Here is a 144179-nt window from a genome sequence, read left to right on the forward strand (position 1 = left end):
TTGGAACATCAAGTCCCTGCTGAGTCAACCTCCTCTGCTTCTCAAAGGTAAAAGCAAGTGGCACCAGCAAAGTTTCGGAGCCAGACCAGCAGCTCAGGAGCAGAGCGGGCGCCAGGGCTCGGGCCCCCACGTCTGAGCTGCGAGGCCGTCTCCTGTTGGCTGGAGAACGTCCTTAGCAGCTGGGAAACCCACAGGCTCGGGCTCTGGCAGCTCTGGCCTGGCCCAGGGTCAGAGAAACCCTCCCTGATAGTTTCCAGAAGGCTGCACGTGCTTTCCAGTTTCTGACCACAGACATTTTCTCATGTGACCTCTGCCCACATCACCCCCGTTTACAGTTGAGGACCCTGAGGCTCAGGAAGCCTAAGTGGCGTGCTGGAGATTACCTGGCGCATAAAGGGCTGGGCTAGAGTTGGAGCAATTGTTCTCTTACTGCCAGGCCAGAGCTCTCCTCGCCACCCCTGTTGTCACATGAAAAAAAAAGCCAAGAAATAACTGGGACGGACACATTGGGGTATAAATTTAAAGCAAGCCCAGGTGCTTGACGAGCATACAAGACCACCTAGGTGCCTGGTGAGAACTGGGTGAATCTCCCAGGCTCCACGAAGAACCCTCAAGTCCCCACCCGAGCTGGACAAGGCCACAGGGGCTAGTGTGCAAAAGCAGATTCCACCTGAGCAAGCACAATACTAGGGCCTGAGGAGAAATAATGCAGAACAGAGAAACTTACAGGCGGGAAGGTGTGTGGAAAACAGCACCCTGGCCAGGCTGCAGGGAGAAAGCAGACAATGCAGGAGAGAACCCTGGCCTGTGGGGCCGGAGCATTGGAGGGGGAGCCTGGCACCGGGCAGAGACATCAGCAATTGCCTCTGTTACTGTGTCACGGAAGGTTACGTTCTCAGGTCTCCTGCGGCTCCCAATGTCCTGCCCTGTGACTTTGGGCGTCTCAGCCTCTCAGCCTGTTTCTACATCTGTAGAAGATGATAGTAGAGCCAAGCCTGGCCCACCTTACCGCTCAGGCTTCAGGAATCAGCCATGGAAGGAACTGGGGTGTAGGGGGACAAACCTGGGGCCCTGGAATAAGACTGAGAGCTTTGCACAGGGCCTCAGTTTCCTTAAGTGCAAGATGGGGAAATAACAATACAGAAGTGTGAGTTAGTAAGAGGATGTGAACTAATATATGAAAGGCAATGAAGGGCAGTGAGGAGCTTGGACCCTGGGTCAGACCTCATGAGTTCAAATTCTGGCTCTACCTCCAGCTTAGCTGGGCAATCTTGAGCAGGTGTGTTAGCCTCTCTGGGCTTCAATTTCCTACTTTGTAAACGGGGTGATGATAAAACACCTACCTGATAGAGTTGTTGTTAGGATTAAAGAAGTTGAAATGTGTGACTGTCAGTGACTGGTGGATAAGTGATAGTACTGGCTATGAACGTCATCAGTTGGATGACCCATAAAAAGGACTTAGTCACACAACTCATGGCACAATGTATGCCCATCCTGTGGGCTTGGGAGGTGCAGCACTGATTCCTTGATTCATGAATCTTCTGGGGTGGAAACTCTTCTATACCCAAGTCAGCCATCTGTGGCTGGTATTGGGGAAGAAACTCATAGCACACAAAGCAAAGCTGGCATGTGACATCTGGCTCAGCAGCAAACCTTGGCCAAGCCCCCTGCCCACCCACCCTCTGCCCCGGAGATATCTGGCGGCCTACTTAGCAGAGGCCAGGTCTGCCACACACAGCGTCAGCGCTCTGAGCCCTCTGTGCCAGGTGGTGACCCACGCCCTCCAGTAGGAGACCAAGACCCATCTCAGTCACCAAACCAGTGAGTGGCTCTCAAACTTGAGGGTGTATCAGAATCCCCTGGGGGCTTGTTAAACTCAGGTGGCTGAACGCCACCACCAGTGTTGATTCAATAGGTCTGGGTGGAGTTCAAGAGTTTGTATTTCTAGTAAGTGCCCACACGATGCCGAGGCTGCTGGTCTGTGGGACCACACTTTGAGAACCACTCACCTGCACCTCTGTGGGACTGAGTTTACACCTTGCTGTTTGTCCTTGGGCAAGTTTCTTCTCCTGACTGAGTCGCCACTCCCTCATCCCTAAGGTGGGCACACCAGAACCTGCCTCATGGGGGTGTGGACACCAAATGAGACAAGGCACAGGGTAGCCCTCTTCAGTTCCGGGATCCCAGGAAATGCTCAATCCATTAATCCACCAGTGCATTGTTGTTGAGGGCTCAGAGACAACTAGTAGGAAGGGTGGAGATTTGAAGATGCTAAGCTTTTAAAGACAAGTGAGAGGGAAAATGAACAAATAGAGATTGGGTGCCTTCTGAATGCAGTGTACTGATTCCTAAATGCAAAAATGCCTTATCACTCAAAACAAAAACCAACCAACCAGTGAAATGCAGCTAGAATCTTTCATTTCATTCATTCGACAAGCCAACACTTACGGTGAGTCTGAGAACTGGGCTCTGTGCTGCAGCTGTATTGTACTGTGCTGGGAAGTGCTGTATGAAGCTGGAGCAGACATAGGTCCTGTAATCAAGGAGCTGCAGTCCAACAGAAAAAAGTCCACCTCCCAGCATAAGGAGGAAGGTGCTCACTTCAGCTGGAGAGGAACATTCAAGACGAGGAAGAAACAGACCAGAGAGATGCTTTCAGGCAGGTGGGAGATAGGGCAGGTTTCCTTATGGAAGCAGCATTTGCCTGGAAAAGGGATAGCATTGAACCCTTGGAGATGACAAGTAGAGGGCGGAAGAAACACAAAAGTACAGACAAGAGAAGGCAGACCGCAGCTTCCAGAAACAGGACGCAGAGCGGTGTGGCTGGATTGCAGGGTGAGGAACAGAGGGTGGGAGCTGAGGTTGGCCTGGCTGCCTGGTGTCCAGGGATGGATGGCCCTGACCGTCGGTGGTTGACACGGCTCCTCCGAGCCTGTTCTGTGCCCTCTGTGGGGTCGGCGCTCAGCACATTATGGGCTTGGTGAGGATACCACAGGTGTGAGAGTCTGTATGACCCAGGAAGGGTATCCACAAGGAGCCCAAACCGCTGCCCAGAGCCTGCTCACCTTCCCAGCATCCGTCAGTCCCCTGCCCTCCCCCGACAGCCGCAGGACATGAGCCCAGGGCTGAGGTCACACCCCCCCCCCCAGGAGAGGGCCCCCAGCACCACTCTGCTGCTATACCTGCTGTCCCCCACTGCTTACTGTGACCTGACTTAAACTTAACAACCCCCCACTCTCCCACCCCTGTGGAGAAGAGGCTCTGGAGAGCAGAGTCATCCAGGCAAGGTCTGCCCTTGCCTGTAAGCAGAGGAGCCCGGAGCTATGCAGCTACCCCAGAGGGCTGGGGCCAAGGGTCACCCGTGCTGCAGCCAGCCTCCTGCTGCGCTGGCAACCGCCTCTCACCCGGACGGTGGCAGAGGTCCCGACGAGGCCCTGGAGACTCTTCCCTCCTGGTTCTGGACCCAGAACCCCAGACTCTCCTGCCAGCCCTGGTTTCCCCTCCCGAAGAGGGTTTCCCAGCTGGGGGCATTTCTCCTTATGGGGGCGCCGGTCTGGCTCCGATGTCTGGCTCCCAGATCTTGTCCCCACATTCATCCAGCTCCCCCTTGGCTTCTCCTTCTCGCAGTGGGGTCGAGGGCCGCTGTACTCAGTGTACACGATCCAGAGCCGGCCTGTGTGCGCTGTGTCCTGACTCCACCCTGCGCGGCTTTCTCTCCCTCCTGCTTCAGAGCACTGCGGACTCAACATGCGTCGTATCAGCCGGGCCACGTGTCGTCACGCAGGTGAACTGGGAATCAGCAGGTCTGGGTGGGAGCCCGGGCACAAACGCGCTTACAAGCACCTCAAGTGATTCCAGCGGGTTATCTGGACGCACCTTGAGAGACAACTTATTTGAAAGAAGAATTGTCGAAAGACAGGCCTGCTTTTCAGACGGCTTGAGCGGTCAGAGAGAACCCGGGCCAGGGAGCAAGAAGAAAGCGAGCCTTTCTGAACACCTGCTGGTCATTTGTATTCATTCTCTCCAGATAAGAATCACTGAATTTTCCAGGCCGTCTCATCCCACCCTTTCTTTCGCCCTCCCCACACTAAGAAAACAGCCCACTCCAAACAGGAGTGGTCACTGGCTCAAGGAGCAGAAGGCCCATCTGTCTGGGTTTAAATGGCTCCTGTATTTTCTATCTGTAACTCTTCTGTGATTACAGCCTGGTTCACGTCGCCACCATGCTGCAATGCACTGGGGTAGAAAGCCAAGGCCACTCGGCAGTTGCCCGCTGAGCCTCCAGCTGGGCTAGTATGGCCAGCGGGCCTCACCAGGCCTCATCCAACCCGCCCTTTACCCAGCCCGAGACAGGCATTGCCCAGAATGTCATTTCCAGCTGCCCTGGAAGCATCATGACTCCCCGGCCCCCAGGCCACGGTGAGAGGCCCCTCCGTGTTGCTCCCATAGCTCCCGCCTTCCCTGTAGCTTTTCTCTTCTGGTATTACGGTGGCCTATTTATCTGTCCATCTCTCCTGCTAGAACATTAGTTCTAGAACATTTGCCTTGTTTATATTTGTGTCCTCACCCCTAGGAAAGTGCCTGGCGTGCAGCAGGCACTCAGAAAACGCTTGTTAATAACAGCAATAACACACACTTACTAAGCCCTTAGAAAGGGCTGGCTGCTTCGCAGTAGTTAAATAAGCCAGTCCTCACAAAGACCCTCGAGAGCTATGAGTACCCCCATTGCACAGGTGAGGAAACCAAGGCTGAGAGATGAAATGACTTTCCATCTAGTAAGTGGCAGAGCGGCATGGACCTGGCTGATGGGGCCTCCGGATCCCCACTCCTGCTGCACCCTTGCCCACACTCCGTGGGGCTGAGTTCCACAGCAGAGGGCTGTCCCCGGATGGCTCAATCCAGCTTGGCTGCCCACAGACTCGTTGCCAGGTCAGGAGAGAGCGGCCCACCCTGCTCCATCTCAAGGTCTTTGCTAAGGGCCTGGCAGCGAAGACTTTTAAGATGAAAGAAGCTGCCCTGGTCCCCCTCCCTCGTTCTGGAGGAAACTGACTCAGACTATCAAGGGGGACACACAGAAATACCACAGACATTGAGAACATTGTTGGGAATGAAGTTGTGGACATTGTGAACTCCAGCCCTTCCTCTCCAGGTTTTTCCTTTCCTGTCCCATGGTGGGAGAGGACCACACCCCTTCAGCGCTGGAAGACATCCTCCCCAGGCCTGGGGGTGCCAGACCTCCGGGAGGACAGAGATGTTGCCTGGGTTATATTCTCCCAACTGTGAGTGGGGTTATATTCTCCCAACATACCGAGGGGCCGGGAGGAGCCTTTGTGAAGGCAAGTCACAGATGCCCAGGGACGGGGGACCCCCTCCCCGCTTGACCTATGGGAGGTTGGCCCCATGCAGACACCCCTCCCGCCCTCCCCTTCCCGTGTGCTCTGGAAGATTCTCTGCTGCCGCATTAGGGTTACGTAAGGCCCAAGGCCATGGTTAATTGCTGGCCCCAGGGCTTTTGCTGATTCCTCCAGGGGCTGGCTAAGGGCAAAGAGTCTTAGTTCCCAGGAAAAAACGGGGGGGGGGGGGTGAGAGAGAGAATGGGCCTCTGGAGAGGTAGGCTTGGAGGAGGGCAAGAGAGAGCACGACTCGGGAGAAGCCAGCACCAGAGCCCCTCAGGCTAGGAGTGAAAATAGAGGCCAAGTGGAAAGCTGGCTCAGCCTGGCCGGGAAAGGGGCCCGAGAAGGTGGCAGGCAGTGTGCTGCACTCCTTGAGAGGACGAGGGACAGACAGACTCTGCAGCCACGCTGCGTGCTCGGAACTGTCACCAGCCAGGGCTTTGCTCTGGGCCCCTCAGGCCTGGTGGTCAGTTCTGGAGAATCTTGTATGAGCAGCCCTGAGACCAGGTGGGTGCGGGGGTGGGAACGGCTGTGTTCAGGGAGACTTAGTGGCGCGCTGGCCTGCCCACTACTGTTCATGTGCGCACCGAGGCAGTGCTTATTTTTACCTGGGTAGGTTCAGCTTCTGATCACAGAAATGGTGGGGGCTTTCCATTGGTTTCCATGGAAACATTAGACAGAGCATCTGCTACCCCATCAAACAAGGCTAGGCTGGTAGGACTCTTTCTGGAATTACTTTGCTATTTCTACCTAGGAAAATCGTCCCACCTGCGTTTTTACCACTGCCGTTTTGCGTGGCAGAGGAAAGGAAGGGCAGTTCAGAGGGACCAGGCTGGTGCCTGGGAGCCTGGGCTCTGGTCCCAGCCTGCCCCACCTGATGGCTCCCCCCCAGAGCAGCCAGCCTGTCTTCCAGGAGCGCCTGGGGTCGTACGGGGGGGCACGTGGGCCGAGGAGCAAGCTACCAGGTGCAGGAGGGGTGAGAGCTGAGCGTGCTTAGTTTCAATTTTCCAGAATAGAGGGAGGGTGGCACTGAAGGCCTTGGCTCTGGAGTCAGAAAGGAAGGCGCTGGTGCACGTGTGCATGTGAGAAGTGGCTTTATTCCAGGAGTTCTTCATAAAGATGAGGTCCTCAGGGGCAGCGAGTGGCACATGCTTTGGTCAGGAAGAGGAAAAGCAAAACAGAATAGGGCTGCGTCCCAAAGGACAGCTGACAAGTGCTGAGCCTGGTTTGATCACAGGAAAGGAGGGGGCCCTCTCAAAGGCTCTCTGAGCAGCAGTCCTCTTACATTCATTGAGAGATGCCCACGTTCCCTGTCCCCAAAGGTCCACACTACCCACTGGGGTGGAAACGCACAAGGGAGATGGCGGTGGATGAAACATCACACAGAGGATGGGAGAAGTGTTGCCCTGGGGGCCAAGGGCTCCGTGCTGGGGAGCGCAGGGGTCAGGCTAGGGCACAGGAGCACTGCTGAGAGCACGCCAGCCAGAGCCAGGAGGTGAGAGGAAACCACCGAGAGCCCTCCAGGGTGGGTGTGGGCACCACGGCCCCAAGGGCTGCATGGAGGGAGCAGGACCACAGCAGTTGAGGCACAGCAGCGAGGGGGAGGGGCATGGCAGCTCCAGTGACTGGTAGCTCCAATCCAGACCGTTTGGCGATCAGGGACCTCTGTAAGAAGCTGGGGAAATCCATGGACCCTCTCCTCAGGAAAATGCATATATGCACACAATGCAATATTTGGGGGACCATTTCAGGACATTCCTAGGCCTTCTGGAATCCATGAACTCCCTAGGGGTTCCAGGCTGATTTGCTTTGGGTGGGATACCCACCAGGGTTCCTGGTACCACCAGTCTTTTCCCTAGGATCACACTGCCTGAGCCAGTGGGGCGGGGGGGAAGAGGAACGTGGGAAACAGCAGAAGCGGTTCCAAGACCAGGCCCTGGGGGAGGGGAGAGACTCCCAGTGGTTGTGAGAAGGAACTGGGAGCTCTGCACAGACTGGGGCCTCCAGCCAGCCTCCAGGCCACTGCAGCAGCCGAGCCCCAAGGGCCTCCCTCCTGCAGTGGGGCAGGGTGAGGACAAGTTCCAGCCTGGCTGGCTTAGCCATGACCTAGGGATGCTTCCAGAACGGAGGTCCTGTGCTTACCGCCCTGCCCCCGACCCTGTAACGCTGTATTTACAGAGGCAAGGGCTTTTGAGAAGGCAGGAGTCAAAAACTAAGAGGGAGGATGGGCCTGTTCAGTGGTGTCTGTCTTTATGGGGTCCACACGCTACGACCGGGCAGGGAGCCAGGGCACCCGCTGGTCTTTAAGGCCCAAGGGAGAGGTCTTGTCCTGACACGTATCCACATAGAAGTGGGATCTGTTTAATAAACTGTGTCCTGAGGCTGCCCCTGGAGATCCCCCTTCAGCCCCTTGCTGAGGCGTGGGAACCAGAGCGCAGGACCGGAGGCACTGTCCCTGGGGCTGGTACGTGTGGGAGGAATTAGGTCCCCGGGGAGAGACCCAGCCTTTTCAGTGCTATGCTGCTCTTCCGTCCTCGTCTTTCTGCAGATCACCCATCCTTTGCCCTGGATCCTATCCCTCCCGCCCCCAACCCAGCAGCTGCCTGGGACAGGCCACTGAGCTGCTCACCTCTTGCTGTTCTCCACCTGCCCCGCAGGCTGCCCCTTCCTCTGCTTTCAGCCTGCCCCCCGTCCACACTGCCCACATTCTCCTCTCGTGCCTGATCCCACAGGCAGACCCCTGGCCCAGCGGGACCCGCGTGGGCTGCTGCCCTCGTTCTCCCCAGCCAACAAGGGGAGGCCCCCAACCACTGTCCAGACCTCGGAAGGGTGAAGGGAGGTAACAAAGGACCAGGGCTCCTGCCCAGTCTCTGCCCAGTAGCAGTCCAGCATCCTGACCTGCTCCTCTCCCCAGGCAAGGCCGGGGTGGCGGCCAGGGCAGCAGGGCATCACCCCTGCGTCCTCCCCGTACAAGCTTTGGAGACTCGTGTGTCGTGGCAGTGGTGTTTGCTGATGATTCCGGCAGAAATGTGAGGAGATGGAAACGGCCCGCTTTACACTCCCCCACCCTAACCCCCTTCCGGTCCCAAAGTCTCATGCAAAAGGTACAGGAGGCCCCAGGCTACGGTCATGTGTGCGGCAGCAGCTGCCACTGCTGGGCTGGGACGTCGGCCTGGCACTTGCTGGCCACCAGCTGGGTGGTCTTGGCCTCCAGGCAGAGGCCGCTGACTGAATGCTGGATGAAAGAGGCTTTTCTCCTCCATCTCTGTGGGGAGAGGCAGGAAAGGAGGGGAAAGAGAAAACAATGATTAATAATAATCATAGCGTTCATCCCTTCATTACACGTGTATGCAATTGGCCCTAGGACACACCCCCATCTAAATGGTCTGTGTGTCCCTTACAGAAGAGGTGGCCACACCCCACGTGCAAGCCTGAAGCCCGTTCCTCCTGAACGCTCTGGCTTCCGTAGGCTGGCACGAAGAACTCATTGTCTAGGTCAGAGGCCCACGGGCTGAATCTAGCCCAGAGATGTATGTTGTCTGGCCTGCACGTGCTTATCTAAAACTTGGCTTAGTTGTCGCATAAAAACCTGCATTTCCAACTTCCCTTTAGACATGGGCCTGGTTTCTTTGGTGGCATCAGTCGGTTGTGGCCGAAGACCTGCTCTCTGCTAGTCAGCCTAGTTCCTGTTCGCCACAGTCCCACCTGGGCCCAACTCTTCTCCTCTAGGGCTTCCCCACTTGCACTCTGTAGGCCCTTGAGTCTGAGTCCTGGACTAGGTGAATCCTTTACTCCTTCAAATAAGATTTCTTCTTCCTGAGCTCTAAGCTTCTGCCTGCAGCTGTGCAGCCGGTTACCTACACACTTTAATGGGAACTGGTCGCCATCCCTGCAGAGATTAAGAGTGATGGGAGGGTGAGGGCACTTGAGTCCCCCTATCAGAGTCATGTCCCCCAAGCTTGACAAGCGGGACAAGAATTGTTCCTGTAGACCATTCTGGAAGTGGCTGGATGGAGGATGGAGTGTGGTTTGGAGAAGGGATGAGAGGCTGGGACCCAGGTTTCGAGGCTCAGGGAAAAGTACAGGGAGACAGGTCTATTTTTGGTTTCTCTGCTATTTCCCTCCCTTGCATCCATAGCCCCTCTTCCTATATCTACCTCGTCCTCTGTCCTCCGAAGAAGTGGGTAACGCTGGAGCCGCAGGGCTCTGAGGGGGAGGGGCCCTGTTCTCACTGGAGCAACTGGGAGAAGGGAGATGAACAGCAGCAGCTGCAGGGCCAGGGCTGGGGCGGCAGGGGAACGTGGGGTGGCCAGAGAAGGGGACCAACTGGGAGGTGCCAACAGGGTGGAAGGCAGCGAGGGGGCGTGCTGCAGAGCCCAGATTCCCTTTAGGAATGCGGGGCTGAGAACCAGTCTCTCTGGCCCATGTGGTCCCAGCAGAGAGGGCTCCCTGGCTTAAAGGTCCCGGGCAGTGGGCAGGATAGGGCCTTTGGTCCCTCTGGAAGTCACAGCATCCTACTGCCTTGTGCTCTTCCAGTCTCTGATCTCCTGGGAAGGGCTGGCCACACACCCCATCTGGGCATTGCTGGGCCACACCCTTCTTTCATCCTTATGGCCAATGTGATCGGCACCTTCCTTGACGTAAGGTAGGCACCCAATGCAGTTTTGTTTTATGAAGAATGAATGCATGGGTGAATGAATGAATCACCCAGTCATGAGGAAGTGCTCTGCAAATCATGGGATTCTCACTTCCTACCTGTGCCATCAGGCACGGTCTCGGGGTCTCCCTGACTCTCCTGGCCATTATGTTCTGGCCTTGCCAGGGAAACAATATCACCTCACAGCGCTCTCCCATCGCCAGTCTTGGTTCTTGGTTCTTATAAGGCAGACAGGGAGGGAGCCCCTCATTTTATAAGTGAGGAGACTGAGGCTCAGAGAGGTGAGGGTGGGGTGACGGAGCTAGGACCTGCTGACACCATCCCAGCAGCTCTATGCACATGTAACTCTCCCATAACTGATACCCAGGTGGCCTCAGAAACGGGGCCAAAGGGGGACCAGGAAGGGAGGCCTAGATTTGAGAAGGCACCGTCAGTGGGAGAGCTGCTCACCCTGTCCTCCTGGAAGAGAGGGCTCAGCTGTTGGGGCCCCTGCAGGATTTGCAGGGGCAGAAGGAATGGGGCCAAAGGAGATTTCTCAGAGCCCTGGGTCAGTGTGAAGGGGCAAATGGATGCTTCAGCTCCAGAGAAGGATTTGAGTGGTGGCTGCCCTAGGAGCTACTTCCCTGACTTTGGCCTCAGCAAGGATGGGGTTGGGAGTGGGCTCAAGGCCTGACCCTCAGAGAGGCCGGTACTCCAGGTAAAGGGGAGCCTGGGGACCCACCTAACTGCAGGGCAGGCAGAGGGGGCAGGCAGGACGAGCTGCAGCGTCCCAACCAGGAAGTGCTTCAGAGCTCTCTCTCCCTCCCTCCCGCACGCGCGCGTGTGTGCGCGCGCGCCTGCCGGTCATCCCTAAAGAAAGAGCCGACCCAGGCAACAGCACAGGGGTGGGAGGAAAGCCCGTGGCTGAATCAAAACGCCAGGCACTCTTCTGCCCCTTGCACTGCCCCGCAGCTGGCCAGGGTCAGGCACAGGGGGAGCTACAAGAAGGTGTGGGCAGAGGAAGGACTGGGCCAGAGCTCTGGCCTTTGTGTCCATTCCCGGGCAGAGGGGCAGCCCTCCCAGCCAGGAATGGAGTGGGGCTGACTGTCACTGGCTGCTGTGTGCCCTGAGCATCCGATTCTTCCTCAACCGGCAGGTCTGACCTGTGTCTCCCAGGATTCATGAAAATAGGGCACGTGAGAGTGTTTGGCAAATGGAAAAGGCAGTGCTCACGTGAGGCCAGCGTGCCAGCTTGGAAAACACTGTGGCTGGATCTGTTTCCCCAATCAGCCAGCAGTCAAGAAATACTGAGCACCTACTATGTGCTGGGGCAAGACTGTGGGCTTAGGAGTCATGCTGACCTGGGTCTGAACCTCAGTTCCACCCCTTCCCCACTATGTGATCTGATATGTTTCTTAAATTCAGTGAGCCTCAGTTTTCTCACCTCTAAAATGGGGTTAGTACTAGGGCCCACGTTGCTGGGTTGCTGGGAGAATTAGATGAGACGACCTATGTAAAACTCCTAGCACAGGTTCCCAGTAAAAGCCCACATTTATTTTGGCTGTGCTGGTTGTCAGGGGTTAGGGATACAGTGTTGACAAGATAAATAGTCCCTGCCCGCAAGGAGCCACAGGATGCAGGATGGACATTTAACAACTATTTACCGTACTTCCTCATGAGGAGAACAATAGACTTGACCTGGATACTGGCTTAGGTCCCCCAAATCCTCACTCTGGAGGGCTTATTTGAGTCTGTATGTCAAACCCGCACTGTGTTCCCCAGGGCTGCCGCCATCCCGTGCCCATGGGCGAGAAGGCTTACCTGCCTGCCTTCTCTTGGGTTGCACGCCTGCAGTACGACCAGGGACCCGGGGGAGATGGAGGTGGAAGTGGCAGCCAGGCACTTCCCCTGCTGCTGGATGAGATGGTCACTGAACAGCCACGCCTGCAAGACAGGGAGCAGAAAGGCCAAGTCCACAAGTACAGCAATGGATGGATGGATAGATGGGTAGATAGAGCAAATACACTGTGTATTTTGGTAAAATTTTCTACAAATACTAGGGATGGGTGTATGGGTAATCACTGTACAGTTCTTTCAACTCTTCTCTGTTTGGAATTTTTCATAATAAAATATTGGGGTGGGGGAGCTTAGCTGGAACTGGCCAGAGGATGTATGAAGGGATGCTCAGGGGATGGGGAGAAAGACAGGACATGGGAGCAGGGCAGCCAGGGAGCCAGTCCACGCCGGGGTCTCCATGACCTGCTCTAGTTCAACATGGTGCCTCAACACTCATGTTGGGCACGTGTGTACACAGGAGTCCTGGAGGCCCTGTATACAGGCGGACCACAGCTGCATCCCAGGAGAGAACCGGACTCTGTTTGGGCAGCATTTCTACCTCTGCAAGGAGAAAGCAGGTGGTGCCCATAGGGCGACTGTGTGACAGGCGACAAAGGCGACCGAGTATGGTGGGAGCAGACCCAAGGAGCAGAGTGGGAGGGGACAGCTTGCAGGGTCCTTGGGAAAGTGGGTTTGTGGAAGGTGTAGGCAGAGGGAAGATGAGAACGGGCAGAGGGAGGCCCCCACCCGTGCCCGGTCCTGACCTGGGGGCCCTAAGCCACCTACCTGAGCCGCCGGCGGGCTCTTGGCAGACCCTCTGCAGGTCCCCATGCTGAGCAGGAAGTTACCAGCCGTGTCCTGGCCCTGGGATTCTAAGCAATTAGCCCCCTGCTTAATGATGCCGGGGAGCACTTCCTTCACGGGGACGCTGAGAGAAAAGGCAGCGGTCAGGCTTGTCCTCTGCCCTCCCCGGGCTTACCCACACTTACCCAGAGGGTAGCGCCCTGCCAGCTCTCGGGGCACCCAGGTGTCTGTGGGGAGGGGAGCCGGGGAGCAGGCCTGGCAGCAGGGGGAGGTGAGCAGGAGTGCCTCTGGGAAGACTGGGCCTCGCCCTACCGGGTTCTGGGCAGCTCCGGGAGCCCCAGGGCCTGCCCTGGAGGCCAGGCCTGAGAGGGTTCAAACCAGAAACCAGGGCTCCCCAGCCCAGAAAGAGGACAGGCTGGGGAGAGGCTGAGGCCCAAATGTGGGCTCAATAAACAATCTCGAAATGACAGGGAAGGGGTCACTTTGAAGAGGCAAGTGTAAAATACACAAATATGAAAATGTGTTCAATCTCACCAACGATTAAAGAAATACATATCAGAGAGGTACCACTGTTTGTTTACCATATGTGTATATATATATATGTGTCTGTATATAATTTATTTACGTACATAAAACATTTATATATTTAAGTGTATGTGTGTATATCTATGTATATATATACACATATACATATATATATATATACATATATATATTTTTAAATATCACTACCTAGTATTGGCAATAGCTGTGGGATTGGGTGAGAACATAAACTGACCACCTTTTCTGGAGGGCAGTGTGGTATTACGTATCAAAAGCCTTAAAAATGTGCACACCTTTGTCCCGCTTCCAGTAACTTAGTATCCTAGGGCAATAATTAAATATGTGTGCAGAGATTTAGTTTAAAAGATATTCATTCAGAGCGACTGCTTATACTGAAAACATTGGAAATTCCTAGATATCCAACAATAGGGGATGGGCTAAGTAAATTCTGATTCATCTGTAGGATGGAAAAAACCTTTAGCCATTAAAAATGACTCTGGTAATGTGGGAAAGTGTTCAAAACATACAGTTAAGTAAAAGAGGCATGTTTCAAAATAGTGTATTATTAAAACATTTTGTATGCACAGGAAAAACATGCTTAAACACACACACACACAGATATAAAACACACTGTCTTACCCTGTGGGTAATAAACCTAAGGGGGATGCTGGCCCCAGCTGATGTGGGCTGGTATTCCTGGGTTTAGAAGGTTATACACGCACTTGGCTTACGGACCCACAGGGCATGATGGGGAACCAGGAGGGCTTGGAGTCTGACCACATGCTAATCCTATCTGCCTCTGTTACCTCTGTCAGGAAGAGAACCTGGGCGGGGAGCATGGATCAGAACATTTCCGGCACTCTCTTGTCTCATGTGGACATCCTGCAGGACCTTGACCAAACCAGGTCTTCCTTCCTCAGGGCTGGTTGGAAGCCCCCGGATTCCCAGAACCTACCCGCTCTCACAGAGCCTCAAGGAGAGCCCTTCACTTTCCCTCCACACTACTGGTAGCAGTGCCCCTTCAGAACCCCACACCCCCTTGGAAGAGGTCGTGCAGTTCTAGAACAGAGGCTGCAAACTGTTGGCCCCTAAGCTGAATCTGGCCCTGGACAGGTTTTTTCTGACCTGCACAGTGTGATTATTGGTGCTTTTAATTAGTTGGCCGTATTTTAAGATTTCAAGTTTACACAGAAAAATTCAGCTTCTTTTTCTTTTTGAACTTTAGAATTTTTTTTGAATTTTTAAAATTTTTTTATACAGCAGGTTCTTATTAGTTAGTTACCCATTTTATACATATTAGTGTATATATGTCAATCCCAATCTCCCAATTCATCATACCAAAAATCCAGCTTCTTTGGAAAACATAGCAAGGTCAGGCTGCCACACCGAACTTGCATTCCAGCACGGCACTAACACACTGTCATGAGCAGCAGCTGCCCCCTTATGGGTGGAGCTTGTGCATTTCAGTTTGCCACAGTCCCCTCCACTCCCTAGAGTCATCCCCACCCACTTGACTTATTGACATTGTCTGTCTGATCACTGTAGGATGTAAGTTTGCAACCTGCTAGGTGCAAGGCTGTCGGGAGGCAAAAGGCCCACCCCCTCTGCTTCATCCAGGGGCAACGTGTTATACTTCCCCTCTACACAGAGACAAGGTCCTGCGGAGCCTCTTTGAGAAGCCAAGGTTGTTTCAGACCCTTCTCTTCTCTTCCCCTCCCTACCCGCTGTTGCTTAGGAAGATGTGCAAGTTGATCAGTTTTCAGAGGTGAGATGTGTACTGTCCAAGTGTGGCAATGTCACTGACAACAAAGGCCTGCCCACTGATGCTTATGCGGGAAACCCGGGGCTTGGGCAGCAATCTCAAGACCAGATGCAGCTCCTGAGGTGTCTGAGTGGTAGCAGCAGCCCTGCAGCAGCTGGGATGGCCATCACCACCCTTCCTCTGCTCTCTGGCAGAGCCAGGCTAAGCTGTCCTATTTGTTGGTAGCCCTCTTAAGTCTGCATCTGCTTTCCTCTCTGTGGACCACCTCAAAGCGGGGCTGCCATTAGCCCTTATGATGCCTTTGTAGAAACAGCAATAGGCATCCCTTTCTTGAGACACTTTACTTCCATCTGTTAGAAAATCATCATAATATAGATGATTTTCCTAAATTATGAAAAAAAAGACAAAAAAGTCTTTTGTTAGAAGACTTTTACTGTCATTTGCCAGGAATTGTAGTAATAAATGTACAATACTGTGTGACCAGCACCCTTCACATATGGTGTGCTTGTGCAGTGCACAGCCTGCACAACTGTTCCTGAACATCCTGATAAAAGTAATACATTAGCAATTGCTGAGGCTAGCCACAGAACTCTGATCTGGAAAAGCAGTACTGCACGCAGGCCTAGGAAAGCAAAGCCCTCTCTGTTCAGCCTCCTAAGTTTCTCCACTGACCATCTGCAAGTGTGGCCCAACTATTAGGATCCTGTTTGGAGGAACATGGTATCATTTGGGACTATAGATCTCCTTTCTAATTAACAACCTGATCCACTCCGGGCCCCTCGCCCTGAGAACTGAGGCAGAACATGAAGGAACAGACCGAGGATGAGTAAACTGGATAGGAATGAGCTGCAATTTCTACCTTAACAACAAAAAGTCATTTTTAAACGTCCACACAGTGACAAAACAAACGGAAGATGACTTACGCTCCTCATATCACACGGCTGGTTTCATCCACTCTCCTGTCTTTGTGATAGATCCAGACTTACGGTAGTTATAAACTACTTCTTCCTCTTGGTCCTCAAGGGACTGCATGGGGACTGGGGTGTGGGGAGGAGAGGCACATCCCCGATCCTCCCAACTCTTCCCCTAGCTCCCCAGCTCCTGTCTGAGGCCTGGAGTCCATGACTCCAACCAGATAGCATGAACTCTGACAGAACATAAAGAAAGACTATGCTTTTTTCCCTCAGAAATGACGTGTCTGAATGAAACTGTCCCCTTAAAAGTGGCCACTTGAGGAAGCTGTTCATTTATTACAAGTTTGTAAAGTAATGTTCTTCCATGCACAGCCATCATGTGGGGAGCTGGGGTTATCCGGCTGCCAACTTTTTCCAAGGATGCGGCCACTGCTCAGACCCTTCTGGAATTCCTTGAACATTGCTTGCAGAGTCAGTTTATCCTTGTTACTTGTTTCAGTCTTGTCACCCTGTATTTGGGACCCAGGACTGTATTATCTGGGTTAATCAACCAGCTTACTCACTGGACTTGGCTACAACTTAACTACGGCTGTTTTCCAAAAATCAAATCTGCCCTTGAAGGACAAAGATTTGCCTCCTTGGAGGATCTGCAGGCTCTGAGAGGTGGAGTGTTCTGGAAAGCCATGATAGCATCCTTGGGAGACAGCAGTGGAATAACCCATTCCCCGAGGTGACATTTCCAGAAGAGAGAATGCTAATTTCAAAGTTATTACTGATGCTTATTGACTATGTAATTTATTCAGTTAAAAATATTTATCGAGTGCCCATTTTGTGACAGGCACTGTTCTAGGGGCTGGAGATAAGGCAGTGAACAAAACATATAAACACCTCTACCCTCATGAAGCTTCCTGTCAAGTGTTGGGAGATGACAGTAAAATTAATTGGCCACATATATGCTGAATGACAATAAGGGTGACAGAGGAAAATAAGCAGGGAATGCTGGGGAAGGTGCAGTCGGCCAATGCAGAGTTTGGGGGAGCCTCACGCAGCGGGGACAGCTGAGTCAAGACCTGGAGGAGGTGAGGAATGATGTAGCCAGGATGCTGAGAAGGATTTTGAAATGAGGAAAAAAAGGAACAGCTCTGCCCTCCCTACCCCTGTCATTACAGCTACTGCCCGCCGTCCTGTCACCCACGCACATACACCATTTGCATGCTGCTTCCTCATTTGCTGCAGCAAACATTTCCCCATGTTTTTTCACGGTTTATGATTATAACATTAATTGACACATGTTTGTTTAGATCGACGCATCATGATTCACTAAACCCAGCCCCTACCGTTAGTTTTTTCTCAATTTTTTCACAGCAGAGAAGCCTACAGTGGACATTTATTTGTCAACAGGTTTTTTTGCTTTGGTTGCTTTATTTCCTTAGGATAAACTCCCAGAAGGAAGAGAGGAGAGTCAAAGGAAATGAGTGTTTCTGCAGCCTTTGCTACATAATGCACTGTTGTTGTCCTAAGGGGACAATGCCCATTTCTAGCTCTAAGGCCCGGTCTGTTAAACTTTGGTTCCTACCACACCTCACTCTTAACTCCTGGTAACCTCCTCCCGGTTCCTCCAGACCCTTCACATGACAACAAACACTGACAGCTAGAAAGAGCCAGATTGCCTGGGCTGGGGAGAGATCAGGGTGAAGGGTCCCCAAGCTGCCGGCCCCCACCCAGGCCAGATGCACGAGCTGAGGGCTGCACTCACGTGAGCTCTGGGTAGACGTTATCCAGGTACCAGCGGAAGGACTTGCAGTTCATCTTCTTCCTCTGCTCGATCCGCGTGGCCACGCTGGAGGAGAAGGCAATGCTCAGCGGGCATGAGAAGGCCTGGGAGGCTGGCCCCCTCTTTCCACCTACCCCAGGGAGCTAGGGCCAGGAGCTGTCCAAGGCTGCCTTCCAGCCTTGGTCCCTGCCTTAAGTCATTCTCTGACCTGCAAGCTCCTCCCAGGGTTCCTGGCCACGCCTTATTTCTCTCCTCAAATTCCTGCTCACCTTTCAGGATCTGCCCAGCCCACGGGGGCCGGGCTTTAATCTCGGCTTCTTACTCCTTGAGACCTCAGGTGAGGATACCACTATCTGGTCCTTATTTTCACAGAGAGAGCAGAGCCTTAATGAACTAGAAGTTTTCCTTTCCTGCATTCCAGCTGAGCAGAAAGTGTCTACCAACAAGAAAACCACGCTTTAAACATCTTTCCATAAAGTTGGCAGATAAAAACCATCTGATGTGTCCATGACACCTTCCTCAGCTCCACTGACCATAACGGCCACTGACAGAGGACCCTCACCGCCTCTCTCAGCCTGTTTATTCTCAGTAAAGTGGGGACACAACCATCTACCTCCAAAGGTTTTTGTGAGAATCAAATGAATAAAGGGGACATAAGTGCCTAGCACAGGGTAGCTCCTCAGCAGATGTTACTTCCCCACTAAAAGAAATAGTGACATAACTTCTTTTTTTTTTTAACAAGGGATAGATACAAACAAATAGAGGGAGATTCATTGATGATCGCTAATAATGTTTTCAAACATATCTGACCACAGCATTAAGTAAGAAATAAATACACTGTGACCAAGTATACCCATGGGCATATATGGCTACAAACATACAACCAAAATAACAATTTTCACAAAACAATATCTATCCGTAACTGCAATCAACTGTTATTTTCTGTTCTGTTCCGTACTGATCTGTAATATTCTAGTTCTCTATCATTTAAAAAAAAAAACGGTCACGACTCTCTAAATTGATTTCACAATTAATCCACATTTTGAAAATGCTTAACTAGACTGTAGTCATAACAGTCCAGGGCAGAAAAATAAGCTAACAGATCACTGTCAGATTTTGAACAGCAAGGGGTGGAGTCAAACCCCCGAGTGTTTTCTACAGAGAGCCATCCTTAAGCACGTCCACAGATGTCTGTCCTGCAGGCAGCTTGTGGACCGGCAGTGCTCTCATAAGCGAGCCCTCCCTGGTTATTTCTCCCTCTGAGGCTGCATCCTCCTCAAGGACCAGAACCTTGTCTCTGCGTCGTATACCCTACAGGCCCGGAATAGCCCAGCGGCCTGGGGCAGCTCAGGTGCTAAGGAGACCCTGAGCGCTTCCCTGGTGTACACACAATTTTGTATTTTGCTAAGGTTGTGGAGGAAGGCCAAGGGGGGCTGGGAGAGGGGCCCACCTGCCGAAGGCCTTCCCTATGGCCGAGGGCCGGGCCTCGTAGTAATACTGCTTGTATTCATCCATCCACACCTCTGCAGCGCGCTTGGTATTCCTAAAAGGGTAGGAAGGAGCAAAATAAGGTCACCAGGGCAGTGACAGAGTTAGGGTTGGGCTCAAGATCAGCTCTGTGAAGTTCAGGGTGCGGAGACAGAAGTGCACGCGAAAGAATGCTGATTGGGGTGGTATCAATGAGAACAGTCTTTTTGGAGGACAATCTGTCAGCATCCGTCAACTCTGTGGGTATGGATACTGTCTGACACTCCACTTTGAGGAACCTATTCTACCAAAATACCAGCATGTGGGCAAAGGGACATGTACAAGAATACTTGTGTCATAAAACATTCGTGACAACCCAAATGCCCATCAATAGGAGAATAATGAACTATGTCCACATGATGGAGTACTAGGCAGCCTCAAAAAAGAACACCAAGGTTAGTACATACTGACGCTGAAGGACGTCTACAATTTAGTGTGGAGTGGCAGAAAAGCATGCTGCAGAAAAATCATGCAGTGCGACCCCATTTATATAAAAAACACAAAAAGAAGAGACACATGTATATGTATAACTGAATCACTTTGCTGTACACCTGAAGCTAACACAACATTGTTAATCAACTATACTCCAATATAAAATAAAAAGTTAAAAAAATGTAAAAAAAAAACACCCCACAAACACATGCATCTCTATACAGAAACTATATATATATATATATATATGAAAATAAATTAAAAGACCTGAAATGATAGGCTAGAAATCTATTAGCACTAGTTACTTTTGGAGAGACAAGTGGATAGGAGTAAGACTGGGTGAAAGGGACTTTCACTTTTTTCTCTCTATGTGATATGAAGAGTAAAAATTATAATGTATAATATACTATATGTACAGATATATATATAATATATATGATATAGTTTGAATTTTTACAATAAACATGTATCACTTTTACAAGTATAAAAACAACTAAAATGGGATAAGGGGAAGCAAAGCAAAAAGACAGGCCATTTGATGAGCTAGACCTGGGGAGCCACCACTGGCAACAAGGGAGCCTTAGAAGATGAAGACTCATCCTTGGGAAGGAGTGTTCATGGCGCTCCTCCCACGCTCCCCTTGCCACCAGCGTCAGGGGGGCGGGTGATGGGGGTGGTCTTCTAGGACCCTGCCCACTGCCCCTCAAGATGAAGTGCACGCTGTGGCTGGGGACACGGATGGGCAGACGCTGACCAAGTCAGGGTCAGGACATGGCGTCTGTGACCAGTACTAGGGACCCAGTGAGTGGAGGGCAGCTTCCAGTTGGTCATTTGGCTGGTTTTCCAAGACCCTCATGGACAAGGACAGTCAAAACAAGCGAGGCCTGGTGGAGACACTCCCAGCTTCATCCTTCCAGCCTGAAAGTACTGGGATCCCAGAATGGGGGGCAAATGGGGAAACCGAGGCCCAGAAAGGTGGGGTAGCTACCCACAGTCCCTTGGGTAACTGACAGGGCTGGGGTCTAGGTGTCCGAGCTCTTAGCGCGGTGCTCTTTGCACTGTGACCCACCTGATGTAGGTGAGGGCGTTGCCCTCAGGAAAGTTGTAGGGGTGCCGTTTCCTGAAGACGTGGCCCACCCGGCTGCAGGGCACGATCTCCAAGCTCCCACCGCACATCCACACCCGGAAGGAGAGCTCTGCAGAGACGGCAGCCATCAGGACGGGAAGGAGCCACTCGGCAAGTCCCCACGGAGTGAAGGTGGGAAGGAGCTGGCTTCCCTTGCCTTTGGTGTCTCCTTGGAGGCATATGCTGGTGTCAGAGCTCCTGGGCCTGTTTACACGGGGTGCACCCACTCCTTGCACGTGTTCCTGACTGCTTCCTCCATGCTTGTGCACACACCCATCCCACACACACATACCCGCTGGCATCTTTCTTCTGGCCGGCCCAGACCTCCCTCATGGCCCCGGGGGTCTCCATTTACAGCTACCAGTGGCCCTACTGAGACATACTTCCTTTTGGTGGGGGTGTGACGCTGAACGAGCCTTCACAGATGACTGTGGTCCCTAGTAGCACTGGGAGAGGTGAGCAGTGGCCATCCTGCCCCCCAGAAGGGGACGTCACAAGTTGCTTACTCTGTTTTCCACTCAACAATCCTCACTTCCGGCAAGGACCCACCTTGGCAGTTGGCCGAACCTCTTCTGATTTTCTACTTTCTTTCATTTTAACCCTGAAGTTGGACACCCTTTGACATTAAAACACCTCCCTCCTGTCCCAGAAAATCCATAGCCCTTGTTTTTTTGTTTTTAATTAAAAAAAAACAAAAACAAACGGAAAGACGATTTTTTTTTCATGAGTTCCAGCCTTGGTTCCTCTTCCTACTCCCCAGGTGGCTATAAGGACACTTGTGGTCCCTGGCCAGGTCTGGGGGCTCTCATCTGGAGCGACTGCTCAGGGACCTCCCAGGGACTAGCAGAGTGGGGGGCGGAGGCGGCAGGGCTAAGGCCTACCTCCTGGACAGCCTATGTGCACCCGGTGACTTCCCAGTGTGGTCCACGACTGGACGTTAGGCATATCTGGACCCGCACCCAGGGTTGGCTACGTTAATGGGCTTCCCTAGGTCTGCCTGCAAACTGCCAGGCCTCTGTCCCTTCTCCTGGTCAGGGCCCTGCAGCTGGTTCGGCAACTGAGATTTAGAACTGGGGACGGAAGGTCTGCATTCTGGTACCATTTCTTCCAGATTAACTTTGTTATGTTAGTTAGGTCATTTCATCCCACATAGTCCATACTGTCCACATTACTATTACTTATTGTCATTTTTATCAACAATGGCAACGACAGGGAATTCCCTGGTGGTCCGGTGGTTAGGACGCTGCGCTTTCACTGCCGAGGGCGTGGGCAGGTTCGATCCCTGGTCAGGAAACTAAGATCCCACAAGCTGCATGGCGAAGCCAAAATAAAAAACAACAGTGGCAACAACAAAAGCGGTAACCATCATCCATTTACTGAGCACTCACTCCGTGCTCTTTATGGCTGATGGATGTCTAATTCTCACAGCTACCATGTGGCATTGGGTGTTATGATCCCCATGTTTTTTTTTTTAAATTTTATTTTATTTATTTTTTTGTGGTACGCGGGCCTCTCACTTGTTGTGGCCTCTCCCGTTGCGGAGCATAGGCTCCGGACGCGCAGGCTCAGCGGCCATGGCTCACGGGCCCAGCCGCTCCGTGGCATGTGGGATCTTCCCAGATTGGGGCACGAACCCGTGTCCCCTGCATCGGCAGGTGGACTCTCAACCACTGCACCACCAGGGAAGCCCTCCCCATGTTTTTGATAAGGACTGTGAAGCTCAAAGATGTTAAATGACCTCTCCAAGGTCACCTCCACGCTCAGGTGCAGAACTGCAGTGTAAAGTTCACACTTGTCCAGCAAGTCCCACTGTTTGAACCAGATCATGATCTGTCAGACGCCGTTGTAGAATCCCTTACACTCTAGTGGGGGGAGGCAGGAACTCAGTAAAAGAAGAAACCAAAATACAAGTAGACAAGAAAATGAGTAGAATACTTCATCTGCGAAGCAGGTAGGAGACTGAAGCAGGTGAGTGGAGTTGGGGGTGAGGCTGCAGTTTTAATGAGGCTGATCAGGGATGTTCTCGATGAACGGGGGTGGGGGGGCATTTGAGCCGAGGCCTGAAGGAGGTGAGGAAGAGGCACGTGACTCTTAGGGATGAGCGTTCCGGGCAGAGGGACAAGCAAGGGCACAGAGCTAGAGGTAAGAGCACAGTAGGCAGGAGCGGAGCGAGGTGCGGGGAGGGCAGGAGGGGCTGAGGGCGGAGCTGGCGGTGTGTGCTTGTGGGGGAAGGGCAGATGGTGTAAGGACTTCCGGGTTTTGCTCTGAGTGATGCGGGAGCCCTTGCAGGGTCTTGAGCAGCTGAGTAACATGATCTGACTACCTTTTAAAAGGATCCCTAATGAGAATCCCAAGGTTTTCACGTTTGCCACCCTCACTCAAGGTGGCCTCTGGGTTCTGGCGTTTGGCTCTCTCAGGGGAAACAGGAACAAGTCTGGGTTTGGGCATCTCCCTTCCTTCCATAAATGAACAGTTCTTTTTTTTTTTTGCAGTACGCGGGCCTCTCACTGTTGTGGCCTCTCCCGTTGCGGAGCACAGGCTCCGGACGCGCAGGCTCAGCAGCCATGGTTCACGGGCCCAGCCGCTCTGCGGCATGTGGGATCTTCCCGGACCGGGGCACGAACCCGTGTCCCCTGCATCGGCAGGCGGACTCTCAACCACTGCGCCACCAGGGAAGCCCCAAATGAACAGTTCTGAAAGGCCCAAACCCATCAGTGACGAGAGTCTCCTGGCTCAAAACTAGTCCCAGCAGCTGAACGTCTGAGCACCACGGCTAGCCTAGGAATTTCTTTGAATTTTTTTGAAGAAACAAAACCCTCCCTAGAACCACTGTGTGGTTCACCTTTCAATTCCCCAATCACTGAGCCCTGGCCTCAGGCAGAGTTTGAAGTTAGCTATTTGATCACTCACTTGTTTCTCCATCAGGCCCCAGCCTTAAAAAAAAAAAAAAAAAAGGAAGGAAGGAGAAAAGAAAAAGGCCTCTGGATGCAGCAGAGACCATTAGTTTCCCAGCCCTCTGAATCTTTACAGGAAACTGGATTTGCCAAAGCTCCCTTCAGGCTGAGATGGAGAACACAGAAGAGGTCACTTAGGCCCAAAATACATAAAAGGAGGTCAGAATGGAAGGGTCACTGCACCCCAGTTCCCAGAATTTACTCCTCTGAATGCCTGCCTGGAAACGGTTTCCAAGCATTAAGTTACAAAGGGGAGAAAATCCCACGCCTGTTTCCACTCCGGCTGGTCCTGAGTTGGAGCCCCACTGCCCATCTGTCCCACTGCCCTAGTCAGAGACGGAAGAAAGACCTGGTCCTTGCCTCCCAGAAACACAGACTCTGACTTGGATCACACCTCACAACACTTAAGTGGCTCCTGTAAAGGCACTACCTACACCTGTCAGACGTGGAGTTTCCCAGCTGAGATCTGGAAGGCGGCGTCTACCTCAGTTTGCCCATCTGTCAGATGGGTGAGATACCACCAGCCCTATTTACTTTGCAAAATACCTGGTCAGGATGAAAAAGGAAGCAGTGGGAAAGGGCTCTGCAAAGGACTGACTGGGTCCACTGCCAGAGCAAGGACAGGCCTTTGTGTTTCACAAGCCTCAGGGTACCTGCCCCCACAAACCCTGGCCCACTCCTGGATCCCTGGGATCGATCGCCACCCTCCTCCACCACGCTCCTCATCTGGGAGGCTGCCTGTGTGGGCTGCACCCCTGGGCTTCCTTCCTATGTGAGGAAGTTCAGCCAGCAGGTCGGGGGAGAGTGAGGGTGGGTGTTTATCCCCTGACACCTTCCACCTGGCACAGTGGACCGGCTGCAGGCGCGCCAAGACCACAGCTACTGTCGGGGAGCACTCCCTCCCTGTGTTTCAGACCTGAGGGTGCCTACACCTCCCAGCAGTCACCAGCCCAGCCCTACCCTGGCCCTTGTGGTTCCCTGTAACTGCCCACGCCGTGTAAATAGGCCCTTTTATAAACCCCCCCTTAAATCACCCACATCAGATGTTCCATCTGTACCCAGCCTTTATCTCACCTGAACCTCACCAGCGACCCTGGGGGTTCACTGGCTCTTCCCTTTCCTTGTGGGGCTAAAGGGTTCCTATGGCCTCATAATAATAATAATGGCTGCCAGTATCTTCACCCCCCTCATCTCACTTAGTACTTATAACAGCCTCTTGGGGAAACTGAGGCTCAGGGAGGCTTTCACTTGCCCAGGGCCAAACAATTTATAGGTGGTAGGGCCAGGATTTGCACCCAGGCCATCTGACCCCATTGCTTACGTTTAACCGCCACCCCCTACTGCACACACCACCCCCAGCCTTTCTTGTAGGGAAGCAGCCATGTGCTTCCTCCATACACGTGTCTAGCCATGTGGCCACAGGTTCTCCCTGACCACCTAATCTCTTTGTTGACTAGCTGTGTGGCTCTGGACAAATTACTTAACCTCTCTGTGCCTCGGTCTCTTTACCAGTAGAATGGAGATATAATAGTACTTACTTCAGAGATCCATTGTGAGGATTTAAGGAGTCAATATGTGTAACATCCTTAGGGCCTTACATACAGAAAACACTCAACCCAGGTTACCCATTATTATTATTGTGGTTATTTCCCAACTTACCAAAATTCTCTCCCCCCCAGATGTCCATCTGGGCATCATACTTTCCCAAGTGGTTAAACCAAGACTTGTCAATCACGAAGATTCCTCCAGCTATGACAGGCGTCCTGGGAACAAGGAGAGGAAAGAGGCAACACGTGAGCTGGAAGATCTGAACCCCTCTAGACGGCCCCAGGGCCCGGGCCATTTGCCCTAGCATCCCCCACTTGCAGAGTCACTGGGGTCGGATATCTGGCCCGCTTGCTGGCCTCTGGCCTCTCTCTCCCCAGGGCCCAGAACAGAGTTAGCCCTGGGATCGTGCACCCCTAGGAGCCCTGGCAACTGCAATGGCCCTCCCAGGAGCCTCCAAAGCCCCTGACTCAGGCAAGGAAGGGGTCTCTCCAGAGCCCACAGCAGTCCTGACCTTATGGGCTTGGTGGGGTCTGTCCGGGCAATCTTCTGCTCCAGAGGGATCTGCTCCCACTTGAAATGCAGGCTCCAGTCAAATCCTAAGGGCCAGACTAGGGTGAGGATGCGGCTCGGGGGCTCTTGTCCCCTCACTCCACCACCCCCGAGAGTCTCCCTTGATCAGAACCCAGCTTGTAGAGGGCCCTGGGCAATTCACGTAGTCATTCCTTCATTCAGAACGAGACAGGTCCCTGTCCTCATGGAGTTTCAATCTACTGGGTAAGACAAAGACTTACAAAGATAAATCAGTAAATGGATAATATGTCAGTTGGGGTTGTAAAGTGCTAAAAAACAAAAAAAAAAAAAAAGAAAGGAGGGGTACCCATGCTATTCTAGTAAGGGTAGCCAGGAAAGGCTCTCTGAGGAGGTAACATTTGAGTAGAGACCTGAATGAAGAACTGACCCATGCAGACATGTAGGGAAAGGGAATTCCAGGTGGGGGGAACAGCAAGTGCAAAGGCCCTGAGGTGATTTCCCTAAGGAGAAATGCCTGGCTCCCTTCAGAATCCCACTCAGCCTCAACATCTAACTAACAACTGTGTCCATTTATTGGAAATCCGAGCCCCAAATAGGAAATCCACTCTGCGCATTAGCTCCTGGCAACAGATTCTCTGGAGCAGCCTGCCCAATAGAACTTGCTGCAATGACGGAAATGTCCTATATCTGCACTGTCCAACATGGTAGACACTAGTCACATGTGGTTATTGAGCACTTGAAATGCTGCTAGGGCAGCTTAGGAACTGAGTTTTGAATTTTACTTAATTTTAATTAATTTATATTTACATAGCCAGAAGTGGCTATTATCTACTGTATTGGACAGCACAGTTCTAAAGTCTAGACCAGAGCTGCCCAAAAGAAATACAATGCAAGCCGGAGACGCAAGCCACACATGCAATTTAAATTTTTCCAGTAGCCATGTCAAAAAGTAAGAAGAACATATGAGATTAATTTGAATAATGTATTTTTAATGCAATATATCCAAAATACCATCATTTCAATCATTATCATTGATGATCATATTCATAATCAATACAAAAAATTATTAATGAGATATTTTATATTCTTTCATACTAAGTCTTCAAAACCTGGTGTGTATTTTTTCTTACAGCATATCTCAGTTCAGACTGGTCACATTTCAAGAGCTCAATAGCCAAATGTGGCTAATAACTACCATATTCGGCCAGGTCTAGACCATTTCCAGGCGTACAGGTTAGGAAGCCGTGCAAAGTTGAGGGCTCCCCCTTCCTCACCCCCAAGACGACAGCAGTCATATCATGTTATTCTGCCAGGACTTGTGGCAATGGTCCCCGGGGCTGGCAGTATTTGAGAAGGATGTGTCAAAGTTTGGGGGGAGGGAAAGATCAGAGACTAGCTTGGCCCTGTCCCTGATTGTGCCAGGAGCCTGCTACTGCCAGCCCTGGCCCTTCGTCCCCAACCCCATGGCTCTACACAATCCCCTTTCGTTTTCTAGAGGTAAAGGGGGTGGGGGTGTGAGACGCTCTGGCACAGTTGGGAAGAAGAGCACCAAGCCAGGGCTTTTGCCTGCCCTCACCTGCCTCCTTTCAGGTCTAGAGCCCCTCCCCTGGGAGCCGGACCCACCTCCCCGAAGGTCAGCAGATGCAGCAAGGTAGGCAAAATTATCCAGACTGATGACATCAATGATGGGGCTCACCACGCGGGTGTGATCCTAGGAGAGGACACATGAGATGGCGTGAGGCCAGGGACTCTGTGAATAAAGGCCCAACTGCCTGCTCTGGGAAGAAGTTCTCTTCGAGGCATTGGGCACTCAGCACCTCCTGCAGGACACGTTAGGCTCCCAGGAGCTGTCCTGCATCACCACATCTAGGCTCCCGGAAGGTCCCTCTTGGGTCTCATGGGCACGACGCTCTCCCAGCCTCTTCCTCTCACATCATGTTGAGCCCTGCCAGGATCTCACCTCCTCAGTAAAGCCCTCCCTGATTGCTGCAGGCTGAGGACTTCTTCCTCTTTTAAACTGCTCTCACAGTTATAGACCAGACAATTCCTGGGACAGTGAATCAGATGCTGCCTGATGTGGATCTTCTGTTGCTGGTGTCCCCTGCATCGGCAGGCAGACTCTCAACCACTGCGCCACCAGGGAAGCCCTAATTCACATTTTTATAACAATTTTATTAGATATAATTGATATACCATAAAATTCGCCATTTTAAAGTGTACAATTCAGTGGTTTGCAGTATATTCACAAGGTTGTGGCACCGTCACCACTCTCTAATTCCAAAACATTTTCAGCACCCCAATAAGAAACCCTGTACCATTAGCAGTCACTCCCCATACCCCGCTCCCTCCAGCCCCTGACAACCACTAATCCCCTTTGTATTTCTACGGATTTATTTATTCTGGACATTTCATATAAATGGAATCATATAATATGCAGTTTTTGTTACTGGCTTCTGTCACTTAGCATAAGGTTTTCAAAGTCCATCCATATTGTAACATGTATCATTACTTCATTCTTTTTATGGCTGAACAGTATTCCACTGTATGGATACATCACATTCTGTTTACCCATTCACGGTTGATAGACATTTTGCTGTTTCCATGTTTCAGCTATTCTGAATAACACTGCTCTGGACACTCAGGCACAAGTTTTTGGGTGGGGCATGTTTTCATTTCTCTTGAGTATATATATACCTAGCAGTGGAATTGCTGGGTCATATGGTAACTCTATGTTTACACTTTTGAGGGAGTGCCAGACTGTTTTCCAAAGTGGAGAACAGCACCATTTGACACGCTCCCCAGCAATGTATAAAGACTCCTATTTATCTGCATCCTCACCAGCACCTGTACTGTCCATCCTTCTGATTATAACCATCCTGTAGGTATCAAGTGGTACCTCATTGTGGTTTTAACTTGCATTTCCCTAATGACTTAACGTTGAGCACCTTTTCATGCGCTGGTTGACCATTTGTCTAGTTTCCATTGCGGTGCGCGGGCTTCTCAATGCGGTGGCTTCTCTTGTTGCGGAGCATGGGCTCTAGGCGCCCGGGCTTCAGTAGTTGTGGCACTCGGGCTCATAGGTTGTGGCTCGCGAGCTCTAAAGCACAGGCTCAGAAGGTGTGGCACATGGGCTTAGTTGTTCCGTGGCCTGTGGGATCTTCCCGGACAAGGGCTTGGACCTGTGTCCTCTGCATTGGCAGGTGGATTCTTAACCACTGTGCCACCAGGGAAGCCCTTTTCTCATTTTTAAATTGGGCTATTTGCCTTTTATGGTTGAGTTGAAATCACCTCATCCTATGTTCCATATGTCCAAATCCTCCCCATTCTAGAGAACAGCAGGCACATGGGAGGGCCCCCCATGCTTGAGAACACCATCCTCTCCTCCCTGCTTCTCAGGCTTCCCAGCCTGACTCACCCTCACTCATCACTCCCTCAGAAGGAAAACAACAACACCCATTCGTAGTAGGAGCTTTGTGGCTCACCCAGGCTTTCAGCCAATTTAATTCTCACCACAACCCAGTCAGACAAATATTACAATTATCCCTGTTTTCAGATGAGAAAGCTCAATGAGGTGAAGTTACTCAGGAGGGAGCAGACCATTTAGGCTTCCTACTCTGCCTGCCCAACTCCAGAGACCGTTCATCATCCCCCCTCATGCCAAGAACATGTGGGCACGTCCAGAGCTCCCCCAGGGACAGACAGACTTACCTCCTTCACCCGCTGCAGCATGGGCTGCAGCCACTCGGTGTTCACTTCGCAGTGGCTGTCCAGAAAGGTGAGGACAGCAGCTGCGGCCACATCTGCCCCGCGAACTCGGGACCGGATCAGCCCTGCAATGGGAAGGGACAAAGGATGGTGCTGGGACTGAGCCAATTTGCTCATCCGTCCCCCCAAAGTCTCAGGGCTCTCCGCCCCTTAAGGCTGAGGTTTCCTCTGAGTTATTGTGATTTAACTTTACTTTGTATTTCTTGATTTCTTCCCTCCCTCTTTTTCTTTCTCTCAGCCATCCATCAACCATCATTACTCCAAGGTTATTCTCTGAGTGCCCTCTGCATGCCAGACACTGGACTCTGGGGACACAATGATGAACAGTCAGAGTTTAGTGAACAGAAGTTGCAATAAAGTGTGGTTTGGTACCAAAGGAGAGCCAGAAACCACCACTCAGGAACCTCAGGGTGGTCCTCTCCAGCTGTACTATCCTCTGTGACATGCAGAGAGTCTTCTAGACTAAGACAAGCTGGAGTTAGTATGCCAGCCCCTTCACTAACTGTAGCATATTATTTAACCTCTCTGAGCCTTAGTTTTCTTATCCAGAAGATTCAGAGAGAATAATCCCTGCCTCTTGGGGACAGTGCGTGGTGCCCAGGAAACCGACATGTGCAGAGATACTACTCTGCTTCCACCTCATTCCCCAGTCTCGTCGAAGGCTCGTCAACTGTCAAAAAATGGCCTCACTTTTGGCAGCACCCTGGTCAGAGCTGGGGACTTGCCTGATCAGGAGGGAGGAGACCCAGATGGTCCTGCCCCTGACAGAGCAGCCACTGGTGTGGGGAGATTTCCCTGGGCCACACCTCTGCCCGGCACTCTACTGCCCCATCCTTCTACTCCATAGGGAGCTGTAAAGCACCTAATCATAAATTTACATCTATGTTGGGTAAAACCCCAGGGAACAGCATACTCCCAGGCCTAAAGGCACCTGCAACCCAGGGCTTGGGAGAGGTCTCTCTCTGGCCTCTTCATTCCAGTTTGAAGGTCCCTTCGGCCTGACTAGACTTTCTTAAATACACCCATCACATCTCTTTCTTTCCTTCCTTCCTTCCTTCCTCCCTCCCTCCCTCCCTCCCTCCTTCCTTCCTTCCTTCCTTCCTTTCTTTCCTCCATCCCTCCCTCCTTCCTCCCTCCCTCCCTCCTTCCCTCCCTCCCTCCTCCCTCCCTCCCTCCTCCCTCCCTCCCTCCTTCCTTCCTTCCTTCCTTTCTTTCCTCCCTCCCTCCCTCCTTCCTCCCTCCCTCCTTTCTCCCTCCCTCCTTCCTCCCTCCCTCCTTCCTCCCTCCCTCCTTCCTCCCTCCCTCCTTCCCTCCTTCCTTCCTTCCTTCCTTCCTTCCTTTCTTTCCTCCCTCCCTCCCTCCTCCCTCCTCCCTCCCTCCCTCCTTCCTTCCTTCCTTCCTTTCTTTCCTCCCTCCCTCCCTCCTCCCTCCCTCCCTCCTTCCTTCCTTCCTTCCTTTCTTTCCTCCATCCCTCCCTCCTCCCTCCCTCCCTCCTCCCTCCCTCCCTCCTTCCTTCCTTCCTTTCTTTCCTCCCTCCCTCCCTCCTCCCTCCCTCCCTCCTTCCTCCCTCCCTCCTTCCTTCCCTCCTTCCTTCCTTCCTTTCTTTCCTCCATCCCTCCCTCCTTCCTCCCTCCCTCCCTCCTTCCCTCCCTCCCTCCTCCCTCCCTCCCTCCTCCCTCCCTCCCTCCTTCCTTCCTTCCTTCCTTTCTTTCCTCCCTCCCTCCCTCCTTCCCTCCCTCCCTCCTCCCTCCCTCCCTCCTTCCTTCCTTCCTTCCTTTCTTTCCTCCCTCCCTCCCTCCTTCCTCCTTCCCTCCTTCCTTCCCTCCTTCCTTCCTTTCTTCCTTCCTCTCTCTCTCCCTCTCTTTTTTTCTCTCTCTCCCTCTCTCACCTTCAGTGGCTCCCTATTCTCTGCTTTATCAAGTCTAAATGCCCCCCCCCATCATCTATCCTCACCCCACTCATTCCTCGTGCTGACCAGGCCCAATTCTCCCAGGAAGGGAGACTAAGCAGAGGGAGGTTAAGAGGCTGGGCTCTGGGTGGGCCCCCTGCTCCGGGGTGGAATCCTGGTTCCTTTATTCATCACTCCAGGCAAATTACTGAACCTTCCTAAACCCCAGTTTCTTTATTTCAAAACAGAATGATGGGCTGTTATGAGGACTGAACATGAGAATGTGGGCAGAGTGAATGCTACAGGGTGAGAATGCAGGAAACGTAGGGAGAGACTGTTAGTACTTCCTGTATCCAGGCCGGACTGATGCCTTTGCTTGCAGAGTCCCCGGGCCTGGAACGCCCTCCCTTGTGCCCTATTCATCTGTCTCACAACCCCTTCACCCAATCCAGGCACCCTCTCCGATCATTCCCCTCTCCTCCATCTCCTTTCTACCCCATATAATTGTAACCAGCCTCAGCTCCATAATAAGCTCTCTGAGGGCAGGGACCATATTTATACTTCTTTTGTGTCCCCTAGAGTGCCATGTACAATCCTATGCTGTAGTCGGTGCTCCAAAACACCTCTTGATTGGAAGTGAGGTCACATCTGCTTTATACTGCCCTGTGGTTTTCTCAAAGCATTTAATCCTTACAATAACTGTGCAGGACAGAAAGGGTACTATTATTATTCCCATTTCTCACGAGAGACAATGAAGGCAGCCGGAAGTCATACTGTGATAGGGGCTGACCCAAGATAGCAAGAGGGTCTTTCCCCAGACCTTGGTCCTGGCCACCAGGAAGGCAGCAGGACCACGCTGGCTTGGTATGACATTGCACCAAAAGGGAGCGGGGAGGTGCAGAAGTCTAGATCAAAAGAGCTCTGCGGTGGCACCTAGGGTCCAAGAACTTACCTTCCCGCCGGTCGTTGCGCAGGCATTTGACCTTGGTGATCCTGGTCAGGAGAAGACAGTCTTCAGCTGAGGGTGGAGAGAAGGAAGCAAGCTCATTCAGATATTGACGTCATACCACATGTGGTTCGACCACTACTGGAACCTCCCAGGAGCTTCTCCAGACCAGGCCCAGGGGAAGGCGAGGCATGGAGGAGAGTGGCCATCTCCACTGGCCAAAGGATTGCCCTGTCCTCCACTCCCCGGCCAGACTGAGGACTGCCTGTACTTGTGGCATTACCCGCCAGGGGGCACCAGAGAGCGCCAGCACTGTCACCAGTCCAACAGCCTCGGCGCTAGATTGTGGGGACAATATTCTGCACACGGCAGTTGTGATAATGAAGGCTGCTGCAGATGCAGTTTAATTTTTTTTTTAATATCATCTCACTGGTGTCCCATCAAAGCAACACCACTCCTTTTGCACCAGGGAGCAGAGCCAGGGAGGGCACCTAGAAAAGACTGAAGATCCCCGTGGGGAGCAGAGGTCAGCCTGTGATGGCCAGAACAACCTCAAGAGGGCTTCCCTTGGCATTCTGGGGAAATGGGGTGCGAAGGGGTGCAAAAAAAGAAGGTGCACACTTACGATCTGAACTGAAGTCATCCACTAGAATGATCTCCTGGATCAGGCTGGCAGGAGTTCTGTTCAGGACGCTGGAGGAGTGACGGGGACAGAGGAGCCCAGATTTAGGGGCCACCTTCTACTTCCTTCTTCCTGCCGTGGGTTCCCCCACCGCCCACCTCGGAAGCCAGCACACTGGCCACGGGCAGCTTCTAGCAAACCTTCCGGGCCCTGGTCAATGGCTGAGGGGCAGTGTGTTCCTCAGGCTCCTCCAAGACCCTGCCGACCCTGCTGCCTGGACCCTCAGGTACTTGGGACCCACCCCAGATAGCGGGTAGGGACTACCCTAGTTTAGCTGTTGAGGCAGGACCTTAGTTGCTCTGGCTACCTGGGCTTAACAAGCCCACCTGAGGACAACACCCGCTGGCCCTGAAGCTGTCTGCTTGGAAAACTAGCGAGGCTCCTTCTGGCCTGATGGGTTAGGAGGGTGTTCTCAGAAAGCTCCCCTGCCAGCTCTTTCCCTCCCACCATCCCTCCTCCTCCTTTACGCCCCGGTGAAGGAAACCTAAACTTCTTTAATCCCTGGAATATCACTGGGTGCTCCATTCCGAATCCTATTCTTTTTTTTTTTTTTTTTTTTTGTGGTACGCGGGCCTCTCACTGTTGTGGCCTTTCCCGTTGTGGAGCACAGGCTCCGGACGTGCAGGCTCAGCGGCCATGGCTCATGGGTGCAGCCACTCTGCGGCATGTGGGATCTTCCCGGACCGGGGCACGAACCCATGTCCCCTGCATCGGCAGGCGGACTCTCAACCACTGTGCCACCAGGGAAGCCCCCGAATCCTATTCTTATCTAAGTTCATTAAGAAATGAGGTGAGTAGAAGTCAGACTTGACCACGGGGCCAAGCTTAGGAGAACAGGAGGGGCACCGCTCTCTGAATCGCTGACAGGTGCCTACTGGGCTGGCATCCATCCACCTGAGGCCTCAAGTCCATCCCCATCGCCCTGGGCTCCTGACCCCTGCATTTCTGCCCGAGTCCTGGGGACCTGACCTTGTGTTTGTGCATCTCGCTAACAGTTGGACTTCTTGGGTCTCCCTGACCCTGATGCACCAGCCTCAACCTCTCAGAAGGGCAGAACCCCCCCTGCCAGTGCCCGCTGGTCTTCACGCTGTCTGGCCACAGCACCCAGTCTCAGTGTCCTCCCCTGCCAGGGCCCAGCAGATCCCCGAGGCCTGGGGGAACAGCACCACGGAGATGAAAGGTCCAAGGTGGGGCTTACCTTTTCACCGTGCGCAGGAGGGTAGAGCGGGCTTCGTTGTGGAAGGTGATGATGACGCTGGTGGCCGGCAAGTCCGACGAATAGGACACGGATGGGCAACTGAGAAGAGAGTAGAGAGGTCAGAGGGCAGCTGTGAGAGTGATCTCAGGGCAGGCTTAAGCTTCTCTTTGGCCGGCCTGCTGCCCCCTGAAGCCAGGCGTGGGCCCTGGGCCTCCACACCCATGCCCACCCCACTCAGGCCGCCCAGCCTGGAGTCCTTGGAGGGAAGCACGGGTTGGGGGACCTTCCCAGGCCTGGATGCTCTTTACAAAAGACCTAGAGCACTCGGAGCCCCACAGTCACTGAAGTGTTGAGGAGGGATCGACGTGTATAGGCACCACACAGGCCCCAGGATCAAGCCCCGGACCAACAGACAGAACTCCCTGCCCGATGGGGCAGCCAAGAGAGACGGAATGGCGGAGGGGAGAAGAGGGAAAATGGCCTCTCTTTGTCTCTGACACCCTGTAGCTTCTTCCTTCGGATGTAGCGGCTCCTGACATCTGGTGGGATCTGGAGAGGAATCGTTCCCATCCTGCCCTCCCGTGAATTCCTCCCTCTCGCTGCCACCGTTAACAGCCACCTGGTGACACCAGGCAGGGGAGCAGCCCCACTCTTCCCACGGACCCTGGGACACCTAGGGGAAACCGAGTCTCTGAGGAGACACCAAAGCACTTCCCCCTACCTCACTCCCTCGCCCAGCAGCTCTGCGCTCCGCCTTCTCCAGACACCACATTTTGGGCCCATTGGCTTCCCCATGCTCAGAAAAGGGAATTAAAATGATCCATCCCTGCCAGGCTTCATCCTTGTCGGTTCTGCGACGGCTTCTGTGAATGCATTTATTGGTGCTCCTGGGGCCGCAGCGGGAAGGCAGCCGCAGTGCTAGTTTTCATGGCAATCTTCCTTATTACAATTGCTCTCTGACTATTCCAGTGGTGACTGTTTTTTCATTATGGCAAGAGGAGAGATTGAAGGTGGAGACTCGTAGCCTCCAGACGGGACACTACAAGGGCCTGAACGAGGGAGGGGGCTGATGACTTGCCCGCTCACACTGAGCAGAGTCCGAGCTGGGATCAGCATGGAAGGTGTCCTTGATCCTGGTCTAGGGCCTCTCCCACCTACCACTCTGGAAGAACAAAAAGCAAAAGACTGCCGAGCATTTCTGGGAGTTGCCGAGGAAGTGGCAGCAGTGGGGCAGGAAGAGGGGAAGGAAAGGGATAGCAGTGGGGCGGCGCACAGCACTCTACTGTTTGCACAGTGCAGGCAGGGCTGGCGGCCCCTCTTCACCTCAGACATCACCAGACGGGCACCAAGAACGCCAGGCTAGCCTACCCCCTTCAGACCTCCCCGTGGTCCCCTGGCAGGTCACTCTTGCTGGGATTCCAGCCTGAGGTACTTAGGGCCCTCTCTGGCCTCGCTGGGAAGTCTCCTTGGACCTCTCAGGCTCTCAGGAGGCCAATGAAATAAAGGTGAGTCAGGAAGACGACAGATGGTAAGGGTTTGAATGTCTCAATAGCTGGACCGAGTCTGAGGAAATCTTCCTCATTTCTTAAATCCACATGACTGAAAGAAAAGCCAACTGGTGCTGGCCCTTCCCTCCACCTTTCTTTCTCCACCGGCACAATGGAGGCCACACCTGTAATGGCGCGTGTCCCGGATGGGCCGGTCAGGGCTCAGCTTGTCGCTCTCCAGCTGGTTGAAGGCATGCTGTCTGTAGGGGTCCTCTCCAGGCTTCAGCTGCTTGGCTGCCAGGTACGCCTTCTCATCAAAGCCTTTCGAGGGTGTTCCTGTCACCTGAGACAAAGGTCAGCATCAGAGGGGCCACAGGCAAGAGGATAAAGTAGCCACCGTGTGGTAAGCACTTACGACACAGTAGGACCCAACCGCATTGCCTCATTTGTACCTGTGAGCAGGAGATCGTTATTTCCCCCATTGCACAGATGAGGAAACTGAGGCTCGTGACGGTACCGCCATGTGTGGGGGCAGGGAGTACATGGGAACTCTCCGTACCTTCCGCTGAATTTTGTGCACCTAAAACTGCTCTTAAAAAATAAAGCCTATGAATAAAAAAGCTCAAGGTCAGAGCTAGTGAGTCACAGGTTTCTGGAGTCAAAATGGTTGTTCTGACTCTGAAGCCCACACTCTTGACCAGGGCTCTTTGCTGGATATGGAGATGGTGACACCTGGAGGGCACCTGACCCCCAAGATGAGGTGTCCTGAGAGGTCACCAAGCAACCTGCAGAATGACAGTCTCCTAGGGATAAACCTGGGCCTGACACTGGGCTAGGCATGAAGGAGGTGCCTGATCAGTAAAACATCCAACGCTGGGACAAGATGCTGCCCAGAGAACCACCTGTGAGGTCAGGTGGGCCCTCACAGGCTAATGCCAGAGCTGCTAGGATGCAAATGCACGGGCAGTGACTCATCTTCTCTGGGACTTGTGTTTGCTGCTGAAATAGCTCACATCAGACCTCCCGGGCAGCCTGGTTTTAAGTGCTGGGGAGTGATGGATGACAGATGCCATGGCCCAGCCTCCCTCCTCTTAGCCACACCCTGCTTTGTGCTCCCAAAGTCCCCCATGAAAGGCACTGGGGAAAGATACATCTGAGATGCATGGATGAGTGGATGGATGCTGACATCTCATTATCTGAAACACACTGCCAGCCGGATGTTGCCTGGAAATATCATCAACGGTGAGTGCATCTCGACTCCGCCCCTTCCACTGGACCAGCAGCCCGGGCAGCAGCTGTGGGCCCACAGGGGCAGCAGGAAGGCGGGTGAGAGTTGTCTAGGCACAGAATCCCTGCATGAGAACTCCATCACAGGCCTAGTCTCTAGAGGGACAGTCCCAAGAAGACAGCTCAACCTGTGGAGAGGAGATGGATGTGTTGGGTGATCCACCAGCAGCCCAGGGCCTCCACATTCCCCTGAGAGCCTAGCTCCCAGCCTCATGGGACAGGAATGCAAAGGTTCCGGGGAGGGCCTGTCTCCTAGGGCTGCCTCTCTGTAGTGCCCTAGGAACCTCCTAGGAACCAGTCCCTGAGCTCCCTGAGGTCACAGCCAGTGAGGGAGGTTTCCTCATGTGTACTGGGCCCAGCCCTGTGTCACACACATACTCAGGATGGTGACAACAGCTGCACTGCCGCACTGTGATATTCTTATTTGGTGCCATGCCGGGGACTGGACAGATGGGTCAGTGTCCCCATAGACTCGCAATCCATTGCAGGAAAGAGAGAATGAGTGGAAGGAGGGGATTGGTTCAAGATGGTGGAGTAGAAGGACATGCTCTCACTCCCTCATGCGAGAGCACCAGAATCACAACTAACTGCTGAACAATCATCGACAGGAAGACACTGGAACTCACCAAAAAAGATACCCCACATCCAAAGACAAAGGAGAAGCCACAATTAGACAGTAGGAGGGGTGCAATCACAATAAAATCAAATCCCATAACTGCTGGGTGGGTGACTCACAAACTGGAGAACACTTATACCACAGAAGTCCACCCACTGGAGTGAAGGTTCTGAGCCCCACGTCAGGCTTCCCAACCTGGGGGTTCAGCAACGGGAGGAGGAATTCCTAGAGAATCAGACTTTGAAGCCTAGTGGGAATTTATTGCAGCACTTCAACAGGCCTGGGGGAAACAGAAACTTCACTCTTGGAGGGCACACACAAGTAGCGTGCGCATCGGGACCCAGGGGAAGGAGCAGTGACCCCATAGGAGACTGAAACAGACCTACCTGCTAGTGTAGGAGGGTCTCCTGCAGAGGCAGGGGGTGGCTGTGTCTCACTGTGAGGACAAGGACACTGGCAGCAGAAGTTCTGGGACGTACTCCTTGGTGTGAGCCCTCCCAGAGTCCGCCATTAGCCCCACCAAAGAGCCAGGTAGGCTCCAGTGTTGTGTGGCCTGAAACCAATAGGGAGGGAAACAAGCCCCACCCATCAGCAAATAAACGGATTAAAGTTTTACTGAGCTCTGCCAACCAGAGCAACAGCCAGCTCTACCCATCACCCGTCCCTCGCATAAAACTTGCACAAGCCTCTTAGATGGCCTCATCCACCAGAGGGCAGACAGCAGAAGCAAGAAGAACTAGTCCTGCAGCCTGTGGAACAAAAACCACATTCACAGAAAGATAGAAAAGATGAAAAGGCAGAGGGCTATGTACCAGATGAAGGAACAAGATACAACCCCAGAAAAACAACTAAGTGAAGTGGAGATAGGCAACCTTCCAGAAAAAGAATTCAGAATAATAACAGTGAAGATGATCCAGGACCTCAGAAGAAGAATGGAGGCAAATATCGAGAAGATGTAAGACATGTTTAACAAAGACCTAGAAGAATTAAAGAACAAACAAACAGAGATGAACAATACAATAACTGAAATGAAAAACACACTAGAGGGAATCAACAGCAGAATAACTGAGGCAGAAGAACGGATAAGTGACCTGGAAGAGAGAATGGTGGAATTCACGGCCACGGAACAGAATAAAGAGAAAACAATGAAAAGAAATGAAGACAGCCTAAGAGATCTCTGGGACAACATTAAACGCAACAACATTTGCATTATAGGGGTCCCAGAAGGAGAAGAGAGATAGATAGGACCTGAGAAAATATTTGAAGAGATTATAGTTGAAAACTTCCCTAACATGGGAAAGGAAATAGCCACCCAAGTCCAGGAAGCACAGAGAGTCCCAGACAGGATAAACCCAAGGAGAAACATGCCGAGACACATAGTAATCAAATTGGCAAAAATTAAAGACAAAGAAAAATTATTGAAAGCAGCAAGAGAAAAACAACAAATAACATACAAGGGAACTCCCATAAGGTTAACAGCTGATTTCTCAGCAGAAACTCTACAAGCCAGAAGGGAGTGGCATGACATATTTAAAGTGATGAAAGGGAAGAACCTACAACCAAGATTGCTCTACCCAGCAAGGATCTCATTCAGATTCTACGGAGAAATCAAAAGCTTTACATACAAGCAAAAGCTAAGAGAATTCAGCACCACAAAACCAGCTCTACAACAAATGCTAAAGGAACTTCTCTAAGTAGGAAACACAAGAGAAGAAAAGGACCTACAAAAAGAAACCCATAACAATTAAGAAAATGGTCATAGGAACATACATATCAATAATAACCTTAAAAGTGAATGGATTAAGTGCTCCAACCAAAAGACTGAGGCTCCCTGAATGGATACAAAAACAACACCCATATATATGCTGTCTACAAGAGACACACTTCAGACCTAGAGACACATACAGACTGAAAGTGACGAGATGGAAAAAGATATTCCATGCAGATGGAAATCAAAAGAAAGCTGGAGTAGCAATACACATATCAGATAAAATAGACTTTAAAATAAAGAATTTTACAAGAGATAAGGAAGGACACTACATAATGAACAAGGGATCAATCCAAGAAGAAGATATAACAATTATAAATCTATATGCACCCAACATAGGAGCACCTCAATACATAAGGCAACTGCTAACATCTATAAAAGAGGAAATCGACAGTAACAGAATAATAGTGGGGGACATTTAACACCTCACTTACACTAATGGACAGATCATCCAAACAGAAAATTAATAGGGAAACACAAGCTTTAAATGACACAATAGATCAGATAGATTTAATTGATATTTATAGGACATTCCATCCAAAAACAGCAGATTACACTTTCTTCTCAACTGCACACGGAACATTCTCCAGGATAGATCACATCTTGGGTCACAAATCAAGCCTCAGTAAATTTAACAAAACTGAAATCATATCAAGCATCTTTTCTGACCACAATGCTATGTGATTAGAAATCAATTACAGGGAAAAAAACATAGTAAACACAAACACATGGAGGCTAAACAATACGTTACTAAATAACCAAGAGATCACTGAAGAAATCAAAGAGGAAATCAAAAAATACCTAGAAACCAATGACAATGAAAACACGATGATCCAAAACCTATGGGATGCAGCAAAAGCAGTTCTAAGAGGGAAGTTTATAGCAAGACAAGCCTACCTCAAGAAACAAGAAAAATCTCAAATAAACAATCTAACCTTACACCTAAAGGAACTATAGAAAGAAGAACAAACAAAACCCAAAGTTAACATAAGGAAAGAAATCATAAATAACAGAGCAGATATAAATGAAATAGAAACAAAGAAAACAATAGCAAAGATCAATAAAACTAAAAGCTGGTTCTTTGAGAAGATAAACAAAATTGATAAACCATTAGCCAAACTCATCAAGAAAAATAGGGAGAGCAATCAAATCAAGAAAATTGAAATGAAAAAGGAGAAGTTACAACAGACACCACAGAACTACAAAGCATCCTAAGAGACTACTACAAGCAACTCGATGCCAATAAAATGGACAACCTGGAAGAAATGGACAAATTTTCAGAAAGGTATAACCTTCCAAGACTGAACCAGGAAGAAATAGAAAATATGAACAGACCAATCACAAGTAATGAAATTAAAACTGTGAGTTAAAATCTTCCAACAAACAAAAGTCCAGGACCAGATGGCTTCACAGGTGAAATCTATCAAACATTTAGAGAAGAGCTAACACACATCCTTCTCAAACTATTCCAAAAAATTGCAGAGGAAGGAACACTCCCAAACTCATTCTATGAAGCCACCATCACCCTGATACCAAAACCAGACAAAGATACTAGAGAAAAAGACAATCACAGACCAATATCACTGATTAATATATATGCAAAAATCCTCAACAAAATACTAGCAAACAGAATCCAACAACACATTAAAAGGATCATACACCATGATCAAGTGGGATTTATCCCAGGGATGCAAGGATTCTTCTATATATGCAAATCAATCAAAGTAATACACCATATTAACAAATTGAAGAAGAAAAACCATATGATCATCTCCATAGATGCAGAAAAAGCTTTTGACAAAATTCAACACCGGGTTATGATAGAAACTCTCTAGAAAGTGGGCATACAGGGAACCTACCTCAACATAATAAAGGCCGTATAAGACAAATATCATTCTCAATGGTGAAAAACTGAAAGCACTTCCTCTAAGATCAGGAACAAGACAAGGATGTCCACTCTCACCACTATTATTTAACATACTTTTGGAAGACCTAGCCACGGCAATCAGAGAAGAAAAAGAAATAAAAGGAATACAAATTGGAAAAGAAGAAGTTAAACTGTCACTGTTGGCAGATGACATGATACTATGCATAGAGAATCCTAAAGATGCCACCATAAAACTACTAGAGCTAATCAATGAATCTGGTAAAGTTGCAGGATACAATATTAATGCACAGAAATCTCTTGCATTCCTATACACTAATGATGAAAAATCTGAAAGAGAAATTAAGGAAAAACTCCCATTTAGCATTGCAACAAAAAGAATAAAATACCTAGGAGTAAACTTACTTAGGGAGATAAAAGACCTGTATGCAGAAAACTATAAGACACTGATGAAAGAAATTAAAGGTGATACAAACAGATGGAGAGATATACCATGTTCTTGGATAGGAAGAATCAATACCGGGAAAATGACTATACTACCCAAAGCAATCTACAGATTCAATGCAATCCCTATCAAATTACCAATGGCGTTTTTTTTTTTTTTTTTTTGCGGTACGCGGGCCTCTCACTGTTGTGGCCTCTCCCATTGCGGAGCACAGGCTCTGGATGCGCAGGCTCAGCAGCATGGCACACGGGCCCAGCCGCTCCGCGGCATGTGGGATCTTCCCGGACCAGGGCACAAACCCGTATCCCCTGTATCGGCAGGCAGACTCTCAACCACTCACCACCAGGGAAGCCCACCAATGGCATTTTTTACAGAACTAGAACAAAAAATCTTAAAATTTGTATGGAGACACAAAAGACCCGGAATAGCCAAAGCAGTCTTGAGGGAAAAAAACAGAGCTGGAGGAATCAGACTCCCTGACTTCAGACTATAATACAAAGCTATAGTAATCAAGACAATATGGTACTGGCACAAAAACAGAAATATAGGTCAATGGAACAGGAAAGAAAGCACAGAGATAAACCCACACATCTACAGTCAACTAATCTATGACAAAGGAGGCAAGGATATACAATGGAGAAAAGACACTCTCTTCAATAAGTGGTGCTGGGAAAACTGGACAGCTACATGTAAAAGAATGAAATTAGAACACTCCCTAACACCATACAGAAAAATAAACTCAAAATGGATTAGAGACCTAAATGTAAGACGGGACACTATAAAACTCTTAGAGGAAAGCACAGGAAGAACACTTTTTGACATAAATCACAGCAAGATCTTTTTTGACCCAGCTCCTAGAGTAATGGAAACAAAAATAAACAAATGGGACCTAATGAAACTTAAAAGCTTTTGCAATGCAAAAGAAACTACAAACAAGACGAGAAGACAACCCTCAGAATGGGAGAAAATATTTGCAAATGAATCAATGGACAAAGGATTAATCTCCAAAATATATAAACAGCTCATGCAGCTCATATTAACAAAACAGACAACTGAATCCAAAAACGGGCAGAAGACCTAAATAGACATTTCTCCAAAGAAGACATACAGATGGCCAAGAAGCACATGAAAAGCTGCTCAACATCACTAATTAGTAGAGAAATGCAAATCAAAACTACAATGAGGTATCAGCTCACACCATTTAGAATGGGCATCATCAGAAAATCTACAAACAACAAATGCTGGAGAGGGTGTGGAGAAAAGGGAACCCTCTTGCACTGTTGGTGGGAATGTAAATTGATACAGCCACTGTGGAGAACAGTATGGAGGTTCCTGAAAAAACTGAAAATAGAATTACCATATGACCCAGCAATTCCACTACTGGGCATATACCCAGAGAAAACCATAATTCAGAAAGACACATGCACCCCAATGTTCATTGCAGCACTATTTACAATAGCCAGGTCATGGAAGCAACCTAAATGCCCACTGACAGACGAATGGATAAAGAAGATGTGGTACATATATACAATGGAATATTACTCAGCCATAAAAAGGGACAAAACTGGGTCATTTGTAGAGATGTGGATGGATCTAGAGACTGTCATACAGAGTGAAGTAAGTCAGAAAGAGAAAAACAAATATCGTATATTAACGCATATATGTGGAACCTAGAAAAATGGTACAGATGAACCAGTTTGCAGGGCAGAAATTGAGACACAGATGCAGAGAACATAAGTATGGACACTGAGGGGGGAAAGTGGCAGGGGGTGTTGGTGGTGGGATGAATTGGGAGATTAGGGTTGACATATATACACTAATGTGTATAAAATGGATAACTAATAAGAACCTGCTGTATAAAAAAATAAATAAAATAAAATTCAAAAATTAACAAAAAAAAAGGTAAGGACATCTAAAAAAAATGGAGAGAAGGAGTGAAGGAAGGAGGGAGAGGGGAGGAGAGAGAGAGGAAGAAGGTTCTGGCTTGAATCCTGGATTGCTAGAAGGACCCACGCTGTTAACTGTGAGAGTGAGGATGAGGGTTCCTTTGTGCCCTTCCCACCAGAGAAAAGAGTGGGTGCTAACTCTGCCCCCCACGTCCACCTAGCCCGGGATCAGGCAAATGGAAAGCGGCCTCCAGCTGATGGTGGAGGAGCTAAAGTAAGAAAAAAAATTGCAGAAGCTCCCAAAGGGAGAGCGTGCCAATGAATTAACCCTGCCAGTCAACTGAGAGAAATAACCATGCTTATTTATTTAGGACTTATGGCCACGCTATGGGTCAGGAAACCTCTTAGCTCTCAACCCACACTCATCCATCGCCCAGTAAACATTGATCGAGAGCCACCAGCTACCGGGCACTAGGACACCCTTCTGCAAGTTCCAAGGATCACCTGATCATTCATTCATTTGTTTACAGAGGCTTGACTCCACTTGCTCATTCATTCATCCACCCATTCATTCAGCAAAACTCCGCTGAGCACCACCTATGTGCCAGGAAGGGGAAGAAATGGTTCTGACACTGTCCCCATCCCCAGCCTGCTGCCTTCCTGCACCTCATTCAAAGCCTCTTCAGGGCCACAGAGAAGGCTGTGGAAGAGCATCTCTAGAGAAGTTCCTCTCAGGACCTCAAAACTGAGCTAGACATCGTCAAAGATGCGTCTGCTTCTCCCTCCCTCAGACCTGTAACCTCTGATGGTCCAACCCCTCCGAGGGTTAACCTCCGAGGTTAGACCCTTCACCTGTGACACACCTTGTGAAGAAGGGCACAAGGGTCTGCTCCCTCCCAGAGGTCTCAGCTCTGCTTTCACGTTGACCCAGTATCCCCGGGGTTTAGAGCTGAAACATCAGTTGGCCCTGCATCAGCCGAGTGGAGGCGATACCGAGGCAGTATAGGATGTGACCCCTCTATCCAGTCCCTCTCTGGCCTCACCCCAGTCACTGCCCTGAGCTCTTCTACCTGATATCTATCCACACACCCACACCACAGCTCATTTCCCTCCAGTTCTTAAACTCTCCTTTCCCTTTGGCCCTGGTCTTTGATTCTGAGACTTCAGGCCTTTGGGTGTCCCAGTGGCTACCTCTAACTCAATGCCTCAAAATGAATTCTTCATCCGTCCCCAAAGCAGCTGCTTCTTCTGTGCTGCCTGTTGCAGAGGTGGGCAGTCCCACCCTGCTGGTCCTCCAGGTGACAAGAAGCTGGGAGGATGAAAATAAACAAAAAGTATGGCCCCCAGAAGAGAAATCTAGGAATCTAGGTCACTCCCTTTTCCTTCCCCATCCCATGCCAGGCATGGCCATGGAGGATCATGAAGAAACCTCCACTCTCAAACTCAGATCACGGGTAGCTGGAGAACTGGCCACGGAACCTCGCCCACCCCACCCCGGCTGGGGCAGGAGTCCGGTGATGGCGCAGGCACCAGGCACTGGTGGTCAGTGAATGCCGCCTCCCTGCTCCTCTCTTCCAAAGGGGAAGTGTGTTGTGCGATCCTGTTCTCCCAGCCACACCGCTTACTAAGCATATCGGTGAGGGGTAAATACATCCTTTGGCTCTAGGCTGCGGGACCATAAGGAGATATATCTGGATCAGCCTGAGAGACCCGAGATCCTGGGCTTGGAGCCAGTCGGAGCCACTGGATAGGAGGACTCGCACTGCTGTCCTTTCTGGAGGGGGTGAGGGCATTTGGGGCTGTCTGTGGAATTCTTATACCACATGGCACTGACATCTGTGCTTTACTTCTCTTTCTTTTCCACTAGATAGTGAGCTCCTAGCACCTGGCACATAGTAGGTATTCAGCAGATGTTTACTGAATAAAGGAATGAATAGGGAGTGAATGAAGGAATGGATACCTAGACAGTGTCCCTGCTCTCACCTTACTTACAATCAAGTGGGGAGAAAACCACAGCGGACAAATGGGATCCTCTGACACCACACATGACCTCCGGTGGCTTTCATCTCCCTCAGGGTACAAGCCCCAGAGCTCACAGTGGCCCAGGAGCAGATGCCCTGTCACCTCACTGGACTCAGCTTCTACTGTTGCCCCCTGCCTAGCTCTGCTCCAGCCACACTGGCCTCCTGAGGTTCCTTGAGCCTGCCAGCACCTTCTCCTTAGCCCCTTTATTCCTTCTGCTTCCTTTCTGGGAGGCTTTTCTCCCAGTTGTCTGCATGGCTCCCTCCTTCACCCCCTGCAGGGCTCTGCTCAAACCTGGCTCCTCTGTGAGCCTTCCCCAGCCACCATCTGTGAAACTGTGGCCTCAGCCCCACCCTCGCCTTCCCCATCCTCCCGCCTGCTTTGGTTTTCCTTATAGCACGTAGCATCATCGGATGTTTGATGTGCACTTTTGTTATTAATGTTATCTTTTTGACTCCTTCTTCCTACAAGAATATAAGCTTCACCAGGGCAGGGATTGTCTGTTTTGTTTAATGCTGGACCCCAAAGCCCAGAACAGTGCCCCATGCGACTGGAAAACAATGGCTAATGAGTATGTGAGTGATGAGCTGTCATGCCGGCAAGCACCTCCTGGCCCCCCGCCCCCCTCCCCCGCCCCCTACACTCAGCTCACACACGCTTGGAGTTGAAGTGGACCAAGAAGGTGAGGGTGGTTTTGCTCGTCTTAGGGACCTCCTCACTCACATGCTCCTGGCAAGGCTGTTAATCACTGTCTTCCCATCCCACCAACACCTCAATCACCACCATGGGGTGGGCACAAGACCCAGGCTAGGGTGATCTTGTCACTGCACTCCCAGACGCAGGGGACTGGTTCAGGAACGGTCATTTGACTCAATCGGGGCCAATCAGAATCCACCCTGAGACTTTTCTGTAAACTGAGCTCTTTTTGTCAGCACTGGTCAGCTTGGGAGGCGAGCGTCTTCCTGCCCCTCACATGGAGAAATCTTGTCTGGAGAATGAAACCAAGAAGAAAGAATCAGAGCCAAGAGATGGAAAGAAAGAGCTCTAATGATATTGTTTGGGGTCCCTGGAGCCAATTATATCTGATCCAAGTTCACTTTGGGGCTTTTCTATCTCTCTATATCTGTCTATCTAACTACTTATCTACCTATCTGTCCTTCTTTTTTTCTCTTGAACTAGTTTGAGTTGGCTGTTCTTCTCTCATAACCAAAAGTTCTGAGATGTCAGTCCTTCGGTCCTTTCAATGAAAAGCAAGCCATTCTCCAGAAGTAAGAAACAAAAATCAAAACCAAAAACCCACAAATGAGCCACCAATGGCAATGACACAGTGTGGGTGAAAGCCATCCATGCCAAGATTTTCAGGCTGTTCTCTGGCATCTGGCCCAGGGACTTGAGCCCAGAGCCGGGTGAGGCATTCCTAGCCTTGTCCAGCAGGCAGGGCTGTGGCCAGGCTTTGGGAAGGGCGGGGGGCAGGAGGGGGTTCCATCTGGACAACGACTTAAGAGGTCCTTGGGTTGCCATGGTGAGGAACAAGCGTTGGGAAGATGGTGAGTGACAGCCTGAGGAGGCTCCCACAGCCCTCCAGCCTCCTGCCGAGAGTTCTTGGTGACGTTTAGGCAGCTGCCTCCTAACCATCACCGTCTGTCTTTTCAGGAAGTGCCAAATCCAGCACTTCCATGTCCAATAAGGTCAATCACATCTGAAATTTTTTAAGCTGAAATAATGACTCTGCTTTATAAAATGGGAAGAATTATTTCTCATCTTAGAGACTTTTATATTCAATCACTCTGATTAAACTTTGAAACCTGCCTGACTTGTATCAGTTTTTTTCCAGCTAGATTTGCTTATTTCTTCTTGACTGCTAAATTTAGGAAACCAACAGCCAAGGGGAAGGTCGAAAATAAGAAAGGACAATATTTTCCAAGTCATTTTCATCAAAAACAGTTCAACCCAAATCTCCAAGCCTTGTAAACTTTCTTTGAACATATATGCACATGTACCCCTAAATTTCAGATTTAAACAACTCGAACCCCTTTTAAATGACTGCTGCCCAATTTCCTTTTATTGCCAGTGAAACAGGTACCTGCTGGGTTTGCCTTTCACTAAAGTCACTGAAACTGCAAATAAAAAGGCTCTGGTCCTATTTTATGGATGACTCCTGACTTTTTTTTTCTGAGTCTGCTTTAAACGCCAAACACCTGGCGAACAAAATGTGATTCCCAACCACTCCCGACTCCCCTAGGACAAAAATTTCATCTGATGCTGTGTCCCAAGTTGAAAGACTGCCATTCATCAGGAGAGCTGGGAAACAGAGCATGAGTCACCATCTCGGAGAGCACAGGCTTGGGTTCCATCTCTCCCGTGTGAAAAGGTGGGTCCCCTGGGTCTCCCCGCAAGCTGCTGGGTTCTGCGGAAGCAGCCAACCCCTCTTGGACAGCCAGTGCCCCTGCTCAACCAGACAAGATGCCAGGGGCGGCACCGGGCTGGCAACCTCAGCTTGGGCACAGGCGGAACTCACCTAGGTTACCAAGGGCCTGCCCCAGATATGTCCCCATCTTCCTTTACACATTGCCTCAGAAGTAGTTGTCATAGGGCTTCCCTGGTGGCGCAGTGGTTGGGAGTCCGCCTGCCGATGCAGGGGACACGGGTTTGTGCCCCGGTCCGGGAAGATCCCACATGCCGCGGAGCGGCTGGGCCCGTGAGCCATGGCCGCTGAGCCTGCGCGTCCGCAGCCTGTGCTCTGCAACGGGAGAGGCCGCAACAGTGAGAGGCCCGCGTACCGCCAAAAAAAAAAAAAAAAAAAAAGTAGTTGTCATAGGGGTTACCAGCCTGGGCTTTGACATCCATGGCCCTGGGATAAAATGTCAGTGCTTACTGCTCTCTGGCCTTGGAAAGTCACCCACCCTCTCTGAGCATGCTTCTTCAACTGGAAAATGGGGATTAGGGTGAGGATTAAAGGAGATAATATAGATCATATATTTAGCACGGTAACTGGCACATAAATTATATATTAATTATCATTAGCTTGCCTGTCTTTTTAGCAGTGACTCTCAACCCTGGCTGTACATTAGAATCACGTGGGAAGATTTTTAACATCCTGACGTCCAAGCCCCACCGAAGACTAATTAAATCAGAACCTCTAGGGGTGGGTCACAAGCATCAGGGGTTCTTAAAGCTCTCCAGGTGTTCCAATGTGCTACCAAGGCTGAGCAGCTGCTTCGAATGGATGCAGGGTGGTGAGCGACGGCTAGTCATGGGCTGCTAAAATCACAGGACCAAGAACGAGGAGGGACCTAGGCCATCTCCCCTGACCCCTTCCCAGGAGCCTCACCGTGAGTCTGGTTTTCTGGCCTCTATTTGTACTGACCCAGAGCTTCCCCATCAGCAGAGCCAGCTGCAACTCAGCTAGAGCCTCCAAGGCTACCATAGAAATCCCACCTTGCAACACTTATGCTCACAGGCCTGGGAGGTTCTAGCTCAATTTCATACCAAGGAGCACAAGGTAGGGGCTGCCTGGGAGGCCCACCTTGAACTTCCAGTTAGATTCCCCACCATGACCTGACTTCTCCAGGGTGCTAATGACTGCAACAGCTTTATGATACCAGTGGTCTCACCAAGAAGGAGTTCTAGTGGCTATGGTGATCTCACCAAGAAAGAGAGAGGGCACGTTTCCCATTCTCTTAGATATCTGAGCCAACTAGGATCCTCTATGTAAGGCTGGTACAAGGCATCAGGCCCACTGTTCCAGACCACCTGTGTTCAGATCCAGGAAGCTTCCAGGCCCAGTCAAGCTCTCTGAGTCTCATTTCCCACTCTCTACCCAGCCCAGAGGCCATGTAGGGATGGAGGGATTCTGAAGGTGGTCCATGCTAGGAATACGTGGTGTGATAGCTCAGTTTCCACCTGCTTATCAGTTTACCCAGCTTGAGTAGAGCATTCCTGGGTCTGTGAAGGGTACTAGATCTCTGCCTGACCCTCCCAGCCACAGCTGCTGCAGAACATGAGGAAAGATCAGGCCTCTTCTAATCTGAACCGATACTGTCTGCTCACTGAGGGCCTACCATAAGCTGGATGCTATACGAGGTGCTTATTTCTATCTTCAAGTAGTCTTATTGCCAAATAGGTGCTCTTCTTACCCTTATTTTACAGAGGTGGAAACTGAGACCCAGAGAGGTAAAGAAACAAGCCGAAGGTCACACAGCTGCTGAGTGGCTGGGCTGGGACTAGAATTGAGGCGGATCGTCTGGAAAGCCTAAACACAAAGCTACCTCTGTGTGCCTTCAGACTACTCTGGGCCAGATGTGCTTGGCACCCCACTTCCAACTCTGAGTCCCTCAGCTCCACAACCAGGCCCTGACAAGTGCAGGCCAGAGGCGGCCTCCCTCCTGGGCTCAGGGTTCAAAGCATCAGTTCATGACTCTGATGGGGACCTGCCCAGTGCTGTCATCTCTTGGCCTAACATGAGCATGGAAACACTTCTCTGCTTACGGCTAGAAAGAAGACAGAAAAATGGAAAGCGTAAGAGTTTGTATTACTCAGACCAAAACAGCAGCTGTTTGGTAACCAGATCTCCTCAGGTCAGCCCAGGTCCTGCTTGGTCTTTCCAGCCAGGGATGCCTCCAGGGTCCTGGTGACCTTGAGCTGCAGTCACATCAAAAGGGGAACAAAGTTGATTCCCCTTCAGGTTCTTGTCTGCTGGATCGTTCTCAATCCCCCAAACAACACTGCCACGCTCTGCAGCTGAGAGAAAGGATGTCAGCGGAAAGAACTGCCGTGACAGCTCTCAGGGCTCCCCAGGCCCAACACACACCCTCTTGGCCAACATACGGTGGGGGTCACCACCCCGTTCTGCTCTAGTCACACAGGTGTAATATGTCAATGTTTGTAAGTTATCGTTGCACTTCTGGTGTTTCATATTCAGAATCTATTGAACTTGAACCTGTCAGATATTAACTGAAAAAATAAAAGCAATAATGGGCCATGTAACACATAGAACATAAAGAGTACGACGATTTTGAAGGTGGCAATAGCCTCCCATCTCAACACTGAGGTCGGGCCCAGCTGGGCCAGGATAAAATTCAACCCATTAGCACTCAGCAAGGCCCTGATCATGGGCTGGGCACCTCAGTTTGTAACACTTTTCAGAACAGAGAGCCAAATCTGTGTGGCGGCTGATGCAGTACATTATTGGCATTGTGGGTCACGTTAAGAAGTACTTTACCTGTGGTTCATGACTAATGTAATTAAACAATTAGGTTAGACCCATCAATGGGATAAAGCATGACAGAGGCAGACTTTTTTTTTTTTTTCCTGGTCACACCGTGCGGCTTGTGGGTTCTTAGTTTCCTGACCAGGGATTGAACCCAGGCCCTCAGCAGTGAAAGCGCAGAGTCCTAACAACTGGACCGCCAGGGAATTCCCAAGGCAGACTTTTTTTTTTTTTTTTTAACGTCTTTATTGGAGTATAATTGCTTTACAATGGTGTGTTAGTTTCTGCTTTATAACAAAGTGAATAAGCTATACATATACATATATCCCCATATCTCCTCCCTCTTGCGTCTCCCTCCCTCCCACCCTCCCTATCCCACCCCTCTAGGTGGTCACAAAGCACGGAGCTGATCTCCCTGTGCTATGTGGCTGCTTCCCACTAGCTATCTATTTTATATTTGGTAGTGTATATATGTCCATGCCACTCTCTCACTTTGTCCCAGCTTACCCTTCCCCCTTCCCATATCCTCAAGTCCATTCTCTAGTAGGTCTGCATCTTTATTCCCGTCTTGCCCCTAGGTTCTTCATGACCATTTTTCTTTTTTAGATTCCATATATATGTGTTAGCATACGGTATTTGTTTTTCTCTTTCTGACTTACTTCACTCTGTATGACAGACTCTAGGTCCATCCACCTCACTACAAATAACTCAATTTCATTTCTTTTTATGGCTGAGTAATATTCCATTGTATATATGTGCCACATCTTCTTTAACAAGGCAGACTTTTAAAATCAGGTTAAACATAAAGAAAAAGGAGGCTGGGAAGGGGAACTGGAAAAAGCAGCCTGCCTCGTGGGCAACTTTCTTCAAGGGCCACCGCTGGGACAGGTACAACTTGTCCCCTCCACAGGACCATGCTCTGGACTCTCACCTCCCCTGCAGCCCAGCATTTTATCTAGGTACAATATACAAAGTGGCCGTAAAAATCTGGAAACAGGGATAATACTAATATTTTTTAACCAATAGAGCCCTTTTGATGACTTCTTCTGGGATATGCTAAAGATGCAGTTTTACTCAATGAGAAATCAGAGACACAGATCATCTGAGCACAGCGTATCACAGATACATGTGCTGGGATCCATGGAAATGTGATCTTATGTACCACATTCACTGCAGTTTTGCACAATGCACCAAACCATACATTGTTAATGAGCAACAACAAACAACTATGTCATGCATTGTCATGTAATCTAAATGAGCCACGTATTATATATGCTCAACCATGTTTTCCTTGATGGCCAGCCTGTAGCTAAACAGAATCTTAAAGGGAAGACATAGCTCATTCTTGAAAAAGTTTTAGTGATATTAAGGTATGAATCCTCCCTGACTTAATCTACAAACTCACTGTAATCTGTTTAAATAACAAAAAACAACTGTGTTGGCAGTGGGAGGGGCGGTGGTGGGGACAGGAAGGATTCAGCTAGGAGCGCTTAAACATGAGTGAACAATCAGGGGAAATCTGAAAAAAAATAAAGAGAGAGAAATAGACCTACAGATATTAAGACACAGCAAAGACTGCAGGCTTTATGTAGCAAGATACTACTGGCATAAAACTGAACAGATCAATAGAAGAAAATGGAGAGATCAGAAATAGACCTCATGTAAATATGAAGCGTTGGCATAAGATATAGTTGCAATTCAAATGGCAGGGGGAAGGGAATGATGTGCTATTCAGTGAATGATGCTAGGAAAAGTGACTAGACAACATGGAAACAAATAAAGCTGAATTCATTTCTTAAACCAAAATTAATTCTAGGTGGCCCCCAAATTTTATTTAAAAAAGAAACTAAGAAGTATAAAGAAAAAACTGTTTACTTTTTATTCTTGCTTTTTGGCAATCTTGGACATGAAATTCAAATGTTATTTTAAAAACTACATAAAGACTTAAAGATGTTATGACTAAAAACACCAGAAAGTCAAGATACAAATATCACACTGGGAAAAAAGCATATTAGCCAAATATATGCCAAACAAAGAACTAACTTCTTTAATATACAAAGAGCTCTTATGAATCAATAAGAACCAAGAATTCAAAAGAATGTAGACAAACTACAAACAACAAATGCTGGAGAGGGTGTGGAGAAACGGGAACCCTCTTTACACTGTTGGTGGGAATGTAAGTTGGCATAGCCATTACGGAGGTTCCTCAGAAAACTAAAAATAGAACTACTGTATGACCCAGTAATCCCACTCCTGGGCATATATCCAGAAAAACTATAATTCCAAAAGATATATGCACCCCTGGGACTTCCCTGGTGGCGCAGTGGTTAAGAATCCGCCTGCCGATGCAGGGGACACGGGTTCAAGCCCTGGTCTGGGAAGATCCCACATGCCACGGAGTCACTAAGCCTGTGCGCCACAACTACTGAGCCTGTACGCCTAGTGCCCATGCTCTGCAACAAGAGAAGCCACCGCAATGAGAAGTCTGTTCACCCCAACAAAGAGTAGCCCCTGCTCGCCGCAACTAGAGAAAGCCCGCACGCAGCAACGAAGACCCAACAGAGCCAAAAAATAAATTTTAAAAAAATTAAAAAAGAAAAAGATACATGCACCCCTATGTTCATAGCAGCTCTGTTCACAATAGCCAAGACATGGAAACAACCTAAATGTCTATCAACAGATGAATCAATGAAGAAGATGTGGTACATATATACAGTGGAATATTACTCAGCCATAAAAAAGAATGAAATAATGCCATTTGCACAACGTGGATGGACCTAGAGATTATCCTACTAAGTGAAGTCAGATAGAGAAAGACAAATACCACATGATATCAATTATATGTGGAATCTAAAATATGACACAAATGAACCTATCTATGAAACAGAAATAGACTCACAGACATAGAGAACAGATTTGTGGTTGCCAAGTGGGGGTGAGTGGGGGAGGGATGAACTGGGAGTTTGGGGTTAGTAGATGCAAACTATTACATATAGAATGGATGGACAACAAGGTCCTACTGTATAGCACAGGGAACTATCTTCAATGTACTAAGATAAACCACAGTGGAAAAGAATATAAAAAAGAATGTATATCTACGTATAACTGAGTTGCTTTGCTGTACAGCAGAAGTTAACACAACATTGTAAATCAACTATACTTCAATTAAAAAAAAAAGAAGCCACGTAATTTCCAGGGCTCAATTTCTTATAAATTAAAAAAAGAAATGTAGCCATAAAGGATATGAACAAGTACTTCATAGAAATATGACATACTGTGACTTCCTTGGTGGCACAGTGGTTAGGAATCCGACTGCCCATGCAGGGGACACAGGTTCGATCCCTGGTCTGGGAAGATCCCACATGCCACGGAGCAACTAAGCCCACGCGCCACAACTACTGAGCCTGTGCTCTAGAGCCCGCGAGCCACAAGTACTGAGCCCTAGTGCCACAACTACAGAAGCCCGCACGCCTAGAGCCCGTGCTCCACAACAAGAGAAGCCACCGCAATGAGAAGCCCGTGCACCGCAGTGAAGAGTAGCCCCTGCTCGCCATAACTAGAGAAAGCCCGCGCGCAGCAACGAAGACCCAACGCAGCCAAATAAATAAAGATATTAAAAAATATATATATGACATACAAATGGCCAATAATAAATGACAGATGTTCAACATCACTGATTATTAAATAAATGCAAGTTAAAATGATACAATTTCTTACTAATTTGGTAAATTCGCAAATAATTATTACTATAATGCTCAGTATTTTGAAAGTTTGAAGAAACAGAAGCCCTTATATGTTGGTGGATTATAAATTGGTATGACCAAGCCTGACAACATCAGCATTTTAAATGCTACTTTTTGACTCAGTAGAAGTTTCAATTTTGTATAAACACATACCTGGTTTTCCTGAGACAGTCTCAGTATATACCTGTGCTCTCAGGAGCCCCTCTGAATTAAAATCTGCCATAGTTTACGTGATAGATTATATGATCACCTTACATTTCTAGATATTAACTCTATAATTAAACTCACATGAGAATTTTAAATATACAAGTATCTTAATTACAGTAGTATTTATTTAAAATGCTGGAAATAATTTAAATGCCCATCAGTAGAGAACTGATTAGATAAATTACAGTTTATCCTTACAGTAGAATTCTGAACAAATGTTAGAAGGAATAAGTTATGTATGAATATTGTGATTCATTTCCTATAAAGAGTTCATAAAAACATGCATATCTAAATGCATAGATTTGTTTGCAAAAATACACGGCAAACTGCTAAACAGTGGTCACCTCCAGCAGGCGGCACAGGAGTGGGCTGGAAGACTAAAGAATTTTACCTTTCTGTTTATACAAATCTGAATTTTTTTGTAAATAAGTACTTATTCTTTTACAATAAAATTATTTTTAAATAATGAAGCTTAATTCCTCTCTACCTAAAAGAGTTGAGCTAATTACTGTCATCATCAACATTAACATCTTCAAAGTGAATCTCAGATATAAATAAATTGAAAAGTAAGCCCTTCCTCAGCTGTAACATTTGGGGGCAGAAGTAACAACCAGGGGCAGAAGTACCAGATGGAGAGGACGGGAAGGGAAGTTTCAGGGAGGAAAAATAATCTTCCTTCTGCCCTTCTGAATTCTTAGCTGAGACCCCTGTAATAAAGACAGATAAAGGGTTCTGGGACCCAAATCCAAGGTGTGCTGGGGTTTCCCCCAAACCACCAACAAGCAATTCTTGGACACCAGCTGGGTGTCCGATAATTCAACTCAATCCTGACACTATCTACCTAGAGGTAGTATCAGATTCCACAGGTTGAGGGCTCAGTCCCACAAGACTGCCTTCCACTTCAGATGCCAATTGCAAGCCCACATTGTTACCTGTGCTTCTGACCTACTGGCTTAAAACCAGAGGTTCCCACAACCCCCTCACTGGGTTCAATTAATTTGCTAGAGCAGCTCAGAGAACTCGCTAGGTTACCAGTTTATTACAAAGGATACATATCAAGAGCCAGATGAAGAGAGAATATGTAAGGTCGGGGGAGAGCAGGGATAGGGGTGTTGTTGCAGGTGAATCCATCATTCAGGTAATGCTTGAGAGCCAGCTGGGTTTCTCCTGATTTCTCCCCAAAGCCTGAGTCTAACAACTGAACATGGGGTGCAGGGCAAGTCCTGGCCAGGGGCCATTAAGCTCATCTCAGGTACCGACCAGAGAAGCACACTCTGAAGAGGTTGGTAGGGAGGCTCACGGGCGACTGGTGTCATTTCCTTTTCATTTTGTCCATTTTAAGCTTTTGCAACCTTTTAAAAGCTCCTGGTGTTGAGTGCTTAACTTAGTAACTTGGTTGAAAGGGGCGGGCGGGCCAAGGATGGCTTCGAAGGGCTGTCGGTGGAGTCCCTCAGGCTAGCTAGCCCACAAGCCATTCTGCAGCGCCTGGGTTAACCTCTGAGCATAGCAGTTTCCTCACCTGCAGAAAGGAGGTGATGATACTTACCACCCAGAGGTGTCAAGCGTATTCAATAGGATACATCACATCCGGGCCATGGGAGGCCCTCACTAAATGATTGTATAAAAGGAGGGGGGTTGAACAAGATGGCCTCTGAGGCCTCTTCCATCTTGAACATTAAATGAACTATAACTACATCCATTCACCTCATCATTTTCAAGACATATTTATTGCAGATCACAGAGGCCCTCTAGAGAGCCAAGAGCGTCTTCATAGGTGACCTTGATACATGGTAGGTGCTCGGGGGGGTGTCTGTCACATTAGGAAGGTGTGTACATTATTCCCCAGAGACCCAGGTTCCGAGGGAGCTCGAGGAATGGTCAGCAGCTCTGATTAAGTGTCACCAAAATGGTACCTGCTCCTTCTGGGGCCTCGGGCTTGAACAGGAAGTAAGAATACAAAGGACCTCTAGAATGGGGGAGCTGCAGGAAGCGGGTGAACCTGAGACCCCCACTGTGGCTTCTGCCAAGTGCATGAGCTAGGCAGATGGACATGCTAGCTTTGGGTCCAGGAGGGACAGAAATGTGTGTTTTATTGTGGTTTGAGTCATTTGCAGGAAATGACATTACAGTGGGTAAATGGCAGACAGTGCTTTTCTCCCTTGACTAATATCTTTGAGGATTATATTAATTTTTAAGTCAACAGAATGGTTATTAAATTAGTACCCTTTTGGAAAACAGTCTGGCAGTACATTTTTAGTGCTATATCTTTTGGCACATGGCCTTTTCTATTTTATTCTGTCCATTATCTTCCCTTAGTCATGGCAGGGTACCAAATGGGCCCCAAATCTCCCACATACCCAGAAGATTTAAATTTAACCTTTGGAAGAAGGGAGTGACGTGTAAATATGCCTTCTCATCTAGGATTCTTATTTTAACCACATAATTAATTATAGACAAATACTGGCATAAAGATGTTCATGACAGTCTTATTTATAAGAATGAAAATTTGGAAACAATCCAATGTCAACAGCAGAGAGAAGATTAAGTAAATTATGTTCCATCAACTAAAAAGAATATTTGGCAACCATTTACTATAACTGTCATAGGCTGGGGGAAATAAATACACTCTTTCATGTTATTAGAGGGAGTATAAACTGGTACAAATCTTCTAGAGGTAAACTTACCAGTGTGTATCAAGAGTCTGAAAAAGATGTGCACATATGATTTAATTTTAGAAATCTGTCCTAAGGAAATGATTAAAAATGGATTCCATTTACAATAGCAAAAGATGGTGGAGGAAAATCCCATAGACTTCCAGTAACAGGGAATTGGTTCAATAAGTTTTGGTACACCCCCCCACCAACAGTATACATTGCAACTATCTTAAAAGATGTAGAAATGTATTTTTTTAACATGGGAAGATGTTCGCCATACACAGTTAAGTGAAAAAAAACAACAGGCTACAAATTAATGTGTGCATTGTGATTCCATTTTTATCTAGATGTTCTAATTTGTCTTAATGAATAATTATTACTTGTGAAATCAAGAAAAAATAACATTAGCAATATTAGCTATGAAAGCTGTGTAGCAGCACAGAAAATTACTTGCACAATAATGGGAGGAAAGGGGCTTCCCTGGTGGCGCAGTCGTTAAGAATCCACCTGCCAATGCAGGGAACATGGGTTCGAGCCCTGGTGCAGGAAGATCCCGCATGCCACGGAGCAACTAAGCCCATGTGCCACAACTATGAGCCTGTGCTCTAGAGCCCGCGAGCCACAACTACTGAGGCTGCGTGCTGCAACTACTGAAGCCCGCGCGCCTAGAGCCCGTGCTCCACAACAAGAGAAGCCACCGCAATGAGAAGCCCGGCGCACCGCAATGAAGAGTAGCCCCCGCTCACTGAAACTAGAGAAAGCCTGTGCGCAGCAACGAAGACCCAACGCAGCCAAAAATAAAACTAAATAAAATAAATAAATTTAAAAAAATAATGGGAGGAAAGAGCAAGATAAAAATTGTATATACTCTGTGATTGCAGTTATGTAAAAATTATGGAGCTTGACAAGAAAGGCATATCGAAAAATAAAAACAGCGATTTGTTAGGATGGGGAGATTATGAGTGATTTTCCATCCTTTCGGTTCTTACTATGTTTAGGTAATTTTTATTTTTCAAGTAGAAAAAACTCCTTTGAGATTTTTTCCTCTGTAGCCTTTCCCCTGCTTGGAATGGTTGTCTTTAGGGAACGCAAGGCTGCTTACTTAAAATAATGCCTTACAATGGGCCTAGCTCTTTGCAGCTTCCTTTACTTCTTGTGGGTGAAGTCTATCCTGGTGACACCTTCTCCTTTTATAGGCCTGTACATCTCTACCCTATTGCTTATCAACTTGGACCCCTGACCCCAAGCACCCAGTTGCTATTGAGCTAACCAGCCCCCTTTGGCTAATCCCAGAGCCCATGGATCAAATTTGCCAGCTTTGAACCTTAATGTCTCAGGGTCTTGCAGGGGCAGAATGACCACCTAACATACGCCACTAATAATGGATTGACGCATGTTTAACCCCTCCTAGAACAGGTGCTTGCATACACAGCCCTCGAGAGTACATTCCTTTGGGGGAAACAACTTGGCAAATGTATTGAAAGACTTTAAAATGTTTACAGCCTTTGGTATAGTAATTCTGATCCTAAGGTGTTATAAACTAATAAATATATAAAGATATGGGTACAAGATATACCGCTCAATATTTTTGATACTAGTAAAACATTGGAAATAATCTAAATGTCCAACCATGGGATCTTAGGTAAACTACGGCACATGATAAGGTTGCCATGTAAAATACAGGTTGCCCAGTTAAATAAGAATTTCTAAAATGTTTTAGTATATCCCAAATATTGCATGGGATACACTTATTCTAAAAAAGTATATTTGTTGTTTATCTGAAATTTAAATTGGAACATAGTTATACTAAAAGATTATTCATTGTTTACCTGAAATTCCAATTTACCTGGACATCTGGTATTTTTATTTGCTAAATCTGGCCACCCTACACGTTCATATAATAGAACACTATGTAGCCATTAAAACTTGTATTTTTAGAGCAGGGGCTTTCAAATTGTGTTTCTTCTCTCCCTATGCTTTAGCTAGAACATCACATCTTTTATTTATTTTATATTTTAGCCTTTGCACAAGATTTGGTTTGAAAATAAGGGCTCCATTGCTAAAAGAAGGTTGAAAAACACTGTTTTAGAAAACTATTTAACAACAGGAGACAGTGCTATAAAATAATGAGTAGAAAAATTCATGTTAAAAAATCAGTACGATTCTAGGTTTGCATATACACACACACATATGTGGAGAGAGAGAATGGGAGAGTGTGAGAGAAAGATACAGACACTCTGGAAGAATCCTTTTTTTGGCTGCGAGGCACACGGGATCTTAGTTCCCTGACCAGGGATCGAACCCATGACCCCTGCAGTGGGAGTGCAGAGTCCTAACCACTGGACTGCCAGAGAATTCCCAAGAATCCTTTTTTTTTTTTTTAAATTATTATCTCTGGATGTTGGGATTATAGGTGATTTTTAGAAGATTTCTAGAAGACTTTTTCAGATTGTGATGATGATGAATGATGAACTAAATGCGTTTATTTTGAAAAAATTGCTATTAGAAATATTTAGCCTCTCAGATGCCATTAGTACTTTAACATCATTAAGCCTTTATGTCTGAGATTCTTCAATTTGGGAGTTATGAACTCTTTGGGAATCTAATGAAGTCTCTCTGTCCTAGACTCAGAAGGTATTTTCACAGAAAATTCTGCATACAGTCCCCCCTCTCAGTCCTTCCTGTTAAGAATCCCTCCTTAGATTCTAGAATGCCATTCTTTTATTCTGTTTGCTCATAAAGATACTTACTCTGTCCCTGTGGCAGTCGTTCTTAACCTTTTTTTGCGGGGGTCGGGCAGTGGTCTCACACCTGCTCTGAGATCCTATTTAAAGCTATGGACTCGCCTAAGAAAAAAAAGCACACATGAACCCAAATGCCGCTGCAGGCGGTTTCTGAGGCTCACGAACTCCCTGAGGTCCATTCTCAGACTCCAGGTCAGAACCTCTGGTGTAATCCCAAGCCTCTGGCACTCACTGGAGCCCTGACTTGGTTAATTCCCTTCAGGGCCAAACTGGTTAAATATAGACTTTGAAAAAAGCAACAGAGCCAGGGATAGAATCTAGCGCAGCATTCCCAGGGCACCATCACACAGCAAGCACTTCTAAAGCTGTGTGTGTGTGTGTGTGTGTGTGTGTGTGTGTGTATGGGAGCGAGAGAGAGAGAGAGAGAGAGAGAGAGAGAGAGAGAGAGAGAGAGAGAGAGAGAGAGAGAGAGAGAAAGATGCAGAGGAAGAGTTTTTTGCACCCTGAGTGCTGTTGAAAAACATTGGAGTTGACAGGAAGAACCAGAGGGAGATCCAAAGCTGGTACTTCTTGCTTTGTATGATCTGTGCCTGGGATGGCTGCGTGGGGCAGGGAGAGGGTGTGGGAGTGGAATACAGAGTACTGTGTCAACTCCAAGTTGGCCGCCCACTCCTTTCAATAGCTCTTAAGCAGGGACTTAAGTAACATGAACCAATCTCTTTTATGGCCCTTAAAACCCTTGACAAGGGTTGACAAGGTGTGGGAGAGGGCTGGGAGCCTGGGAGGACAGCCCCACGGAGGGCGGGGTAATTTAGTAGTAGCTATTGGAATGTTAAACGTGCACACCCTCCTATCTAGCAGCTCTACATCTTGGCATCTCTTAAAAAACAAACAAACAAACTTAACCTACATACCCAAGGAGGAATGAACAGGGTATTTTTTTTGGAGCGTGGTAACCGACACAAAGTTATCTCCAATCCACTATACATTTTAAACCAAAACATAATCACCAAACCCTATGAACATAACACAAATTTATGTTTCTTTTCCTAGGGAAAAACACAACAATATTCTGCATAGGGCAAGTTCCAAGCTCGGGCTAAAGCCACCTTTATCTTTTTCACCTCATTCTTATGTACTCAGAGGATCACAAGACCAGCAAGCGCCTACGACAGCCCTGTACAGCAGCAGGAGCCTGGGCTTGGAAGCTCATGTTAAGACTAAAACGGATGTCCTTCCAGTGGGAACACCAGTTGCTTTTTCTCTTTGTTTTCATCTTGACAGAAAGATCTTAAAGTTCATCTGGAAGAACATCTGAAAAGAGCCCTGGGCTCTCTAGAATAGACCTCTCCCCTGCCCCACACCCCCAAAAGAAGGCAGATAACAATGGAAGAGATTTGCCTTGCCAGTTATTAAAATTAACTCTAGGACTTCCCTGGTGGTGCAGTGGTTAAGAATCCACCTGCCAATGCAGGGGACATGGATTTGAGCCCTGGTCCAGGAAGATCCCACATGCCACGGAGCAACTAAGCTTGTGCGCCACAGCTACTGAGCCTGCGCTCTAGAGCCCACGAGCCACAACTACTGAAGCCTGCACCCCTGGAGCCTGTGCTGCACAAGAGAAGCCACCACATTGAGAAGCCCGTGCACTGCAACTGCTAGCGGGGAAGTATAATCTCCACTAGCCACAACTAGAGAAAGCCTGCCCGCAGCAACGAAGAACCAACACAGCCATAAATAAATAAATATTAAAAAAAAAAAACTAACTCTAAAGCCACTATAATCAAAACAATATGGTAATGGCTGAGGAAAAGACAAAACAGATCAGTGGAACAAAATGTGATCTAGAAATATGAGATCTCAGTATGTGACATATGAGCATTCTAATTCAATAAGGAAGATAGCTTGGCATAAATAGTGTTGACATAACTGGCAACTCATATGGAAGAAAACAAAATTAGGTCCTCACTTCATAACAGGTACTAAAATAAATTCCAGATGAATTTTAAATATAAATATTTTTAAAACAATAAAAATATTATAATAAAATTTAGAATAACTGAACATTGAGGAAGATCCTTAAGAAAGGCAGGAAGCCCATAAGCCATTAAGGTAAAAGTAAATAGATTGGACTTTACAAAAATTAACAATTTTCCTATGGCAGAAATACTATTAAATTCAGAAGACAAATACTATCCTCTGAATTAATAACTCATTATTTATTCCACATTTGACAGATAAAAATTAATCTCTGAAATATGAAAAAGACAACCCAAATAACTGGGCAAAGGATATGGACAATTCATTAAAGGGGAAATACAAATTGCCAATGAACATATGAAACAACTGATAGGTAAAAAATCAAAATAAAATAAGATGCCATTTTCATCTATCAGATGGGCGAAAATGAAAACAGAATAATAACCTCCAGTGCTGATAAGGCTGCAGGAAACACAGCTAGCGGAGGTACGCATTTCCACCACCTGGGGGAAAATAATTTGGCAAGGTGTGTTTAAATTTAAAATATACAAAACTTTGACCGGTAATCCTAGTTTGGGAACTTTATGCAACAGAAATAAAGGCATGAGTGCAAAGTCCTATGTATAAGAGTGTTTATTATAGCGTTGTGTATATTGGCAAAGATTTGAAACACCCTGAATGCCGATTAGTGGGGAATGGGTAAACAATTGTGTTAAGGCCATTCCAAGGAAGAGGTACATCGAAGCACACTGTTGTGAAGAGATGTCCCCAATATTTTAAGAGGAAAAGCAAGTTGAGGAATCATTTATAAGGTTCCATTTTCTGTGTAAAGAGAGCAAGGGAGAGAAAGCTAGCTATGTATATGTGTATATGCATTTCTATGAACATAGAGAAAAGAATAGGAAATTCCATAGTAGGCTGTTAATATTTAGCTCAGGGAGATGGGATTGAAGTGGGATGGGGAAAAGGGGCAGGAGAGAGAGTTTTAGCTTTTTCTTTAGAGAGCTCTGTATCACTGCACGTGTTAAAACAGGCATACGATGGGCTTCCCTGGTGGCGCAGTGCTTGAGAGTCCGCCTGCCGATGCAGGGGACGTGGGTTCGTGCCCCGATCCGGGAAGATCCCACATGCCGCGGAGCAGCTGGGCCCGTGAGCCATGGCCGCTGAGCCTGCGCGTCCGGATCCTGTGCTCCGCAGCGGGAGAGGCCACAACAGTGAGAGGCCCCTGTACCGCAAAAAAAAAAAAAACCCCAAAAAACAGGCATATGTTGCTTTGTGACTTTTGAAAATCTAACAATCCTTTTTAAAGAAGAAAGAATATGGGCTTTAATTCTTGGTTCCACCCCTCATGAACTGTCTGACCTGACGTTCTTGCTATAAAATGGGCACAATTCCTGCCTCTACCTCAGGCTCCCAGGAGGATTAAATGAAGTCACGTGAGCAAAGAGCTGTCCCCAGAGAAAGCGAGGCCCAGAAAATAGAGGTACTTCATCTGAGGCTATGAATGAGATGAGGGAGCGCAAACGGGACTGTCAGAGTCCCCTGGTTCTCAGGGGGAAGCCCCCTCACACCACCATCACCACCACCACCCTCGTCCTGAGCAGCTCTTATTCCATTGAAGGAGTCTGCCAAGCTCCAGTCCTTCTAGCATCCTCCAGTTGGACCAGTTAGGGGCACAGTCCACGGTCCTAAAACCAAGCACTGCTAATTGGCCTTCTCAGGGATGGACCAACCGATGCTCTTGGCTTCTGCCACTGGGCAGCCACTCCTTCCCTGCCCTGTCCCAGGGACTCCACACCGGACCAGGCCCTCCTCCACCTCCACCTGCCACCACCCACCAAAAGCCTAGTCCTCAGCCCTCCTCTCATGGGCCCCAAACTGACGCCCAGGACTTCAAAAGTCAGTGAAATCCAAGGGGTCGCATCTAAAGCCAGCCTACCCCTCTTTCCCTCCAGCCCCACAATGGATGCTGTGAACATTCTGCAGATGCCGCAATGGCCATCCCCCAAATCTACATGCAAAGTTTCTCCTGCAGGCTTCAAACATCACCCTGGGCTCTGAGTGAGCAAAGGCAAGAATGGTTTTCCGAGAGATCAGATAATGTCCCCTTGATCCCTGGTGACCCCAGGGACAGCAAAGGAGAGAATGGCTTCGCTCTAGGCAGACTCCGGTCAGGGCTTCCATTCTGAGTCTGCATGTTTGTATGAGTACAGGGGTGCGTATGTCTGTCTGCACGGGTATGCTGGTGGGTTGCACAGGTATGCTTACATATATACATGGGCACAAGCTTTTGTGAGGACGTGGGCATGCTGTGTGCATCAGGACATACGTGTGTGTGTGCATGCGCAGATGTGGCACATGCACGTCTACTTTAAATGTTTAAATATAAAAGCTCTTTTTTTTTTTTTTTTTGCGGTACGCGGGCCCCTCACTGTTGTGGCCTCTCCCGTTGCGGAGCACAGGATCCGGACGCGCAGGCTCAGCGGCCATGGCTCAAGGGTCCAGCCGCTCTGCGGCATGTGGGATCTTCCCGGACCGGGGCACGAACCCATGTCCCCTGCATCGGCAGACAGACTCTCAACCACTGCGCCACCAGGGAAGCCCTAAAAGCTCTTTAAGAAGGCAGAGGGGTTCACCCCAAAGGTTAGAGATTTGCTTGTTTTGGCATGGACTTCTTTTGTGTGCAAATTTCTGAACCATTTGTGACATATGGCAGCACCCTAAGAAATGTCCCTCCCTGAAGTTTGCACACATATGTGCTGAAAGCCACCAGCTGGGCAGGTCTTCATCCCTTCATTTTGCTTCTGGAGCTGATAGAATTCTTTCATCAACCGCGAACAGCTCCATCAGACCCTGAAACATGGCCACCTTGGTGTCTTAGGGACGGAACCCAGGGGAGGCCCCTCTGGCACCACCTCTACCACCCTCACCCTGACAGCCACACAGAGAGAAGCTGGAGGTTCTCGGCAGCCAGCCCAGGGCAGTGTGAGTCACCGTGACTGATCAGGGAGGAAAGAAAAGATGGATGGGGGGAGGAGTGTAGTTGCTCCAGGACCGGGTGGGGGGAAGGGAGAATCTGCCCACCTGCCCTCATTCTCAGAGCCCACGTCTATTAAGTAAAGGGGGACGTCGGTGCTTATCAAAGGAAGGCCCATGAACCTCAAGAATATGAGGTAATCCAGCCAAAGACATGAGATAATCACAGAGCATCTTCCTTTTGTTGAAAGATCTGGGAGCTAGCTATTTTTCTATTACACAAGAAGTAGGTACAAACTTCTCATACATCTTTAAATGAAACAGGAGACTCCCACAGCTCTGTGGGCCTCAGGTCCTGCCCCAGAGCCCCGGAGGGATGTGTCCCCTCTCCTCAGGAAGGTGACAGGCTTTGGGAACAGGCCCTGGGAGCCCTGCGGGGGTTCATCCTAGGATGCCAGTGGTGAGGGGAGTAAGTGGCAGGGCTGCAGACTCTGGCAGGACCTCCAAGGGACCTGGCCCAAGAGTTTTACTCAATATGCTTATTTTTTTGTAGTTCTATTTTTTTTATTTTTATTTTTTATTTTTTTTTGTGGTATGCGGGCCTCTCACTGTTGTGGCCTCTCCAGTTGCAGAGCACAGGCTCCGGACGCGCAGGCCCAGCAGCCATGGCTCACCGGCCCAGCCGCTCCGCGGCATGTGGGATCTTCCCGGACCGGGACACGAACCCGCGTCCCCTGCATCGGCAGGCGGACTCTCAACCACTGCGCCAGCAGGGAAGCCCCTATTTTTTTAATTTTTAAAAATATTTTTATTGGAGTATAGTTGATTTACAATGTTGTGTAAGTTTCTGCTGTACAGCAAAGTGGATCAGTTATACATATACATATATCCCCCTTTTTTTAGATTCTTTTCCCATGTAGGCCATTACAGAGTATTGAGTAGAGTTCCCTGTGCTATACGGTAGGTTCAGTATGGTTTTCAGAGGCTCTGTGTAGGGTTCTGAGAGGCAGCCAGACTGGGTCTGAGTCCCAGCTCCTCATAGGGGGCACGTTGGATAGCTTTACCTAGCCTCAACCTCTGCACCTGCAGAATGGGGACACTGACAAAATCTGCTCCACGAGGGCTTTATGAGAATTCACTGAGATAATTCCGCAAAGCACGGTGCCTGGCGCTCCCTGGATCCCAGCCCTGTTGGCTGGAGCCTTTGTTGCAACAGCATCCCTGTGCAACTTCTCCCTCTGCGCCCCCAGCATCCCTCAGTCCCTCACAGGCGTTCATCCCCAGGCACTCCCAGTGAACCGGCTCCACGCAAATCTCTGTCTCAGAGCCTGTTTCCTGGGAACCTAAGAATCTAGGTGAGATTCCTTAGGGAGCCAGAGAAGACAGAACAAACAAGAGGACCAAGCCCTGAGTCCTAGCCCTCCAAAGTTAAAGGGTCAGGGAGGAGGAAGCCCCGGCACAGAGAGGGGAGGGAATGGCCGGCCGAGTGTGGTCTCTCAGAAGCCGAGAGTGACAAGGAAAAGAGAGAGTGACCGACAGTGTCAAAAGCAGCTGATAGAAAAGAAGGATGAGGACCCAGATTTAATGACGGGATCTAGTCATGTGGAGGTCATTGGTGACCTTGACAAGAGCATTTCAAAGGCATAGTAGGGACAAAAACCTGATTGAAGTAGATCAAGAAAGAACGGAAGCATAGACTTTCCAGTTTGTTATTTTAATCACAGCACAGAGACCCAGAAACAGCATTCTGCTTCCCCAGGGCCACTGCACACACCGAGATGGATCCCTAGCGGTGGACACCTGCCCTGTCCACCTCAGTCTCGACCTCACGCAGAAGGTCTGCACACTCTGTCCAGATTTTCCAGTTGTTCCCAGCGGTAGGGCTGCTCTGATACCTCTTAGCTGCAAGCAGCAGTGCAAGGCCTCAGCCGGCCGCTCATGGGTGACGTCTAGAGCCGAGTCTCAGGATCTCTGAGGACACAGGATGTAGCTCTCATCACTGGGCCTACCTCTGCAGGACAAAAGCCCTCCTCCAACACATGCCCTGCTACAGCCCCAGCGCCACAGAAGGTACCCAGTAAAGCCTGTACCAGACCTTCCCACTGGGCCCCCAAAGTTAGTTTATTAAATTAAATCTTCTGCCACAGCGACCACTTACTCACAACAGCTGTTGCCATGGCAACCAAGCAGCCAGCCTGCTGTTCTGGCTAAGCAGCTGCAAGCCTCCCGCTGGCTATCCGGCTTGGTGAACCCAGGGGAAGATACCCCTAAAGTGTCTGAGAGGCTGGAGCATGGTGGGGGGACGTGGGAAGTGAGTGGGGGACGGGCGGGTGTTTGTGAGGAGCAGCGCCCAGTGCTCTTGCAGTTGTTCCACAATTCTCCACCAACAGGTTGGGGTGGGGAGAGCTGTAAAGAACTTGTGCCAGAGGGGTCCCCACTCTTCTTGTGATGTAGGCCATGTCTCCAGCAATACCCACCTACCCCTTCCACTCCCTTTCTGAAAGGTGAAGGAGGGAGGGGGACTTCAAGGGGCAGAGAGGGGACCACACACAGCCAGGAGAAAAAAGGGCACTGGGCCTGAGACAACTCCACTCCGAACAGAGTGTGTTGGCAGGCCCCACGGTTGCTCTTGACAAGGGCGCTGTAACCCCTGGGTCCTCCTGATTGGTCTCAAGAGAAGCCGTTTATTTGAACCAATCCTGAACGTCTTTAATCTGAAGTATAGGTTAGTGACCAGGGGTTTTGAAGTCACACAGATAAGAGTTCAAGCCTCAGCTCCTTCTCTTACTGTTTAATATTAGGCAAATTACTTAACCTCTGGGCTTCCCTGGTGGTGCAGTGGTTGAGAGTCCGCCTGCCGATGCAGGGGACACAGGTTTGTGCCCCGGTCCGGGAAGATCCCACACGCCGTGGAGAGGCTGGATCCGTGAGCCATGGCCACTGTGCCTGTGCGTCCGGAGCCTGTGCTCCGCAACGGGAGAGGCCGCAACAGTGAGAGGCCCGCGTACCGCAAAAAAAAAAAAAAAAAGATTACTTAACCCCTGAGCCTCAGTTTTTTTCAGCTGTAAAATGTACAAGCATAGTACCAATGCCATAAAATTATTTCCAGGATTAACTGGGATTAAGTCCATAAAGTATGCAACACACAAGTGCCTGGCACACTGCAATCTCACAGTAAGTGGGGAGTACTGTGGTTATTATTGCTATTGTTATCATCATCAATGATAATTATGTTGATTAGCAGACCTAGAATGTTGAAGACATAATTGAGAGACAAAAGAACTGAGAAAGATAAAAGCAAACCCCAGCACAGTATATATATTAAGTATCATTCTTGTTTAAAAAAAATGTTAACAATGGAAAACAGCATGGCAGTTCCTCAATATGATTCAGCAATCCCACTCCTGGGCATATACCCAGACAAAAGTCTAATTCAAAAGGAGACATACATCCCTATGTTCATAACAGCACTATTACAATAGCCAAGACAAGAAAACAACCTAAATGTCCACTGACATTTACATATATGTATATATACATTGCCCATTTATATATATATGTGTGTGTGTGTGTGTGTGTGTGTATGTAAAATGGAATATTATTCAGCCATTAAAAAGAATGAAATAATGCTATTTGCAGCAACATGGATGGATCTAGAGATTATCATACTAAATGAGGTAAGCCAGAAAGAGAAAGAAAAATACCATATGATATCACTTATATGTGGAATCTAAAATATGACACAAATGAACATATCTATGAAACAAAAACAGACTTACAGACATAAAGAACAGACTTGTGGTTGCCGGCAGGGGGCAGGAGTGCTGGGGGACAGAAGGACTGGGAGTTTGGAATTAGCAGATGCAAACTATTATATATAGGATGGGTAAACAACAAGGTCCTACTGTACAGCACAGGGAACTATATTCAATATCCTGTGATAAACCATAATGGAAAAGAATATGAAAAAGAATATATATGTATAACTGAGTCACTTTGCTGTACAGCAGAAATTAAACACAACATTGTAAATCAACTATACTTCAATAAAATTAAAAAAACTGTTAACAATGCATATCTTTAGGTGATGGCACTATGTTTTCTTTTTTTCTTTGATTTTTGTCTTTCCAAGTTTTCTGAATGGAACATGTATTACTTCTGTAATTAGAAAAAAAAAGCTTTTATAAAAGGTCAGAGATGAGCATTAAAAATGAGCTACAGACTGAAAACCATCAAAGGGTATACTTTAAACGGATGAATTGTATGATGTGTGAATTATATCTCAAAGAACTGTTGCCAAGAAAAGCCTTAAAAAATGACTCAAGGTGGTCAGTCAATAACTCATTCAAAAATTCTTAACGTAAAAATGTATAAACTAAAGCAAAATAAGAAGGGCAAGAAAGAAAGAAAATGAGGCAAGAGCTGACAAACAACTATTATGTAAGGTTAAAAAACTGGATAGCTCACACTATTGGCGAGGCAATGGGGAATCAAATACTTGCATAGATTGCTGGTGGGTATAAAATGGTACAACTGCTAAACAGGACGAACCAATGAAAACCACAAATGCTACAAATGCATATACTGTCTGGCCCAGCAATTCAATTTTAGGAAATGTATCCTACAGATATTCTGTGTAAGTGAGAATTGATGTATATACAAGTTTATGGACCACAGCATTGCCTATAATTGTAAAAAACTGGGAACAGCCCAAATGTCCACCAGTAGGTGGCTGTTTGACTAAGCTATGGTACATCCATACAATGGAATAGTATAAGCTGTAAAAGTAAAGATAAAAGAATAAGGAAACTATGTTCTGATATGGAAAGTTTTGGGGGTTTTTTTGTGGTATGCGGGCCTCTCACTGTTGTGGCCTCTCCCGTTGCGGAGCACAGGTTCCGGACATGCAGGCTCAGCGGCCATGGCTCACGGGCCTAGCCACTCCACGGCATGTGGGATCTTCCCGGACCGGGGCACGAACCCGTGTCCCCTGCATCGGCAGGCGGACTCTCAACCACTGCGCCACCAGGGAAGCCCTGGAAAGATTTTTAAGCTATATTATTAAGTTAAAAGCATCAAAGTACAAAACAGTATTATAGTAAACATGCTACCATTTATGTAAAACGTGGGCAAAGACTATATATTCCTATTTTCTTACATATGCACTCTGCAAGAATACATGAAAATAACAGAAGTTGGAGGGCACTGAGTGAAAACTGAGCAGATGGGAAATAGAACTTTCCAGAATGAAACGTTTCACTGTATACCTTTTTATACTCTTTGGTCTTAGAATCTTATGAATATATAACTTATTAAAGTTAAATAAAAATTTATATGCTTAAAGGAAGAAGTTAAGGAGTGCAATGATATGTTGTCTGGGAGGGATCTAGATGAAGCAACGACGGTGGATGTTAACGCTAAACGCTGAAGCTCGCAGATGGGTCTGTGGGGGTACACTGTATGTTTGAGAATTTTTCACAGTAAATTATCAAAAATGTAAAAGGTATTCATGGGACTTCCCTGATGGTGCAGTGGTTGGGAATCCGCCTGGCAATGCAGGGGACACGGGTTTAAGCCCTGGTCCGGGAAGATCCCATATGCTGCGGAGCAACAAAGCCCGTGTGCCACAACTATTGAGCCCGCGCTCTAGAGCCCGTGAGCCACAACTACTGAAGCCCGCGCGCCTACAGACTGTGCTCGGCAACAAGAGAAGCCACAGCAATGAGAAGCCCACGCACCGCAACGAAGAGTAGCCCCCGCTCGCTGCAACTAGAGAAAGCCCGCACGCAGCAACAAAGACCCAATGCAGCCAAAAATAAATAAATTAATTAGTAAAATAAAATAAAAGGGGCTTCCCTGGTGGCTCAGTGGTTAAGAATCTGCCTGCCAATGCAGGGGACATGGGTTCGAGCCCTAGTCCGGGAAGATCCCACATTCCGCGGAGCAACTAAGCCCGTGCGCCACAACTACTGAACCTGTGTTCTAGAGCCCGTGAGCCACAACTACAGAGCCTGCATGCCACAACTACTGAAGCCTGTGCGCCTACAGCCTGTGCTCCGCAACAAGAGAAGCCACCGCGATGAGAAGCCCGCACACAGCCAAGAAGAGTAGCCCCTGCTCGCTGCAACTAGAGAAAGCCTGCGCACAGCAACAAAGACCCAACACAGCCAAAAATAAAAAAATAAAATAAACTTTAAAATAAAAAAATAAAACAAATAAAATAAAAGGTATTCATAACAGTCAAATGTTGGAAATAATCTAAATGTTTATCAACTGGTAAGTGGATAAACAAAATGTGGTCTATCCATACAATGGAACACTAATCATCAATAAAATGCAACAAACTACCGATAAGCAAACTGCAACCTGGATGAACCTCAAAAATATCACGCTAAGTGAAAGAAGCCAGACACATGACCATATATTGTATGATTCCATTTCTAGGAAATGTCCAGATAAGGCAACTCCATAGAGAAAGAGAGTAGATGAGTGGTTGCCTAGGGCTGGGACTGGGAAGGGGAAGTGACTGTAAACGGGCAGGAGGGCTCTTTCTGGGATAACAGGAATGCTCTATACTTGCTTATGGTGATGGCTGCGCAACTCTATAAATTTAATAAAAGTCATTGCACTTAAAATGAATGAATCTGGGGAGTTCCCTGGCAGTCCAGTGATTAGGACTCCGTGCTTTCACTGTCAAGGGCGTGGGTTCAATCCCTGGTCGGAGAACTAAGATCCCACAAGCTACGCAGTGAGGCCGGAAAAAAAAAAAAAAGAATGTAATTTATGGTGTGTAAATTATACCTCATTAAAGTCGCTTTAAAAAGTGAAGGAGAAATAGAGTCACAGATGTAGACAACAAACTTATGGTTGGTTACCAAGGGGATAAGGAGAGGGATAAATTGGGAGATTGGGATTGACATATACACACTACTATATATAAAATAGATAACTAATAAGGACCTACTGTATAGCACAGGGAACTCTACTCAATACTCTGTAATGACCTATGTGGGAAAAGAATATAAAAAAGAGTGGAGGCATATGTATATGTATAAATGATTCACTTTGCTGTACATCTGAAACCAACACAACGTTGTAAATCAACTCTACTCCAGTAAACATTCATTTTTTTTAATTTTTGCGTTATGCGCGCCTCTCACTGCTGTGGCCTCTCCTGTTGCGGGGCACAGGCTCCGGACACGCAGGTTCAGCGGCCATGGCTCACGGGCCCAGCCGCTCCGTGGCATGTGGGATCTTCCCGGACGGGGGAATGAACCTGCATCCCCTGCATCGGCAGGCGGACTCTCAACCACTGCGCCACCAGGGAAGCCCTAAAAATTAATTTTTAAAAAAAGCGAAAGAATTGGGGCTACTAAGGAGTGGTAGTGGTTAAGTGCAAGGGTTTTGGCATTAGACTCGTTGGGTTAAAATGTCAGCTCTCCCAGTTCAGCTGAGCAAGCTACTTCCTTCCAATGTCCACACCGTAAAGTGGGTCTGTAAGAACTAATGCTTACTATAATGCCAGGCATTACTCCAAATGAGGAAACTGGGCACAGAGAGGTTAAGTGACTTGCCCATGGTCACACCAGCTCGCACAGCTAGCAAGCAGAAGAGCAGGTAGGCTGATTTCAAGGGCCGAGTGCTTAACCACCTGACTGCAATACCTCACAATGACACCACCTAATTCAGGTTATTATGAGAACTAAATAAAAATAATTAATACAAAGTTCTTGACCTACATTAAGTACTCAGTAAACGCTACAGAGGGGAGAAACCACCATCTAATTGACTCAAATAGCTTGTGTTCGTCCAATTGTATTTTGAAATGTTCAGAGAATAAAGAGCCAAGCCTGTCTAAGAAATAGTCTGAAAGGAAAGTGCTAAACCCTACAGAGCAGCCATAAAGAAATCTCTTTTCTATCTGGTTTAGATATGAAGGAATGGAGAGAGTAGGGAGAAGTCAATGCTATTCCTAATATGTACTTAAGTGCCTGGGTTTCTTTGCAAGGCGGCGGGACAGTGTGCTGAGGCATCTGGAGCCCAGTCTTTACGGCGAAACAGAACGAGTTTAATCCCAGCTCCTCCACAAATTTGGCCATCCAATCAGTGACAAGATACTTAACTTCTATTGAATCTCAGCTTCCTCATCTGTAAAATGGGTTGAAAAAAAGAAGAGGACCAGCTTGGGGGTTGAAAGGATTACATAATATGTATAAAGTGATCAGCACAAGTTCACGACACACACTTAGGGCTTAATAAATGGAGGCGCTTGTCTTCTATCTAATTTTCTTATCACCTACGGGTAGATTTCTCATTGTAGATCATTAAGGAAGCATTGCACTTGTAGAGGAAGATTAACCAAATGTCTTGTGGTCCCAACACTGTGATTCGGCATTGGGACAAGGCTGCCCAGTGGGCCAACCCTGTCCTCACCCTGGAGGGGAGCCGGGAACTACAGTCACTGTCCCCAGGAGGCATCTGCCAGCCTCTCCACAGGGCCTGCAAACCAGATGGGTGATGGGAAGCCAACCTCACTACACTAAAGACCAAAGGAAGGAGGGGCTTTACTTAGATCTGTGAGTTTGGTAGAAGATTATTGTGGGTACGATGGAATAATTCTCCATCTCCCCAGAGAGCAGAAGAGCAGCTGGGTCTAGGCTGGGCCAGGAGGCTGGCCAAGTTAGGCACAAAGAAGGACTTCTGTGGCCATAAGACCGATGAAGGGTGTGGAAGGAGACAGGGGACAGGGGACAGCGGACAGCTGAGGGGCAGTCAGTTACGCTCCCCTGGGCTCTGGAATGGTGCTTCCACTCCCTGCCCTGCCTGCCTCGGCTTCGGTCTCCTCTCCCAGGAGGAGCAGGGCCCATCACGAGCAATGCCATCAAGCAGCTGACCCACCTTTTCCCTCCATCCCAGGGCATAGGTCATAATGGGAAACAAAGAGGTGGTCTGGCCAACGGGCTAAGAGCACTAACTTAAGAATGAGACAAGTTATGTGGGGGTCCCAGTTCTGCCCCTGACTAGCTGTGTAGCCTTGGGCAAGTTACTTAACCTCTCTGTGCCCCAGTAACTATCCCACAGGGATGCTGGAAGAAGAAAACAAGATCATGTGTGTAAAATGCTTAGGTCGGTGCTGGGCATAGAGTTACTGCTCCACAAATAGCACTATTATTAAGCTAGCGTTGAGGCTGAGACAAAGCCATCCACAGGTCCCCTTTCCCACCCCAGGTTCCTGTCTTAAAAGAGGGACACAGCAAGATGCCACCTGATCTGTGCCCAGGAGGGGCATCCAAACCCCTCTCAAGTTAGCAGTTCCTGTGGGGTTCCACTTACCATACCCACTACAGTGACGACTGGGGTTCCTCATGCTTTTACGGCACTGGACAGTCTGTAAAGCAGTTTCACGTGCACTATCTCATCTAAGCCCGTGTGTATTATAATTGCGGTTCTACAGATTGAGAAATGGAGAGATTCAAGGGGGGATTGCACAGCTAGTGAAGGGAGACTGAGGCCCGGGGCACTGGGCTTTCTGTTCCATATCACTTTTGCTCATCGTGGCAGAGGTGAGGGTTGGTCCTGCTCCGGCATCTACTCACTTTCCTGCCCGAGCTTCTGTGCCCTGTGGTCTGTGACCACAGGCCTGGCAGGCCAGAGTCAAGGTCAGGGCCTGGCATATGTCTGTGGGAGGAAAACCCCCTCCCACCGCCCTGACCAAGAGCAGGAGAGGTGGGGACAGGCCCTGGTCTCACTGGGTTGTATCCTCACCAACACAGCTGGCCTACCTGGGATCACCCCCTGTAGAGACACGGGAAGTCGAGTCAGGTCCTTCCAAGAGATTTTTGGGGACCAACTTCAAACATTTCTATATAAAAAAAAATTGTTGACAGAATTTTAGGTGATTTTTATTTTCTTGAATTCATTCTGCATTTTAAATATTTATAGTGACTATAATTTTTCTATTGAAGTATATTTGATTTACAATATTGTGTTAGTTTCTGGTGTACAGCAAAGTGATTCAGGTTTATATATACATATATATATTCTTTCTCAGGTTCTTTTCCATTATAGGTTACTACAAGGTATTGATCTATGTAAATGTTTAAAATATTAAGTCTTGTAGAAAAAAAGCAAAGACCAGCCCTTCCAAAAAGAATCTCCCTTATGATTTAACCCTAAGGTAAAGGCCACTGAAGTTGAGAATTGGGGTCTGGAAGCCCCTCTCTCCCTCCCTGTGGGCACAGGGGCCTCCTCCGAGAATCACAAGTGTCCCAGGAGCTCCGTGGGTTCCGAGAGCTGTGTGTGGGGTGCCTTCCCAGCTGATGTATGCGTCTGTAACACAGTTTAACTGTCATCAATAATGGAACTGGGATGGAGGGTTTGTGCATTTAATTCTTTCCAGATAGGGCTGAAATAGCATTTTCATTCTCCGTCCTCATTTCCAAGGGCTGGTAATTTTCTGGGACCATTACCACCAGGGCTGAGATTCTGTTCCCAGACCAGAGGTAAAGTGTGCAGGGAAGTTTCCTCCGCGGGTCTGAGCGAAGGAAGGTGCTCTCAGGGGCCACATTCGTAATGTGAACCTTTCAATCACTCTCCACCGCAGCACCTGGGGGTCAATGAAAGCCTTACTATTTTTATAACTTTTTCATTTGCTTCTGTCATCTTAAAATCATCAACAGTGAAACCAAAGGGTAAAGCCCAGGCCGATGTCTCAGCTCCTCTGGGGAGGCAGCAAGGACAGATGATTCTGGGAGTCCGCCCCTGCAGAGCTGTTCCCAGTGCAGGCGGCCTGGGTTCACTTCTCATGTCTTGAGACAATTTTCTCTTCCCCCACCTTCCTGTTTGCCTGCAAAGCCATCCAAGATGTTGGTTTCCTGAAGCAAAGGGGCATTCTCCTGGGAGCACTGAATCGGGTAAAACTGCTTCCCAGGGATCTTGCAAAGATCAGGCGAGATGGTGTGGGTCAAAGTGTCTACAAATATGAGTTCTGTGGACACAGACGCACGTATGGGTACGTAGCAATAAAGCACTGTGGCATTGCCTCTCGCTTTCAAGAATCTTACAGGTTACATCACTGACAATGACCAACAAACCACATGTTCATATTAAATTAATTAACAAAAATAAATTGTAGAACAATTTCTACGTTGGGCATGGAGACAGCCTTTGTTTTGGGAAGCCCAGCATCTGTCTCCCCTTCTGAGGAGCACCCTGGTTTCCTTTTAGAGAAATGCCTCTTGTCTCTGAGGGCAACCTCAGTGAGAAGGTAAACCCAAGCATCTCCTCCCACCCCACCCCCCAACATTACCACGGAAGCCAGAGGGGTCCTTTCAGGCCCCTTTGGAGACATCCAGCTTCTTCCCACCAAAGGGCAACCACGGGACTTAAGTGGGCCAACAAGGCCCTCCTAGGCCTTAGGCTTGAGACCAGCAACAGAGAAGAGCAGAGGGTGAGCCTTCTAGCAAAGTAAAGCCTTCGGAGGTTTTGATCACCTGAAGCAGCTGGTTCCCAGCCTCCCAGGTATCCCAGCAGCACCTTTGCCCACGACTGAACTCTGTCGTGCTAACTTAAGACCAAAGACTCCAAAATGGCGAGCCCATCAAAGTGATGACTTCCAGGTGGGCTTAGCCACCAAGCCTCTCCAAGGCATCCCTCAGAGGCCCCAGAGGGAAAATAATTAATGACCTCTATCCACTGGCCGAGAAAAAAGCCACGTCGTCGTCAGACCCAAACGTGAGCCTGGGTCACGTACACACTCCCTCTCTCTCTAGGTGCTGACTTTTCCAGACCCTGGCTTGAGTTTTTGAGTTTCTGAGGCTGTGGAGACTATTTTCCAACCCATTGAGTTCTGGGTTGATGGAAACCTGCTGGAACCTTCTGGTCCTTGAGGATGTACCCCGTGAAAAGCCCACAAATCTCATTATCTCCAAGTGATTCCAGGTGGGAAACTAGTGAGGCCTGGGACCACAATTCACTAGGCCAGGCTAGGTGCTCACTCCATGCAGGAATAAAGTCAATGCCACCAGCCACGCTGGGTCTTGGGGATGCACTGGTGCTGGGGTTACTGGTAGGAGTGCTGCGGTCTCCTGGGCCTGACATGTTGGTGCCGGTCCGATTTGGTAGCATCTCCACTAAATTCATCCACCAACAACTGTATCAGAGGCTTCTGTGAAGTCGGTTGTCAACCCGTTCCGACTGCCTTCTGGTTCACCCTAATGCAGGACAACTGTTCCGTGGCTTTGTGAAGAGGCAGCGTGATATGGTGGGAAGAGTTGTGGCTGGGATGCCTGGAGGCCTGCATCCCAGCCCTCGTCTGCACAAACTGTGTGGCTTTAAACAAGGGATGGTCTCTCCGTCCTTCAATTCTTCCTTGTAAATCAGGCTACCAGGTGGCCTGCCAGGTCCTTTCTTCAGATCTGACTGGCCCTCCCTCCCGGTGCAGCTGGGAAGCAGGGTGTGGGGACCTGATGGAGGCAGTGGCAGGCACCCTTGCTAGTTTGCTCTGGACATGCAGGGTCACTGATTCCAAGAAACGTTTTGGCTTCTCAGCACCACAGTCTTCCAGGACTCAGGAGACTTCAGGGACAATGCAGAGCTCCTGGTGCTCTGGAGAGCTTTCTGGGCGTCCTGAGAAGTAGTCACTCAATACCCAGAAGAGGATCAAGTGGAGAGTTTTCTGCTGGTTTGGACCCTACACAGTTAGGATTTTTGGCTAGTGTATCTCATTTTAGAGGCAGTGGCATCATTTCCAAGCTGTAGTTTCGCCTCCGATCTGAATACAAGAGGCAGTGTGATCCAGGAGAAAGAACTGTGGAAGCAGGAAAGGCTGGATCTGTGTTGGCTCTGCTGTCCAGGAGGCTGCTGTTCACCTTCAGGCAAGTCGCTTAACCTCTCTGAATTGTTTTCCTCAACAGCAAAATGAAAGAATTGGACTTGACTTTGTTCATTTATTTGTTATGTATTCCCTGTAACGTCAGATACGAGAAGACAAAAAAATCCAGAGTCGTAAAAGAGAGGGAGTGGGTAGCTTTCCCACTCCTGGTGAGGGACCCCAGGCTACAGGAGCAGCAATAATTGCTATATTGAATTTCTAGCCACACCAAAAGGGAAGCACTGTGCGACGCTTAGTTCTCAGTCTTTGCTTAAAGAAAGCTATCCATCGGTCAAGAGAGAGATGCTTCTTTCCTCCACTGAATTCTGCAACTCACTCAGTCTTCCATTTAGCCAGTAAACACTTACTGAGCATCTAGGAGAGGCCTACTGAGCTGGGTCTACAATAGCAACCAGACCTGAGGGGATTTTATCTTGGGGATTCTCACACAGTGGAAATACAACAATGATGCCAGTGCTGATGGTACAAAAGATGCTGAGAGGGGGTCTATAAAAGTGAGGGTGTGACGCAGAGTTGTAATTCTGAAAAGACTTGTCAACAGCAAGCAAAACTGCAAATCAGCACCAGCTATGCCACTTCCTGGGGACCTAGCTTGATGTGGGACCTGATCTGGAAAACCAGGAGTGGTGAGCGACCCACATATCCTGGAGACTCTCTCAATTATTCATCAACTCATTTCAGCTTTTGACAGCAGTTAGGGGCTGGACAAGAGATGCTCAGCCTTCTGTAGCAGGCCCGGGGTGCTAGTGTCCTGTGTTTCTAACTGGAGGAAGAACAAATCGTGTCAGGCAGCACCTGCCCACTCACACTCCCTTGCTTTTTTATTAAAACTTTTACATTTTATTGTAAAAAATTTCAAAGGTACTGAAAACTTGAAGGAATTATACAGTGAACAGTCATGTACCCACCACCCCGATTCTATTGCATTTTGCTGTGTTTGCTTTATCGTGTATCTATCCCTCCATCCATCCTTCCATCTGTCAATCAACCCACCTTAATTCTTTGATGTATTTCAAAGAAAGCTTTGAAATACATCACCCCTCAACACTTCAGCATGCATATCATTAACTAGAGTTCAAAACATGTTTAAGGTTTTGTGTGTGGATGTAAAATGCACAAATCTTAAGTGTACCTTTAGATGAATTTTGATAATGCATACACCTGTGCCATCCAAATCCTCGCGGAGAAATACAACGTTAATATCCCTCCAGAGAGTTCCCTTGCCCGCCTCCTTCTTAAGGGGCCCACCGCCCACCTCATCCCCATAGCCCCAGCTGCCGTAATCTATGTGATCTGCGCCCCACGACTCTGGTTGCTTTGCCACAGCCATCTGGCCAGTGTGGACACTGACCCAAAGGTGGCCCATCTAGGCCTTGGCTAGTGACATTTAACCTCTGTGGCCGGGCTCAGAGGGAGGGGCTGGGCCGATCAGAGGCTCTCTCAGGAGGTAGTAAGGTAGGAGGTAGATGGGCCCCTGGGCTGCACAGCTGGTGTTTGTCAAGTGGAGTAAAAGTGAAGCTTTGTTCTACCCCCAGACGCTCCAAGGGCAAAGCTAGTGGCAGAAGCTGAGCTCTGCTGAAGCAAAGAGATAAGGTGCCCACTCCTGAGGTCAAGGAAAGCTTCCCTGTCTGCACATGCGCAGGAAGGCTCCTTGGGGGTCAAAAAGGGAGGGGCGCCACCCCCTAATAATCTGTGGACATACCCCCAGGGGCCTCTGCGGTGGGATCCATCTTAGCAAAAAGTTGCGCACGCACGCGCACGCTGGGGAGGGCCCTAGGGCAGGTCAGGTGTGAAAAAAGCAACTAGATAATTGGCCAAAGGTAAACAAAGACCTGGAAGGACTGTCCTGTACAAGGGAATTAAATCACCTCTTTAGAGGAGGACGACGCCCATACCCTTTCTCTTTCTCTCCGGGTGTGTATTTCTGCCTTGCTTCAGTCTTAGATAAATAAACTGTTTCTCTGTGTGCTCTCCCCCTTGTTGTACTGTGTCTCTAATGATAAACTTTGCACCTGTTTTTACAGTTTTTGCCTCCTTGAAATATTTTTGCTTTCAAAGGGTAGGGGGGAGAGCCAGGGGAACTTTGCTTCTAGCCTGTAGCCCCTGGGGGACTGGTGGCTAGGATTCCTGGTTTTCATCCAGGCTACCCAGGTCCAATTCCTGGGCAGGGAACTTAGATCTCGCTTCAAGCCACGGTTCACTGCTGTCCCTCCGAGATCAGTAGAACACTGAGAGACTGCACTGGCTGGGCAAAGACACTGAGGTGAAGGCTACAAGGCAGATCTGGGGCTGGGTCACCACAATCACGGGCCACATGTCAGCAGAAGGACAGAGAAGCCAGGGCTAGTGAGGACCACGAGTGTGCGTCCAGGAGACACAAGCCTCTGTGTGAGGACAACATGGTCCCTGAGGGTGGACAGGAGAGAAGGCCTCAGTTCCCTTCGACTGCAGCTGCAACTCCAGGTGTCCAGCATCTGCGGAAACCTGGGGGCCTCTCCTCCCTACAAACTACAACAGCCTCCCTAGAGTGTAAATGCAGACAATGGTATGTAGGATAGTTTGTTAGGAAAATGAAAGGACCTTTCTTACATGAGATCCTGCTTCCACGTGGGATGGGCAGTAGGCGTGACCTAAATGTCCCTGGAAAATGATGACAATAATAAATGACACCAGCATAATAAGTGATAATAAAGCCAAGCCCAGTACCACACGTTTTAACACATAATCTCACCTGATCCTCCGCATTGTCCCCATTTTGCAGTTGAGGAAACAGGCGCAGGACAGAGATGTAATCTGCCCAAGTTCACGGTAAGCTGAGGAACCAGAGCTGTGGTGCAGAGCCGGGAGTCCCGGCGTTTGCTCACGTGCCTGCTCAGCGGAGGCCAGGTGGTAAGTTTTCTGCCCTGGAGCATTTGTCACAAGTGAGCAGCCCACGTGAAAAGAACCTCCTTGCTCCGGCTCCCAACCATCACCTCCTCGGAACACACCAGGCAGGGCGAGTTACCTGAAGTGGCAGCCCCAGGAGCTGAGGCGGGGCCGAGGGTTCCTCAGTTATACCTATCTGTGTGCCACCAACCCGTCAACCCCACTCCCCGACATTTGTGTTCCTCTGTCCTTGCTGACAGTGACGGTCCAGGGTCCTTGAGGCTGGAAGGTGGCAGGATGGCCCCACTGCCAGCATCAAGGAGGCGGCTGTGCTCCCCGTTCCCTGTGGCCGAAGAGCCGACAGCCTTTCCTGGAGGAACTGAAGCAGGGGTTGGGTGGGAGAGAAGGAAGAGATGCAGGTCTCCATGGCCCCTGACAGCTCTGAGAAGTCAGGATGAGTCTAGTCCCAGGAGAGGGTCAGAGAGAGATGTTCAGCAAGGCAGGTGTGAGCGCCCTGAGGCAGGAATCTATTTTTCCAAACCAGGAGGGGGCATGGCTGAGCGGAATCATTCTTTCTTTTTTTTTTTTTTTTTAATTTTTGGCTGCTCTGGGTCATTGTTGCTGCGCGCAGTCTTTCTCTAGTTGTGGCGAGCGGGGGCTACTCTTCGTTGCAGTGCGCGGGCTTCTCTTGTTGCAGAGCATGAGCTCTAGGCGCGCAAGCTTCAGTAGTTGTGGTGCATGGGCTCAGTAGTTGTGGCTCTCAGGCTTCGTTGCTCCACGGCATGTGGGATCTTTCCAGACCAGGGCTCGAACCTGTGTCCCTTGCATTGGCAGGTGGATTCTAAACCACTGCGCCACCAGGTCTGTCGTCCCCTGGTATCTATCCACACCTCTGTCATCATGTATTCTCCCGCCTGACTGTAAGCACCTTGAGGACAGGGGCCAGGATACTGGTTCACCTTTGATTCCCTGGTACCCTGCACAGTTCTGGATGCATTGTAGGTGTTTAATGATTGTATCTTACGTGAGTGAAGACACAACACAGGGAAGCAGAGAAAACAGAGGGATAATAATAATAACAATCTTAACATAGCACTTACTAAGTGCCAGGCACCATTCTAAGAGCACTACTTATAGTAAACAGTCAAATCCTCATAACTACCCTGTGATGTAGGTACTGAGACACAGACAGGTTAAGTAACTTGCCCAAGATCACACAGCTAATAACCAGTGAAGCTAGATTTAAACCCAAGGCAGTTAGACTTCAGGGTCCACGGTCTTAACTCCTGTGATGACCATCACCCCATCTTTCCTACCCTGGACAAGCTTCCTGGAGTGTTACACCAAGCTCCTTACTCGTCTGAGCCCAAGAATCAAAACCTGTAAGAGGACAAGTGTGAATCTGGCAGACGCTCCGATGTCCTGGCAACCAAGACACGGGTGATACGGCCCACAAAGGGCCAAGCTGTGAGCAAAGAAACAGCAGCCTTACCAATAATGGTCAGCTTCCCGCTGATTCGGTCAATGTTTACTGGTAGGTAAACACTCTCCGGTGCCTGTAACCTACCAGAGCACGAGACAGACGTGCTCTTTGCTCTCAAGGAACTCAAGTGAATGACATTAGCGATTCACCATTTGTGGTGTGCCTGCTCTATGCCACCCCCCATGTGTATGGTATATCTCTTTTAATGTAGCCCTCATGACTAATTATGCCCACTGAACAGATGAAGAAACAGAGGCTTAGAGAGGTCAGGTCACTTGCCCCATGGTAACTACACATATTTACAGGTAGCTGCATGGCAGGTGTTGCTCTGGTGGTACAGAAGGGAGCTCTCAGGTAAAGGGGGTGAGTTGGAGAGCAGTAAAGAACACATAATCAAGATCATTTGCAGGAGTGATAAGTGTGGGGACGGCAATAAAGCAAGGTAAAAGGCAGGAGAGATGAGCCAGTATGGTCAGCTCTGGGGTGGGGGTGGAGGCTCTCGGCAGAGGGGACCACCTGTGCAAAGGACCTGGGGCAGAACAACTTGACTTCCTGATGTTAAGACAGGAGGGCAGTGTGGCTGGGACGCAGTGAACAGAGGGAACATTAAGAGATCAATAAAGTAGGGGATTTGACCCTGGGCCTGGCTGACTTCAGGCCTGTGTGCTCCAACATACAACGTGTCCAAGCTGGTATTGTGCAAAGGAACGATGCGAGGAATCGCCTCTAGAGGACAAGGGTGCTCCCAGGTTCCAAGCCCCTGTGAAGGGTACTGACCTCACCGTGCAGCTTGAATTGTCTGCATGTAAAGAAAAGAAAGCTACCAAGTGCAAACATAATCTTTATCAATTCTGATGTCTCTCAGAGGTCCTTTGGGGCAAACCACCACCACGTAACTTATGGAATATCAATAGTCCTAACACCTGGTCTTTGACATGCTCTGTGTATGCAAGTACTCACCAGCAGGAAGTAATTTTAGAAGGAATATCATTTCTCTAATGACCATCGTGGTGGCTTGGGGTTTAGACGGGCCCTGAGGACAGGCTCAGCTGCTACCAACACCCCCATGCTGGGGCAGAGAACTGTGTCTGGAGTGATGGGGGGCTTAGTGGGGCTCCCCAGGCCTGTGAAATATCGGGCCTCAGAAATGCCACAGGCCTGCGTCCTGAGAGAACAGAGTGATGTCATTGTCTTGAGCAGTCAGGGCTCCCCGGGTCACGGGAGCATGTGGAGCCCAGGAGGATGGAGGGCTGGGCTGGCGTCCTGACCACACAGCCCTGTTCGCAACAAAGGAGAGCCCTTTCCACCTCCGGAGCTCACAGAACCCTGCAAAGAGGGGAAGGCAGACAAGCAGGGCACAGGGGTCCACCAGGTTTGGAATCACCCCTCTTTTCCTCCCGCCTAATCTAAGGATCAAGTGGGGGCTTCAAGTGAGACCTCCCAAACCTAACGAGCCTGGAGCTGCCGTGGATTTCCCCTCTCCTGTATGAGTCTGTGGTGAGCAGCCCCCTGCTGCATATCCCAGCACTGCAGAGGATTGGCTGCAACAGCAAACAGGTCGCTCGCTCTCTGAGCCATAGTATCTTCATCTGTCAAATGGAGACACTAACAGTCCCTAGCTCACAGAGTCAAGTCAGAGAACATGGGTAAAGTTCTTTGCCCTGGGCCCATCATACAGGAGGCCCTGTAGGTTCAAATATCCCAGAATCAGAGTGCTCACCACATACCAGGCACCGTGGAGGTCAGGTACAAACGCTAACCCTGTCTGCTGGGTGTGCAGGATCAGCTAAGGAGGAGTAATCTCTAGCGTGATTGGGTTGATGACACAGTAGCGGGTGCCTGGGCCCTCGGGGAGCGGCGTGGGCCTGGGGCGAAGGCCCCAAGTTTTCATTAGTCATGAGCAGCCCAAGCTGCTCTTTTTCTCCTGAACGTGGGTGACTGAGGCTGGACCTGCCTGCCCCTTGCTTTTCCTAAGAGTCACAGTTATCACTGGCAACTTTGGAACTAATTGCTGCAAAGGGTTGGGGGGCTCCCTAATGGCTGTATCCTCAGATTCTGCCCCAAAAGGAGGGAAGGGAGAAGGGAGGGTGAGACTCCTCCCAGGACTGATGAGAGCCAGGCCCTCTCAGGAAATGGGAATAGCCTGGAGATAAAGAGCCTTTGGCCCCTGGGTTGGCCCCTGGGTTTGAATTTGTTCTGACCTCACTCCCCCACCTCTAGCTGCGGGGCCTTAGGCAAGTTACTCATTCAGTCAACCAGCATCACTAGGGGCAGGCAATGTACCTGGTGCCTCCACTGTCTTATCTGGTAAAAATAATAAGAATAGGAAAACAGTATGGCATCTCCTCAAAATATTAAACATAGAATTACCATATGATCCAGCAATTCCATTTCTGGGTATGTACCCGGAAGAACCGAAATCAGGATCTCGAAGAAATATCTGTACATCCACGTTCATAGCTGCATCACTCACTGTAGCCAAAAGTTGGAAACAACCCAAGTGTCCACAACAAATGAATGGATAAGCAAAATGTGGTATATGCATATGATAGAAAATGTGCAGCCTCAAAAAGGAAGGAAATTCTGCACTCCCTCTTGCGAGAACACTGGAATCACAACCAACTGCTGAAAAATCATCGACAGGAAGACACTGGAACTCACCAAAAAAGGTACCCCACAACCAAAGACAAAGGAGAAGCCACAATGAGACGGTAGGAGGGGCACAATCACAATAAAATCAAATCCCATAACTGCTGGGTGGGTGACTCACAAACTGGAGAACACTTGTATCACCGAAGTCCACCCACTGGAGTGAAGGTTCTGAGCCCCACGTCAGGTTTCCCAACCTGGGGGTTCGGCAACGGGAGGAGGAATTCCTAGAGAATCAGACTTTGAAGGCTAGCGGAATTTGATTGCAGGACTTCGACAGGACTGGGGGAAACAGACACTCCACTCTTGGAGGGCACACACAAAGTAGTGTGCGCATCGGGACCCAGGGGAAGGAGCAGTGACCCCATAGGAGACTGAACCAGACCTACCTGCTAGTGTTGGGGTTCTCCTGAAGAGGTGGGGGTGGATGTGTCTCACCGTGAGGACAAGGACATTGGCAGCAGAAGTTCTGGGAAGTATTCCTAGGCGTGGGCCTTCCCAGAGTCCTCCATTAGCCCCAGCAAAGAGCTGGGGTACGCTCCAGCGTTGGGCCGCCTCAGGCCAAATAACCAACAGAGAAGGAACCCAGCCCCACCCATCAGCAGACAAGTGGATTAAAGTTTTACTGAGCTCTGCCCACCAGAGCAACACCCAGCTCTACCCACCACCAGTCCCTCCCATCAGGAAGCTTGCACAATCCTCTTAGATAGCCTCATCCAGCAGAAGGCAGACAGCAGAAGCAAGAAGAACTACAATCCTGCAGCCTGTGGAACAAAAACCACATTCACAGAAAGATAGACAAGATGAAAAGGCAGAGGACTATGTACCAGATGAAGGAACAAGATAAAGCCCAGAAAAACAACTAAATGAAGTGGAGATAGGCAACCTTCCAGAAAAAGAATTCAGAATAATGACAGTGAAGATGATCCAGGACCTCGGAAAAACAATGGAGGCAAAGATCAAGAAGATGTAAGACATGTTTAACAAAGACCTAGAAGAATTAAAGAACAAACAAACAGAGATGAACAATACAATAACTGAAATGAAAACTACACTAGAGGGAATCAATACCAGAATAACGGAGGCAGAAGAACGGATAAGTGACCTGGAAGAGAGAATGGTGGAATTCACTGCTGTGGAACAGAATAAAGAAAACAGAATGAAAAGAAATGAAGACAGCCTAAGAGACCTCTGGGACAACATTAAATGCAACAACATTCGCATTACAGGGGTCCCAGAAGGAGAAGAGAGAGAGAAAGGACGTGAGAAAATATTTGAAGAGATTATAGTCGAAAACTTCCCTTACATGGGAAAGGAAATAGCCACGAGAGTCCAGGAAGCACAGAAGAGTCCCAGACAGGATAAACCCAAGGAGAAACATGCCGAGACACATAGTAATCAAATTGGCAAAAATTAAAGACAAAGAAAAATTATTGAAAGCAGCAAGAGAAAAACAACAAATAACATACAAGGGAACTCCCATAAGGTTAACAGCTTATTTCTCAGCAGAAACTCTACAAGCCAGAAGGGAGTGGCATGACATATTTAAAGTGATGAAAGGGAAGAACCTACAACCAAGATTACTCTACCTGGCAAGGATATCATTCAGATTCGATGGAGAAGTCAAAAGCTTTACAGACAAGCAAAAGCTAAGAGAATTCAGCACCACCAAACCAGCTCTACAACAAATGCTAAAGGAACTTCTCTAAGTGGGAAACACAAGAGAAGAAAAGGACCTACAAAAACAAACCCACAACAATTAAGAAAATGGTAATAGAAACATACATATCAATAATTACCTTAAAAGTGAATGGATTAAATGCTCCCACCAAAAGACACAGGCTGGCTGAATGGATACAAAAACAAGACCCATATATATGCTGTCCACAAGAGACCCACTTCAGATGTAGGAACACATACAGACTGAAAGTGAGGAGATGGAAAAAGATATTCCATGCAAATGGAAATCAAAGGAAAGCTGGGGTAGCAATACCCATATCAGATAAAATAGATGGTAAAATAAAAAATTTTACAAGAGAAAAGGAAAGACACTACATAATGATCAAGGGATCAATCCAAGAAGAAGATATAACAATTATAAATCTATATGCACCCAACATAGGAGCACCTCAATACATAAGGCAACTGCTAACAGCTATAAAAGAGGAAATCAACAGTAACACAATAATAGTGGGGGAGTTTAACACCTCACTTACACCAACAGACAGATCATCCATACAGAAAATTAATAAGGAAACACAAGATTTAAATGACATAATAGACCAGATAGATTCAATTGATATTTATAGCACATTCCATCCAAAAAGAGCAGATTACACTTCTTCTTGAGTGCGCACAGAACATTCTCCAGGATAGATCACATCTTGGATCACAACTCAAGCCTCAGTAAATTTAACAAAATTGAAATCATATCAAGCATCTTTTCTGACCACAACGCTATGTGATTAGAAATCAATTTCAGGGAAAAATAACGTAAAAAATACAAACACATGGAGGCTAAACACTATATTACAAAATAACCAAGAGATCACTGAGGAAATCAAAAAATACCTAGAGACAAATGACAATGAAAACATGATGATCCCAAACCTATGGGATGCAACAAAAGCAGTTCTAAGAGGGAAGTTTATAGCAGTACAAGCCTACCTCAAGAAACAAGAAAAATCTCAAATAAACAACCTAACCTTACACCTAAAGGAACTAAAGAAAGAAAAAACAAAACCCAAAGTTAACATAAGGAAAGAAATTATAAATATCAGAGCAGAAATAAATGGAATAGAAATCAAGAAAACAATGGCAAAGATCAATAAAACTAAAAGCTGGTTCTTTGAGAAGATAAACAAAATTGATAAACCATTAGCCAGACTCATCAAGAAAAAGGAGAGAACTCAACTCAATAAAATCAGAAATGAAAAAGAAGTTACAACAGACACCGCGAAATACAAAGCATCCTAAGAGACTACTACAAGCAACTCGATGCCAATAAAATGGACAACCTGGAAGAAATGGACAAATTCTTAGAAAGGTATAACCTTCCAAGACTGAACCAGGAAGAAATAGAAGATATGAACAGACCAATCACAAGTAATGAAATTGAAACTGTGATTTAAAATCTTCCAACAAACAAAAGTCCAGGACCAGATGGCTTCCTAGGTGAATTCTACCAAACATTTAGACAAAAGCTAACACCCATCCTTCTCAAACTCTTCCAAAAAACTGCAGCGGAAGGAACACACCCAAACTCATTCTATGAGGCCACATCACCCTGATACCAAAACCAGACACAGATACTACAGAAAAAGACAATCACAGACCAATATCACTGATTAATATATATGCAAAAATTCTCAACAAAATACTAGCAAACAGAATCCAACAACACATTAAAAGGATCATACACCATGATCAAGTGGGATTTATCCCAGGGATGCAAGGATCCTTCAATATACGCAAAACAATCCATGTGATACACCATATTAACAAATTGAAGAAGAAAAACCATATGATCATCTCAATAGATGCAGAAAAAGCTTTTGACAAAATTCAACACCCATTTATGATAAAAACTCTCCACAAAGTGGGCATAGAGGGAACCTACCTCAATATAATAAAGGCCATATATGACAAACCCACAGCAAACATCATTCTCAATGGTGAAAAACTGAAAGCATTTCCTCTAAGATCAGGAACAAGACAAGGATGTCCACTCTCACCACTATTATTCAACATAGTTTTGGAAGTCCTAGCCATGGCAATCAGAGAAGAAAAAGAAATAAAAGGAATACAAATTGGAAAAGAAGAAGTAAACCTGTCACTGTTTGCAGATGACATGATACTATACACAGAGAATCCTAAAGATGCCATCAGAAAAGTTCTAGAGGTAATCAATGAATCTGGTAAAGTTGCAGGATACAAAATTAATGCACAGAAATCTCTTGCATTCCTATACACTAATGATGAAAAATCTGAAAGAGAAATTAAGGAAACACTCCCCTTGACCACTGCAATTAAAGGAATAAAAAACCTAGGAATAAATCTACCTAGCGAGACAAAAGACCTGCATGAAGAAAACTATAAGACACTGTTGAAAGAAATAAAAGATGATACAAACAGATGGAGAGACATACCATGTTTTTGGATTGGAAGAATCAACGTTGTGAAAATGACTATACTACCGAAAGCAATCTACAGATTCAATGCAATCCCTATCAAATTACCAATGGCATTTTTTACAGAACTAGAACCAAAAATCTTAAAATTTGTATGGAGACACAGAAGACCCTGAATAGCCAAAGCCGTCTTGAAGGAAAAAAAAGGAGCTGGAGGAATCAGACTCCCTGATTTCAGACTATACTACAAAGCTACAGTAATCAAGACAATATGATACTGGCACAAAAACAGAAATATAGATCAATGGAACAGGATAGAAAGCCCAGAGATAAACCCATTAGTTGACCTATGGTCAACTAATCTAAAACAAAGGAGGCAAGGATATACAATGGAGAAAAGACAGTCTCTTCAATAAGTGGTGCTGGGAAAACTGGACAGCTACATGTAAAAGAATGAAATTAGAACACTCCCTAACACTATACACAAAAATGAACTCAAAATGGATTAGAGACCTAAATGTAAGACCAGACGCTATAAAACTCTTAGAGCAAAACATAGGAAGAACACTTTGACATAAATCACAGCAGGATCTTTTTTGATCCCCCTCCTAGAGTAATGGAAATAAAAACAAAAATAAACAAATGGGACCTAATGAAACTTAAAAGCTTTTGCAAAGCAAAGGAAACTACAAACAAGAGAAAAAGACAACGCTCAGAATGGGAGAAAATATTTGCTAATGAATCAATGGACAAAGGATTAATCTCGAAAATATATAAACAGCTCATGCAGCTCAATATTAAAAAAACAGACAGCAGAATCCAAAAATGGGCAAAAAACCTAAATAGACATTTCTCCAAAGAAGACATGCAGATGGCCAAGAAGCACATGAAAAGCTGCTCAACATCACTAATCATTAGAGAAATGCAAATCAAAACTACAGTGAGGTATCACCTCACACCAGTTAGAATGGGCATCATCAGAAAATCTACAAACAACAAATGCTGGAGAGGGTGTGGAGAAAAGGGAACCCTCTTGCACTGTTGGTGGGAATGTAAATTGATACAGCCACTGTGGAGAACAGTATGGAGGTTCCTTAAAAAACTAAAAATAGAATTACCATATGACCCAGCAATCCCACTACTGGGCATATACCCAGAAAGAACCATAATTCAAAAAGACACATGCACCCCAATGTTCACTGCAGCACTATTTTCAATAGCCAGGTCATGGAAGCAACCTAAATGCCCACTGACAGATGAATGGATAAAGAAGATGTGGTACATATATACAACGGAATATTACTCAGCCATGAAAAGGGATGTAATTTGGTCATTTGTAGAGACGTGGATGGATCTAGAGACTGTCATACAGAGTGAAATAAGTCAGAAAAAGAAAAACAAATATCGTATATTAATGCATATATGTGGAAGCTAGAAAAATGGTACAGATGAACTGGTTTGCAGGGCAGAAATTGCAACACAGATGTAGAGAACAAACGTATAGACACCAAGGGGGGAAAGTGGCAGGGGTTGGGGGTGTGTGTGATGAACTGGGAGATTGGGATTGACATGTATACACTAATAGGTATACAATGGATAACTAATAAGAACCTGCTGTATAAAAAAATAAATTAAATAAAATCCAAAAATTAAAACAAAACAACAAAAAGGAAGGAAATTCTGACATATGCTGTAAAGTGGAGGAACCTTGCGGACACTATGCTAAGTGGAATAAGCCAGTCTCAAAAAGACAAGTACTGTATGATTCCACTTACAGGAGGTACCTAGAGGAGGCACATTCACTGAGACAGAAAGTAGAATGGTGCTTTCCAAGGGCTGGCAGGAATAGAGAGTTAGTGTTTAATGGGTGCGGAGTTTGAGTTTACGATGATGAAAGTGTTCTGGAGATGGATGGTGGTGACACTTGCACAACAGTGTGAATGTACTTAATGCCACTGTGTACATTGTTAAATGGTTTACATGGTAAAGTTTATGTTATGTGTATTTTACTGCAATTAAACATAGGAAAATAATAAGAAGAAATCAATATTAGGCATCAATATTGCCATTTCTGTTACCCAGGGAAAGCGGCACCCCTGGGAGTAAAAGTGGACCATTCTAGGCTGAGCTCTCCTGTAGTCAGTGAGACTTGGGAACAGAACGAATGCTCGGCTCAGGGTGGAATCCCAGGGTCTTCCCCCACCCACCCAGTCTCATTCTTGACCTACCCCGCACCCCCCATTCCAGGCTACAACCTTAGAAAATGACCTGGAATTGGGCATAGCATACCATGCCTTTACTCAGGCCACACCTCCTGCGTGATATTCCTTTCTCTCCATGTTCAGCCAGCATATGCTCATCTTTAAAGTCTTGGCCACCAGAAGCCCTAAATAGACATTTCCCCAAAGAAGACATACAGATGGCCAACAGGCACATGAAAAGATGCTCAACACTGCTAATTATTAGAGACATGCAAATCAAAACTACAATGAGAATGGCCATCATTAAAAAGTCTGCAAATAACAAACGCTGGATAGGGTGTGGAGAAAAGGGAACCCTCCAACACTGTTGGTGGGAATGTAAGTTGGTGCAGCCACTATGGAAAACAGTCTGGAGGTGTCTCAGAAAACTAAAAATAGAGTTGCCGTAAGATTCAGCAATCCCACTCCTGGGCATATATCCGGACCAAACTGTAATTCAAATAGATACACGCACTCCTATGTTCATAGCAGCACTATTCACAACAGCCAAGGCATGGAAACAACCCAAGTGTCCATCGACAGATGAATGGATAAAGAAGATGTGGTGTATATATACAATGGAATACTACTTGGCCATAAAAAGATTTAAATGCCATTTGCAGCAATATGGATAGACCTAAAGATTTCATACTAAGTGAAGTAAGTCAGAAAGAAAAAGGCAAATATCGTATGATATCACTTGTATGTGAAATCTAAAATATGACACAAATGAACTTATCTACAAAACAGAAACAGACTCACAGATGTAGACTTGTGGTTGTCAAGGGGTGAGGGGGGGAGGAGGGATGGATTGGGAATTTGGGATTAGCAGATGCAAATTGTTATATATAGAATGGATAAACAACAAGGTCCTACTGTATAGCACAGGGAACTTTATTCAATATCCTGATATACCATAATGGAAAAGAATATAAAAAATAATGTATATATATGTAATAAAAGTTTTTAATTGAAGTTGTCTTGTGAAATAAATAAATAAATAAAGTCTCAGCCACATCATCACCCTCTCAGTGAGGGAGGCAAAGTCTTTGCTCTACTCAGCACATGCCCTGTGATGGTACCCACAGACTTCCCCACCCTCATCAGCTCCCTTCCAGGCCCAAGCAACTAGAGAGCAGGAGCCGGGGCTCATTCACCTTTGCACCCCAACTTCAAGTTCAGTGCTTGTCACGCACTAGAAAACAAATGCCTTCCGAGTGGAAACGTACACATTTATTGTGCTCACCGTGGATGCTGTTTTGAGAGGTTTACACGCAGTCACTCATCATAACAATTCAAAAAGGTAAATACTACTGTTATCTAGGGCTGGGATTAGTGTGAGAGAAGTGAGGAACTCAGGTGCAAAATGTAAAGGGGCACCAAAAAAATTCAGGAATTAACATAGATTATATTTTACTGAAATATTTTCTTTTTTTTTTTTTTGGTACGCGGGCCTTTCACTGTTGTGGCCTCTCCCGTTGCGGAGAACAGGCTCTGGACGCGCAGGCTCAGCCACCATGGCTCACGGGCCCAGCCGCTCTGCGGCATGTGGGATCCTCCCGGACCAGGGCACGAACCTGTGTCCCCTGCATTGGCAGGCGGACTCTCAACCACTGCACTACCAGGGGAGCCCTGAAATATTTTCTTAAATCAAATATCAAAATTTTAAAGACAGGATCCAGCCCTGCACTTACAGCGCTCACCTCACTCACCTCACCCTAATCCCAGCCCTATCAGATTATGTCTTTATTTTTTGATATTTTATTCAACAACTCCATTTCCAGGTATTTATTCAACAACTCCATTTCCAGGTATTTATCTAAGGAATTAATCAAGGCTATGTGTAAAGATTTACCTGCAAGGATATTCACTGTTGTGTTGTTCACAAAAATAAAAAACAGGAGAACATTTGGTTGAACCATATGAAACTGCGAACATTTGACTATTTTTCATCTAAAAAGAAGTTTCATATTGTTCAGTCTAATGTAACTATCCATCATTTATGAACTGTGATTATATAATCTATGGAACATTCACCCACTGAAATTCTAGGCAACTGTTAAAAAATATTTGGAAGAAGACAATGACATAGAAAGATAAAGTGTTATATGAAAAGAACCAGGTACAAAGCAGGATAAGAAAAATCCACCAAAAAAGATCTGAATTGATTATTCACCAAAATGTTAATAGTGGTAAGCCTGAATGGTGGGTTTTAGGGTGATTTTTCAGGTCCTTTCTGATTTCCCATCTCTTGTATATTAAACATGTACCATGTCCAAAGGGAGAAAAAAGAACATTCCTCTGCACATCTGACTCAATACAAGCCTCATCCCTGCTTCTTCAAAGTGGTCAATGTCTTAAAGCATATCTTTCTTTTTATTTACTTATTTAGGCTGCGCCGGGTCTTAGTTGTGGCATGTGGGATCATTTAGTTGCAGCATGCAGACTTCTTAGTTGCAGCATGCATGTGGGATCTACTTCCCCGACCAGGAATTGAACCCAGTCCCCCTGCATTGGGAGTGCGGAGTCTTACCCATCGGACCACAAGGAAGTCCCAAAGCATGTGCTTTAAGTGGAGAAAATCTCTCGGATAAGGCAGCTTCATCAATGCAGGATCAGTAAATACAATGTACATGTTCTACAGTCCCCTTACTTGCCCTTTACAGACATGGCTAATCAACTGCCTGTTTCCCACTCAGTCTGGATGCAGCTTCAGAATCCTTCTCACCACAGTGCTCCAGGACACCACTTCCACAGGTTCTGAGTTGGCAGTAGAGCTGAGACCTATTTGTCATTCTGGCTCTAACAGGACAAAGACAAAACACCAAAAGCAACAGACTGGAACTAATCCCTGTAGTTTCCAAGGGAGTAAAAAGGCTCCCTGCCTCCACTGCTCTTACCTCTCATCCAAAACCGATTTTCATCAGAGCAAGAGTTTAGAAGGGACTTTTTTTTTTTTCAATTATACCTCAATTTTATTTTTATTTGAATTTTTGAATTTATTTTACTTTTTTTTTTTTTTTTTTTTTTTTTTTTTTTTTTTTTTTTGCGGTACATGGGCTCTCACTGTTGTGGCCTCTCCTGTTGCGGAGCACAGGCTCCAGACGCGCAGGCTCAGTGGCCATGGCTCACGGGCCCAGCCTCTCCGTGGCATGTGGGATCTTCCCGGACCGGGGCACAAACCCGTGTCCCCTGCATCGGCAGGCGGACTCTCAACCACTGCGCCACCAGGGAAGCCCTATTTTACTTATTTTTTATACAGCAGGTTTTTATTAATTATCTATTTTATACATATTAGTGTATATATATCAATCCCAATCTCCCAGTTCATCCCACCACCACCACCCTGCCCCGCCACTTTCCCCTCTTGGTGTCCATACGTTTGTTCTCTACATCTGTATCTCTATTTCTGCCTTGCAAACTGGTTCATCTGTACCATTTTTCTAGATCCATATATATGTGTTAATATACAATATTTGTTTTTCTCTTTCTGACTTACTTCACTCTGTATGACAGTCTCTAGATCCATCCACGTCTCTACAAATGACCCAATTTCATCCCTTTTTATGGCTGAGTAATATTCCATTGTATGTATGTACCACATCTTCTTTATCCATTTGTCTGTCGATGGGCATTTAGGTTGCTTCCATGACCTGGCTATCGAAAATAGTGCTGCAGTGAACATTGGGGTGCATGTGTCTTTTTGAATTATGGTTTTCTCTGGGTATATGCCCAGTAGTGGGATTGCTGAGTCATATGGTAATTCTATTTTTAGTTTTTTAAGGAAGCTCCGTACTGTTCTCCACAGTGGCTGTATCAATCTACATTCCCACCAACAGTGCAAGAGGGTTCCCTTTTCTCCACACCCTCTCCAGCATTTGTTGTTTGTAGATTGTCTGATGATGCCCATTCTAACTGGTGTGAGCTGATACCTCATTGTAGTTTTGATTTGCATTTCTCTAATGATTAGTGATGTTGAGCAGCTTTTCATGTGCTTCTTGGCCATCTGTATGTCTAGAAGGGACTTTATTTGTTTCGGTTTATTTATTTATTTATTTATTTTTGTCTGCTTTTTGTTCTTCGTTGCTGTGCACGGCTTTCTCTAGTTGTGGCGAGCAGGGGCTACTCTTCATTGCAGTGTGCAGGCTTCTCACTGCAGTGGCTTCCCTTGTGGAGCATGCGCTCTAGGTGTGGGCGCTCAGTAGTTGTGGCTCACGGGCTCCAGAGTGCAGGCTCAGTAGTTGTGGCTTGCGGGCTTAGTTGCTCCGCGGCATGTGGGATCTTCCCAGCCCAGGGCTCAAACCCGTGTCCCCTGCATTGGCAGGCAGATTCTTAACCACTGCACCACCAGGGAAGCCCTAGAAGGGACTTTAAAAAGAGAAGACACTGAAAGAAAACATTGACCTTCGTTTTAATGATGGTATAAGGATGAGGGCCCAGACTGGGAGGTGTCTGTGCCCATAGATAATGGTGAATTAGGAACTAAAGACTCAGCAGCAGCTGGATCAGAAAGTACTCATCCTGAAGTCAAGGTAAGCTAGGAACATAGCCGCATTCTTTACTTTATATATAACCTTCTGCTGACAACGTCGTAGTGCTTTAGAAAGGGGTCATGAACACATGTAAGGACGAGCGACGTCTGAAGAAACAGGATACAAGCCACATATATAATTTTAAAATTTCTAGTAGCCACATTAAAAAAAGGAAAAAAACAGGTAAAATTAATTTTAATAATATATTTTATTTAGCCCAATATATCCAAATATTATTTCAACACAGAATATAAAAAATATTAGTAAAGTATTTTAATTCTTTTTTGTACTAAGTCTCTGAAATCCAGTATGTACTTTACACTCATAGCACATTTCTTTCTTTCTTTCTTTCTTTCTTTTTTAAATTATTTTTTGGCTGCTTTGGTTCTTCATTGCCGCGTGCAAGCTTTCTCTAGTTGAGGCGAGAGGGGGCTACTCTTCACTGCGGTGCACGGGCTTCTCATTGCGGTGGCTTCTCTTGTTGCGGAGTACAGGCTCTAGGCGCACGGGCTTCAGTAGTTGCAGCACTTGGGCTCAGCAGTTGTGTCTTTCGGGCTCTAGAGCGCAGGCTCAGTAGTTGTGGAGCATGGGCTCAGTTGCTCCGCAGCATGTGGGATCCCCCTGGAACCAGGGATTGAACCCGTGTCCCCTGCATTGGCAGGTGGTCTCCCAACCAGTGCGCCACCAGGGAAGTCTGCACATTTCAATTAAGATACTAAATTTTTGGGACTTCCCTGGTGACACAGTGGGTAAAACTCTGCGCTCCCAATGCAGGAGGCCGGGTTCGATCCCTGGTCAGGGAACTAGATCCCACATGCATGCCCCAAGTAAGAGTTCGCATGCCACAACTAAGGAGCCCATGAAGCCACAACTAAGGAGCCCACAAAGCTGCAACTAAGGAGCCCACCTATTGCAACTAAGACCCAGTGCAACCAAATAAATAAATATTTTAAAAATCAAATTAAAAACAAGATACTAAATTTTCACCCAAAATATTTTATCTATATTGAGATTTCATAAAATTTACAGCTGAAAATGTAGATTCCATATACTGAAGTTCTTCTAAACACTCCTAGAAGTTTTCCAATAACTGAAATGGGTGTCTGTTTTTAAATTTAAATCAATTAAAATTAAATAAAATTAAACATTCAGTTTCTTCTGTTGCACTAGCCACGTTTCAAGCACCCAACAGCCACATGGGGCTGGTGGCTGCTGACCTTGGCCAGTGCAGGTCTGGACCCTGCAGGGCTCTCCCTACCTGTGGGCAGCTGCCATCTCCCATCAGAGCCCCTGTGACTCTGTTCAGGGAACCCACGGCCTGGCTCTTCTGAACACTCCTGCTCAGGTGTGGGCCTCACAACCGGTTTCATTCTCTGACCAGGCCCTTTCTTACTCTCTCAGCTTGGCGTGCTCTCAGCTCTGTCCCAGCACAGGTGTTCAGATCTCCCAGGTTCCATGCTCTGCAGTTCTTGGGCTAGTCCACCCCAACCTGGCTCTGTGCCCCTGCCCAGGTGTGGTTCAGGGACCCTGCTTGGCTGGAAGGGCTGTCTAGGTGATGCTGTGTTTCTGCTTTGCAAAAAACCGGGGGTGGGCAATTTGGGGGTTCATCCAGGGGCAAGTCATTTCCTTTTGGTGTTTTGGGAGAAGGCCCTTGCCATTTTCATGCCCATACAAGGTGGCACCAAGATGGTACTAAAACGTTACTATGGGCACCTCTGCTCCTACCTGGAATCCCTCTTGGCCTGTGGCTCCAAAAGGTCCTCCATCGCCTTCCCTGGTCCCTGTAGGGTGCGCTCTGTCCCTTGGTTCCCTTTCTTCCTCTGGCCTCTTGGGTTGGTGAACTATCTGGGGGCTGTGGCTCAGTCCTACCACTTTACTCCTTCAAGCCACCAGCACCACAGCAGACATCACTAATCAATCACAGTTTCTTTCTCCTTGAGCCTCAGGCTGGGCTCTACCCCAAACGCTGGGATGATGCCTCCAGCCTCCCATACCCCCCGCCAGCTGTCCCCCAGCACCCAGTAAGGGATTTCACAGGAAGGGGAAAAGATGGCTTCCAAGCAAAGAATCTGGTCGCAGACTTATGAGGCAGCAGAAGCTAAGCCCCCTGGAACTGACTTGGCCGCTTTGGAAGGCAACATAGGTTCCCTCTGGCATCAAGGCCAGACCCTCTTGAAATTAAAGACCTTGAAATGTCAGAAGCCCTCCCCAGCAGTTAGTTTAAAGAAGCTAAAAGCCGGAGCTGCTGTAAGAAGATAAAGGGATGGAAATCTGAAGTCTGAAAAGCGGTGTTTAAAAGCGCATGACTGACAGGGCTCTGGGACTGAAGGTGTGTGACCTGAACCACAAAAATAGAGTGGCTGCAGCTTGCCGGCCACATGAAGCCCCATCATACCAGTCTCCTGGGCACTGGGAAATAGACGAAACATCAGTGCACATGGCCTCAGACAGGCCCAGGCAGAGCCCACTTCCAGAAAGCAGCCCCTCTCACCCACCTCCTGCCTGAACAAAAAGCTGTGTGGGGTCGTTGATTCTGCCAGGCCTCAGGTGTCCACCCAGGCATAGGTGCCCACCTCCCTGTCTGCGGGAAGGCCCTGGATGCTTCAGCCTCCAGGGTCTGTTTGTACAGAAGAGGGCAGGAAAGGGCAAGAATTCCAAGTTCCTGCATTGCCAGAAAACATCTTTTCCGGAGTCCCGAATGCACCTGAAGAGAACACGATGAACCAGATGAAGAAACAAAGGGGTGCTGTATCAGGTACCAGCACACAGAGGAATTCTCCTTCCTGCACAAAACTCTCCCCAAGAGCAGCCTCCCGTCCTGCCCTACTCCAACATTTCAACAAGGGCTCCATTATCTTTTGTCTTTTAAATTTCTTCAGGCACTAGCACCCTCTGTTCCCCCTCACCAGCCTCCTCTCTCTCTCTCTCACACACACACACACACACACAGGACACACAAGTACCTCACTGATCTCACATTGTGGGGAAATGAAGTGTTCCAGCCATAGAACATTTTTCAAAGAACCTAGTTACCTCTTTAAGACCAACACTTACTAATATATCTGACGACACTGCTGGAAATCTTTCTGAACTGAATGACATAAGCTCCCTGACATCCCAAGCCAGTACACTGAATGTAATTGATCACTTCCTGATGACTCAGGAACATGTTTCTGAGCCCATCTTTGCCATGATCTACAAGGCCTAATGATCTGGGCTTTCACCTTGGGCCACTTTTACCCTTGCTTACCCTGTAGAGATAGTTGCCCTGGGCTTTGGCTGTCTGGTACACTCTCTCCCTAGATGTCTGCATGGCTCACTCTTTCCATTCATGCTGCAGCTCAAACACCATCTTATCCAACAAGCCTTTTCTGGCCATCCTCCTCTCATCTTTCTGTCCCCTTTTGCCACTTTATTTTATTTTCATAGAGTTTGCCATCACCTAACACATTGTATATCTATTTATGGTCTGTCTCCCCGACTAGGATGTGAGCTCTTTGAGAGCAGGGATTTTGCCTGTTTTGTTATCCCCAGAGCCTATAACAGTCCTGGCACAGTAGGTACTCAGTAAATAATTGTCAAGTGAAGGAATAAACGATGCCTTCAGCACTTCTGACCAGTGTGTACCTGTGGGAGGGGGGCTGCTCCAACCTCACACGGCTGGTTGGTCCTTTGCTCTCACCTGTCACTTCTCAGTGTATCAGCAGCTCCTAGCTCTGCCCTCATCTTGCTTCTTTTAATCTGCTGTATATGTAACGTATGAAAACCTGAAGGTTACCAGGAGATGGACAACCTTCTGAACTCCTTAAACTGATTTTTACAAAAAGTGTGGATTTCGGGGACTTCCCTGGCAGTCCAGCGGTTAAGACTGTGAGCTTCTGCTGCAGAGGGCACGGGTTCGATGTCTGGTCGAGAAACTAAGATCCCACATGCCTCGCAATGAGGCCAAAAAAAGCGGATTTCTAGGCTGTGGCCTAATTCCATGCCTGTCTTCTGAATAAAGTCCAAGAGCTTGAGGCTATGAATTCTCTACTCAGGGGTCTTTGCAGATTGTTGCAAAGTCCTTCTGGTCTTCCCGGATTGTCGAGAGTCTGAAGTCCACCCAGAGACACTCCTGCACATGTGTCTGCATGCCTCCCAGACACGCACAAATACAACGGAATTCTCCTTCAGCAGAAGGTGAGCTGCGTCACTCCATCAGACAGTGTTTCAAGAGAAGAGAACGGGGTGGGCTGGTACAGTTTATTCCTTATGAGAACTGGTTTCATGCTCTTCTGAACACAAGTGGTCTGGTCTTTGTACACCTCACCCCCGGCCCTATTCTCCTTAATCCAAGCACCATCAGACCACGAGCCCTGGTTTGGGCCACCTCACCTTTGCAGGAATGGGTCCAAAAGGTCAAAGTTGGTTTGAGCTGGGAGGGACCTTGGAGATCCTCTAGTTCAACCCTCATCTGACAGATGAGGAAAGTAAGACCCCGAGAGTGGAAGTGACTCACTTATGGAAACACAGCCCCTTGGGAGTAGGGTTGAGCCTAGAAGGGGGATCACTTGGCCTTCATTCTGCATCCTCTTTCTATCCCTTCACCTCCTCATCCCTGGTAGCCAACATCCGTTTCCATCCTGAGCCGTTTCCTTCTGCCTGGACCTGGCCTAGCTAGGGCCTGGGTGAATCGCAACGTCAGGGCCCACAATTTGGAGCATGTTAAGAGATGTGGTCACCGCGCCCCCCCCCCCAACCCCTGTGCTCTGAGACAGTGTTGTCTTCATCTCCACGGAGCCACACCTCACTTCATGGAATGGCAAGGAAGTGGCACTGGTGCCCTTAGGCTAAACTTGCAGCTCTTCCTAATAGGTCCAGAAAAGTGGAAAGGCCATACCTGGGGCAGACTTGCCTCGGTGTCTCCCCAGCTGTGGCCTGAGCCTTATCTTGCCTACAGAGTATAATGATGGCCCCCTCTGTCCCCAAACACCCCTTGTCTGCCACTCCTACCGGTTCTGAAATGTTCACAGAAGTCCTCCGGTGGCCTTACTGTCTCTAACCAGATACTGGCAAAGGGTGTGGCTGAAATTCAGGGTGTTGGGGAGCCAGGCAGGCCTGGGCTTCAGCCTCCTCCATAAACACAGCTCAGGGGCACTGCCAGCCGGCACCGCCCTGGAAAGCAATGGGCAAGGCCCCGGGACGCAGGACAGGCCACCTGGAAACTCTCCCCAGGCTGGATGAGGGAAATAGAAGTGGTATACGGGAAGGTCAGACTCAAGGGGCCTCAGGTGGGTGGAAAACCTTTGTGGGCCTCGTTCTGGGGAGCAGGAAAGAGCCTGAGACCAGCACTTCCGGCTTTGCAGCCTTGCCTCTGACCAGCCTTGGCCCCCTCTCCTTCCCTGTTTGGCAGCTCCAAAGGAACAGGGAGGGGACAGCACTGTGGCAGTTATGGGTTTCTTTTTCATCACCCTCCTCCCTGGCCTCAGTGTGTTCAGCCAGCCTTGCTTCCCAGGGCGCCAGGTCTCTTGCAGTATAATAATTGGGCCCTATTTCAAACTCGGTTACAGAGCTGCCTAACATCTTCCGAGACAGTCAGGACCACGGGCCTTTTGCTCCTCCTCCCACTGCTGCTGGAAGAAAGCGCTGACCCGGCCACAGGGAGTGTGAAGAGAAACCCTGGTCAGCCTTTGGACCATTCCCGTGACAGTCAGCTCAGTGAGAAAGTGTTGCTTCTGGTAAAAACAAATCTCTCCCCCTGCAACTTTTACCCGCTAGCCACAGTTCCATTCCTTGGAACGGGATGGGAAACCAAGCTCTTTCAGTTCAGACATTTTGGCAAAGGGAACTGGGGGTGTCTGTGGGGCAAAGAGAACTGGGCACCTACACAAATTAAATATAATTTAATTTATATTTATTTTAATTGAAGCCTCTGCTCTCAGAGGACAATGCTGGAAAAGCCATCTTCTTTGTTCCCTTCTACTAGGTAAGTGGGGATCCCTGTGCGGCCTCAGGGGTTACTACAGGACCAACTCTGGACAGGGGTATCCCTCAGCTAGCCATAAATCTCACAACACCATTCAAAAGAACTCTCTTAAAGCCATTTATTTGTTTCTAGAAAGGAAGCTATCATCAGCTTATCCAAGGATCAACACACCTAACAAACCATTTCACCCAAATTTATTTATTTATTTGGCCACACCGTGAGGCTTGTGGGCTCTTAGTTCCCCAACCAGGGATCGAACCCATGCCCTGCGCAGTGAAAGCGCAGAGTCCTAACCACTGGACCACCAGGGAATTTCCCTCACCCAAATTTAACATATAAAATACCCAAGGTCCAGAGATGTAAGTTTTTGTCCATGCTCACTCGGCAGTATCCCAACTGTAGGATAAAAAACTCCAGTTTAGGAAAACTCTTGCCTAAAACGTTCACGGTTTCAAATAGGAGACATTGCAAATGAGTACACCTATCCTGAAAATACCCACAATGGATAGTCTTTTAAAAATATGTCTGTAAAGTGAAATTCCATGTAACACCTTCGCATCCCACCCATGCCTATTAGAGAATTAGCATATGGAAAACCAAACCAACCACAAATGTTCTTCCCGACTGTGAGTCCTAAAGACTGAAGGCCAGCTGTGTCTGCTCCACCTCCTGCTTTGGAGGCAGTCCAGAGCCAGTGAGCATCAATGTAGATTCAAGTGGATATCCCCACATCCACTGCCTTGCCCATACGTACAGCATGGAAAAATCACAAACCCTGCCACATCATAGCAGCCATTTATGGATGAAGTCCGTATCTCCCTTTAGTTTTACAGATTCTATAACCAATTTTTCACATCAAAATTTATGCCACATGGGCTGACAACAGGGCAGAATATTAAAAATTAGGACCTCCCTGAGATATCTGGGCCATACGGTTGCCATGCCGACACCCTGCAATGCCAAACAATTGTCTCCAAGGTCCAGAAACAACTTGGCTGGCTTGGAATCACCCAGACATTGTGAAGACGGAGCTGCCTCCTGGCCCAGGCTGTTATGCAGACCCTCCCTTTTCCAGCTCAGCTCTCTGATTCCCCAGGGGAGTGATGATGATGCTTGTCTGAATTTTCTCAGCCTCTGTCAGCCGGACTAGCCACATCATTCCCTAAGAATCTGAAAATCCACATGCAGCGCATTCTGGTCCAACTAGACAGAGACGTGTTCTGGAATGGCAAGGAGACCAGTGAGAGGTTAACCGCAGATTTCAAAGAGAAATTAAATCTTCAGCTGCACCTGCCCCTTTTAAGTTGAACAAAGGGCTTACCTCCCAGAGAAGCTGAACACACATTCCCCTGGCTCTCTAGTTATAGTCAGCTGGAGCTGGAATAAAGTATTAGTGGGATATGAAGCTTGGATCATTGCTCCCAGAGTTGGGCAGAAATCCTACTTCACTCGTGTAACAGTACTATTAAGTCTTGCTGTGCTCATCAAGGTGGGGATGCAAGAAGCTTCCTGCATTGTCCCTGCACGATAGCTTCCATTCAGTGAGGAGACAGGCCGATGACTGAAAGTCCCACTGAAGCGAAATACCCCGAATATGGGAATACAATGCAAGGCTGTGTCAAAGGCAGGGTGTGACTGGGGATCAATGCCTATGGAACAGACATTCAGGGCTTAAAGCCTAAGAACAACGAGGGAGCTGGCTATGCCCCGAGTGGCCAGAGAAGGCGCGCGGCTCACTCCCAGGAACTTCCACTCTCCCTCTCTTCCTGCACCTCCATTCCTGGCTCCCTGATACTCCTTCACACTTTAAACTCACTCGGCTTCCAGTTCACAGCCCTCTTCTAATCTGCAGTAAGTCAAACCCCATGGGAACAGGGAGAGGGCCGAGAGGATGTTCACTGCAGCCCCCATGACCTGCCATTGCCACCCCTCAAAACGAGTGCCGCCCACCTCCAGCAGTGCCCCCCCAAGCCCCCAGCACCATTCCCAGGCTCTCAGTCTGAGTGGCTTTCCCGGATTCTGAAGCAGAGGCACCTGTGATGAGACCAGCCTCAGGCTTTGAGCAGCAGTTAGTATCTCTGTGCTCTTCCCTTCCATTCCCCCTCCTCTCTCCCCTCCTCCTCTTCCAGCTCAGACCCTCCTTCCATCACGTCACCACAGAGAAGGACAGAACATCTGGGCAGCCTGTCTCTCCCCTGCCACTCCAGGCCCGCCTACCCTGGACCAGAGCTGGCCCTCTCAGAGCGTAAGAACAGGGCAGCTTGGATGAGTCCCTGCTGTGGGAGCTCCCTGGGGGTATGGGGCCACTCCTGGTTTGCCCAGTTCCGACTTGAATCTGTCCACCTAGATCCCAACATTCTGGGGTCTTTAACACAGGAGGCTTTCCCTCATCAGCCTTTCCATCCAAACATCCACAAGTGCTTTGGAAACAGTGTCTTAGTGGCAGGGACCCTCAGCCCAGAAAGGAACACTCCACCTAATCAGGCTCACCCCTAGAGAGCTCAACCAGACGGGGATCTGGCAATGGGGGAGTGGGGCTGGGGAAAACCCACAAACCCCAAGGTCTCCTCAGGCAAAGCCTGGAAATATGGTTCTTTTGCAGGGGATTTTCACTTCTTTCCGGGTAGGTAACAAGAAAGGGAATCTAGGGCAGGATGGGACTACGAGAGCACTTCCACGCCTACAACTGCCACTACAAACAACACACCGTATTCCTGGGGCTCAGCTGCCTTGGCACAAAGATCTCAGAGTCTACTCCACACAAGCCTTTGCCCTCCTGACCCTGCGCCTCTCCAGGAGCTCCTCACCCCTGCCTCCCCAGACCCAGATCTTTCAGAATGGCCACCCTGCTCCACTCCCCCACCCTCAACCCCTCACTCCGCTCTCCTTCTTTCCGACCCCCGCCGGCCAGGCTGCACCGGGCCCAGCAGTCTGTCCTGCGAGTCGGGTCGCCCAAGAGTCTCGCCCACCATCCGCCCACATCGGAAGACTGCGGCCCGCCTGAGCGCGCCTCTCGCGGGTTCCAGAGCCTCCCGTCTCAACAGGTGCCCCTGCCACAAAGAGCCGGCTCCCGGGGCCCGGGCGGAGGCGGCGACAGGCACGCCCCAGCCCAGGTCCCCGGAGCGCCTGCGGGGCTCCCCCGCACCTCCGCCGTGCCCCGCCGCCTTGGTTTCCCCGCTCGCATTGAGATCGCGGGGCTGACCTCGTGAGAGGCGATCTCCGAGCCTGGGCGCAGACACTGCTAGTCAGCGCGTCGTGATGGACTGGTGTTGGGGCGTGGGACGCCTTCAGGACAAGACCTTTCCCCGACCCAAAGAACCCCGGGGGTGATAGTGGGGAGTCCTCCGTGCCCCCCCAAAAAGCAGGTTCAAGTTGACCCGGACTGAGAAGGGAGCTCAAAGTCCAGCAAGTCCCTAGCGACCCTGCCTCACCCAGCGCACCCACCCCACGTCCTTTGCCCCCGAGGGGCTGAAGGGGGGTGCGCACAACCACCTACGCGCTTAGCAGCGTGTGGTTCCCACTGCCGGCTCGCCGCGCGCAAGGTCCAGCCGCCTTCGGGGGCGGATGAGACGCGGACAACCCCTAGCCCTCGGCCCCCGGCCCTCGGCCCTCGGCCCCCGGCCCAGGCTGCGCAGCGCCCAGAGAGCCGCCACGTTCCCAGTCGCGCGTGCACGCCGGGCCCACCAAACTTGCAGTACTTTCTCCCAACCCCCACCCGCTGTCACCCTCCCTCCATCCGTGCGCCCTGGCCCCGCTAGCCCGACAGAGGTTGCCATAACAACGGACAGGAATGCTCCAACGTATACAAAGCCGGCGGGGCGCGGCGGGCACGCAGCCCCCGGCCTGGCCTCTCGCCCTCTGCTGCCGCGCGGGGCTAGGACGCGCGCCGCGGCTCCCCGGCCGGCCGCTCGGCTCGCAACGCGTACTCACAATGAGCGGGATGGTGCGGTCCTCCCGGAGCGGTTCCGGCCTCCCGCCGGCCCTCTGCGCGCCCCGGCCGCCGGAGGATGCTGCGTGGGCTCGGTTGTCCTGCCATAAGTAGTAGAAAGTGCCCAGGATCCAGGCTACGGTCAGAATGGCGATGGCATTGGCGCGGATCTTCCTCATGGTGGGCGGCTGGGCGCCCGGAGTAGGGGCCCGGGCCGGCGTGCTCTTGGAGCCGGGGCGGGGGCACTCGCAGCCTCAGCTGTTTGTTTTCGCTCGCGCCGGGCTGCTCAGTCCCGCAGAGCAGAAAAAGGAGAGAGGTGGGGGGTTGGGGGGGGGATAGGGAGAGACAGGAGCACGGAGCGATCCTCACGGTCCTAATGCCCTTCAGTCCGAGGCGCGCGCCTCCCGCGGGCGCCCATTCATTCGCGCGCAGAGCCCGCCCCCCGCTCCAGCCCCGGCCGGCTGCGGGGCCGCTGCGCCCAGGGAGAGGAGCGTAGCGGGTGCAAAGCGGCGCCGGAGGAAGGCCGGGCGAGGCAGACGCCCGCGGCGGAATGGCGACGGGCCAGAGCCAGTCTCGGCTCCAACGGCTCGGCGACCGAGCTCCTGGCGGCTGCCCGCGCGCGGCCCTGGTCTCTCCCGCCTACCTCCACCCACCCCCGGACCGAGCGGCCCTGAGTCACCGGTTGGAGATGCGCGACCCCGGCCCGGGCCCGCGCTGCGGAGCTGCCTTTCTGGACTGCGCTCTGAACTGCGCTCTGGAACAGGGTTTAAGGTGTGTTCGGCGTGTCTTTGGAAAGGGACGGCTGGGCGGGAGGAGAGTCTGGAGTTTGCACCGGAATCCTCCGCAGCCTAGGATGCCGAGCCGCCGGAGGTCCCGCCCCGAGGAGGGATTGGAAGCTAGTGCACTTGACATTCGAAGAGAGAGAAGGGGAAGAGACGCAGTTTCATAGCCAGTGAAAGGAGAATGGGGGTACAACCACCCCCCCTCTTCCGTTGGCCTGGGGCTCCCAGCTTTCATGATGCTTCTTTCCACCCCGCCTCGTTGTCCCCTGGACAACCCTGGGGTATTATCATCACCATTTCATCAGGAAGAAGGGAGGCGGCCAGAGAGGCTAGAAGATTCGCTGGAGACCGCACGACTAATTAGTGGGCAGAGCCCAGTCTAGAAACCACCTCTCCGTCTGACACTTTGAACAAAGTGCAAAACACCGTGTTGAGAGACACGGACACAGAAATCATTGAGATTGTGCCCCAGTCCTGGTGGCACTGAGAATCTGATGTGAACTACTCTCACTCCGGGCAGAAGGCAAGGTGGGCTAAATTAGTTCTAAAAGATCAGCACAGTGTCAGGGACAGAACAGACACTCAGATGTGAAATACACAAACTAAGCAGGGATCACAGAGGAAAAATATTGTATTGCGAGGTGGTCTTAGGGGGAGGCTTCTCACAGAAGGTAGATAACTCCTTTGAATAAATTCTTAAGAGGCAAGAAAGGGAGGACAGGGCAGGATGTGCTGCGTGAACAGCATGAGCAAAGGTCCAGAGGATGAAAGTACTTGATGTTTTCAAGGAAGAGATCTACCTGGCGGTGCCACGGCCCAGGATGCTGGGAAGTTATTGGTGGGAGTTGAAGTTGGTCAGGCTGGGCGAGTCTGGACTCAGGAAGCCCTTTCATGTGAGACACAGGGTTGTCAGGCTGTTTGCATCCTGCTGGTACTCCTGGGCACTGGCTCATCTGAAGGACCACATTAGGTCCTGGCCTCTGAATGAAGCTACCTCGGGAATCAGGCAGATGGTGAGGTCACAGTTCATGCTTTCCCCCAACCACCCCCTTCAGCATTTCCCTGTCTCTCCAGCACTCAGGACTGAAGCACTTTTGTAATAGCTGCTCAGTACACTTCGGTTGGAGTGAAGTGAATTGAAGGAAGAAAACCTGAATGGGTTTTTTGCTGCAGAAAAGTCATTGTTTTAACTGCAATACCCTTTCCTCACTCAGAAGACTAACCACGAGGACAAGTCCAAAAATGGCCCTACCAAGAAAGTGACCCTAGAAAGAAGGGGACACGTAAAAGAGGGCCTCACAAAGAAATCTGTAAGAATAGCGGGGCGGGCTTCCCTGGTGGCGCAGTGGTTGAGAGTCCGCCTGCCGATGCGGGGGACACGGGTTCGTGCCCCGGTCCGGGAAGATCCCACATGCCGCGGAGCGGCTAGGCCCGTGAGCCATGGCCGCTGAGCCTGCACGTCCGGAGCCTGTGCTCCGCAACAGGAGAGGCCACAACAGTGAGAGGCCCGCGTACCGCAAAAAAAAAGTATATCAGGGAATCTGAGGCGTGAGCTGCGTGGCAGTCAGGAGCAGTAGGAGATGGTGTGGAGATGCAGGCCAGCCTTGCTCTCCCAGGTCTCCCTTGCCTGGGGAGTTTAATTAGACTGCAGTAGGGACCAGGATTCATTTCCATAGACCAAGATAACCCCTGTCAAGCCACTGGCTTGTTTCTGCAGCAATCATGGGGCAGACCCAGTGGTCATGTCCTCTGTGGGAAGCTAGGGAGACTTGCTCCTTAGGAATCAGGCCCCACAGCCATCTCTAGATGACGAGGAAACGTCAGGGCACTGCCCTTCTGGTGTCCCTACCCCCATACAGGCTCTCAGGTCAGCCAGGTGGGAAGACCTGGGGAATGACCCTTTGTTGATACAGGCTGCTCCTCTCATCCCAGCCTGGTCTATTAGGTCTAGCTGCCTTTGGTCTTGAAAGAACCAGGTGAGAGGATGTGGGATCCAAAGACATCACATCAACCCATAGTGAGAGGCTCCAAAGTCACCCCTAGGCATGGAGGATGAAGCTGGACCATGCCAAACCGACATCAGGCTGATGGGTTACTGATGACTCCAGAAGGAGGGCTCCATGAGGAGAGGGAGGGAAGAAGGAGCTGGAACTTGGCAGGTTTCTACAAGTCTTACCCCTTATTCCTCAGGGCTCAGTGGTGAGGATGCTGTACATCTGCACCAAATTGTCACCGCCAGGTAGCTCTGTCTCAGAGAGAAGTCTTCTCTACTCACCCCCACCACAAAGAGAAACCCCCCCAAAACCCCTAGGAGTGTAGCCTTTCTGGAAGGTGTTAGACTTCATAGCTAGCCCTTCCTTAAATGAGCACAATAAACTTCCCCGGGTGTGGGTGGTGGAGGTAAGGTGGCAGGTGATCACCTCGCTCACCGGACTCACAGAAATTTGATATAGACAGAGGCTGAGTGATGGGTCTCAAGCCACAGGCACGCTGGAAGAGCTGGGAACTTGCAGCTGCCACCTCGGCTACGGCCCACGGTCATTCTTCCAGATTCTAATCCCAAAGAGGCACTGAGCTGAGCCTTAGCCCTCCCTGAGATGGATTTCAGCGTTCAGAGGTGGCTGTGAACATTGTTCCCTCTCTGGGCCTAGCTAGCAGAACCACAGAATCAAAGCAACACCTAAGAGAGGTAGTGTTGCCTAACATCACTGAACTTCGAAACCAACAAGAGTGATGATAATAGCTACAGTTCACTGAGTACCTAGCAGGTGCCAGCTGCTGTGCTGACATCTCACACACATTATCTCTAAAGCCCCCGCGACCTGCAGGAGAGGACGCTGAGGCTCCGTGAAGCCCTCGATCGCTGAGAGTCAAACAACAGGTGGGTGGAGGGCCTGGGTTCGAGTCCATTTTCCATGCCGGTGTTTGGGCACCAGTGCCGGGCTTCTGAGGCCACCGGGCAGTCTGCAGGGTGGTAGACGTTCTGCATGTAGGGACCTCACTTCCCTCTCAGGACCTCCGTTTTCTTTTCGGTAAAAGAAGGCTTGCCGAGAGATGACCTCCAAGGTCCCTCCAGCTGTGCCATTTTGGACTTGCAGTTGTCTCCCTTGTCACTGCTCTCAGGCACGGTCCCCTTCTCTTTAAAGCCGCTGAAGCCAGCACTCAGGTAAACTGGGCAGAGTGCCATGTGGCACGGCGCTCCCAGAGGGCCCAGGGAACTGTCTGCCCCTGTGAATTTGATGTGCGGATCTGGGGATTGGGGTTGTTAACAGAGGGCAGAAAGGGTATAGGTCAGTGTGAAGCCCGAGCTCTGGAGCTGGACAGCCTGAATTCAAATGCTGGTTCCGTCACATATTAGAGTGGCTTGGGCAAATTCTTACTCCCTCTCTTAGCTTCGGTTTCCTCAACGGTAAAATGGGGCAGTGACAGCCCTTAACTTGCAGCATTGTTGGGAAAGGTAGGATGAAATGAAGCAAGTAAAATCCAGTGCTTGGTAACCACCGGCATCCCCTGGAGGCCCACTCTCACAGGCAGTGCTGCTGGCTGCTGGGGTGACGGGGACTCCCGAAGGGCCCGCCAGGGCACCTGCGGGGGACTGCTCACCTGGGCCGCGAAGGAGAACAGACCCCAGACAGGCCTCTTCAGCCACACCCAAGTTCCGACAGGGATGACCGTCCTGCCCCACAGGCGCGTGGCTGCCTCTTCCAGAGCCTCTGCTCAGTGGGGCTGGGGGGGAGGGGAGAGGCAGAGTGTACGGCCGCAGCCTCTGCTGGGTGTCCATTCTCGCTGGCTTACCCATTACCCTCGAGACTCTGGGTCACCTCAGGAGCCTCTTGTCCTGTCTGCATCTGCAGCAGGGGTCCAGCAGGAGGCTGAAGGGAACTGATTAGACTCCCATGTCTGCTCGAAGCAGGAAAGAGGAGCCAGGGATGGTGAACAGAATGTACGTTACCATGAAACAGACACTGTGCCAATACACCATCTCAGAACACTCACGACGACCCTGTGAGGAAGGCTCCACCCTCTCTATCTCACAGATGAAGAGACTGATGGCTGCAGAGGTCACCCAGCCACCAGGTGGCAGGTATGCTACCCACTGTCCCCACTTAATGCACCAGCGTATCTAAGGAAAAGCTTTTTATAAGTCAAGTTTCTACGAACCATTATAGATCAAGTTGAGGACCTGGCTCTTTGAAAGGAACTCAGTTCTTTATTAGTCATCATTCTGTTTGTCTGAGAACCGTGGCTTTTTATATCAGTTTCTGCCCCTGGAGTATAAGCCCCATGAGGGCAGGGGTTCTTGTATGTTTTGTTCATCTGTCTCCCCAGTGCTTAGAACACTGCTTGGTGTATATAGTCCATGCTCATTGAGTATTTTTTTTAATGTAAGTTTATTGTTATTTTATTTATTTATTTTTGGCTGCACTGGGTCTTTGCTGCTGCTCGTGGGCTTTCTCTAGTTGCAGCCAGCGGGGGTTACTCTTCGTTGTGGTGCGTGAGCTTCTCATTGCAGTGGCTTCTCTTGTTGCGGAGCATGGGCTCTGGGTGCACGGGCTTCAGCAGTTGTGGCGCATGGGCTCAGTCGTTGTGGCGCACGGGCTTAGTTGCTCCGCGGCATGTGGGATCTTCCCGGACCAGGGCTCGAACCCGTGTCCCCTGCATTGGCAGGCGGATTCTAAACCACTGCGCCACCAGGGAAGTCCTTCATTTAGTATTTGTTGGTGGAAGGAAGGAGGGAAGAAGATGGGCAGGGTACTCAGTGCAGCATGCATTTCTGTCTGAAGTCAAGCACCTGAGAGATGGTGCAGGACTAGAACCCAGAGAAAGGGCGCAACTCATCTGGGTCAGCGTGGGCCGGTGTAGTGAGTAACCCAGGTTCCCTCCCAGCGCTTCCACAGGAGCAGCTGGCTGCCCCCCAACCATGGGGCCAGGAGCCAAACCCCGCTGCCCCAGATGAGGGGATGAGAAAATCCTCTGTGGTTCCACCAGAAGTCAGGGAAGGAATGACCCCAATTTGGTGAATAACTGCAGGAACTACAAAAGTTATTACTGATCATGAAATGACCCAGCTGCTACATTTGGGAATAATAGGATTGCAGAGTTAGAGGGCTAATTAGAAATGTGTCACATGCTTTTTCTTAACAGCAAGGAATTCCTACAAAGGAGAAATGCACAAATAAAGCCAGCTGGTCAGCAGAATTGGTCCTGGAGGCAGAGCCCTTTGCAAGGCCCACCTGACCTCCCTATCTCACTGCCTGTCTCCTTCGCCCCTTCCCCTCCTCCACAGCCTCTGTGGAGCTGAGTGGCAAAGATCCTCAGAGCAGACCAGCTGGCCCAAAATGTCAGGCCACTGCCTGTTACGTGCCTGTCTCTTGCCCTCGAATGGGAGTTCCTCTGGGCCTGGCAGCCTTCTTTTGTGTATCACCAGATTCTCGCACAGCATGGGCCATCATGGCAGCTCTCACTAAGTATCTGTGCGATGAGTAAATGAATGAATAAGTATCTAGGGCAGCAGGCTGGTTGCTACTCCCCATTCTGTCCCACTGAAATGCCACCTAGCCCACTCAGATGGTAAGCCAATGCCTGTTTGCCCATTAGGGTGGTATTTCCAGTCCCTTTCTTCCCTTTCCTTCTCGAATGCCTACCACGCCAAGCACTTCTAGGTTCCAAGAATACAAAAACGAACAAAACCTGATTCCACCGCCCGAGGAGCCCGTTAACTGATAATGGGGAAATAGGCACAGACGGTCACAAAAGGGTATAACAGAACTCCAGTCAAACACAAAGGGGACTTCATCCAAGGAAGGAATCATCTGAGAGCTGAGTATTAAGGATAAGCAGGTGGACAAGATGTGGAAGGGCATTCTGCACAGAGGAAGAGCAAAGAAAGGAACTAACGTGTGGAAGTGTATGGGAGGGAGACCAGGAAATGGTCAGCGGGTGGTGTGTACTGGGTAGGGAGTGGTGATGGTAACGAGATTAGAGAGGTAGATGGGCCAGTTAACAGATGTCTTGTATGCTTTTGTAAGAAGTTTGGACTTATTCTGGTAAGCCACGGAGAGCCACCCAAGATTTTGTAACAGGGAATGACATGATCAGTTATAAATTTTAGTGAAGAGGCTGGAGAGTAGTGGTGGGGGATTACAATGACTTTGCAACAGTCCCAGCAAGCAATGCTGTGGGCCTGGGTTAGGGCAGAAACACTGGAGCAGAAGAGAAAGAGGGTTAGACTCAGAGGATTTGGGGATCAGTTGGAGTGGAAGCGAGAGAAAGGATTTGAGAATAACATGTACATTTCTCATGTAGGAGACAAGTACCTTGGTGTAAGGTAACCACTAACTGAAATGGGGACACAGGACGTGGAGCAGATTCGGGAGACTTGTTCAGTTGAACTTGAGTTCTCTGTGGTCTGCCAAGGAAGGGAGCTGTAAATCCAGGTCTGGTCCTCAGGTGAAGAGCAGAAGAGGCCAGTCAGGTCGAGAAGAGAAAACCAGAACACAGCCGGGGCAAAGACGCAGCTGGGAGGCTGCCCGTGTACCCAGCACCTAAGCACGGGGGAGAGGTCGTGTGTACCAGAGATCAGGACTTTTGGATCCCTTGTGTGAAGATGAAGAGACAGAACTGGGTTTTTTTTTTTTTTTTCCCCTGCCTGTCAGGTGCCCTGATTCAAGCCCTGGACCCAGGCTGTTAGACATACTCGTCTTTTTATCAAGGACCTCATCATCTCGTACATGTTAGGATGGACCTCTACACCTAGGGCTGGAACAAAATTTGGCTCAAAAATAGGTCAGGTGATAAGACCAGAGAGCATTTGAATTGAAAAGAGACCCGTGGTCCTGGTCCTGCATTTCCTTCCATCTAATGGTGCCTATAATCGAAACCTCCATTTTCCTTGAGAAACTGGGAAGTGGAAACTAAGGGAATGTTCCCAGGATTGGTATATAATTTGAAGCTCTCAGCAAGGCTGAAAATACCCATCGATATATTCTGAAGTGTAATTTCCACTCCCTTACCAGCCAAAATAATTGAAGAGGAAGAAAAAGCTGTTAATGCAGGAGGCGTGTGACATCAGATCCACTTTGCCTGGAAATTTACCATTTCAAAGCAATTGAGGGTTTCTACAGCCAATGTTTGTAGTCATACGTGTCCCCTCTCACTGGAGTCACCCTCTGAAGCGATCAAAAGGCCCATCAGTCTGGCTTGGACACTGAAATTGTACACAGTGTCTGGAGCTGATGTGAAAGCAGAGAGAATTTTTAAAATTATGCTGCCGTTTTGTCAGCACATAAATCTTGGGGTGTTTCATCCTGGTAGGTGGTAGAAACAGTTGGGGCTGCCAGTGCTCATGGGACCAGTGGTGGCAGGGCTCCGTGGTGGCCTGGCCAGGCACAACTTCTGATCTCCCTTGGCATCCCTGTCCCCATGTCCCTGCACAGACTGTTCTCTTCCTCTAGTCTAGGTTGGCATTTCTTTCTCTTGCCCAAAGATGCCTGCCTCTACCTGCATCCCAGTGACAGTGAGTCCAAGGGCCGCGGGTTCTTCAGCAGAGCGGGGGGTCGTGCCACCTCTCACAGCCTCTGCTGGACTCAGCAGGAGAGACAGACAATAGACTTTACGGACGTCCGTCTTCTGCCAGTGCCAGTGTCTGTGTGTGTGTGTGTGTGCACGCACATGCTATTTTTCAGTTGGAATTGGACTGCAGGTTTTTCCTGGAATTACTGATTTCTTTCCCTATATTTCTGTCCAGTGGAGGAAATTTCTAAATCCGTGTCCAAGCATTTGTCTTTCCTTCCATTTCTAAATCACATACCTTTACAAAGGCCACTACCTAAAGACAGAGCATTTAGTAGGTTCTCGGGCAACTGGGATGACTAGGAGGTAGGGAACCTGGGTTTTAGTCCTAGGTGTACCATAGGCTAGCTTGGTGACCCCTTACTTATGTTTCAAATAAGATCTTTGGTACAAAAGAATTTGGAAGGTCCTTTCTAGTGCTGGTATTTTAGGATTCTGTTTACTTATTTTAATTTTTTAAACCATTCCCTGCCCCAGCAAGAATTATTGGCAATAAACTGAGATACAATTTTCTTTATTATCATTGGGTCCCCCGGCCCATATTACATACATACATATACACCCAGACAATTTAAAATGTTCCACTGCATGAAGAATCTGAAAATTTCCAGAATACAGCAAACTAAAAAGGAGAAATTGGAAGAATGTTCAAGAAATTGTTACATCCAGGGACACCTCTGAGGAGGGGAACCCGCGGTGAACGGGAGTGGGGGATTTCGCTGCATATATTCTTTTGTACCTTTTGAATTTTTTGCCACGTGCATTTATTACCTCTTCAATTAAAAACTTTTTTAAGCAAGAGTTTTCCTTTCTCCTTCTTCGACCACAGGCCCCTCTGCAGCTTAGTTCCTAGCAGGGGAGGAGCCCATGATGGGGCTGGCATCATTCGCTGGAAGCCACCCCTCAGCCCAAGCCCTCTGGCTGGGTTAGCCAACATACCTGCTCCCCTGGCTGCCCTGTGTGCCTGGAGGGGGTCTGTGGGTGCACACTACTGCTGGCTGCCCTTGCTCCTACTGTTGGTGGCTCTCCAGCTGGACTGTCAAGCTGGTACAGGGCCTCTATTCAAGGTGCTCCATTAAGGGGCTGGCCTTCATGGCCCCAGCAGCCAGACAGGCAAAGGACCTAAGAGTTCAGCATAGGCGGAAGTGCATCCAGCCTTAAATCCTCCAGATCTCGCCATTCCCTTTCAAAGACAGACTGCCTTTCTTCCCCTTTTTTTAATATTTATTGTTAGTTAGTTGCAACGGGTCTTAGTTGCAGCAGGCAGCCTCCTTAGTTGCGGCACATGGGCTCCTTAGTTGTGGCAGGTGGGCTCCTTAGTTGCAGCTCGTGGGCTACTTAGTTGAGGCTTGCCAGCTCCTTAGTTGGGGCATGAGAACTCTTAGTTGCAGCATGCATGTGGGATCTAGTTCCCTGGCCAGGGATCGAACTCAGGCCCCCCGCGTTGGAAGCGCAAAATCTTATCCACTGCGCCACCAGGGAAGTCCCCAGACTGCCTTTTGTTTTGTATTGTTTTCTGCTGCTAATATAACACGAAGACAGAAACATGAAAGAGAAAGAACAAAAGGGCCAGAGAAGAGTGGGGAGAAAAGGTCTCTAAGGTGCTCTCTTCTCCTGGCCCCAACCCCACTCTGCCTGCCTCTGCTCAGCAGAGCTGGGCTGCAGCATCTCTGGCAGGGTCCCACATCCCTGGTTTTCTCCCCCGGTGCCAGTTCCTCCTCAGCTTTCCCTCAAGACATCCAGCTTCCACCTGGCCTTCCTCTTCCACCTCCTTTTCTGTCACCTGCGATGGGTACTGGGCCACTCCACCCCTCCTGTCATCTCTGATTCCCCCTCCTTTGGCTTGCCTACTGCACTGCCACCGTGTCCAGAAACAGCTGCCATCTTTAAGGTCCACTTCCCAGACTGGAGCCACTACCTGTCCCACAACTGGGATTGCTCAAGGTGGATTCCTCCACCCGCCATTCTTTCTTGCCAGGGTCAGTAAAGCCCAGGTTGGGGCAAGGGGACAATTGAGAAGCCATGACAGCGTCAGACAAGGAGCAGAAGATGGAGATGTGCTCTTGAGAGAGTGGACAGAAACAAGACTCCAAGAGATGAAAAGATACAGCGCATGAGGAAAAACAGCTTCAGGGAAAGAAAAAGCAGAGAGCGAAAGCCAATAAAAGTGTAATAAATACTAAAACCAGAAAGGGCTGAACAGAAAGCATCCAGAAAGCAAGGGAGTTAGGTCAGAGGGAAGGAGCAGGAAGGGAGGGGGTGGTCGGCACTTGTGGGGCTGGAGGCCGGAGAAATGGTGCAACAGAAATCTCTCAGGAAGGCTCACTCACCTCCCAAGCTATTGGGCTTATTGGCTGCAGCAAGCAAAATCTATTTAAAACACACCAGGCGTCTTGCCTCGTTCTGTTTCCCTGCCCAGAAAGAGCTGGAGCCAAAGGCTTAGGGAACCATTCTAGTGTTAGGACCCTGCATGGACCACAGGGCTGAGACCATGAAGATCCACTGCCCCATCTAGGAATCACCCACCTCTCCCTGCACACACGAGCTGCCAGGCCACTCAACTCACAGCATCCTGATCGCAGTCCCAAAGGTTACTTGTGTCATGCACTTCCACTGGGAAAGACTCAGTGACTTCCTTCATTCAGTCTTCAAGCTTGTCAGAAAACAGATGCTGCTCAAATGTGACAGCTGCTCTAAAGGGGTGCTCAGAGGGAGCTCCCTGACCAGTGGGAATATATTTAATGATAACTGGAGAGGCCCTGGGTGATCAGATTACAGCAAGACAAAGTAGAGAGCATGAAAGGACATCAAGGATAAAATGGCCCTAAGGAAACCATATGGGATTTGAATTGGAAAACCTTTCCCCGGGCTGTGTATCTTTTGGGAATCTCTGATCTGGAGAAGACCTGACCCCTCATCCACCTGTCACAGAGGAGTACAAAATAAGGTGGCCGCTAGGAGATGCGGCCAAACCATGCAAGCTATGTTTTCTCCCCAGCTGAGTGTGGGTCTGAGAGGTTCTTCCTTCCCTGGCTCTTCAGCCCATATATTGTATAAAATACTTTTCAAGGCTGAATATAAGCCCTCTGTTTTGCATGAGATTTACATTCTTGAGAAACTTAGTGTACAAATCAAATGAAATTTTGCCTGCCAGAGAAGCTGGCTTTTCAAAATAAATTTGAGGTCAACCTTATGTTTAAAAAGAAGGATGGGGCTTCCCTGGTGGTGCAGTGGTTGAAAGTCCGCCTGTCCCAATGCAGGGGACACGGGTTCGTGCCCCGGTCCGGGAAGATCCCACATGCCGCGGAGTGGCTGGGCCGGTGAGCCATGGCCGCTGAGCCTGTGCGTCTGGAGCCTGTGCTCCGCAACGGGAGAGCCCACAACAGTGAGAGGCCCGTGTACCGCAAAAAAAAAAAAAAAAAAAAAGAAGAAGGATGGCTTTTGAAAGTGAATAATCATCCTGGTTCATGTTTGTAACTTTGGAATTTTGAATGACTGATTTGGATGGATGTAGGGGGTGGAGGATGGGACTATCTAGAGATCCATCTGTGGTTTGCTTTTAGGTTGCAATTTAAACCTTCCTTTAAAACAAACGCAAAATTTAAGCAGATAGGTGTGTTGCAGGAGCTACTGCTAAAGAAATAAGAATTTAAAAAAAATTTATTACAAAAAATTTCAAATATATATTAAAAGAAGTAGAAAGCCTAATGTAAAAAACCCAGCCTACTTCTTTTCGGCCGGAACAGCCATCTTCCAGTAATTCGCCAAAATGATCAACACAAAGGGAAAGAGGAGGGGCACCCGCTACATGTTCTCTAGGCCCTTTAGAAAACATGAAGTTGCTCCTTTGGCCACATGCATGCGAATCTACAAGAAAGGTGATATTGTAGATATCAAGGGAATGGGCACTGCTCGAAAAGGAATGCCCCACAAATGTTACCATGGCAAAACTGGGAGAGTCTAAAATGTTACCCAGCATGCTGTTGGCATCATTGTAAACAAACAGGTTAAGGGCAAGATTCTTGCCAAGAGAATTAATGTGCATATCGAGCATATTAAGCACTCTAAGAGCCGAGATAGCTTCCTGAAACGGGTGAAGGAAAATGATCAGAAAAAGAAGGAAGCCAAAAAGAAAGGTACTTGGATTCAACTGAAGCACCAGCCTGCTCCACCCAGAGAAGCACACTTCGTGAGAACCAATGGAAAGGAGCCTGAACTGTTGGAGCCCATTCCCTATGAATTCATGGCATGATGGGTGTAAAGAAAATAAAAGGCCTGGACTGTGAAAAAAAAAAAAACAAAAAACCCAGCCTAGACAATTATCAACTCATGGCCAATCCTGTGAGAACCATGGACTTTGGAGCCAGACGACAGATCCAGAGTATGAACTTTACAGTACAAGACAAATAGGATTAATCCTACTGAGGCTGCACAAATGCCCTAGACTAGAGCCTAGAGTACGGGGAGAAGGGCAGAGAAATTCTTATTTAGCAATCAAAGAAGAAACCTGAGACTTAAAAAAAAACCAACCCCCCCCCCCCCACATTCACATTCTGTCTCTGTCTCTCTCTGAAGGACGCACAATGAAGAAGTAATAGTAACAGTGGTTATTGTCAGGGAGGGAAAGGACTGGGGAGGAGATTCCTTTTTCATTATACATTTAAAAAGAAATTTTGTACTATGTGCACATATTACCTATTCTTAAAAGTAACTTGTTAAAAACAAACATCACGGAGCTTTGCAGCACCCGAGTCCCCTAGGGGTGACAAAAGGGCAAAGTGCCCAGACTCAGAAGCACCAAATGGTACCGCATTTTGACCTGGATTTGCTGCGTTACAGTAAGCTGCTCAGTTAGATGAATGGACAACCTCCCAACGCCAAGCTGTACATCACCAGGATGTATGTTTCATGTAATATAAAAAACTCCAGCCCTTAATAATTACACGGGTGTATACATTTGTAAAAATTCACTGAGCTGTACTTTTAAAATTTGTACACTTTATTATATGTTCATTATATTGTACTCCAATAAAGTATTATTAACAGCAACAAAAATCCCAGCTTTGTGTACAAATAAACCAAAGAATCACCATTTGGGGGTTTATTGGGTTGGCGGTTCGGAGAAAATTGTTGTTTTGAGAAAACACGCTGCGGACTTCCTGCAAACACTTGCTCTTTGGAAGCTACCACTACAGCATGTGCTTTTGGTTAAGCATTCTACGGCTGAAACGCAACTCGATGCTAAAATGCCGAGAGGATGAGGCAAAATCTTGGCCAAGGTCAAGCTCTGCTGATGGTTTGAGAGCGGGATGGCAGCCAACTCTCTGCACTTGTATAACATTTAAAAAAGGAAAAACTAACCCCAAGTCATCTTCTGTTCCTTTTCTGAGCCAACTTTAGTCTTGCTCATTGTATCCGAGAACTCAGAGGGAGCCATGTGTGCTACGGCTCAGGCTGACCCAACCTCCAGGGCCAAACGTACAGATCTTGATTAGACAGGAACTAAGCCAGCTGACTGGGGCTCCAGTTGGCTCTATGAGATTTAACAAAAGATGTCAACGTTTTAGATAAAGTTAGGGTCCGTCTAGGAGAGGGCAGAGAAATATACTTTAGCCTCTCTTTTGGCTAGCTGGTCATTTTTTCTGGAACATCAACAAAATGCCCCCAATTTGGTAGAAAATGGGGGCTCACGTCTACATCGAAGTGATTATTGTGAAAAGAGCCTCAAGTTTAGCATACTTGGTACAAATAAATCTGTGCTACACAAAGAAAAGCCAATACACTATACCCCTTTGGGACTGAAACTAAGCACAAGGATGGAATGGAAAATGTATTTCCTGCCAGGTCACAGGGAATGGATATATCGGAAATGGGAAAAATGTCTCTCAGCAGTTTATAAAATACAAACTTTACATTTTTGCACATGTCCCGTCTCACTGGTGGCCAGGCAAAGGTAAGCAGGACCAAGTCCCAGGCAGGTCAGGGTTATACAGAGGCAGGCCCCTGAGACTTCTCAAGTCTCCCTGGGAGTTAACCTTGTCTTAGGACTCACAGATGGAGAACAATGTGTTAACACGGTGGACCCCTCAAATTTTCTTAGGCAGTCCTGACAGCATAAAAAAAGAGAATATTTTTAACTTATTGGTTTAATGTTTTCCTTTTCAAGTATCCAATTCTATCCAATTCTCTCTCTATCGCACAGCCTTAATTTCTCCTATCTTTAAACTGAGAAACATTCTTCCCCCTCCTCACCCCCACCAACATCCTCCCATTTACAGAACTTGGCAAAAGTTGCCTCATTTGTACTCTGTGCTTTTCCCTTATTAAGCCTTACAGCACTGGCGATGTGGGTGAAGATAAAGATTTCTCTTCTTTCTTTACTGTTAAATAGTGAACTGAATAGAAATGTGAGTTCCCTAAGGCCACACATAGTACAACTCTGGTGAGAAGAGTATTTTGACCTCCAGCGGAGCTCCAGATGGAGGGAGCAGGCTTCTCCCTAGTCAACGAGGCCAGGAGGACACCGCGTGTCATCCTGTTTCCCTCACCCCCTTCCTTTCACGCACAGCCCCCATTCCCAGGGCTGGGGGTGGGATGAGAGTGTGCGATGAAGCAGAAGGTACACAGCACCCAAGGGAAAATGCCACATAAAGAAACGGTGGGATGTATTACAGAATGCTACACTAGGAGGGCCCCTACAGCACATCTAATTCAAACTCCTAATTTTACAGGTAAAGAAAGGAGTCCAGAAAAGTTAAGTGATTGGCCCAAAGACACACAGCTGTTGACCACAACCAGAACCCAGGTCACCAACCCACTCCTCTGATCCTCCAACACGCTATACAACTGAGTTTAGGAAAAAGCAAAACACGAAGTCCATAGACTATACTCCCATCACCCCCACCAACCAGATAAATGTACCTTCTTTAAAACTACCTGTGCCTCAATCTCCTATTTCTTTTCAGCCCTGTTAGCTCACTAAGCTCAAATTTTGGATTCTTATCCAGGACTGAATAGATACCCTGGTGGTCTGAGTAGTCAGAATCCCAACTCTGCCCCAGCATGTTGCAGCCTGAGAAGGGAGATCTCTGGGAAACAGGAGTAGAGTATAAGGAGCCTCTCCAACTCAGGAATATCTGAACCACACATCACGCTTATAATAATGCTGACTGTAAACTCAGCAGCTCTGGAAGCTTATGCTGGCAGAAAGGCAACAGGCTACCTATCGAGCGAGAGAAAAATTCAAGAATTAGAAACAAGGAAGTTGGGCTTCCCTGGTGGCGCAGTGGTTGAGAGTCCGCCTGCCGATGCAGGGGACACGGGTTCGTGCCCTGGTCCGGGAAGATCCCACATGCCGCGGAGCGGCTGGGCCCGTGAGCCATGGCCGCTGAGCCTGCGCATCTGGAGCCTGTGCTCCGCAGCGGGAGAGGCCACAACAGTGAGAGGCCCGCGTACCGCAAATAAAAAAAAAAAACAAAAAACAAGGAAGTTGCAAGGAGGGCAAATGCTTTGAGTTCAATCTGGAGGGTATGAGATTAACTATCTATCTCCATTCAGTCAGAGCACAGAATGACCTTTTAAGGCAGCAAGTACCACTGCCTTGGAGGAGGGAACAGCCCAGGATGTGTGAACTAGGTCCTTTGACATTCCCTATTCCTATGCACAGCAAGTCAGCTCTTGGTTATCTCCCACGTGATTGCCCATTTGGTCCAGTACACACAGCGTCTAGGGGCTGCCAATAACCAGACTTGGCCACAGACAAAGCTGGTTAGAAGGAAACAATGGTCTAATGTACTTCCCACCTTCCCAAATAACATGTTGCCAGTTAAGTAAAGGACCTCGGTGCCGCAGGCAAAGACATCTCCCTGGTAGGGTAGGTGGAACAGGTACTTTTGAACAAGTGGAACGAACATTTGGCTGCATGTCAGCCCTGCTCCATCACCTGATGCAAAACTGTCCCAGGACTGGGGAAAGACAGAAGGTATTTGGTTCCGGCATGAGGGGGCAACTTGGTGAATACCTAAAAAGAATAACTGAATTCCAAAACAGGAGTATTCTGAGGATTATGTATTATTTTTATATCACTCAGATCAAGAGTTAACTATATGAGAATCATTCTTACACCCTCTTACAGCTTATTTCATCCAAGAAAAACTGATTCTCACTGTATTCCTGAGGGATGAAGTACTCTAAAAAAATGACCAGGTAAGCCACAGAAAAGACAAGAGACCAGAAAGAAGGATCCTTTTAAAATATGTAACAATTAGCAAACTAGAAAAATGAGAAACTCTGATACCTCTCAGAGGATGAGACACAATGAAGAAAAAAACAAAAAAAAAAAAAGGAAGAAAAGGTAAATGAATGAATGAAAAACTCAAAGAGGCAAGGTAACAAAGAATTTAAATTATAGTCAAATGTTAGGGTCCCAAACATTAGAATACAAAGCTGAACAAAAGCTCTCTCTGCTTGCTGGGTCCCTAAGAGTCTAAAATGAGGGATTAAAATGGCTTTATTTCAACAGAACACAGTTTGTCATCTGATCTCTGTCTGTGACATGGATAAGAATAAGGAACTTATGGCTGCACTCTTAAGAGGCAACAAATCCCTGAATATTGTGCCTTGTTCACTTAAGGATGGCAAATCACTGATTGCTTGTCAATCGGGAAAAAAAAAAAGTCTATAGCTTTTATTTTAAAATAAATTTTTTTATTTTTTATTTTTTTTTTACATTTTTATTTTAAAACAAACTATTTCCAAAAAACACTGCTGCAAGGGAGAATGAGGCAATAAAGGATGGGAGACAGAAGGGAAGCAGAGAAAAGACTCTGAGCCTGCAGTTGTAACGATCAGGCACATTCAGAGAGGCCTTTGCTGTGACACTGTCCACTCACCTCTACTCACAGGGGAGGAAGCCCAGCAAATGCACCGGGACGTGAGTTAAAGGGTCAAAGGGAAGCATTCCCTTCACAGAAACTCCTAGAAGGCGATATCAATTTGTACTCACTCCAGCAATGTGAGTCCCCCTCCTCGCAACCCAATTTCTAGGGTTCTAGCCTAAAAAAGTTAGCAAAGATATAGTCAAAGATTTATACACAAAAAAGTTCATCACAACATCATTGATATTAACAAAGGATCTGAAACAACCAAAATTTAACAGTGTGGGAATGGATAATAAAGCAAGGTAGAGTTACTGCAAATCTACTTTCCAAGATTTAAAGACACAAGAAATTACTTGTGATACCATGTTAAATGAGGAAAGAAAATTGTATACCAAGCTGTATATATGACTCTCAAGTTTGTTTAAACACCTTACATGCTATATGCATTTTTCAATACTGAAAGGAAATTCATAAACATACCAGCAGAGATTAGCTCTGGGCTACATGGAGGGAAGACGGATTTTCATTCTTTCTTTAGATTCGTCTCTAACAAGCATACACATTACTTTTGTATCAGAAAAAAATTTTATGTTAAAATATGCCCGCCCTAAAATAACTCACTAGAGATAGCAATTGTCAGTCTTAGAGAAAGGCGTCCAAGGCTGACTCAGAAAACAAAAAGATTCAAACCTACACAGTAACTGCTCTGAAAAGGATACGAAATCGAGGGTGCCACAGTCTAGATGTTTCCTCTACCGTGGCTGCTGGCTCTACATTACTAAGCTTTGCAGGGAGCTCTACTGGAGAAACCATTCCTCCTTCCGCAGCAACCACAGCGTCTTAAACGACCTCCTAACGTGGTCCTCACCTCTCTGTATGAGGATCACAGGGAAAGAGAAAGGAAGAGCCCTACTCTCTTGTTTCGGAGGAAGACGTTTTTCTTGTAAAGCTGTCAAAATGACTCAAAGTGAGATAGACACAATCTGAAACATAACTCATGAGTTATGTTTTTTTTAAAATTTATTTAATGAGTTATGTTTAAGACCCGTGTTATCAATGCCCCTTATTTCTCAAGAATGAATATAAAGCAAGATCTACGACGCCCCCTTGTGGCAAGCCTGTCTACGACAACCACTTATCCATCTCCACGGTTCTCCGCCCCGGGCTGTGGGCAGTAACAGCCCCTGAGGAACCTGCCCCCTAATAACCTTAGTGTGTTGAACATACGGTCCCCAAGGCAGCTGGTACTATTTGTCTTCAAGACTTTCTAGTTTAGATCCCAGAGACACCTATTCGAGGATGAGTGGGGATGAAAGGGCAGAGGAACAAACTGCAGGGTGTGCATGTGTTGTGGGCCGCTGTCGACAGGCCAAAGCTGTTGGCGGACGCACACGACGACACCTGCACACATATCATGGGCTGCCACACGGCAGGGACCTATAGCATGAAGATCTCCTTCCCCAAGAGTATTTGCCGATTTTATAAAATTATGAAGAAAAAGGTTTTACAATCAATGAACTTTGTGCTTAGTTGTTTCATTTACCAGTGTTAGAGCAACCATCACCAACTCGGGCACAATTCCGGAAGAACAGAGCTCTTGTTGAATTCTGGCCATAAAGCTCTTTTTTAAGCTTGTTAAGATCTTGTAAGGTAAGAAAGTTTTCCTAATACTTCATAAAAATACTAACCGCTAGTAAGTCGATTCCGTACTCCAAGTGGTGGCCTCACGTTTGGAAAGACGAAACACCACCGTTTTGAACATCGAAACGTATTAATTAGTCTTGGCGTCCCAGGCATGAAGGGAGATGGAGAAGTTCTCTCAACCTAACCAAATGACGCTGGGAGAGAATTAAGAGCTTAAAAGAGGTCAGTATTGCAAACCTGATGGAACACTGAAGGGACTAGATACTGATTCTGAGAAAAGATAACCTTCCTCTCAGAAAGGGATTAAGCTAAAAACCCTGCCGTTCTGGGCAGGAGGCTTGCAAGAAACAGCGAAACGGAAAGCTGAGCAAATTATCCAAGTTCTCTTGGGAGATGGTTCTTGTGCTTCTCTGTGCCCCACCCAGGCTGAAGGCCTCTTTCCAGAAGAGAATTCCCTCCAGCGTTAGGGTGAAAACATATGGCAGGAAGTTGCTGCTTTGGTCCTGAATGTGTAAACGGGAGCACTTTCGAGCATGTGAAATAAACCGAAGCAACCCAGATGGGCTGGATCCCAACCAGGTGAGTTACCGCAGAGCACTAGGCCAAAGAATTTCTAATTATGAGGCTGAACTGGGAATAGGAATCCGACCCCTTTTCGCCTCTCCAACCTCTAGAAGAACGTTTTTTCCCCTCCTAACCTGATGGGCTTGAAATACTTGACAGCTCCTGTTTGAGATGAACCAACATGCTGGACAGGGAGAAAAAGCATTAAAAACCTGAGTGTCTTGACAAGACACTTCAGGGAGAATCCTTCATTTGTCGCCTGCACAGGGAAAGCAGAAGAGGGAGAGTAAAATGAAGGCCAAGCCTCCCATTTGTCCAGAAAAATAAAATAAGAGGGTGGAGTAAAGAACGCTCACCCTGCCCAACTAAAACTCAAGACCATAAGCTCCCCCTGAAAACAACAGCCTTGCTCCACCAGAAGCATCCTGGGATCAGTACAGGTTAGTATTGTGAGTTGTGTCACCAGGCTTTGACAATGACATTAAAACAGGAAGAGGTGAAATTTTCACCCCTGGCTCCAGCTTCCCAGCTGTCCCAACGTGGAAGGGAAGCAGCCATCACGACAGCTTGATGAGAAGGTCCTCCCCGTATTTCCGGAGCAGCTTCTGGTGGTTGTGGTCCACCGACCACTGCTGGGGCAGGTGCTTGGGCTGCATGGAGTCCAGGAAGTGCTGCCGCCAGCGGCTCTCCAGCTGCATGAGGGAGCGCAGCCCGCCCTGGGTGTGGCGCTGAACCACCTTCAGCCCGTGCGGAATGTAGTTTTCATTGGAGATCCTGTCAGGACACAAAGTACATGGGTCTGAGGGAAACAAGCAGGACAGTAACACTGGCTCCGAATGCTGTGGGCCAAGATGCTTCGACAGGGGTTACGGAGAGGCTGCTGCATTCCTAAAGGGTTGGTCATTTTGATGCTTTTAAAACCATCCTCTTTCCCATATCTGCCTTTTTAAAAATAGTTTGGACATATAACACACAATCCAGCAGAAGGCATTTGGGGATTCTGATCTATACTTATGGGAAGGCCACTGCATAATGCGCAGCCCCCACCAGAGAGGCCCCGCTGTCTGGCTGATGATGGGTGAAGAATGTTGGTCCTTCATTGACTCCAGGGTTCCCCAGTTACTTCTTTTAAGTTACTCATTCTGAACCATACTCAGTCTTTATATTAGCTGTTCCATCAGCCCGCGTGTTCCAGGTTTTCAGCACAGTGTAACACCTGAATGTAAAATGAAGGTGGTAATATTTCTTCGGTGTCTTCCTTCTTATACAAAGAATGCCAAACCACATCCACAAGACGTGCTTCTGTTGCGATGAAATTCCACCGTGGTTGCTTGGTTGCACAGCTAGTGCTGTGTAATGAGAAGATGAATCCCTGCTTTCTTTCTAACTAAGATACCTTGTGGACAGTACTGTCAGCTCCTATGAATAAAGGAAGCTCCCTGCCCGGGGCTCAGTTCCTCTCCCTACAATCCATACCCTACTCTCAGTCCTCGCTAACTAGCAGTGTTCGTGCCCCCTGGGTATTTGCAGGGCATTTTCTTATTTAGCTCACAAGCATCCCACTAACTTGCCTAAACTTTCCCCAAACAGCTGTTCTTCTCGGTCCTAGATATCCAAGCCCAGCACCCTTCCATCCAAGTCAGCAAGACGAATTTGTTAGAAAGGTCTGTCACTGAAAGGGCAAGTTTAGCTGTTTTAGGAAATACATTTGGGAATTGGTTAAAGGAGCCAGTCTCATTAATTTGTAATATGACCTTGGTAAGTTACTTAACGTTAACCTCGGGGCATCTAATATAAAACTTGGAAAACAGTTTTAAGAATAAAATTTAAGAATAATTTTTTAAAGTTTTAAAAGATTTTAAAGATATAGGATATGTTAGCAGTTACCAGTAAGAAACTCCTACCTCATAGGGTTGTTATAAGAAATAATTAAGGCAATTTATATAAAGTTTATTAACTTGGTGGAATAGATTAGGATATCTATACAAAATTTGTTCAATAAACATTTTTTGCTATAATTAAGTTCGTGGGGGAAGGCTGTTTTGTTTTTATAACAAAACACTAAGGCAACCAGCATAACTACCAGGATTTGCGACCTTATCAGTTTAATTATTTCAACCCCTGTTACCATTGAAAGAAGTGGCAAGTTGGGAAGCAAAACTATAGCAGGTAGCCCAGAGTTTTTATCATCTGGGCCATGTGCCCATTTATTTCTCAGGACCAAAAAATGCTTCTCATTTAGGGACACTGAATTAAATGATATGAATTCAACTATGTACTGACGGGGAAAGAGAGAGAAAGCAAGCAAGGAAGGAAAAAGGTAAAAAGTAATTTAAATAGTAACAGCAATTCTGGCCAACATCCCATTCAGTAGGCCAACACCCCGGAGTACAGGTGAGACAAGAAACATGAATCCATTTGTCTCAATTCCCACAGACCTAGATAAGGGAAGAGAAGCAAATCCACACACACTGCACTTCACGGGCAACTCCAGAGACTGGAGGATATATATTTTTTAAATTTTATTTATTTATTTATTTATTTGTGGCTATGTTGCGTCTTCGTTTCTGTGCGAGGGCTTTCTCTAGTTGCGGCGAGCAGGGGTCACTCTTTATCGCGGTGCGCGGATCTCGCACTGCCGCGGCCTCTCCCGTTGCACAGGCTCCAGATGCGCAGGCTCAGTAGTTGTGGCTCACGGGCCTAGTTGCTCCGCGGCATGTGGGATCCTCCCAGACTGGGGCTCGAACCCGTGTCCCCTGCACTGGCAGGCAGATTCTCAACCACTGCGCCACCAGGGAAGCCCTGGAGGATATTTTTTGACTCTTATTTTCCTCTTATGAGCTGACCTGAGGATTTACTTCTGCAGAGAATGTATAAGGTACAACTCCAGTGTCCCTGAACTCTCCTGCTAAGCATGAAAATGGCTGGACATAAGTATATGACCTCGAAGGGTCAAGGATAGAAGGCAAGTCTCCTGTGGAAAGTAAATTAGCAAACAGATTGCTCTATCCCACCCGCATGGTATCTTAAGCCACAGAGACTCAATGGGGTAAGCACGAGGCTGCGCACTGCACCTGGACGACCACTGCTCCCTTCCTGGCAAGCATTCTCACTGAGTAGCCGGCTTAAGTCATTGGACTAGTCCTCAATGCCCTCTGAGCAGGACTGTAGATCGTACCTGGTCTCCAGGCTGGCAGCCTCCTGAAGCATCTCCTCCGTGACCGTGTCTGTGTGATAAAACTCTCTGAGCGCCTGCAGCAGCTCCTCCTTTCGGTGCGCAGGCAGACCCTCTGCGTTGAGCAGGGCCCTGGCCCCAGAACGCACCTGCCGGCGCTCAGGATCTTCCAGCAGGCGCAAGCCCTCCTCGGAGCCAGTGGGGGCCTGGAACTCCCTGGCCAGCTGCTGCTTCAAGTGGTTGTCATAGTAGTTGGAGACGGCGTGGCAGGAGGTGCAGAGCAGCAGCACATCGTGGGAGTTGTGGTCCTTCATCTCGATGGGAAAGTGCTTCCGGTACTCATGCGGAATCACGTTCTTCCTAAAGAGGCCAAACAGAAGGCAACGCTCATTAGCACACGACACAGAACATACACAGAGTCAGCAGGCAGGCAGGCAGGCTACTAGCGTTCTGATCTGGGCCTAAACACACCTGAGGAGCTTGGGTCCCACAGCCCAGCAGAGGTGACATTAAGGCCATACCACCTATTCCACTCTTGGCCCACCTACATACAGGCCTTGGGTTCTCCTCTCCTTGAAGTGAGTGCAGGCCACCGGCGGTCAGACTCCTCTGGCAGGCCAGGGGCAGGGAGAGGCTAATAACAACCTTTGGAAAGGCTGTGCTCCCAGAAGGAAAAGTATCAAGGGAGAATCATGAGGACACAGAGAGAAAGGCAGCTTCCTAAGGAAGGAAGGTCTCCGTTCCTTCATGAGCAAAGGGAATGACTCTCTTCATGGCAAACTGTTATCGAGAAGAGTGCTTCATTCCGGAAACTAAGAACTGGCTCAGGAGGGGCAGAAGCCACTACAGCAAGGCCAGGCAGAGTGCTGAAGCTCTTGAGGACACTGGGATGCCCCCTGGGGACAAGTCTCCCAGCCAAAGTAGGCAGACTGAGTCAAGCCCGCCAAGGGCTCTGCGTGTGGCTTGAAGGGCAATTTCCAACAGGGCAGCCCAGCCCACACTCACCGAATGTATGAGTCTTTCTTGCCACACACTACACACAGGTTTTCTTTAACCATCAAGTAGTAGTCTCCCGGGGATTCAGGTCTCCCTGCAGGTTCAAACTGTAGCTTGACCACAAAAGGCTCTTCACTCACCAGCTCTTAGAGGAAAGAAGCAGTGTTAGTGTATGACTGCCCACCTCTCCCACAAGGAAGAAGCACCACCTCAGTTGCTCTCTGCTGTATCCTGGCAGAGATCTCTATTTCTGGGTTCTGAACAGCCCCATCCCACGGGTCTCTAGGTCTCTCTGCCTTCTATCCATCCCATCCCTCTGCCTTATCTCATGCCCACTCCGGTCAGTGCCTGCATGCACCTAATTATAAGGCTAATATGACAGTTGAATCTCAAACCTCCAATGCCTTTGTCCAGGTACCACTGAGCTTTTCTTCGATCACAAGTGCAGAGGGGCTGTCCGTCAGGGGCGTGGAGAAAGCAGTTATCATAGAGGGGTGATTTTCTGTGGGGAAGGGAGAGAGAAATCTAAAACTGGGAGCTAACTATTGATCAAGGTACCAGTTGCCTTCCTATATTGAGTGACCCAAACTAGTCAACACTAGGGTCAAACATTACATTTTTTGAAAAAAAAAAAAAGAACATGGCAAGAAATCATGTTTATTCCTCCATCTGCACTGGGCTAGGAAAGAGAAATTAAAATGAATCAGTGTATACTATTAGTTTTTATATTCATAGGTTGGAACATTAGAGAGTGAGTTGGGTAGTGTTTACGTAGTTCTATCATGAAAGCACGCAGGAACAGAACACCAGGAAAACTTCCCTGTAGAGTAATCATTGGATTAACAAAGTAAATTAAAATGAAAGAACTTCAAGCTAAAGTAATGGGTGCCACGTGGATTTATTTCTGGCTCATCTGCAATAGTTGCTTCAATTTAATCACACAATTCCTAAAGGCACTTTACTATAGGGACCAAACTTCCACTCCAAAGTACTTATGAGTCATCCTTCTGCAGTAGAGGCATAAGGTGTACAGGAAAATTCCCATTGGCTAGAGAATTAACATCGGCTTAGGACTGGATGCCATTCCAAATAATCAAATGCCAAATGAACAAGAGGTCAGATGATGCACGTCTCCTGAAAAGCATGAGGCACTTCATTTTACCTTCACAGCTATCCCGAAGCAAGCAAGGAATAATAATTATGCCCTCACTTATAACTGGAAAAGTACAGGTCTAAGGTCACATCAAGGTCAGTGACAAAGCTAGGTTAAGCTCTCCTCCTTGTCACTCCAACTGCCCACAAACAAAAAAGCAGAAGAAGGGCAAAAGGAAAAAATACACAAATAAATCAAAGGAGAGCTCCGAATGTCCTTGAAGGAAAGGAAAAACAGAATTAATCCTCGGAGAGCCTCTGCCGCCTTACCGCACTAGCCTTCTCCCCAGAGCCAAGGTAAGGCATCATGCCTTTTGCTGGAAGCTGGGCCTTGGGCTCTACTAGATGTGGAACAACTCAGTTACCTGGCAGAATAGCCCACTCCGAGGGGCTTTCTTTTATGTTTTCTGGGGTCTCTCCCTTGGTGGTTGCCTGGCATCATTCCATCGGTCTTCGACTTCTTATTTCTTGGCTTCTGCTGAGATTCTGTTGCTTCCCCATTAACCTCCTCTCCCAATCTGCTAATTCCTTTGCTTCGGAATGGGATATCTACCACATCCTGACATTTCTCCAAGACTTTTCTCCAGCCAATGAAGTCACCATTTTCTTCTAGAGTTGAATTCCTAGAGAAAGGGTATCCAAGAAGATGGAGAAAGAGAGCCACTGAAATCTGGGCATCCCTGGCAGCATAAATTACCTGAAGAGAAAAGTCAGAGATCAGTGGAATCCGGAAGGCAAACCAGAGACAGCAACTTCAAAATCAATCGCCAAGACACAGACAACTTTTAGGTTCCAATTCAAGATGGACAGTAACCCAGGCACCATGTACTCCTTAAAACCTTTTAATTACAAAACAATTCAAATGATACAAAAACAAATCAAATAGTATAATGAATCCTCACGTTCTCTATGTTTTTAACTAACATAGCTAAAATAATGACCTACTCTATGTGCTCAAAATTCCTAATCTATATAAATCAGTGAAGTTTCTTTCTATCTGCTACCAAACCTGCTGGACAGATTTTTCTCAAGTTTGGGGTAGGGTAGTTACCACAGGTCTGACAACTTCACTTTGGAAACTGTCATCATCTAGAAAACTGAAACCAAGATTCATTAAGAGGCCTGTGTGACTATTGATCAGAAACAAACTGCTTTACATATTAATACAACGTGTAAAACAAGGAAAACAATTTCAAACATGGACCTCAAATCAAAAGTCACAAGGGCCCACTTCTGGAATTTATGTATTTATTAATAGTAAGTCATTCACCCAGGCAACTAGGCACAGGCAAGCTGGTCATAAATAAAAGTTGTCAAAACTATAATTAATAGCTCTTCCCAACAAAGCATGTGAGGACTTTAAAATTCCTTTAATTCACCTTTAATAATCAAGCCTGGTAAATAACACTATTAGTATGGATTTTTTTGGTGTGCTTTTAGAATAATAGAAAAAAAGAATAGAAAAATAAAGTTTGGGTAAAATTCTCCACCTAGACCCAACCATCTACATCTCTGTCAGCAAGTTGTCTCCCACAGGAAAAGAGGGTGCTTGAACGTGAAGAGTTCAGAATGATTTTTAACAAATTATTTCCAAATGATAAGGAATCCAAGGCACTTTTCAACAAATGGTGCTGGAACAACTGGATGTCCACATGCAAAAAGATAAAGTTGGACTCCTACTTCACACCACACACAAAAATTAACTCAAAATGGATTATGAACCTAAGTGTAAGAGCCAAAACATAAGACTCTTAGAAGAAAACATAGGAGGGACTTCCCTGGTGGCACAGTGGTTAAGAATCTGCCTGCCAATGCAGGAGACACGGGTTCGAGCCCTGGTCCGGGAAGATACTACATGCCGCGGAGGAACTAAGCAACTAACCGTACTGAGCCTGTGCTCTAGAGCCTGCAAGCCACAACTACTGAAGCCCGCACACCTACAGTCAATGCTCTGCACAAGAGAAGTCACCGCAATGAGAAGCCCGCACACCACAACGAACAGTAGACCCCGCTCGCCACAACTAGAAAAAGCCCACGCACAGCAACAAAGACCCAACACAGCCAAAAATAAATAAGTAAATAAATTTATTTTAAAAAAAAGAAAACAGAGGAGTACATGTTCATGACTTTGGGTTAGGCAATGATTTCTTAGCTATGACACCAGAAGAAAAAAGAAATAAAAGAAAAAATAGATAACTGGACCTCATCATAATTAAAAGCTTTCATGCTTTAAATGATCCCATCAAGTAAGTGAAAAGACAATCTGCAGAAAATGGGAGAAAATATTTATAAATTATATATCTGATAAGGGATTAGTATCTAGAATACATAAAGAATACACACACACACACACACACACACACACACACACACGTCTCTTAAAATTCAACAATTTAAAGACAAACAACACAATTAAAATGTGAGCAAAGGATCTGAACAGACATTTCTCCAAAGAAGATATATCAATAGCCAATAAACACATGAAAGATGCTCAGCATCATTGGTCACTAGGGAAATATAAATCAAAACCACAACGAAGTACCACTTCACACCTACTAGGACTGCTCTAATCAAAAAGATGAATAATAATAAATGTTGGTAAGGTTATGGAAAATTGGAACCTTCATATATTGCTGCTGGGATTATAAAATGGTATGGTTGCTTTGGAAAATGGTTGGGCAGTTCCTCAAAGAGTTAAACATAAAGTTACCATATGACTCAGCAATTCCATCCTAGGTATTTACCCAAGAGAACTGAAAATGTATGTCCACATAAAAACTTATACACAGATATTCATAGTGGCTTATTCATAACAGCTAAAAAAATGAAAGCAACCCAAATCTCTACCAATTGATAAACGAATAAACAAAATGTGGTCTATCCATACAATGAAGCATTATTTAGCAATAAAAAAGAAATGAAGTACCAATAGGTGCTACAACATGGATGAACCACAAAAACATGGTAAGTGAAGAAGCCAATCCAAAAAAACCACATACTGTATGATTCCATTTATATGAAATGTCCAGAACAGGCAAATTTATAGAGACAGAAAGTAGATTAGCGGTTGCCGAAGGCTAGGGTGTTGGGGAGGTGAGATGGGAAGTGACTGCTAATGGGTATGGGGTTTCTTTTGGGGTGATGAAAATGTTCTAAAACTAGATTGTGGTGATGGTTACACAACTCTGTAAATATACTAAAATCCATTGATTGTATACTTTTTTTTTTTTTGGCCACATTGCACGGCTTGCAGGATCTTAGTTCCCAACCAGGGATCGAACCCGGGCCCCCAGCAGTGGAAGGGCAGAGTCCTAACCACTGGACCGCCAAGGAAGTCCCTGACTTGTATACTTTAAATGGGTGCATTTTATTGTATGTAAATTATATTTCAATAAAACTATTAAAAGAAAGGAAGGAATGAACCTACCAAGGCACAAAGAAGTAACTTACTCAGGGTCGCAGCAAATCTGAAGTAGCTTTAGAAAAAACAAATCAGATAACTTGATTCCCAGAACTCTCTCACAGGATAATATTAATCCTAAGATACTAGCTATTGCTAACTCTTTCCATTAACAATGTTTTGGGGGATTTCCCTGTCTGTCTGGTTGTTAAGACTGTGCTTCCACTGCAGGGTGCGTGGGTTCCCCCTGGTCGGGAACTGGGATTGCTGCATGCCATGTGGTGCGGTCCAAAAAAAAAACCACAACACAATGCTTTAGAAGGATGAACAAACAAATGGTAACAAACTAAGCAAACAAGAGAAGGTTGAAACCTAGGCCTGTAGGGGGTAGTAAGCAAAAAATCCAAAAATCAAATTAATCTGAGCCACAAAGAATGGCAAAGTATAAAGAATGCGAGGCACCAGGTATCTATAAAAGCAATGATACAAGGTGAAAACAGGAGGATCAGGTGACAGTCTCTGTAAATAACACTTACAACCCCAGATCTCCTCTCTTATGGCATAGGGACAGGCAATTACTCCTTCCCTGACCCAAAAGAGTAAAAGTTTGTAGAACCAAAACTAAAATGGAGTCACTTATGTCAGAGACAAAATGGAGGTGGCCAATGCAGGCGCATTAAAGAAAATGAAACTTTATTTAACATAACTTGCAGGAATTTACAGCTCTCCTCAGAAATCAGCAGAGGATGTCAGTCAATCTCCAAACACTGAGTCTGTTCATGCCATCTTTAGACTTCCTTATTCCCCTGTCTCAGCTATCCTGATCCAAATAAGGAAGAAGACCACTAGGCAAACAATCAGCTGAAAAAGCCAAAAGTCTTCCACATTTACCCAAAGAAAACCCTTTAGTCTGTGAGCTACTCGAAACTCATTGCTCCCATGGCCTTGAGTTCCCAGCTTGCAGGTCAAAACTGTTGCAATAAACTCATATTTCTGCTTTGTTTTACTCGGTGTGCAGAGTTTGGGTTTTGACAAGTTTAAGTCATATAGTGGCTAAATCACAGAGGATCTGGACCTGGTAATACCAGGCATGGCAGAGGCTGGGGGCAAAGTGTCACCAGGAAAAAGGGGGATTATGGGAAAACCTACATATTAAATGATAAGACTACCATCACCTTCTTTCCCACTCAGCTACCAGAATATAGGCTGTGGGGCTGATACCTCTTGGGCAGAAGAGTAGGAGATTCATGTCTGGAGAAACTGAGTGGCCTGAGAGAAAAGACTTACAGTTACTGACATTTGACTTTAATTTATATTAACAGTTACTGATAATAAAACTCGCTAGTCAAAAATACCTGGCCAGGGGCTTCCCTGGTGGCGCAGTGGTTGAGAGTCTGCCTGCCGATGCAGGGGACACAGGTTCGTGCCCCGGTCCGGGAAGATCCCACATGCCGCGGAGCGGCTGGGCCCGTGAGCCATGGCCGCTGAGCCTGCGCGTCCAGAGCCTGTGCTCCACAATGGGAGAGGCCACAACAGTGAGAGGCCCGCGTACCGCAAAAAAAAAAATACCTGGCCATATGCTCTGTGCTCTCATTCTTTTTTTTTTTTTTTTTTTTTACCGGTACGCGGGCCTGTCACTGCTGTGGCCTCTTCCGTTTCGGAGCACAGGCTCCGGACGCGCAGGCTCAGCAGCCATGGCTCATGGGCCCAGCCGCTCCGCGGCATGTGGGATCCTTCCGGACTGGGGCACGAACCCGTGTCCCCTGCATCGGCAGGCGGACTCCCAACCACTGCGCCACCAGGGAAGCCCTCATTCCATTTTTTTAAATGTCAAATTTAAATATTATTTTCTGTATTTTACAAAATCTAATTAAGCATTATGTTTATAATTAGAAAAACAAGAATTTTTAAATGAAGAATGAATAAGAGTCTTTGGAAATTCTCACAATAATATGGATCACAAATTTGGTTTCAAATTTGGTAGCAATTAACTTTTTCTTCCCAATGTTTTATTTGAAAGATTTCAAACCTAAGGAAAAGTTAAAAGAATGATAATTGACATTCACAATTGTCAACATTTGCTTTATCTCTTTATAATACAATACATAGACCACACAAATACTTTTTTTGGTGGGGGGTGCTGAACACTTTTCAAAATTAAGTTGCAGCTATTATGATATTTACTTCATCCCTAAATACTTTAGTGTGTATCTTCTAAGAACAAGGACACTCTCCTACATAATCACAACACCATTATCACACCCAAGAACTTTAACAGTTGTATTCTAATGTCTCCAACAGTCCCAAAGATGTCTTTTACAGATGTTGCAGGATTCAGAAATTTCAGAATTTTATTTAGAATTTTTAGAATTATTTACAGAATTATGCAACCTTTATCACAGTCAATTTTAGAACATTTTCAGCAGCCCAGTAAGAAAACTTATATCCTTTACCAGTCATCCCCCACTTCTTCCAGTCTTAGGCAGCCACTAATTTATTTTTTGTCTCTATAGATTTGCCTGTTCTGAATATTTCATATAAATGGAATCATACAATATGTGATCTTTTGTGACTAGCTTCTTTCACTTAGCGCAATGTTTTCAAGACTCATCCATGTTGTAGCTTTTTATTGCTGAATAATATTCCATTGTATGGCTATGCCATATTTTATTTACTCATTCATTAACTGATAGATTCAACTGGCGCTTTAATGTCTCCTTTGTAAACAAAAATGGACAGCTAAGGATCTAAACATTTTAGAAAAATCTTTAACGTGGAAGACAAAGACCAAATCAAACATTTAAATTAGAAATTCAGAGTAAAAAGAGGCAATACATGAAAGAGAAGAAAACTTCAGAAATCTTCAATACTCTAAGATAACAGAAGCTATGATATCCATTAAACAAAAATGCAAAGTTATTTTAAAAGTGAATATTGAGAAAAGACCAGGAGCTCTTATGACTTAATATGATAGGAAATTAAAAGTTGATTGGAATACTGAAAGATAAACTTGAGGACATTTCCCAGAAGGTAAAAAAAAAATAGAGAGATGGAAAATCAAAGAGAAAATATTTTACTAAGAAAATTAGAGGATCAATTCAAGGGATTCAATATAGAATCTAGAAACAAAAAAGAGGGAAATTTTCCAAGAAATAGTATGAGAATAATTCCCTGAACTGAAAGACATGAGCTTACAGACCGAAAGGGTCCACTGAATTGTAAAACTATAATGAAAAATGGCCCACACTATCATCATGAATTTTAAAAACTAAGAATAAAGAGGTTTTCCAGAAAGAAAAACAAGTCACATACTCAACATCAACACTGGAAGCTACAAGGAGCATTGCCTTCAAAGTTCTGAAGGAAAATGATTTCCACCCTAAAATGCTATCCCTCAGCTGAACTATCAGTTAATAGAGAGGGAAACTAATATCTTTTCAGACATGCATGGTGTCATAAATTAACTCCCCATGCTCCTTTCCTCAAGAAGCTATTTTGAATGTACTCCACCAAGATAAGAAAGTAAAAAGACATGATATTTTTAAAACAGAGGATCTACTATAGAAGAGAGGTGAAGGGAATTCCCAGGTTGACGGTAAATGCAAATTTCAGGATGAGAGTTGGGCAGCAGGGCTGGAGTGCAACCAGTCCTGAAAGGAGCAGGATGACAGAGCTCTAGCTCCAAGGGAAAATGAAATGAGTAAGTTACCTGACTGTGTCTGAAGCAGCAGAAAGGAGATCGCTACATAGTTCTGTTAGAGTCTGGGGATGAAACAGTTAACAGGTATATAGAAAACTAAGCAAACAAAAATATAAATTACTACTCCTGGGAAAACAAAAAGTTGTACAAGGAAAAAACATTTACTTTAGTCAGTTTGCTATGTGGAGCAGCTATAAATAATATCAATATAAGTAGATATTAACCTGATAAAAATGATGATTTACCTCTATTGGGAGCATGGGGAAGGGAATAAGTATCTGTCTGGGGATACAGGAATTGCAAGAGTACTATACTAAATCATGTCTTCCACAGCAAGAAGTCAAAAGATAATATGTAAAATAAGGAAGAGTACTATATGCATGTAATTTTAAAAGATAATGGTAATTACCAGAAAGAAATGAAATCAGTTGCCTCTGAAAAGAAGGAAGAGTAATTAGGAATGGGGGAGGAAGGCAGGGAACTACTGGCTGTTTCTTTTTTTTTTTTTTCTGCGGTACGCGGGCCTCTCACTATTGTGGCCCCTCCCGTTGCGGAGCACAGGCTCCGGACGCGCAGGCTCAGCGGCCATGGCTCACGGGCCCAGTCGCTCCGCGGCATGTGGGATTTTCCAGGACCGGGGCATGAACCCGCGTCCCCTGCATCGGCAGGCGGACTCTCAACCACTGCGCCACCAGGGAAGCCCAGCTGGCTGTTTCTTATAATAAGTCTTATAACACTTTGGTTTTTTAAGTTATGCATTTGTATTCATGACAAAAAAAATTACAGTTTCTGAAATGCCTGGCATATAGTAAATGCTCCAAAAAAATAGAAAGGGGACTCTTACCCTTTTATTTAAGTAGCATCTACATTATTATAGAGCATTTTTCTTGGGTATCATCAATGAGGCTATTTTAAGGCATTTCTTCCCAACACATATCATCTTTGAGGATTAGAATTTTTTAAATAATTATATTTCACAAGCAGTGACTCTTCCACTCTTCAACTACTCTGATAAGAAGTACCTGGTCTTCAGTAAGATTCTCAGCATCCCAGTTGCTGCAACGAAGCAGAAGGGACTTGTCAAGGGGAAAGTTCAAAACAGTCTCAGCGAGTGATTTCAGGCTAAGCCCATTAGAGAGCAAATTGTTTCTACAAGAAATAAATAAAATCATGTGTCAAAAATGGGAAAGGACAAGAACAGGCAAATCAAAAAAGGTATACAAATGGCCAATAAACAAATGACACATAATTTCACTACATCAAACCAAATAAAAAGTATATACAATTTTAAAATCTATCAGATTACAAAGATTTTTTAAAAATAACTATATCTAGTATTGGTGGAACATGAAGAATCACCATCTAATCTAAAATTTGTGCACTGAACATTTGTATAACCTTTATGAAAAACAGTTTGTCAGTAAATAGCTATCAAAATTTTGAACATGAAAATTCTGTGATTCAATAATTCCACTTCTAGTAATTGATCCTAAGACAAATATACATAAAACAATCTTCATTACAGCACTGTTTATAGTAGCAAAGAACTGGAAACAACCTAACATCCTCAATAGAAGACTGGTTAAATACCCATGCAATTAAATTCCACGTCGCTATTAAAAATAAGGATGTAGATCTATATTGATGTGAAAAAATGTCCATGATGTATTAGTTAAGTAACAAGAGATTATGAAAGAAAACATCATATGAACTCTTTATATTAATATATATATATACACTACACAATAAATGTGTGTATGTGATTCTAGGTATGTAAGAGAGAGGAAGCATAAAGAGTTAACTAGAAGGATATTAATCAAACGTTAGTGATGTTATCTCTGGGTGTGGGGTTTGGGGTAATCATAAATCTTTATATTTTTTATATATATATATATATATTTTTTTTTTTTTTGGCTGTGTTGGGTCTTCGTTGCTGCGCGCAGGCTTTCTCTAGTTGCAGCAAGTGGGGGCTACTCTTCGTTGTGGTGCGCAGGCTTCTCATTGCAGTGGTTTCTCTTATTGCGGAGCATGGGCTCTAGGCGTGCAGGCTCACCAGTTGTGGCACATGGGCTCAATAGTTGTGGCTCACCGGCTTTAGAGCGCAGGCTCAGTAGTTGTGGCGCACGGGCTTAGTTGTTAGTTTCATGTGGGATCTTCCTGGACCAGGGCTCGAACCCATGTCCCCTGCATTGGCAGGAGGGTTCTTAACCACTACACCACCAGGGAAGTCCTACATTTTTTATATTTGAATTGGCTAGTGTTTGTGTATTACTTTTCAAATTTGAAAAATATGATAAGGCTACTTTCATTGAGGGCGTGAAGGTACAATAAAATCAAATAATCTTCTGCTCTTCAAACACTTTCTGATTCAAATAGCAGAGTGGTGAAAAAAATTAATTTACCCAAGGATTGGAGAGTCCAAACAAGGGCTAATGTAAAATTAAGAACACACCAGTCTACAAAAGTGGAGCTGACTTGCTGGTTACCAAGTGAGAGACGAGAGGTTTTAGAGGAGGAAGCTTGGAGGTGGAGGTTCACATCAGTGTTACTGTTACAACATGCACAATTCCCTCAGGTACTGTGGAAAATGAAATCATTATAATGATGAAGAAAAGGAAGTCCTTCGTTACAAAAACAAGCAGTAACTTGATGGATTTCATCACCCCCAAAAGGCAGCACTGACTAAAAAGTTAAAAAAAAAGGTCCAGACACACTTAGGTAAAATATGTAAGGTTCAATTAATGGAAATTAAGAATTTGGGGGAGACAAACTTCTTTCCTTTTATTTTAAATTTTTAAAATCTTTTTATGCTTTCCTTTATATTAGTAATTACAATAGCAATGAATGTTTATTGTTAAAAATTCAGACAACAGAGAAGAGTAATGGGTGAAAAGTGAAAGCCCTCCACCCCCACTTCCACTCCTCAGGAAGAATGACCCTTATGAGTATATTGTGGCCCCTCCAGACCTTTTTTACAGACAAACAAAAAAACAGATGGCTAGACGGAGGAGCAGATATAGTTTCTTGGTATTTGTTTTGTTTTTTATTCTGCAACTTGCTCTATCACTTAATTTATCAGGGACCTCCTTCCCTGACAGTAAGCACAAATGTGCTTATTACATCCTTTCTAACAGCTGTGCAATTTATCAAGCCTGGGTATTCCAAAATCCTTGAAATCATTACCTTCATTGAAAGACAGCACTTAGTTTTTCGTTACTTAATTCCATTTAGGTCATTAGTCTTTTATTTATTTATTTATTTTTGGCTGCACTGGGTGTTCATTGCTGTGCACGCGCTTTCTCTAGTTGTGGGGAGTGGGGGTTACTCTTCGTTGCAGTGTGCGGGCTTCTCATTGCAGTGGCTTCTCCTGTTGCGGAGCACGGACTCTAGGCGCGTGGGCTTCAGTAGTTGTGGCGCATGGACTCAGTTGTTCCGCGGCATGTGGGATCTTCCCGGACCAGGGCTTGAACCCGTGTCCCCTGCATTGGCAGGAGGATTCTTGACCACTGTGCCACCAGGGAAGCCCCATTAGTCTTTTTTTAAACGTCCTATTTGGGAAGGTTTCACATTTTTCGAGGATGGATTAAAAACAAGATGCCACCTTAGCTACTTCAAAGTTTCACTAGGAAAGGTTCCAAAATCATATACAATAATCTCAATAATAAACTATCTTCTGTTAACATATGATAAAAATATAGAGAGTATGAAGAAAAGAGGACAGCATTACCAAGAAAATCTGTGCTCCTCTCCAAAGTCAAATGAAAGTAACTACTTACAGCAAACACCAGAAGCAGCCTATGGCTAAAAGCTGAGTATAATTCTTGCACTATAATGTCAAATTTCTTCTACTATATGTCAAAAAATTTTACTTTTAAAGTATTCAATAATAAAATAAGAATGTTTAAAATTTTAATAAGATTTCATTAAAAATGAAGAAGCCTGATAAATGCTTCATTCTTATTTCTAGAGAAGTTCATGGTCATATTCAGCTTTGGCCAAATTTTGTATTTTGACACTTGGCCATTCTGCATTTAGCCAGATAAGTAAGGGCACTTCTAATTTCTATATACTCACAGAGAGGACTGTAAATGGATAGAAAGAGATCTGGAAGGACAAACCAATCAGATCATGGTGGTGCTACAGGTGGTGGTGATGACGATGATGATGATGGACAGTAATAGTTGAAATTTACACAGCACTCTCTATATGTCAAACACCATTTCTAAGTTCTTTACATAGTTTAACTCATTTAATCCTCACACCGATCCTATGGGATGGGAACATTATTATTTCTACTTTTCAGATGAGGGAACTGAGGAACAGTGAGGCTTAGTAACTTGCCAAAGGTCACGTAGCTGGTAAGAGGAAGACTGGGACTCCCACCCACACAGCCTGCTCTGGAGTCAACCCCTGGCCACTATACACATGGCCTCTAATAGCAGAGCAACAGCAGGCAGCTCTAGGGAGGCAGCACCAAAGGAAGGAGGGCCTGACGAAAGGCGGCTTTAGCTGCTATACTCCAAATACTTTTACAGAGCTAAAAGAATTTTACAGTAAATATTTCAATGTATTATTTGGAAAAAAATGGATACTTCATTTATAAGAGTTTTTTTTTTATAAGAGTTTCATTTACACAAGCCAAACTACTAAACTAAACTAAAATTTCATTTACTACCAAAAAATTATGATAAGCATAGATTTTAATCAGGCCTTCTCTTAGTTTATCAAATTCTCCAACCCTTCAATTATCAGTGGCAGGGAGAAAGGCAGGGAGAGAGGCTGTTTCAGTCCACACTATTAAAATGAGGACCTGCATATATACATGAGAAGGTAACTGCAGCTTCCTTAAACAGGGTAGAATTTCCATAGGAATAGAATTCCAAAGGAAAGGAAAATCTCTTCCTCTCTGTAAAGCATTAGGCCTACCATCATTCTGGGCCGAAAGCAGGGTCTGCACATTCAAATGTTGATCAGGATGAGCTGGGTGTGACAGCTGGGAGGGGTGGGGATTCTGGCAAATTGAACAAAGCATGCTCATCTAAGAGGATGCTTCCAGCCAGCTGCTGCCGTCTAGAACTACTGACCTAGTGTAGTCAAATCACCTAATTTTTCAAGAGAAGCCAGGAATACAGGTTTTTACATTAAATCTTCTGAATTTAAACTAAAATCTCCCCAAAATATCATGCAGGACAAAAACAAAAACAAAAAATCTGCAACTCTAATTTGCCCAAGGAGCCCATCAGTTTACAGCCTGTAGCTTATAGAGACACCTTATTAATGTTTCATCTAAAAAGACCAAGTCTAGGTAACTAAAGTTTTCCCAGAAGTTGGAATATTTCCTCACAAATTCAATATGCATCTCAGAAGCCTCTAAGCTTCTAAAGAATTTTAGAGGCTTCATTACTGAGTCTCAGTAATCTACAACCCTTGCTAAAATATTTGCCCCCAGCTACAGGAGTTCCAGTCTTCATACAAACCATACCTCTGCCTCATGGCTAGGTATCTGAGGTCCAGGCACCCCTTAACGACGAGGCCATAATCTTGCAGAAGCTTGCTGGCATCTTCTGAACATCCTACTCCAACTTTTAAAATCGTGCCATCTGCCAAAACGTCCAGTAACGTTTTCGGTAGTGCCCTTCCTCCACAGATCAGCTTGGGCAAGCGAACCAAGGCACAGAAGCCACTTGGACAGGCCATTTGAAGGAGTGACAGAGGACTGGCTTTGCCTTCCGAATTCACCTGTAACAGAGGAAAACAGGGCCACAGTTCACACCGCAGCATAGGACCAAGTACAACATGAAAGTCTGGCAAAAAAGTCTAAGAGGTACAGTCTTAATTTCCCAGAGGGAACAACTGACCAGAGTTTGCCTCAAACCTAAGGATGAGCCTTTGCTAACGAATGCAATGGACTCTAAGAAGCAGCGGCCTAAACAGAGGTTACCGGGGGCCCAAACATGAGCCTGAAATGAGCAGGCCATATAAATAGTGACCAGCTGACACAGAGCAGTGCTGGGACACACATTAGCAGAGTCATGTGAGACACACTGGTTTTAAAAAGCTAAGGAAATAAAAGGCTAAGGAGCAGAGCGCCAAACGATGATGTACTCTTTTCATTTTCTAGACTCTTTAACATACATGTTAGTAACTTGACTCATTTACTTGTCATCACTGCCTCAAGATCCGACTTTTAAAAAGAGGTAGGAAATACAGTACCATCAGTAAGTGGTACCTGCCAATATAATAAATCGTAGTAGCACAGAGTGCTTTCTCAGCATTTTATGGTCACAAATGCTGTTCATAAAAAAAATGTATATTGAGCATAAGCTAGGATTCTGATATCTAAAGAAATGAAAATAACTTTATATTTTAACTGATCTACTTTTAATCTTTTTGATGTAATAGATAAATTGGAGAAAGTGCTTAAAGCTAAGGAAATTATTCCCAGAAAAATTTACATTAATTA

General features: G+C 47.4%; 2 protein-coding genes and 1 pseudogene across 4 annotated transcripts in view; 1 reads left to right on the forward strand and 2 right to left on the reverse strand.

The window, feature by feature from the left end:
* Positions 1 to 8520: 8520 nt before the first annotated feature.
* On the reverse strand, positions 8521 to 106049 carry GALNT16 (polypeptide N-acetylgalactosaminyltransferase 16; the record flags this gene model as incomplete). Its single annotated transcript, XM_082838272.1, has 15 exons — positions 105855 to 106049; positions 35932 to 36089; positions 34260 to 34358; positions 33005 to 33072; positions 32386 to 32451; positions 29489 to 29610; positions 27404 to 27491; positions 25761 to 25845; positions 25361 to 25464; positions 20691 to 20817; positions 19113 to 19205; positions 17645 to 17728; positions 12652 to 12793; positions 11851 to 11973; positions 8521 to 8658 (listed from the first exon to the last, which is right to left on the reverse strand). Exons 1-15 carry the CDS (start codon positions 106029 to 106031, stop codon positions 8521 to 8523), a joined length of 1674 nt encoding a protein of 557 aa, XP_082694398.1. The 5' UTR covers positions 106032 to 106049.
* Positions 106050 to 117975: 11926 nt separating this feature from the next.
* LOC309962173 (large ribosomal subunit protein eL21-like) lies at positions 117976 to 118745 on the forward strand (annotated as a pseudogene). The gene has a single exon. The product of its transcript is annotated as a large ribosomal subunit protein eL21-like (transcript).
* Positions 118746 to 125761: 7016 nt separating this feature from the next.
* Positions 125762 to 144179, reverse strand: part of EXD2 (exonuclease 3'-5' domain containing 2) — a 90798-nt gene continuing 72380 nt past the window's right edge. For both annotated transcript variants that reach the window (XM_082836417.1, XM_082836416.1), the window contains exons 3-9: positions 143199 to 143455; positions 138739 to 138865; positions 130982 to 131313; positions 129860 to 129966; positions 129474 to 129609; positions 128472 to 128828; positions 125762 to 126067 (exon numbers count right to left, since the gene is read on the reverse strand). In XM_082836417.1, coding sequence (XP_082692543.1) covers positions 125851 to 126067; positions 128472 to 128828; positions 129474 to 129609; positions 129860 to 129966; positions 130982 to 131313; positions 138739 to 138865; positions 143199 to 143455 — 1533 coding nt within the window. In that variant the 3' untranslated portion in view covers positions 125762 to 125850. The remainder of the gene's footprint in view (positions 126068 to 128471; positions 128829 to 129473; positions 129610 to 129859; positions 129967 to 130981; positions 131314 to 138738; positions 138866 to 143198; positions 143456 to 144179) is intronic.

Source organism: Leucopleurus acutus (assembly GCF_964270905.1).
Source record: "Leucopleurus acutus genome assembly, chromosome: 1".
Classification (NCBI taxonomy): domain Eukaryota; kingdom Metazoa; phylum Chordata; class Mammalia; order Artiodactyla; family Delphinidae; genus Leucopleurus; species Leucopleurus acutus.